The sequence below is a fragment of the Mytilus galloprovincialis genome, chromosome 5 (assembly GCF_965363235.1).
Source record: "Mytilus galloprovincialis chromosome 5, xbMytGall1.hap1.1, whole genome shotgun sequence".
Classification (NCBI taxonomy): Eukaryota; Metazoa; Mollusca; class Bivalvia; order Mytilida; family Mytilidae; genus Mytilus; species Mytilus galloprovincialis.
Genome location: NC_134842.1, coordinates 81003574 through 81136678, shown reverse-complemented (window position 1 = coordinate 81136678; position 133105 = coordinate 81003574). Strand labels below are relative to the sequence as shown.

The following is a 133105-nucleotide window of genomic DNA, read 5'->3' as shown; positions in this document are numbered from 1 at the left end:
ATAGCACTTTTTTTTATACACTTCAAAAATTAATTTCGTTATACTTTATGCATAAAATTGGAAGTCGGTTGGGGGGGGGGGGGGGGGGGGGACATTCCATGTTATGATAAGTTTTAAACTACATGTTGATTTTTTTTTTTGGAAACAAGCGATTCTTGTTATTTGCGAGTTTGTTTTTTTTGTCACTGTTAAACAATTCGGCATGTTTATCCACACCCCCAAAGAATATACTGGTATATATTTGGAAAAAACTATCAAATACTTAAAATGGCTGAACGTTATGTTTCTGAAAATTCATGTACTGATCAACTTTATATTACCAGACATAGGACATACGTGCAATAAATTCAATATATTGATTTATCTATTGCAAACAAGTGAATATTCAGTTGTTTTTTGCGGGAATTTAAGGAATTTGAAGTAATATTATAAAATCAGAAATACAAACAACAAGCTTCAAGGACAACCGTTTGATATCAGCATTTTTGTTTCTTTTGATACTTATTTTTAGTTCAAAACAGGCCAGGTAATTCATGCTTAAAATTGTCTGCCCACCCCAGCCCACACCAAGACAAATCGAATAAACATCCCTCACAATTATACTTTTATTTTGAAATATTTACAGGGAAACATTTCTATGTCTTCGATTTGTGGCAACTAATGTAAATGTTTCAGACCGTTTGAGTATTTGGACCGTACGCGTACGGTCTGGACCGTATGCGTACGTTTTCAAAATACTCATACGGTCGGACCGTACGCGTACGCTTGGACTAATATTAAAAAGTTGGTCAAGTTTATTAGATGCAAATGCATATATCAGATCCATAACTTAACTTTAAAATTAATATAAAAAAAGTGCAATTACAATTGATACAAAAACTTTATATTTTAACTTTTTTTACTTCACGCTAATCTCTTGTATCAAGCATGTCGATCAGTTATACATTAACTGTATTATGAACACTGAAATTAAAGATATCGGAAGTAAACATTATGTAGGAGATCAATTGTTATCAATTGTTTTAGAATATTTAGCATCTTTACCAAAAAAAAAAGCAAATGCAAAAAAAGAAACATGCATGAATTGCATACATGAAAATGTGAAAAATATTACGTTACTTGAATTGTGTCACCTTGGGCAAGAGTACCAAAATAGGATTCAGATATACAATTAAACAAATACTTAATTTCAAGTGTTCGTTTGTTCATTGTATCTATGTAATTGTAATAAATTATTAATAACAATTTGTTAAACTAAAAATAAAGATTGTTTCAACTTAACCCATATTATCAAATAACATGTATGGTCAGCTCGTACTGGACCGTACGCGTATGGTCGGACCGTTGGAACATAAACACATACTATTGGGAATTCTTTTAAGTCTTATTGTATTCTAAGCTAAGGTGTGATATTAACAATCACATAATACTTCGTTAATATTGTTATGTATATCTCTTGTGCTAAATTATTACGAAAGTCAAAGTTATCATTTTCAATTACGCAATTTGTATGGGTAAACATGACTGCTCTGCCAAAAATTTCAAAAACATTTCTGCTGGATTAGGAGATATTAAAGTACAGATTATGATAAGTACATATACATATGATAATATCATTAGTTCATAATAAACCAAAACGTCAATCATATCAATTGTATACATATGTTAAAACCTTTTATATTTCTATTGCTAAAACTGTGTGACTATCGAGACTATCGGAATTAATATTCCATGGATAAATCCTAATACGTATAAATATGTAAATGAAATAAACGCTTTGTAAATTTCGTGCTTTCGAACAGCTTTTATAGATATTACTTTCACATGGGAATATAACAGGACAACATTAATTCGTGGGACCAGACTAGAACTCAAAATCACTACATTTTGATGGCATTGATAACACAAGTGATAGATTTTCTAATTAGCTGGCTCTCTCATTGTAGATGAATTGTATAATGCTATCTTCAAACATTAAAGTTTCATCTATTCAGAATAGCGTTATGTATCTATTATGATAATGTTATAAAACAAATCTGTTAAGATTTACCAGTTTCTTTTTTTTGGGGGGGGGGGGGATTGGAGAGGATGAACAGGGTGAAATAACATGTGTTAATATCTTTGCTCTTTTCGTTTTGATAAACGTGTGATCCCAATAAGTAGGCGTGTTATATATCGGTCAATATTTACCAACAATTGTCATTTATTTACTTATTCTTTTATCTTACTTACATACAATCTAAGCATCTTTCATCTGAGTATCAATAGTATTAAAACATTTGATTTTTTACACTGTATACAGTTATATCGGAATACAAACTAAAAGACAAATTGAAAGATATGATATTGCTTTGTTTAATCAAAAGAATGGCCAACGTAGATATAAATATCTTGTCTTAAGGAGGGACAACTCCTACTTTGTAAAACTTCACTCTGATCCAAACACACGTAGTTGAAGTTAAAACTGACATCATCAAGAAGCTTGATTGACAACACATTTGTTACGTTTAGAGAACGTGTTTTTAAACGAACTATCTGCATTCCCATGGAAACCGACTACGCCCCTCTTCTTTTCTTCTTTTCGACTTGTTTTGTTTTTCTTACGAGGCTGACATCATATAGGAACTTTGTGAGAAGAAAGAAAAAAGAAGTTAGCAGTTTTCCTCAACTTTACTTTCAGCTTTATAGACGATCTCTCAATAAATAATTCAGAATTTGGTGATTATTTTGAACACATCTATCCCATTGAACGAGAGATAAGGGATACACCAGATACAGTTACGTCTGCATCATATTTTGCCTTGTGAATTTTCAATATCTATGTAGCAACATTCCAGCCTGCATACGGAGTATATATCTCCCAATTAAAACGTTATTTAAGGGTTTGTATTTCGTATCATGATTTCCTTAAGCTTGATGGAGGATTGCTGCTCACAAGGATGCTGATAAACTAAGTATTCCAAATGGTACAACTGAAATTATCCCTGCGTAAATTTTACGGACGATATCACGGTTATTTGACCGTTATGGAATATCTATTGAAAAGATGATAGCAAATATGTTCCGATGTCGTATAAACTACAATCCTTTTCACTTTTCACGAACGTGACCTACCAAATACGACTTAGAATCGGGTTTGTTATAACTTGAGCAAAACGACGGATGCCACATGTGGATCAGGATCTTCTTACACTTCCAGAGCGTCTGATATCACCCCGATTTTTTATGGGGTTCGTGTTGCTTAGTCTTTATTTTTTCTATGTTGTGTTTTGTGTACTATTATATGTTTTTTTTATGATGTACGAGTTTGAATGTCCCTCTGGTATCTTTTGTCCATCTTTCATTACCAATGAAAATATTATTTTATCAAAACCATGGTAAAAGTACTATATTTTGAATTTCAATGCTAACAATACCGCTTTCATTTTTTTCTCAAAACTGTTTATTGAAGATGTTCAATAAAGAATTAAAGATTTTCTCTTCTAATATATTGAATAGATGAAAGGGAGATTCTGACAGCCGTCTTCTTCTTTACAAAAAAAGAAGAGACAAGGATATCTTTAACAATAGAAACAGACTATGCCATACGTAAAGCTCTCAAATTCAGGGAAATTAGGAATAGAGTAGACACTAGTCTAAATCATGTTATAATAGTTCTCTAATGATCCAATTATAATATGTTTCATCAACTTCACTATGAGTGAAGAATCGTGATAAGTTTCCAGTAACACAAATTGTATATAAATTATAAATTGGTACATTTTCGAATAAGACAACAATCTAAAAAACGACCTAAGCAGTTATATGTCAGATTATGGCGAGATTTATGATAAAACAATGAACAAAAACCCAGTACAACATACAGTTATCACCGACAACTTCTAAATTACAGGCTCCTGATATTGCAGATTATTTAAACAAGTGTCCCTGGATCGTTTTCTGTCTGTTTTAACGTATAGTGTATCACATGCCATTCTTATCACTCGGACCCCCAAGGGTGACTGGGGGTATAGAAATATGGTCACTTGGTCTTCTCCCGACCGGCAGTAAAACACTTGCCAAAGTGGGGCGTCCGTTTGGCTGTGCGGGATGTATCAAGTTCGCAGTCACGTCCGGTCAGAAGGGGGACGTTAAATCCGATGCCTCGTGTAAAGAGAGTGACACACTCTTTGCACGTTAAGAACCCTTGCAACAACTCTTTTGAGGGGTCCGTAGGTGGCCTGTTGCAAGGCAAAATGTCTGTCCCTATCCAAGATACCCTCATTTTCCAGTGGCAGTCCAAATTTCCCCGACCATCATCCCAGATGGCCTCTATTGTATCAAACTATCTATTGTATTTATTGTGAATTGTTCTCGTCCTGAATATGCATGAAATATTTGCCACTGGACGTTAAGCAACCAACAATCAATCAATCTTATCACTCGGTACCATGTTTATTGTATTGTATATACATTGTATGACTTCAAAACAAATTTAGGCGTATTCCCGAATATGTGTATCTGAAAAAAACTCTTCATAGATACCAGAATTGTTGTACGTCTTCAAATAGTTCATACTCCAATCAAAAAGATTAAAGATAAAATAAAGTACGAAGTTGAAGAGCATTTAAAACAAAAATTCCCGAAGATTTTGCAACTTATAGCTAAGATAATTTATTCGTTGGGTAGAAATCCTCAGTATTTCGAACATTAAAAATTTTGAAAAGAACCAATTTATTATAACGACCATATAAATGATAATTCATGTCAACACAGAAGTGCTGAATACTAAGATTGTGATACTCTCTGGATAACAAAATCAACCAGTAGTTGCATGTAATCCAGTGGTAGTAAATAAATTTATTAAAGATACCAGGATTTAAATTTGGTACACCAGAAGCGAATTTCGTCTACAAAAGATTCAGGAGTGACGCCGATTTTTTTTTAAAGGCTAAATAAAGTACGAACAGCATTAAGCAACCAAAGTTCCTTTAAGTTTTGCCAAACATAGCTTACATATGGTAATCTATTTCTTTGGTATAAATCTTTAGTATTTCGAACAATTTATTCATAAATTTGACCATTTTTAATGATAATTCATGTTTTAACACAGACGTGTTGACTACTAGGCTGGTTGGTGATACTATCGGGGTGACAACCTCTATCAGTTGCATCAATTCAATGGTTGTTAATAGACTCATCATATATAACAGGATTGAAATTTGTTACGCGTTCCGTCTACAAAGCCTTATCAGTGACGCTTCAATCGGAGGAGTTAAAAGATTAAAAACAGTACGAAAGTGAAGAGCATTGAGAACACAAAATTTCTGAATGTTTTGACAAATACAGCTAAGGAAATCTATTCCTGAGGTTGAACAATCTTAGTTATTAAAAAAAAATACCACATACATTAAAATAGAGGAGAGGGATACCAGCAACTTGATCACATGTCATTGGAACGTATAATAAATGCAGGTTTTCTAGTTTCATTAAATGGCATCTTAAATCTTTCTATTGGAATACCACAGATTCGGTGTGGTTCTTCTTATATATATTAACATGTAAATTTTATGTTTAAATAACATATCAGATTATATGATACGGTCCCATCAAGAGAGTGATAAAGATTTCAATTTAATAGAAAAGTAAAATTCTGTAGCATTGAAAACATCTCTTTGGTTTTGTTAAATCATATATTTTTCTTCTTTTAGTGGCATTATTTTAACCCTGTCCTGTATTAATCTCTTATTCATACTATTATGTTGGTTCAGAGGCGACAATTGTAAAGGAATAAAATATATATTATCTAAAAGTAAATATCAACTTTTGTATTTGCATCGAAGTAATGTTGTAGTTATCACGTTGTTAGTAGTATTATACCAGGGTCACATATGACTTTATTATTAGTTTTATTGACAGTGAACTAGCTTTTATTAACTGCGAGTACCCTTTGATCTGTCCATTGTGTCTCTTGTGTTTCTTTTTAAGTGTCTTGTATGTAAAATTCTATTTAACTGATGCTTATAGTTTGTTCTAATGATGTACTGTTATATCACTGTCAAATGTTGGGGTTGGGATGGGGCTTCGTCTTATTCTGTATGGGCCTATCCCAAATTATATTTAGAGCCTGTAATCCAGTGGTGGTCGTTTGTTGCTATAAATCATATTTATTTTCCGTTTATGGTCTTGCAGGCCACTACTTCTTTTTCATTTCAAATGATCTACATTCGTCATTTCGGGGCCTTTAAAAGCTTACAACTAGTATGTAGTATGAGTTTACTTATTGTTGAAGTTTGCATGGTGATCTCTAGTTATTAAACAATACTTTATTTGGTCTCAGTTTTAAAAATTATTTTTTTATTAGCATATCCAACGAATGCTCTCTTTCTATTTGCAGTATGATTTTGAGAAAAAAAAGTACCCTAAAAAAATACCTACTTTTTTTCTATTTCAATTTATATCTTTTAAAGTCATCACATGCATAAATCGAACCAAAATTTATTAGGTAATGTAATGACTTTGATAAAACATGCCCAACTGTGAATGTACTGTTGAAGGTGGGTTATAAATGTTTAATGAAAACATTACCTAAAAATTGTTGCTGCACTTCCTACCGAGTAGTGCATACACGCAAATTATTAGAAATGTTTGTAAAATAAGAAATTCTCGTGTGAAGGGAACGATGAACGCAAACTGTCTACTAATTATATATATAAGACTATAGTGCATACATACAGACATGCAAACGTTAAATTCTCAGCGCGCTTGTTTTTTCTTATACTTTAACTTTAAATTTTGACACGAAATCTGGTTAATTTCCTGAATAAAATTAGAGTAATGACGTCTTTCGTTAAAATTACTGTTAAGTCTTAAGTTTATCATTTGAAAAGAAACTGTCATTTATATATATTATAAGTATAAGTTTATGTTAAGATAATGTTTATGTATTATGTAAATATTATTAATGCTCAGCGTATCTAAAGTAATATAAAAAAAAAAATATCAAATAAGATATCTTTAATGTTATATAAGAAATTTTTAATGTAATATAAGTACTGACCGACTTTAGAAACGCAACACAAGATTATTCTTTGTAATTCCCATTTTCAAATATTCAATTTCTTGTAAACAAACTTATGAACAGAAAAATCTTTCATTACTTCAATGTTTAAAAAAAAATCAAGTTGAATTGATTACGTCATCGATGCCACTGCTGGTGGCATTTCGTCCCGGAGGGTCATATCAGTCCATTCCATTATTCAAAATATCCATTTCATTTTTCAAAATTGACTATTTCTCAATGTTCACGCGTATTTCGATATTTAAGTCCTTCGTTACTCCTGTAATATCCGTTGCGGAACATATTATATATCTTTTGTTCCTCTCTTGATAAGCTTCCGATTGAGGTATAATATATATCTGTAATAAGGGATAATCGAAAGCTTATCAAGAGAGGAACAAAAGGTATATAGTCAATATGTTCCGTAACGCATATTAGAGGAGAAACGAAGGACTAAAATATCGAATTACGCGTGTAAATTTAGAAATACCCAATTTTGAATAATGAAATGGATAGTTTGAATAATGGAATGAACTGCTTTGATCCTTCAGTCCCTAATTACAGATATATAATATGCCTCAATCGACAGCTTATCAAGAGAGGAACAAAAGGTATATAGTCAGTTTGTTCCGCAACAGATATTACAGGAGTAACGAAGGACTTAAATATCGAAATACGCGTGAACATTGAGAAATAGCCAATTTTGAATAATGAATTGGATATTTTGAATAATGGAATGGACTGGTAGGACCCTTCAGTCCCTAATTACAGATATATATTATACCTCAATCGAAAGCTTATCAAGAGAGGAACAAAAGGTTTATAGTCAATATGTTTTGCATCGGATATTACAGGATTTACGAAGGACTTAACTATCGAAATACGCGTGAACATATCGAAATAGCTATTTTGAATAAGGAAATTGATATTTTGAATAATGGAATGGACTGCTATGACCATTCAGCCCCTAATTACAGATATCTATTATACCTCAATAGAAAGCTTATCAAGAGAGGAACAAAAGGCATATACTCAATATGTTCCGCAATGCATATTAGAGGAGAAACGAAGGCCTCATAATATTGGGTTGGAAGGTTAGAAAAAGGGGGGGGGTAGGTTTTTTTTTTAAAGATCTCATACTTGTAGATTCTTAAAAAGATTATGTTTAGTAGGAGAGCCTGATTATAAATAGAATCATTTTTTTTTTTCTCAGAAATTTCATATATCGATAATCTATAACTTGGGTTTAGCTTCAGAGCTTAGTTAAGGTACATTGTAGTTCGCTTGTCATGTTTTGGGATTTTTGTCAGATTTTCGGATACCTCAGGTTTTATTCATTTGAATGCCTTAACTAAAATGGCTTTGACCCCCATTTATCTTCTGTATAAATCTTTAACATGTATTATGATAAGCCATCTGTAAAAGTCTTATAAAATTTAAATTATTCTTTGATAGTTTTTGAGAATGTAAACTTGTCAATGATAAAGCTATGAAAAGTCAACAGAAGAATATTTTCCCGCCAAAATTTCAATGGCTAATATCTTGAAAACAAGCACATTGATCTGTATATTCTTTTACTATATTTAAATTGAAAGATCCAAAATAATGTCATACAATTGTGAAACTCCAAGTCAAATGGACAAATTTATCTTTCTGCTTTAAAATGAATTTTTAATAAGGAAACATTTTTTTTTAAATCTCAGAATATGATCAAGATTTTTTGATAGAAAGTCATTGAATTTTCATTTCAATATAATGAAGTATTTTTAAGATGCTTGGGTAGCGATTTGAATAGAGAGAACATAATTTTATAAATAAAACATCTTCATTCTATATATTTATTGCCAACCTACTTTACACAGTCCTAAAACGAGAGCTTACTTTGGAAGTATATTTATATTCGGTTATAGCTATATTAGCAGGGTTGATTTTTTTTCTTCCGTATAACCTCAATTTACTCATTTTTCTTTGTTATATATATACTAGTAGTAACAAGGATATGGTTTCTGGGGGCCTTTATAGTTTGTTGTTCAGTGTAAGCCAATGCCAATAGTTATCCCACGATGACGCGGTGTGTCAGTGTAAGATCACCCCGATGGCCAGAGGCCAGAGAGTGATCTAACACTGACACACCTAGACCGAGTGGGATAACTATTTTACATCCCAGCTGTTTTAGATTAGACGAAAAACCATTTACAATTCATAAAATCTAGTTTAGAACGCCACACAACCATTATGATATACTTTATACATAACTATATGATGTATACCCTTTTTGACCCCCGAACACGATGAGTAGATATCAAACAATGTCAACTCGCCCAACTTGCCAATCGGCCCAACCTGTATCGCCACTTTATGAAAAAAATCGCCCCACTCTTGTTAACCGACTCGCCCCACTTTTGAAAAAGTGTAAAATCAAACTGAACAATCACTGACAACTCAATTATTAACGAAAAGGGTTTAAACCCCACTGAATAAAGGTCTGCCAACTCGCCCCACTTATAAAAATATCTTGCTTTCTTTAAGTATGTTAAATTACTGATAGTTCGTATCCAGTCGTCCTGGTGAAGTGGTTGTGTCTTGGCTTGATAGGCTAAAGGTATTGAGTTCGAATTCCAACATATTCACTGGATTTTTTCTACGTGAATTTTGATAGATAGTCTTTTCCATATAATTGTATATTTAAATATAAGTTTTATAGTGGATTTGACATTCCCGCCAAAATGTTACAGAACAAATGAAACTCAAACTGGGGTGATCTGGTAGGGGTGCTCCGGCTCAGATCACCCCTGTTAGAACAAAGGCGCTGGGATGTATGTGTTGAAGACCGTACTTTGGCCTATGATGGTTTACTTTTAAGAAAAGTGACTTAAATAGAGAGTTTTCTTATTGGCATTCATATCACATTTTATTATATTATTCTGCTCATTATTGACGTCAATGATATGATCTAATTATTCAAGAATTTTACTTTGCAATGACTACAAAGGTGATACATTTTTATATATACAGCCTCCTCTATTAATAACTACTGTTTCCTTTGAATCTTAAATAAGAAATAAGATAATACAAAGGTTTGCATTATTTCGCAAAGGTTTGCGTTGTAACGCAAACATTGGAAGAAAACATTTTTAAAATGTGTGGCGCTAATACACTTCCGTAGATTTTAAGAAAAAGGTAGTGCATATGTTAGTTAAGAATCGGTGCTCAACCATTACATTAAGAATTGAAAAATGCCAGATACTCGTAATGTACAGCTGATAGAGTTGAGGATGAGCGTCATTTTTCAATCGAATGCTCACTTCATAATGATTTGAGGGAGGAACTCTTTCAGCACATTTCTAGCACATCTCGATGTTAACACAAGAAAACTTGACTATTATGGGGATACTGACAATTGTAATGTTAAACAATAGTTCTTTTGAATTATGTAGTACATGTCTTGATACTGACTGTTATTAGATATATATAGTTGTTTTTTTTTTCTATTTTGTTTTGGCTCCGATTGTGACTGAGGCTTTTGGTGCTATAAAGATAATTATATCATATTATTATTGTTGTAAAGTCTTTAATATTGATCCAATCATTATACCGCGGCTTCAAAAAAGTGGGGTATACTGTTTTACCTCTGTCTGTCCGTCCTTGCAACCGTCCAGTTCATCCTCCGTCCCATGAATATTTTCGTTGCTTTTTTTTTCATTAACTACATTACAAGGATATCTGAAAGGTTTATTGAAGTCGGCTATATCGTGTGATAAGTTTTCAGATTCACTACTCAACCACTTCTTGTAAACACTTTTCACATGACAGCCAAGTTAAAAAAAATCGTCATATTTTTCTGAGGAACTACAATACAAAGATTTCTGAAATTTGGTTTCAAGGTTTATGTTAGTCAGCTATACTGTGTGATGCTTTTTCAGATTTACAACTCAACAACGAAATATTTGGGCGGGGTATCATCAGTAGTTCTAGTTTTATATGCCATTTATTTTAGATATGTTTGTTTTTAGGATCTCATAACATGGGCTTTCATATTTTATTGTTAATACTTATATATCTGTATGAATATGTTGTAAAGCGCTTAGGGTAATTTTTGATATTATATAATGCGCTGTTATAAATACTGTATAATAATAATAATAGTTAGCACCATCACTGATTGTTTATCTGCTCTTTATAGACCCCTTAATTTGGAAAAAATGAATATTCTGTTCTGTTTTATTCTATATACAGATTTCGAATTGAGTATATAGAAAGTATTTCGAATTGAATATGTAGAAAGTATTTCGAATTGAGTATATAGAAAGTATTTCGAACTACCTAAGCCTTATGTTATATACAAGAGTAGTCTCGATTTCCCAGACGCATATTTAAATATAGCGTCTGGGGTGATTAACCGGACTGGTCAAATATTTATAGGGGGCGTAACAAATGACTAAATGAAGAACATATCTATAAATAGCACTTCCGTTATCCCCAATATATATTTTTTTTAAAACAACAGTAAACAGTGTTATGTTCTAATTCGTAACCTCAACCGAACATAAAACATTTATCAATATAATACAAAACTCTCACATGGGAGTAGCCACTTGCAAAAGTCAAGTGCATTTTCATTCAGGTAATAAGTACACGTAATTCATTTTATATCAATGAGAATTATGAAAATTGTCTTGTCTCTAACTAGCACTGCAACATCAATATTTGCGACTCTTCTTCTTGGACTATCAACCTGTAAATAAATAATTTTCATAATTATTTATTTGGAAATAAGCATCTAGAGCACTTGACTGCAATGACTCGAATGACTTTAACTACTATCAAACCACCCGTGCATGAAATTCTTCTCGTATACTTTATATATCCATTCAAACAGACCTTTCTATAAATAGCATAAACACATGTTCCTTACCAAACAAAACAAACTAGCATCGATATATGTACAACTTTGATAAATATAATTATGTTCTAATTCGTAACCTCAACCGAACATAAAACATTTATCAATATAATACAAAACTCTCACATGGGAGTAGCCACTTGCAAAAGTCAAGTGCATTTTCGAAAAACAAAGATCGGGCAAATGTATGATCAGTTTATTATAATTAAATACCTAAATTCTAAGATACAGATAATTGAGTAATACTGTTTTCCTTCACATATCCATCTTTAGTAGATTCGGATAAATCTATCGGTCATGTTTACACCAACTATGCACCAAGCTTTGAAACCATAATTATAAAATAATTCATCCGTATAAAGAACCTATATTCAAAATAAACTAGCTTAGTACTATAGTGTAAAGAGTAAATCTTATGAAGTTATGGCATATTATAGACATTCGATATGTAACATTCAGATACATTAAATTGACCTTGAACAAGCAGTGTCATGTAGCCCAGCGGTATTGATTCAGCGTACATGCTGTTTTTCTGTACAAGCGGTATTTTTATTTTTGTATTCTAATCAATCAACATACCTCAATCAATCAACCTACCTTCAATGGTATTCTAGCTAAGTGGTAATCCGTATTGTTATTCTGGTCAAACGGCAACCTGTATTGTTATTTAGCCAAGCGGCAATCTGTTTAGTTACTATATCCAAGTGGCAACCTGTATATTGTTATTCTAGCTATGCGGCATATCTTAAGCGTTACTCTAGCCAAGCGGCAATCTGTATTATCATTTAAGCCAAGCGGCAAGCTATATAGTTATTATAGTCAAGCGGCATATCTAAAGCGTTACCCTAACAAAGCGGCAATCTATATTGTTATTTAAGCCAAGCAGCAATCTATATAGTTATCATAGCCAAGCGGCATATCTGTATTGTTATTCTAGCCATGTGACATATTGTAAGCGTTACTCTAGTCAAGCAACAATCTGTATTGTTATTCTAACCATGCTGCATATCTTAAGCTTAACTCTGGCCAAGCGGCAATCTGTATTGTTATTTAAGCCAAGCGGCAATTTTAATTTTTATTCTAGCCATGTGGCATATCTTAAAAAGCGTAACTATAGCCAAACGGCAATCAGTATTTTTATTCTAGCCATGCGGCATATCTTAAGCGTTAACCTAGCCAAGCGACAAATCTATATAGTTATTATAGCCAAGCGACAATCTGTATTGTTTTTCTAGCCATGCAGCATATCTTAAGCGTTACTCTAGCCAAGCGGCAATCTGTATTGATATTTAAGCCAAACGGCAATCTATATAGTTAATATAGCCAAGCGGCAATCTATATAGTTATTATAGCCAAGCGGCAATCTGTATTGTTATTATAGCAAGCGGCAATCTATATAGTTATTATAGCCAAGCGGCAATCTGTATTGTTATTATAGCCAAGCGGCATTCTGTATTTTTATTCTAGCCAAGCGGCAATCTGTATTGTTATTTTAGCCAAGCGGCAATCTATATTGATATTTCAGCCAAGCGGCAACCAGTAAATAATTTCATTCTAGTCAAGCGGCCACCTGTAAATATTGTCATTCTGCCAAGCAGCCACCTGTAAATATTGTCATTCTAGCCAAGCGGCAATTTGTAATGTTGTTCTAGCCAAGCGGCTATATATCTGTAATGCTATTTTAGCCAAGTGGCAATCTATATTGTTATTTTAGCCAAGTGGCCACCCGTTGATATTGTCATTCTAGCCAAGCGGCATTTTATATTGTTATTCAAGTCTAGCGGCATATCTTAAGCGTTACTCAAGCCAAGCGGCATATCTATAATGTTATACTAGACAATAATGTTGAGTAGAAAATACATAAACCATAACCAACTACACAAAGTAAAGAAGATTTATCATTATTCAAAACCAATCAATTATATCAATATAAGATCACAATGGGTACAGCAATTGCAGTGCCTTTCAAATCACTTGAACCATACAATGATTTCTTTTAAGGACCATGAATAAACATGTCTTTAGTATCATTGAATTTAAGCATCTAGGTTACACAATTTTAGCATAACAAATTATTGTGATATAACAAGGCCAAAAATAGCGCAATATAACGTTTAATAACTATACATACTAAATGTATAGGGGGAACAACCAAGTGTTGTCATCCTTCCAGTCAAAGCAAAACGCAATCACACCTGATAAACCTGGTGTGTAGCATCTAGAATAAAATAATTCAATTTTCTTGTTATCACTGTCAGCAAATCTATCAACTGAATGAGGTCCATACATATAATCTATAAATTCAAAAACAAAACTGACGCCCCAATCGTCAAAATAAAAAAAACCTTGCTTATAGCATCTGCTTTAACATTTTTATCTCTAGGCATCCATTTAATATCTAAATTTATAGAATTCTTTACACAACTAGAAAATATTGACATCTATTGACTACTATGTAGTTGCGTTTTTACCACTACCTGACTCAACTATACCCACACAATTCTGACTGCCCGTAAACCACTTCAAGACATTCCCGCATGGATAACTGACCTTGAATAGAATCTATACATAATTTTATAGCCTTCTTTTCTCTCCATATACAACTTTATCCTGTCCCTCAATCAGTCCACATTAAAAAAAAAAAATTAAAAAAATCTGATTCTCTAATAGACATAAATAAGCTCCATAAGCAAAACTGCTAGCATCAGAATACACATTTATATATGGAACCTTATACTAGAAAAATTATCTCCCCTTGACCATTGATCCTTTCCTCATGTATTTGAACTATATTTTATGTTTCTTTTATCACTCTGTAATGTTTATGTCATGACGTTATTAATGTTATGCTCTTATTGGGCCCTTTAATTTTAAAATAAAATCTTGTATTGTACAATCTGAAAAGCAAATTTTATGTTTCCAAAACTGTAACTCACATATGACCTCTTGTACCCTCAGTCAAGATAAAACTATAGTCCCATGAAACACGTGACTCAATCAATCTATACAAATTTCTAGTTATTAATCTGGTTACATTACCTATGACAGGCGACATAAAAAAATTACTCAGCCGGTGACCCCGGCTAAAAGCATGCACTAATAAAAGGGAAAGCATATATTGAAATTGTTAACGGATTTATAACATGAGGTCTGGTTTTAACTTCTTCAACACAACCATTAATCAAAAGATAAGCAATAGCTCGTGATACAATGTTTGCATTATCAATAGCAGATTAATTGTTTTTACTAAAAGGAATAGCATATCCCTCTAAAATAATGTCTAACAAATATGAATTTGCTTCTACCATTTTTCAATAATCGAACTATTTTTTCGTCTACCTTTAACAGATTGTACACTAATTGATTGCTCATATTCATATGAATCCAGTTGTAAAGTATTTAACTGCTCTTTTAAATGACGTTTATAACTTGCAAAAAAATCAAAATAATACTTATCATTCATATCTTTCTCCGCGACTTGTTGGGTTGTTAAACTTTGAACAGTTTCGTCTCCAGTGACCCATCGTCTGGCAACCAAAGCAGATGTCAGTGTTGTTCTTCTAGTAGACACGAAAACTACGATCAGTAGCACTAGTAACAGTTGCATTGGTATTCTCTACGGGTATTAGTAAAAGTCTCCTCATTTTCAGAATTCCCATACTAAGTTGAATGTGTTACATTGTAAGAATTCGATAAAAAAGCATCTAGAGCACTTGACTGCAATGACTCGAATGACTTTAACTACTATCAAACCACCCGTGCATGAAATTCTTCCCGTATACTTTATATATCCATTCAAACAGACCTTTCTATAAATAGCATAAACACATGTTCCTTACCAAACAAAACAAACTAGCATCGATATATGTACAACTTTGATAAATATAATAGTAGTAAATGTACATGTAGACATTCTTGTAGCTCACTCTATGTTGGCCAATGTGCTGATGGGAAATTTTAATACAAACTTGAAGTCAATCACACGTCTTCCTGTTCTCAGAGTTCTTGTCTGAAACTGAGTGATTTATAAACATTTATAAACATGTAATAAAGATATAGTCAAAATTAAGCTTTTAAAAATTAATTGGCCGTACTTTATATTCAGATTTCGGATATTTGTTTTCGTTGATTAAGAGTACTTTATATAAGTTTTACTCTATTTTGTCATGGTTTTTATCTAAGACTTGCAGGATCAATAACTACTTTTCTAGTTTTCAGCTGGTTGTGTCACCCCTGGTTCCACCACTACCTGAGTACCGCAGACAGCGGCATCCAAACGCCTTCCTCGTTTTGTTCTGAGGCCTTGCTTAAATATTATAGCACTCATCATATGCGGATCCACCCAAACCCCCCTTTTTTCTTAGGAAAAATGTGGTTGATTATAGGGAAACACTGTAGCATGAGTGAGTGAAGTTCTCCTCTGGATCTGCCACTGTTCGTGAATAGAGGATACCATGCTCTCTGCACGCTTAAAAAGAGGTCCGTAGCTGAACCGTTATACTTAAATCTATATTTCTGCTTCAATACAATATACCCTTATTTTTTAGTGAGTCATAATTTCTCCAACCTGTATCCCGAACGAGCTATAAATTAGGACCTCCTTTTTATAATTATTGTTAATTTCTTTACGTCCTGAATATTACCATTATTTACCACAAGACGATTTAAAAACAACTCGAGATCAAACTATTCTTACATGTATATTATGGCACACCTGTCCACTTCATTCTCTTATATTCATACTATAAAATACCACTATTATCTGTTCTTTGTATTGTTTCACATCGTCCTAATAATGCATGAAATATTTGTCACTGGACGTTAAGCAAAGGCAACCATCAGTTTATTGTGTCACCGTTAGTCTCTATTTCTTTATTGTTTCATCTATTTTTACTTGTTTTGTCTCGTTATTCGTATTTCTGTAAATTCCTGCAATAATTTATGCTGTCTTTTTTTAATATATCTGATGTACTTACCTTACAAAAAAGCACACATCAAGTTACGTCTATGTAAAGAAAACATCTCATACAAATACTAAGATTGCATATGCAGAAAATCTTGTTTAACAAGTATAACTGGCAGATCATCGAGATCACACAATGAGCCAACTAAATTTTCATTTACCAAATTAACTGATCTTAAAACGGCAAACAACAGAATAGTCTGAATGTTTCTAAGCTGTTAAATACACCAATAATCGCCTAATCCTTTTGGGAAGCAAATATTTAGGAACCAACCTTCACACAAAACCACTTTGCCAGTGTAGCCCGTGTCCATGGAGAAATATAGAACTTAACCAGTCAGTCATGAAACCCAATACTCTTTGAATGCATGTTTGAATCATGCACATGGAAAAGATGGAATGGAATTTGTCCAATATTGCATTGTAAGTTGTAAAAAAAGATAATAACTCAAAAGTGTATTCTACTTCTCCAACTCTTATAATTTCCATCATGTATTAGCCTACAACAAAGGACAGATTCACAAGAACAATATATTCTGCTGTGAACCTTTTATATAAAAATAAGGAAACTGGTATGATTGCTAATGAGGCAACAACCCAACAAAGTTCAAATGACATGGATATACATGTACATAAATGTGATCACTGCATGGCCTTCGATATTAAGAAAACTCCCTACCATATAGTCAACTATTAAAGGGCCCGAAATGAAAATAAGATACAATTCAACCGTAAAAACTAACTGTTTAATTGTTCATATGATTTTTAATTTGTTAATACAAATCTAATTTCCCTAACATATCTGACAACAGTGTTTCTTGATATTTGTTTCATTTACTCAGTGTACATCTGTGTATTTTTTTTCGCTTTGTGGCGGCTGTCAAAATAATGTATACCCAACATTTTTGGTACTGTGATCTATTTATACTGATTGATGCTTCAGTAATTAAAAAAAATTCTTTCAGTTTGAATCTTGTTCTTATAAAATTGAAGCTTGTTTATGATACAATGAAAATCCTGAATATTACGGTTTTTTTTTTAATTCTTCACATTTTACACATAAAATCTGTGTCCATTAAACATCATTGGTTTGTCTACAAAAGAAAGTAAATATTAAAATCAAAGAAATTTTTAGTCACCAGCATAGCATATATATGAAAAATAAATTGTTAAAAAAAAACAACATCATACAAATATATTGTATAAATTATTGTCCTGGGGCAATCTGAATCGGGCTTCAGGGTGCAAAATTTTCTCGCTGCGTTGAAGACCTGACCCATTGGTGGCATTGGGTTAGTAGTGGGGGAAGTGGGGGTTCTGGGCCACTTTGTCTAATGTTAACCCTATGGGGAAAAGGTAGCCTCCTGAGAGGTAGCCTCCCGATGTGAGGCTTATTTCTATGACGTCATTTTTAGATATTATGACATTTATTAATTGTTTTTTATTGATTAATGTACAGATGTGTATGTGTGTGTATGTGTATGTGCATGTGTGTGTGTGTGTGTGTGTGTGTGTGTTGGGGAGGGGGATTCAGCTGAAGCACACTTCTTATCCTTCTGAAATCCCCCTCCTCTCCTTTAAGATAGTAAACCTGTAAATAGAGGTATCATTTTTTTAGGATAAACCTTAAAAAATTGTTTTGCTATTCTCAACGTTTTTTTTTAACCTTTACATGAATAACGCCCTTATTTTCTGTATCTTTCTCTGTAACCTTTACAAACGACTGCATTAATCCCGAGATTTGGAATGGAATCACTAAGCTGAGAATGTCTGCATAAATACAAGATTAATAACAGTAATAATTTGAATACAAATTTCACACATTCAATTAACTGCAACACTAGAAACAGCGCAGTACATACCAATCTTATTTTTCTTTGTAATTATCAATGCTTTCTTGTCCCAACAAGTTGTAAACATTTTTATGGTCGTGCCGCAATTTTTTTTTTAGGGGGGGGGGGGGGGGGGGTTGTAGTAGGTTTAACCCATGTTCGTCAGTACATTAGTCGTCACAAAGTTGGTTTCCATTTTATAATTTTAGTTTGCCTCAATCAAATCTAATGAAAATGTATACACACAGAGATCAAGTTTGAATTTTATTGGTGTCACTGTTAACTGTATAATTTGCCTTATATGGCCTGGGTAACTAAAGAAATTTCTAAAAGTGACCATTCGATCTTAGGAGAACCTTTCTAAAGCCCTCTTTTTGTCATACATACAATATTATATTTTTCGACTTTCATGTAGATTTTTTTTTTATCTTTTCTGTTAATTTAAAAAAAAAGATGTGGTATAATTGTTAATGAGACGATTACACGCCATTATTCGGACAGCCCATTAGTCCGACAGCCCATTAGTCTGATAATCCATTGCTCCGACAGCCCAATACTCCGACAACCCATAAGTCCAACACTTTTCAAGTCAAGCATAAGGGTAACAGTATAAAAAAAATGTCTGTCTGTATTATTACGTTTAGATATACTAACATGTTTTTAAAAGAAATAACTCCGTATTGTCGAGCCTGCAAGCTCGACATAGGGATAGTGATCCGGCGGCGGCGTTAGCTAACTTTTTAAAAGCTTTATATTTTAGAAGGTGGAAGACCTAGATGCTTCATACTTTGTATAAAGATGCCTTATGTTACGAAGTTTCCGTCAGTCACATGTCAAATGTCCTTGACCTCATTTTCATGGTTCAGTGACCACTTGAAAAAAAGATCAGATTTTTTGTAATCTTGAATTCTCTCTTATTATAAGTAATAGGATAATTATATTTGGTATGTGCGTACCTTGCAAGGTCCTCATGCCTGTCAGACAGTTTTCACTTGACCTTGACCTCATTTCATGGATCAGTGAACAAGGTTTTGGTGGTCAAGTCCATATCTCAGATACTATAAGCAATAGGGCTAGTATATTCGGTGTATGGAAGGACTGTAAGGTGTACATGTCCAACTGGCAGGTGTCATCTGACCTTGACCTCATTTTCATGGTTCAGTGGTTATAGTTAAGTTTTTGTGCTTTGGTCTGTTTTTCTCATACTTTATGCAATAGATCTACTATATTTGTTGTATGGAATGATTGTAAGGTGTACATGTCTAGCGGGCAGATGTCATCTGACCTTGACCTCATTTTCATGGTTGAATGGTCAAAGTTAAGTTTTTGAGTTTTGGTCTTTTCATCTAATACTACATGTACAAATAAGGAGATTTTGTAGTATTGAAAATGCGACAAATATCCACGATAGTAGTTCATTTAAGCAAGGACCGTTCATATTTGTTGAAGACCGGAAATTGCATTTTATGTCGGAAAACGCAAGAACAATATTTTGTCTAAGTACCAGATTAGGACGAGGAATTAACGATCCCATACTTGTTTCACCCCGTCACATTTTTTCCTTGTCACAAAACAAGTCCCAGTAATGACGGGGCTGCTGTATATTAAACATATTTTCCTTTATTTTTTTACATAGATCGGGCCGCTATGTTTATAAAAAGAAGTGAAAGATACAAACTCAAAACCCAGAACTCATGAGTCGCAGAAACTAACAAAACCAAGACAAACAAAAACCTAAAGGAAACCCCGAAAATGACTATAAAAACTCATACAGAAAAGAAAGGGATATTCAACTCATAAGACAAGGTCAAATGACAACAGCATGGCAAACAAAGAAAAACGAACATTAGACAAACATTAGGACATAAAACAAACCTGAAGAATGAGGAACACAAACCCATCCTAAAATCTGTGGTGATCAATCTAATTAAAAACCGATCTCTCATCGCTCCTGTTTCTGATATGTCGCGTGGGAGATCTAACGAAACCCGCTTTGAGGTCATATGTTACAGTAAGTGACCTCGTATGTGTGTCTTTTTCGACTAATGAAATTAAGTCTTCCACGATCTTGAAAGTTTAACGTAAGGTAAAGGGATGTAACTCATTTTATTTACGACGAAATCGTCAGTCAAAATAATTCATAAACTTTTTTGATTGGTTTATTAATAGGTCGTCAACTCATTTGCATATCATTATAAATTCATTATTTTTAGTTCACTCACATGTGACTTCAAAGCCGGTTTCGTTAGATCTCCCAAGCGACATATCAGAAACAGAAGCGATGAGAGATCGGTTTTAAATTAGATTGTGTAGAAATCTCAGGTACGAAGAAAAGGTCTTCATATCTTGCTTTACATGTGTCATTGATTGTGTGACTGATTTAGATATAAAAACGGGGATAAACATATTTGAGTAGTATAAGAATCTACAAAAAGGAAACGGATTGTGTTAACGACAAAACGAACATATCTGTTGGCATAAATGAAACAGATCTTCGTCAACGATTGATCTTTGATGTTGTCTGTAAAATCTTTGAAGAATGACTCCAACTTCAACTAGCAACATCCCAGTGGCACTAGCATACGTAGTATATGTGTCTCAATTGGTACGTTAATCTAGAGCTAGCTCGAAGTACGTTAATTTTGTTGAACGAGGAATACTGCATTCCCAAAAGTTGCTAAGACAGGGCTATAAATCAATCAAATTAAGGTCATCACTCAAGACATTTTACGGTCGCCACCATGAGCTGATGGCCATTATGACAAAAGAGTGTCAGAAATCATATCTGATATTCTTCATCAGTCATAATAACCTTCCATCATACCCGAACTGACAAGAAATAACACGACGGGTACCGTGTACGGTGCAGGAAATGCTTTCTCTTCCGGAGCACCTGATTTCACTCCCAGTTTTTATTGGAGTTCGTGTTGTTTCTTATTCATTATTCATAACTGTTGATGTAAATGTCCTTTGGTTTTGTTAGTCTTTGATTACTCCTTGGTTTTGATTGTTATTGTCTTGAAATACTTGGTTTAATAGTTTCCTAGTAGCAACATCACTTTTCCATGGAACTAACGATAGGGAACATAAGCGCTAGAATATCGTATCAACTACTAGTTGACATACTTTTATGATGGTCTATTATGAATGATAACGACATTAAATAATGGAGTGTTATAAACAAATTTCGTAACTTACAAAAAGTAGATTTAGAATATAACACCATTCAGTAGAGTACACAACCACAGGATCGTAATATAACGAAAGAACGCGACCGAGTGCTATTTCTAAAATATACGAATAAGGTATTTTTGTTATATATTTAAGTATAAATAGTAGGCTTTGTATACAGTGATTTGCAAAATCACGCAATCAAATATCCACGAATATGCAAGTTTTCATCAATTCACGAATATTGATACCATGAAAATAATCGAAACCACAGTAATGAAACAAATTAGCAAGAAAATGAGCAAATTAGGTTCCCAAATAAATGTCATTTGCTTGGTGAAAAACATGTCCTTCAAACTTAAAAAAATACGCTGTCAATAAAAACAAGTCAAACCTACTTCATTAAATCACATGTCAAGTAATGCTTAGTAACGGTTATACAAGAGTTTATGCACGAGGTGAAGGTTATACATGAGGTGAAGGTTATACAAGAGGTGAAGGTTATACAAAAATTGAAGGTTATACAAGAGGTTAAGGTTATACAAGAGGTGAAGATTATACAAGAGGTGAAGGTTATACACGAGGTGAAGGTTATACACGAGGTGAAGATTTTACAAGAGGTAAAGGTTATACAAGAGGTGAAGGTTATACAAGAGATAAAGGTTATACCCGAGGTGAAGGTTATACAAGAGGTTAAGTTTATACAAGAGGTGAAGGTTATACACGAGGTTAAGGTTATACAAGAGGGGAAGGTTATGCACGAGATGAAGGTTAAACAAGAGGTGAAGGTTATGCAAGATAAGTTGTAGATATGGCGATTTTGTATTATATAAAAAAGATGTGGTATGATTGCCAATGAGACAACTATCCACAAAAGATCAAAATGACACAGACATTAACAACTATAGGTCACCGTACGGCCTTCAAGAATGAGCAAAGCCCATACCGCATAGTCAACTATAAAAGGCCCCGATAAGACAATGAAAAACAATTCAAACGAGAAAACTAACGGCCTTGTTTATGTAAAAAAAATGAACGAAAAACAAATATGTAACACATAAACAAACGACAACCACTTAATATACAGTAGAATGTTTGATATGCAACAAAACTGTAGTCATGATTTAAAGTAAAGACAACAGTAGCATGCCATTGTTAAAACTGTAAATAGGAAGGGGATAGGCAGGATATACAATGACACATGCAGGCTTAACATCTCGCTGCAAATTTATATGCATATCGCTGAGCCGGACTTAAACTTGCTTATTCATAAGGTAACTGTTCATCGTAACCGGACACATAATTCTAACTCCGAGCCGACCAGTCTTTGCTCTACACTTAAATGCTGCTTTGTTAGCGGAGAAGCAGCAAATACCAATATTAAATAAAGGCAACCGTACTCTGTAGTATATACCGCTGTTCGAAATTCATAAATCGATAGTCTTTGATTTTAATTGGCAGAAGTTGGAACTCACGACCTCCCGCACCTGAGATCACCGAGGGTGTTTCAGATAATATGAAAGAGGTGGCGGTTTCAGATGGTATGCAAGAGGAGGCGGTTTCAGATGATATGAAAGAGATAATTCAACTGTAAATGGTATATCATTTCTGAGGAAATTTTATTATTTCTATTGATTTCTCCTCACATATGTGCAGTCTGTTGACTTTCGTGTTCAGCTCAACGTCTTCTTCTCCAGAAAGTGGTCGTTGTACTGGGCGTTGTACTGGGCGTGGTAGATATTTGTGTACAACAAACTCTGTTGCCACAGCATCCACTTGTATCCCTGGTTCCTTTGCATGTTTCACCTTCGCTGATACATGTCGAACCATCAGCGCATGTATCTATGAAAAATAAAGTATGTTATGCTTGCAAATGAATCAATTACAAACCAGAATACCATAACGAAACCCACTGAATTGCAAACACTTGAATTTGAACATGCATGTAAATGTTGGGGTGGAATTAAACCTATTTTGTTAACTCTCTGTAGCAAATTTGTTCTTTTGGTTGTAGTCTATTATTTATGAATAGCATGATTTATCACATGCAATAAGTGTGTTACGAATAAATTATATGCAAAATGCATTTATTGCCTATTCCAACATTATGAAACTATATTTCAACATGTGCATTGGTCATTAGTTAAGTCATTGATGACTTGCAAAGTTCAAAACGATTAAAATTGCCTCCATGACAATTGCCTACATGACAAACGGAGATATTTGATTACCTTAATGAGATATCAAGCCCCTGGATTTTTCATCATAACAGATTCTTTTTGTTGAGTTTACTTACTGGGATGTTTAAATCAAACGCTGGAAGACGATAATAAAGTCCAAATCTAAGAATCGCGAAACTGTTTGTTCAAATCAAAGACAATATTAAACATGAAAATGAAACTCGTGAGAAGTTGATTGTTTTATACATCGACTCTTTTTATTGGAAAATAATTTGCAATTTTAAACTTTCCAGACGCGCGTTTGATTAATCATTAAATTCGGAGCTGAATACATCCTGGTGCCGGAACAAATCGATATTGAAATCACACTATAATTCAAGAATTATATGAATAGCAACATCTTGCTCAAAAGATGGCTGTCATATGCAAAACTAAAAAAGTTACAAAATGGTCAATCAAACCAAGTTAACAAAGTTTATGAAAGTTACCTCCCCTCTAAAAGAGGAGCAAAAGATACCAGAGGGACAGTCAAACTCATGGATCGAAAATAAACAGACAACGCCATGGCTGAAAAAGTAAAAGACAAACAAACAAATAATAGAACACAAAACACAACATAGAAAACTAATGACATGCAACACAATCCCCTTCAAAAATTGGGGGTGACCTCAAGTGCTCCGGAAGGGTCAGCAGATCCTGCTTTACGTGAAGCACCCGTCGTGTTGCTCATGCTATTACAAACCCGATAAATATTATAATTCGGAAGGTTGTACACGAATATTATAAAAATTTCTACACAAACCTGACCATGTGCATGTTAAATACTAACAACATAGAAATTGATTACTAACGACGGAAACAACAAGTACATACTATAAAGCTGACAATATGGTTTAAATTTGATGACTAGTTAAATAAAAGTTGTGATCAAAATGTTAATTAAGTATATTGCATATAAATATATATGTTAATAAATGGTATTTTATTTTCTGTACTAACCGGTACACTTGCAGCATGCAAAGCCACATCCACAATTTACTGACAGTTTCTCTACACGTCCTCCCAACTCGCTGCGGCATATTTTTGAGTGTGAACAATATCCACCATACATTTTGGTACATGCAAAGTTGGATTTACCTATTATTTAAACAAACAAAATCAATTATAGAAGTGAATAAAAAACAATACGGATCAACTTTCAAAAATATTACAGATGGTTAAAATGCATTTGAAAGCTTTGGATAAAAAGAACAATTTACTGGTCATCGAACGCATGCATCAATTAGCAGATAGTTATCAGAGTTTCCATGATTATAATTAAGTATGCCAGACGCGCGTTTCGTCTAAATAAGACCCATCAGTGACGCTCATGTCAACTCATATTAGCAGAACTGTACCATATTATAAAAAGGTACATATCAGTTATATAACTTATCTAAAGGGGTGGATAGTGTTGCTTTCCTTTTCATACATTTATTGACTTTTAAAAAACATTATTTTGATACACAATGTTATTTGGAAAAATGCATCCAACGACATCGATATTCAGTAACAAAACCAAGCAGGTTATATTCAAGCTGTCTATAAACTTAAGACAAGCGTGTTCTATTGAGATCGTTTTTCTTACTAATAGAAGAATATAGAAATTAACTGGAGGCAAGCAAATGAAAACAAAACTAAAAAAAGGAAAGTGTCCTGCCCTTAACTATTCAGGAATATTAAATAAAACTAAGAAAAGGTAAGTGTTCTGCCCTTAACTATTCAGGAATATTAAATAAAACTAAAAAAAGGTAAGTGTCCTGCCCTTAACTATTCAGGAATATTAAATAAACTTAAGGTAAGTGTCCTGCCCTTAACTATTTAGGAATATTAAATAAACTTAAGGTAACTTCCGACACTAAGGGAGACAACAACGTTTTACTGGTATTAGACTGGTTTACGATTTACGTCATTGTATATATCGCCTATATTCCGATGTCACGGTAACAGCTTTGTTGTCGTCTGGTAACGAATAACAATACTAGTTAGTCAATATAATACTTTTTTCGTCATGGGTCGCATACGTAGGGGAGGACAGTTCATCAAAAAGGACAAATTAAAGCGCTCTTTGAGAATGAATAATTTAAATAGCCTCAGTCGGGAAGACCACACTTATAGTACTCTCACTAATAATTCGCAAGATGTAAGTTTTTGTGAGTTGGACGTTGGACAATCGGTGTCCGTTCACAGTGACCCTTCTTTTGACGTAACATGGAAAGAAGGTCGTCGGGTAGTCGAACTGTTCCACCTCGCACAGAATCTCTTCTGCAAAATGTGTAACTGTCCCTTGCAGTTAAGGCAGCAACCATTTGATTTTCTGGGGGGGGGGGGGGGGGGGGGGCTATGTTTTTTTTTTCTGTACAAACTTTTTTTTTCGCCTGCGGCGAAAAACAATATATTATTTCTCGACAAGTCGAAAACAATTTTTTTCTTTCAATTTTAGCATTACATATAGTGGCAGCTGAGGGTGAAACAAACATTTTTTTTTTTCTCAGAATCAAAAACAAATTATTTTTTTCTCCAAAAACTGGAAACAAACTTTTTTTCCAAAAAAAACCATAGCCCCCCTCCCCCCCCGCCAGAAAATCAAATGGTTGCTGCCTAATTGACACTGTCGGCGAACGGAAGTACGTCCTTGGTAGCATTTTGTCCATACGCTGTAGTAGCTGCAGTGCTTGTATCAGTGTGAAAACGGGAAAAAGAAGTGAGACTGGTGCATTTGTAGTGAATTCAAAAGTTGCATTAGGTAAGAATTTACAAGATTCTCTCTAGATTCTGTATGCTATTTTTCCTGGGTGGAGAAGGTGTATGGTTTCATGTCTTGTATAAATGAACCTGCTCCACACCTCTCCTTTTCTTTCTTGAATTCCCCTCTATTCTGGTCTGGGGTTTTGGATGAAAAAGTGTAATTTTTAGGGGAAGTGCTGCCCAAATTTTTTATGAATCTGGACTTAGTAATTTTTATGCATTTATTTTTCAATTTTTACCCCCTCCCCCTTCTAGTTCAAATTACAAGAAGTAATTCCCATTTGTTGAGTTATATGCCTAATCGGTTTTATAAGGTAGTCTTCGTACACATGCAGTTTATGGAAATAACATATTTATGTACTGTGTATACTTTTATTTAGTGACCATTTTGGTGAACTTTATTTAAAATTTTAACTGCACAATTAAGGTGGATGAATAAAGAAAAATGACATGTTGGTATATAATTTTCTTTAGGGTATACAGTATTATTAGTGAATCATTAGTCATTATAAGAAAATTATATGAGTCTTTGATCTATAAGTATAAATGTAGATATGGATTTACAATCATATAAATAAATTATATATAAAAAAATATTATATTCCAAAGAAGTCAGAACTTGAAATATTTTATTCTAATATTTAGATTTAGTATTATCTAAATTACCAATATGCAGACTGTTGTTTCATATTAAGCACAATATCAATGTTTTTAGATTAAAAATACTTGATTTTTTAGGAATGATACATGCAGGAATAGGGGCCTCACATGTCAACAATTTTCTTAGTGCATTGAATGTTCCTCCTGTGAATTCCTCCACCATCAAGAAAAAGGAAAATGAAATTGGGAAAAAAATATTTGAAGTTGCAAGAGAATCATGTCAATCAAATCAAAAGAAGGAACAGTTAATGAGTAATGGAAAGGTAATTTTATAATAATAATATTTAGGCAGATATTTCTTAAGCAATGTTTTGATAATTTTACAAAGTATATATAGTAGAGTATAATAAGGACTGTATATTTAATTTTGCTCTTGCCGTCCGAGAAAATTAATTAGGTCTATACATGATTCAGATCTTGGTTATAATTTTAGGTTCAGGGTCAATATCTAAAATTAGATTAATTGCTTCGCTGACCACAGCTGGATACGACCTCAGAGATCAAAACCTGAACAGTCGGGGCAAAGTTGGATACAATATTCAAACTTGATACAGGTTTAAATTGGAATGTTTTATGCACCCCCTTTTTTATACGACTGCAAAAATTGAAAAAATTTTGGTCGTATATTGGTATGACGTTGGCGTTTAGTTTTCGCACTCTAACTTTAATAAAAGTGAATAGAAATCTATGAAATTTTAACACAAGATTTATGACCACAAAAGGAAGGTTGGGATTAACAAGTAACTCGTTGTCTTTAATCTTTCCATAAAAATAAATATCAGATAACAACTGTCATATTCCTGACCTAGGCCTGGTGCAAGCATTTTTTTATGATTAGTTGGATTTAACTGGTTTTATAGCTTAAATAATACCATAATAAGACATTACCAAAATGTATTTAATTAAGGATGTACTTAGCTGAGGATTTGGAATAAGTGTCAAATGTTCGGACTCCTTTGTGTTTATCCATACCATACAAAGTAAAATATTATGCCCCATAACACCTATTTATCTGTTTACATGAGACTTAATAGCTCATAAAAGGTCATTTGACAAAATTAAAACAGATTTTTGATTTTTTTTTTTTTGAATTGAGACCCAAATAATACCAATGCAAATATAAGGTATTAAACCGAGTCAGCCTTTTCCCACCATATTTTATAAATTAAATATCTCGAAAAGGAGCTCCATGACCTTTCAATATTTTTAGATTATTTTGATCCTTAACTTATACTCTTCCGGCTTAAAGTATCAATTTTGAATTCTTGATTTATTTAATTTTACCTTAGATCACCTTAAAATAAAATCTTACCTGTAATCATCGTGAAAGCCACAGCCAAAACTAGCAGTGCAATTTTTGACATTCTGATACAAATGTTACTTATCTGACAGTTTTTAAAGAATGATTTAAACAACTTGGTTTATAACATAAAAGTTAGGAAATCTGGATGAATCTTGACAGTGGGCGAATTCAGATGGTGTCGTTTTCGATGGTGTTTCATTGGTCTTCGAATCAACGAAGTGTACGTTGCATTTTATTTATTTTGTTAAGACGTAGTATATCGATGTATTGTGCAAATAAAACTTCCGATTAGCAACATATGTTTAAAACGTTCATAAAGTTCAGCAATACTTTGGAAGATTGCATAAGCTGTTTTTACCTTAAATCAAGATATCTCCCGCTTTCTATTTCAAAGTCAGTATTCGCAACATACACGTTTGAGGGCCATTGATTCATTTAATAAATAACATACATGTGTATCTATAGAATACGTATTATGCTGTTGAACCATTGATGGAGCAATTGTCAGTGCAAGGTTTATTATGTATGTGCATATCCGACGCAAGGAGATGGCTGTCAAAGATTTTTGTCTATCCTATCCTATTCGTTTTTCGATAATTTGTATGTTATAAATCAGACATTTTTTTTCATGTTTGAATTTTATTATTCGTAAGATCTCGAAAAAAATATAGACAAAGATAGTTTACTATTTTGATTTTACTATTAAGGTATAAAACATTACCATACAGATGAGAAACAGTCAATTACATAGTGCCATGTTTTGCTTCTTTGCTACATGTTTTTTTTAGTGTTAAGGATTATAGCACTGTTGACTACTGTAATATTGAAATTTGTACCTATTCTTTTTTTTTCACGTATCGTTGTCAGTATAATGGAATTTGATGCGACTGTAATACAAGTGAGAGGTTTGGTAAGCTATAAAACAAGGTTCAATACACCATTTAAAAATGCATGTCAGGAATATGTTATTAAGGCCACACCAATTTAATTTTTTGTTCTCCGGATTTTTGGACTTCAAAATTTGGGGCGAGCGAGCGATTTGGAAATTTTAATAAAAAAATATTTAATTTGAAAATTTTTGAGGCGAAGCTTGAAAAGTAAAGGCGAGCGATTATAATTTTTTTTTGTAAACATAAAATAATAGGTTTTGACAATATTAAAACTTGATTTATCACTTGTACTTTGACATTTCTTTAATTTCTGAAGTATTTTTTCCCTGTTCACCAAAAAATAATTAAATCTGGTCTATGTATGTGTAACTGACAATGAGACAATTCTCAATCCAAGTCATAATCAGTTTTGGGGCAACCCCTTAATTTTATAAATATCCCTTTTACATGTTTTATGAGGGATCAATATATATATTTGTTTGTTCAAAAGGGCTCATATTTTCTCAAAGAACTATATATCTATCTGGTATTAAATGGTCAAAACATGTCCAAGAATTTTTGTAATATTCCTGGACTTTAACCATGTTAACACATTTACTTTAACAGTTTAATATTATTCAAAATAAGTGGACCCCTCTTTTAGAAAAAGATGTTTAACATATTATGTAACTTTCCTCTTTTTGAGTACAAAATTCTAAGTTTTCAAAGATTTTGTATAGAAGAACTATACAAATCCTTGGTATTTCTATTTTCTTTTCTACATCAGTAAAATGACCCCTTGTCTGAGGGAGGGTCGTTCTCAGCCTGATAATAACAAACACAGGTCAAAGTACGGCCTTTTACACAGGGCTTTGATACAGACCAAACAGAAGCTAAAAAGGACCCCAAAATTATTAGCGTACACAATTCGAACAGGAAAACCAACGATCTAATTTATATATCCGAACCGGAAAATACCAATGAACCACATCAACAAATGATAACTGCTGAACGACAGGCCCCTGAATCAATCAGGACAGGTGCATAAACATGCAGCGGCTATGGATAGTTTGTTTCGCCAGCATACAATATAATTGCAGTTGAAGGCAAATCATTCAGAAGTTCTTTGTACTTTATTCTAACAACGAACATTTTTTGATAGGGAACATAAGTAATGGGGAAAGAAACCAATTTTTTGTTTTTTACAGGTATTCCCGCTGTTATAAATTTACATCGGAGCACTCTCACTTTTGATAAATAGGTTTCATGCTAAAACAAATGTTCTCAAAGATATTTACACAATGTGGTGGGGTGCTTTTATGTTTAAAATCGTTATATACAGGTTAGACTGTGATTTTAAAAACAAATGTTGATATCTTTTTATAATATTTACAAAAAAAAACGGTACAGGAAATGGACATGATTACATTTCCGGATGCGGGAAGCGGGAATATAAAAAAATAAAAATATTCTGTTTTGAAAAAAATAGGTGCGGGCGGGTCCGTCGAACAAGGAATCAAATTGGTGTGGCCTAAGTTATTATCCATTCGTTTGATGTATTTGAGCTTTTGAATTTGCCATTTGAATCGAGACTTTCCGTTTTTAATTTTCCTCGGAGTTCAGTTTTTTGTGATTTCTTTTTTATTATAGTAGGAAAAAGTACTTTGAATATTAAATTAAAGATTTTTTTCTATAAAAAGTTGTCAACGAACTAAGATGAATATAATGAAATCATTAACGAAAATCTTGAAAAATGTGTACCTTAAGAAAATATGGCTTTCACCTTTATTTGCTTTATTCAAAGATAACAAACATTTACCAAATAGATCGTGTCCTATTCGCTTATTGGACTGTTATTCCTTGCTGCATTGTGCATAGGGGCCTCGGTTGTCGAATGGTTCAAGTAGTAACTACTGTAATCACTAGCCAGTCAACACTGAGTTTGTGAGTTCAATTCAAACCATGCTCGTGACTGTTCTAGTTTTCCCATCTGAGGTCAGTGGTTTTCTACTAGCACTCCAGATTCCTCAACCAATACAAAGCTGCGACGAAATATCCCAAAAGCGATGTTTAAAGGTGACGTTGAAAACATATACAATTAAAATAATTATCTTACGCCTACGCAGATCAACGGAATGTGTCGTCGATGAACTGAACGACGACGTTTATAATATTTGAAACATATCTTTTTTTTTAATTTTTTTTTTATCAACACTGACTTAATAAATGATAGATAGTAATAAATAGATGCAGTATTGGACATACATTCTCGTATTGATTAATATGTACTGTAGTAACATTACCGTCAGCGTGTATTTGAACCATCTGTCCGGAAATCTGAATCAATAGACGAACAATTATCTTCGTTATATGACAATATGTGGACAACTTTTAAATCAAATCAATGTTGAATAAACTTGTCAGCCAAATGTTACACATTATAAGCATACCATTGTAGGAATAAACTGTAAAATCTTGACTCGACTGGATTAGATTTTTACCTGCTTTAAATAAAAACCATTCAGGCTGACAAGGCAGTATGGGCTTTTCACATTATTAAAGGCTGCACGGTGACCTATAGTGTTTATGTCCCACCTACGATAGTAAAGGGGCATTATGTTTTCTGGTCTGTGCGTCCGTTCGTCCGTCTGTTTGTTCGTCCGTCCGTCCGTCTGTCCCGCTTCAGGTTAAAGTTTTTGGTCAAGGTAGTTTTTGATGTCCAATCAACTTGAAACTTAGTACACATGTTCCTTATGATATGATCTTTCCAATTTTTAAGCCAATTTTAACTTTTGACCCCCATTTTACGGTCCACTGAACACGGAAAATAAAAGTGCAAGTTTCAGGTTAAAGTTTTTGGTCAAGGTAGTTTTTGATGAAGTTGAAGTCCAATCAACTTGAAACTTAGTACACATGTTACCTATAATATGATCTTTCTCATTTTAATGCCTATTACCCATTTTCACGGTCCATTGAACATGGAAAATGATAGTGCGAGTAGGGCATTTGTGTACTTAGGACACATTCTTGTTAATTTATGTGTCATTTGGTCTCTTGCGAAGGTTTGTCTCATTGGCAATCATACCATACCTCCTTTATTATTGTCAAGGCCATTCCAGTCCAGATTTTATACTTTGCCCATTACTTGAGACATACGATAGGGTATCAACAGTGACTTATTGATAAACTACCATTTGATTTATTTCTTTTGAAATACAAGTATATCGAAAACTCAAGATATTAATATCAAAATGATACATGTTTTCGACATCAATTATCTGCCATGAAATCAGTCACTTTTACCCAAACTCAATCAAGTTCAACACTATTACGAAAATTTGAAACTTACAGTCTAACCTGTATATAACGATTTTAAACTTAAAAGCACCCCACCACACTGTGTAAATATCTGTGAGAACATTTGTTTTAGCATGAAACCTATTTATCAAAAGTGAGAGTGCTCCGATGTAAATTTATAACAGCGGGAATACCTGTAAAGAACAAAAAATTGGTTTCTTTCCCCCTTACTTATATTCCCTATCAAAAAGTGTTCGTTGTTAGAATAAAGTACAAAGAACTTCTGAATGATTTGCCTTCAACTGCAATTATATTGGATGCTGGCGAAACAAACTATCCATAGCCGCTGCATGTTTATGCACCTGTCCTGATTGATTCAGGGGTCTGTCGTTCAGCAGTTATCATTTGTTGATATGGTTCATTGGTATTTTCAGGTTCGGATATATAAATTAGATCGTTGGTTTTCCTGTTCGAATTGTGTACGCTAATAATTTTGGAGTCCTTTTTAGCTTGCTGTTTTGTCTGTATCAAAGCCCTCTGTAAAAGGCCGTACTTTGACCTGTGTTTGTTATTATCAGGTTGAGAACAACCCTCCCTCAGACAAGGGGTCATTTTACTGATGTAGAAAAGAAAATAGAAATACCAAGGATTTGTATAGTTCTTCTATACAAAACCTTTGAAAACTTAGAATTTTGTACTCAAAAAGAGGAAATTTACATCATAAAATTATGTTAAACAACTTTTTCTAAAAGAGGGGTCCACTTATTTTGAATAATATTAAACTGTTAAAGTAAATGTGTTAACATGGTTAAAGTCCAGGTATATTACAAAAATTCTTGGACATGTTTTGACCATTTAATACCAGATAGATATATAGTTCTTTGAGAAAATATGAGCCCTTTTGAACAAACAAATATATATATATTATATTTTATATTTTATATTGATCCCCCATAAAACATGTAAAAGGGATATTTATAAAATTAAGGGGTTGCCCCAAAACTGATTATGACTTGGATTGAGAATTGTCTCATTGTCAGTTACACATACATAGACCAGATTTAATTATTTCTTGGTGAACAGGGAAAAAATACTTCAGAAATTAAAGACAAGTCAAAGTACAAGTGATAAATCAAGTTTTAATATTGTCAAAACCTACTATTTTATGTTTACAAAAAAAAAATTATAATCGCTCGCCTTTACTTTTCAAGCTTCGCCTCAAAAAATTTCAAATTAAATATTTTTTTATTAAAATTTTCAAATCGCTCGCTCGCCCCAAAACATGGCACTATGTAATTGACTGTTTCTCGTCTGTATGGTAATGTTTTATACCTTAATATTAAAATCAAAATAATAAACTATCTTTGTCTATATATTTTTCGAGATCTTACGAATAATAAAATTCAAACATGAAAAAAAATGTCTGATTTATAACATACAAATTATCGAAAAACGAATAGGATAGACAAAAACCTTTGACAGCCATCTCCTTGCGTCGGATATGCACATACATAATAAACCTTGCACAGACAATCGCTCCATCAATGGTTCAACAGCATAATACGTATTCTATAGATACACATGTATGTTATCTATTAAATGAATCAATGGACCGCAAACGTGTATGTTGCGAATACTGACTTTGAAATAGAAAGCGGGAGATATCTTGATTTTAAGGTAAAAACAGCTTATGCAATCTTCCAAAGTATTGCTGAACTTTATGAACGTTTTTAACATATGTTGCTAATCGGAAGTTTTATTTGCACTATAAATCGATATACTACGTCTTAACAAAATAAATAAAATGCAAAGTACACTTCGTTGATTCGAAGACCAATGAAACACCATCGAAAACGACACCATCTGAATTCGCCCACTGTCAAGATTCATCCAGATTTCCTATCTTTTATGTTATAAACCAAGTTGTTTAAATCATTCTTTAAAAACTGTCAGATAAGTAACAATTGTATCAGAATGTCAAAATTTGCTCTGCTAGTTTTGGCTGTGGCTTTCACGATGATTACAGGTAAGATTTTATTTTAAGGTGATCTAAGGTAAAATTAAATAAATCAAGAATTCAAAATTATACTTTAAGCCGGAAGAGTATAAGTTAAGGATCAAAATAATCTAAAAATATTGAAAGGTCATGGAGCTCCTTTTCGAGATATTTAATTTATAAAATATGGTAGGAAAAAACTGATTCGGTTTAATACCTTATATTTGCATTGGTATTATTTGGGTCTCAATTCAAAAGAAAGAAAATCAAAAATCTGTTTTAATTTTGTCAAATGACCTTTTATGAGCTATTAAGTCTTATGTTAAAAGATAAATAGGTGTTATGGGGCATAACATTTTACTTTGTATGGTATGGATAAACACAAAGGAGTCCGAACATTTGACACTTATTCCAAAACCTCAGCTAAGTACATCCTTAATTAAATACATTTTGGTAATGTCTTATAATGGTATTATTTAAGCTATAAAACCAGTTAAATCCAACTAATCATAAAAAAATGCTTGCACCAGGCCTAGGCCAGGAATATGACAGTTGTTATCTGATGTTTATTTTTATGGAAAGATTAAAGACAACGAGTTACTTGTTCTTAAGTTTATTCCTGAATATTTAAGGGCAGGACACTTACCTTTTTTAGTTTTATTTAATATTCCTGAATAGTTAAGGGCAGGACACTAACCTTTTTTAGTTTTATTTAATATTCCTGAATAGTTAAGGGCAGGACACTTACCTTTTTAAATTTATTTAATATTCCTGAATAGTTAAGGGCAGGACACTTACCTTTTGTAGTTTTATTTAATATTCCTGAATAGTTAAGGGCAGGACACTTACCTTTTTTAGTTTTATTTAATATTCCTGAATAGTTAAGAGCAGGACACTTACCTTTTTTAGTTTTATTTAATATTCCTGAATAGTTAAGGGCAGGACACTTACCTTTTTGTAGTTTTGTTTTCATTTGCTTGCCTCCAGTTAATTTCTATATTCTTTTATTAGTAAAAAAAAGATCTCAATAGAACACGCTTGTCTTAAGTTTATAGACAATATAACCTGCTTGGTTTTGTTACTGAATATCGATGTCGTTGGATGCATTTTTCCAAATAACATTGTGTATCAAAATAATGTTTTTTAAAAGTCAATAAATGTATGAAAAGGACAGCAAAACTATCCACCCCTTTAGATAAGTTATATAACTGATATGTACCTTTTTATAATATGGTACAGTTCTGCTAATATGAGTTGACATGAGCGTCACTGATGAGTCTTATTTAGACGAAACGCGCGTCTGGCATACTTGATTATAATCATGGAAACTCTGATAACTATCTGTTAATTGATGCATGCGTTCGATGACCAGTAAATTGTTCTTTTTATCCAAAGCTTTCAAATGCATTTTAACCATCTGTAATATTTTTGAAAGTTGATCCGTATTGTTTTTTATTCACTTCTATAATTGATTTTGTTTGTTTAAATAATAGGTAAATCCAACTTTGCATGTACCAAAATGTATGGCGGATATTGTTCACACTCAAAAATATGCCGCAGCGAGTTGGGAGGACGTGTAGAGAAACTGTCAGTAAATTGTGGATGTGGCTTTGCATGCTGCAAGTGTACCGGTTAGTACAGAAAATAAAATACCATTTATTAACATATATATTTATATGCAATATACTTAATTAACATTTTGATCACAACTTTTATTTAACTAGTCATCAAATTTAAACCATATTGTCAGCTTTATAGTATGTACTTGTTGTTTCCGTCGTTAGTAATCAATTTCTATGTTGTTAGTATTTAACATGCACATGGTCAGGTTTGTGTAGAAATTTTTATAATATTCGTGTACAACCTTCCGAATTATAATATTTATCGGGTTTGTAATAGCATGAGCAACACGACGGGTGCTTCACGTAAAGCAGGATCTGCTGACCCTTCCGGAGCACTTGAGGTCACCCCCAATTTTTGAAGGGGATTGTGTTGCATGTCATTAGTTTTCTATGTTGTTTTTTGTGTTCTATTATTTGTTTGTTTGTCTTTTACTTTTTCAGCCATGGCGTTGTCTGTTTATTTTCGATCTATGAGTTGGACTGTCCCTCTGGTATCTTTTGCTCCTCTTTTACAGGGGAGGTAACTTTCATAAACTTTGTTTTCTTGGTTTGATTGACCATTTTGTAACTTTTTTAGTTTTGCATATGACAGCCATCTTATGAGCAAGATGTTGCTATTCATATAATTCTTGAATTATAGTGTGATTTCAATATCGATTTGTTCCGGCACCAGGATGTATTCAGCTCCGAATTTAATGATTAATCAAACGCGCGTCTGGAAAGTTTAAAATTGCAAATTATTTTCCGATAAAAAGAGTCGATGTATAAAACAATCAACTTCTCACGAGTTTCATGTTCATGTTTAATATTGTCTTTGATTTGAACAAACAGTTTCGCGATTCTTAGATTTGGACTTTATTATCGTCTTCCAGCGTTTGATTTAAACATCCCAGTAAGTAAACCCAACAAAGAGAATCTGTTATGATGAAAAATCCAACATTTACATGCATGTTCAAATTCAAGTGTTTGCAATTCAGTGGTTTTCGTTCTGGTTTGTAATTGATTCATTTGCAAGCATAACATTTTTTTTTCATAGATACATGCGCTGATGGTTCGACATGTATCAGCGAAGGTGAAACATGCAATGGAACCAGTGATACAAGTGGATGTTGTGGCAACAGAGTTTGTTGTACACAAATATCTACCACGCCCAGTGCAACGCCCAGTACAACGACCTCTTTCTGGAGACGAAGACTTTGAGCTGAACATGAAAGTCAACAGACTGCACATATGTGAGGAGAAATCAACAGAAATAATAAAATTTCCTCAGAAATGATATACCATTTACAGTTGAATTATCTCTTTCATATCATCTGAAACCGCCTCCTCTTTCATACCATCTGAAACCGCCTCCTCTTTCATATTATCTGAAACACCCTCGGTGATCTCGGGTGCGGGAGGTCGTGAGTTCCAACTTCTGCCAATCCAAATCAAAGACTATCGATTTATGAATTTCTAACAGCGGTATATACTACTGTTGCCTTTATCTAATATTGGTATTTGCTGCTTCTCCGCTAACAAAGCGGCATTTAAGTGTAGAGCAAAGACTGGTCGGCTCGGAGTTAGAATTATGTGTCCGGTTACGATGAACAGTTACCTTATGAATAAGCACGTTTAAGTCCGGCTCAGCGATATGCATATAAATTTGCAGCGAGATGTTTAGCCTGCATGTGTCATTGTATCTCTTGCCTCTCCCCTTCCTATTTACAGTTTTAACAACGGCATGCTACTGTTGTCTTTACTTTAAATCATGACTACAGTTTTGTTGCATATCAAACATTCTACTGTATATTAAGTGGTTGTCGTTTGTTTATGTGTTACATATTTGTTTTTCGTTCATTTTTTTACATAAATAAGGCCGTTAGTTTTCTCGTTTGAATTGTTTTTCATTGTCTTATCGGGGCCTTTTATAGCTTACTATGCGGTATGGGCTTTGCTCATTCTTGAAGGCCGTACGGTGACCTATAGTTGTTAATGTCTGTGTCATTTTGGTCTTTTGTGGATAGTTGTCTCATTGGCAATCATACCACATCTTTTTTATATAATACAAAATCGTCATATCTACAACTTATCTTGCATAACCTTCACCTCTTGTTTAACCTTCATCTCGTGCATAACCTTCCCCTCTTGTATAACCTTAACCTCGTGTATACCCTTCACCTCTTGTATAAACTTAACCTCTTGTATAACCTTCACCTCGGGTATAACCTTCATCTCTTGTATAAACTTCACCTCTTGTAAAACCTTTACCTCTTGTAAAACCTTCACCTCGTGTATAACCTTCACCTCGTGTATAACCTTCACCTCTTGTATAACCTTAACCTCGTGTATAACCTTCACTTTTTGTATAACCTTCACCTCTTGTATAACCTTCACCTCTTGTATAACCTTCACCTCTTGTATAACTTACCTTCACCTCGTGTATAACCTTCACCTCTTGTATAACATTTACCTCTTGGATAACCTTCACCTCATGTATAACCTTCACCTCGTGCATAAACTCTTTTATAACCGTTACCAAGCATTACTTGACATGTGATTTAATGAAGTAGGTTTGACTTGTTTTTATTGACAGCGTATTTTTTAAGTTTGACGGACATGTTTTTCACCAAGCAAATGACATTTATTTGGGAACCTAATTTGCTCATTTTCTTGGTGATTTGTTTCATTACTGTGGTTTCGATTATTTTCATGGTATCAATATTCGTGGATTGATGAAAACTTGCATATTCGTGGATATTTGATTGCGTGATTTTGCAAATCACTGTATACAAAGCCTACTATTTATACTTAAATATATAACAAAAAATACCTTATTCGTATATTTTAGAAATGGCACTCGGTCGTGTTCTTTCGTTATATTACGATCCTGTGGTTGTGTACTCTACTGAATGGTGTTATATTCTAAATCTACTTTTTGTATGTTACGAAATTTGTTTATAACACTCCATTATTTAATGTCGTTATCATTCATAATAGACCATCATAAACTAGTAGTTGATTCGATATTCTAGCGCTTATGTTCCCTATCGTTATTTCCATGGAAAAGTGATGTTGCTACTAGGAAACTATTAAACCAAGTATTTCAAGACAATAACAATCAAAACCAAGGAGTAATCAAAGACTCACAAAACCAAATGACATTTACATCAACAATTATGAATAATAAATAAGAAATAACACGAACTCCAATAAACACTGGGAGTGAAATCAGGTGCTCCGGAAGGGAAAGCATTTCCTGCACCGTACACGGTACCCGTCGTGTTATTTCTTGTCAGTTCGGTAATGATGGAAGGTTATTATGACTGATGAAGAATATCAGATATGATTTCTGACACTCTTTTGTCATAATGGCCATCAGCTCATGGTGGCGACCGTAAAATGTCTTGAGTGATTACCTTAACTTGATTGATTTATAGCCCTGTCTTAGCAACTTTTGGGAAAGCAGTATTCCTCGTTCAACAAAATTAACGTACTTTGAGCTAGCTCTAGATTAACGTACCAATTGAGACACATATACTACGTATGCTAGTGCCACTGGGATGTTGCTAGTTGAAGTTGGAGTCATTCTTCAAAGGTTTTACAGACAACATCAAAGATCAATCGTTGACGAAGATCTGTTTCATTTATGCCAACAGATATGTTCGTTTTGTCGTTAACACAATCCGTTTCCTTTTTGTAGATTGTTATACTACTCAAATATGTTTATCCCCGTTTTTATATCTAAATCAGTCACACAATCAATGACACATGTAAAGCAAGATATGAAGACCTTTTTTTCGTACCTGAGATCACCACAGATTTTAGGATGGGTTTGTGTTCCTCATTCTTCAGTTTTTTTGTATGTCCTAATGTTTGTCTATTGTTCGTTTTTCTTTGTTTGCCATGATGTTGTCATTTGACCTTGTCTTATGAGTTGAATATCCCTTTCTTTTCTGTATGAGTTTTTATAGTCATTTTTCGGGGTTTACTTTAGGTTTTTGTTTGTCTTGGTTTTGTTAGTTTCTGCGACTCATGAGTTCTGGGTTTTGAGTTTGTATCTTTCACTTCTTTTTATAAACATAGCGGCCCGATCTATGTAAAAAAATAAAGGAAAATATGTTTAATATACAGCAGCCCCGTCATTACTGGGACTTGTTTTGTGACAAGGAAAAAATGTGACGGGGTGAAACAAGTATGGGATCGTTAATTCCTCGTCCTAATCTGGTACTTAGACAAAATATTGTTTTTGCGTTTTCCGGTCTTCAACAAAAATGAACGGTCCTTGCTTAAATGAACTACTATCGTGGATATTTGTCGCATTTTCAATACTACAAAATCTCCTTATTTGTACTTGCATTCAAACAAAAGACAACTATGATTTGTCTTGTATTCAAATCATAGCCGTTGGACCACTTAAACTTTTTATAGTAATTATCTTTTATTTACATCCCAGCTCCTTTGTTCTAACAGGGGTGATCTGATCTAAGCCAGATCACCCCAGTTTGAGTTTCTTTGTTATGCACTCTTTTCTTTGTTCTGTAACATTTTGGCGGGAATGTCAAATCCTCTATAAAACTTATAATTAAATATACAATTTTACGGAAATGACTATCTATCAAAATTCACGAAGAAAAAATCCAATGTATATGCTGGGATACGAACTGAACATCTTTAGCATATCAAGCCACGACACAAACCACTACACCAGGACGACTGGATACGAACTATCAGTAATTTAACATACTTAAATGAAGCAAGATATCTTTATAAGTGGGGGGAGTTGGTAGACCTTTATTCAGTGGGGTTTAAACCCCTTTCGTTAATAAATGAGTTGTCAATGATTGTTCAATTTGATTTTACACTTTTTTAAAAGTAGTGCGAGTCGGTAAACAATAGTGGGGCGATAAAGTGTGGGTCGATTGGCCAGTGGGGCGAGTTGACATTGTTTGATATTTACACATCGTGTTCGGGGTCATAAAGGGTATAAATCACATAGTTATATATAAAGTATATTATAATGGTTGTGTGGCGTTCTAAACTAGATTTTATGAATTGGAAATGGTTTTTCGTTTAATCTAAAACAGCTGGGATGTAAAATAGTTATCCCACTCGGACTTGGTGTGCCTCCGGCCATCGGGGTGATCTTACACTGACACACCGCGTCCTCGTAAATATTATTTATTTATTTACAAGATTGATCGTTTATATAAATATACAGTGTTAATTTCCATTGTTTATAATTTAGACGAATAAATTGAATAAAAACTACGGTTCCTTATTTGTGCATTGTGATTTAAAATTCGATATGTATCATTACTTTCATTTGTTTACAACTCTGTTTTGTATTGTTCTGGTCGTACTATTACAAATATTCAATTCCATGACTGCATCATGTGTTTCTATCAGTTTACCATAGTGCTATCACGTGGTTAGGTTAGAAACTAATGGTAAACCCTAGTTTTAAGTGTTTTAATGTCTTATCTTACCGTTTTAATTTATTGACTAACTGCACGACCCGATTTTCAATTAACAGTGGTAAGGCCACACCAATTTAATTTCTTGTTCTACGGATTTTTGGACTCCAAAATTTGGGGCGAGCGAGCGATTTTAAAATTTTAATAAAAAAATATTTAATTTGCAAATTTTTGAGGCGAAGCTTGAAAAGTAAAGGCGAGCGATTATATTTTTTTTTTGTAAACATAATGATGTATGTGTGACTGACAATGAGACAATTCTCCATCCAAGTCATAATCAGTTTGGGGACAACCCCTTTATGTTATAAATATCCCTTTTACATGTTTTATGAGGGATCAATATAAGTTATAATATATTTGTTTGTACAAAAGGGCGCATATTTTCTCAAAGAACTATATTATATATCTATTTAGTATTAAATGGTCAAAACATGTCCAAGAATTTTGTAATATTTCTGGACTTTAACCATGTTAAATTAACAAATTTACTTTAACAGTTTAATATTATTCAAAATAAGTGGACCCTCTTTCAGAAAAAAGTTGTTTAAAATATGATGTAACTCTCCTCTTTTTGAATACAAAATTATAAGTTTTCAAAGGTTTTGTATAGAAGAACTATAGTACAAATCCTTGGTATTTCTATTTTCTTTTCTACATCAGTAAAATGACCCCTTGTCTGAGGAAGGGTTGTTCTCAACCTGATAATAACAAACACAGGTCAAAGTACGGCCTTTTACCATGTTTACACAGGGCTTTGATACAGACCAAACAGCAAGCTATAAAGGACCCCAAAATTATTAGCGTACACAATTCGAACAGGAAAACAAACGATCTAATTTATATATCCAAACGGGAAAATACCAATGAACAATATCAATAAACTGCCGAACGACAGGCCCCTGAATCAATCAGGACAGGTGCATAAACATGCAGCGGCTATGAATAGTTTTGTTTCGCCAGCATACAATATAATTGCAGTTGTAGGCAAATCCTTCAGAAGTTCTCTGTACTTTATTTTAACAACGAACATTTAATGATAGGGAATATAAGTAAGGGGGAAAGAAACCAATTTTTTGTTCTTTCCAGGTATTTCCACTGTTATAAATTTATTTCGGAGCACTCCCTCTTTGGATAAATAGGTTTCATACTGAACAAAATTATTCTCACAGATATTTACACAGTGTGGTGGGGTGCTTTTATGTTTAAAATCGTTATATACAGGTTAGACTGTGATTTTAAAATCAAATGTTGATATCTTTTTATAATATTTACAAAAAAAAAAAAACGGTGCGGGAAATGGACATGATTACATTTCCGGATGCGGGAAGCGGGAATATAAAAAAAAAATAAAAAAAATCTGTTTTGAAAAAAATAGGTGCGAGCGGGTCCGTCTAACAAGGAATCAAATTGGTGTGGCCTTAGATAAAGATTTGTTGCCTTTCTGCAAAGCACGGTGCGTTATTGTAAGAGGAAGAAATGGTCTTCGTGGATACAGAAAAATGTGTCTAGATATATCTTCTTCGGACTTTTATCTTGTGATATTGAACGCAAAAAAAATCTTTTTAATTTTGACATTTTGACTATTTTATCTGTTTGTTCACACATTGTCGTGAATATATTGAAATTTTATGCGATTGTTATACAAGTGAGAGGCTTAGCTTATTGTAAAACAAGACCAACTTCTACATCAGAAAATGCCGATAACAAGTCAGGAATAAGAGAGTTGTTATCCATTCGTTTGATGTGTTTGAACTTTTGATTTTACAATTTAATTAGGCATTTTCCTCGGAGTTTGATATTTTTGTTATTTCACTTTTTAATTCATTAATTGTTGCAATCGATTCAAAATTCCGGTTGGACTCCAATTTTTCAGTGAAATACCAATCGGATCCCATTATTTAGTAGCTTCTTTGTAAGCAGCAATCCTTTATTATTTAGATCAGAAGTAGAAGCAAAAGCGATGGAATATCGTACCAACTGGGAAATAGATACTTCATACGGAGGCGCTGCTGGAATATCGTACCAACTGGGAAATATATACTTCATACGGAGGCGCTGCTGGAATTCCGCCACATACAAATGAAAAGTGCCAAATTGAGAAGTGGAAATTATTTCTTTTGTCGTATATAAAGTTTTTTTTCAACTAATCCTCATTGTCAATTTCAAGGTGTCAACTGTCAAGTCAAGATATGAGGCAGATTTAATTGTATCCTTTATCTCATGTTCTATTGGATAGATGCATTCAACAGTCAAAACACTTTAAGTTCTTCATATTTGTACATTCGTGTATTATTTTTTGATCAATTGAAGGTAAGGGCCACTTTTCAGTCATTATTGTTCACACTGTTGGGTGCTGTTCTTTTTTTCATGTATGAAGTAAATTTTAAGTTCATGGTTTATATTGTTTCTTCCTTGTTTGTTTTATTTATTTAATTGCAAAACTCATCAAAGAAGACCCTAAAATAATACTGAACGATTTACAATGAGATTAAGAAGAACGATCAGGAATTATTGTTTTTTTCTTCTAAACAATTTTATAGTCCTTTTTTTAATCACAAAGTGATTAGAATTGTTATAGAGTAGTCTCTTTTGCCTGTTATTATTGTAATCCCCAAATACCAAGATAATTCTACAGACGTGTTGTATACTATACTCAGTTGTGTACAGGTTCCATCCTCTATTATTCACTGACAACGTTTATCACTTATACAAAACAATCATTCAAGTTAAACATACATCTGAGTTTTATAGTTCATTCTTATTTTGTACTGTTATATCTCTGTTCCAGGTTAGAGGAGGGTTGGAGTACCGCTAACATGTTTAACCCCGCCACATGATGTATTTATGTGCCTGTCCCAAGTTAGGAGCCTGTAATTCAGTGGTTGTCGTGTGATTATGTGTTACATATTTGTTTTTCATTCATTTTTTTCTCGTTTGATGGTTTTACATTGTCAGTTTGGGGCCTATTATAGCTGACTATGCGGTACGGACTTTGCTCATTGTTGAAGGCCGTACTATTGTCACTATCGTAAAACTCAAAATATATTATTAGGAATGAGAGATGCAGAAGATATAAAAGAGACATATAATTAACTGTTGATATTTTATTATAACTGCAGAAATGATAGCAGGTCTGTAGATATCGCCTCACATATTTGCATTCTGTTGACATTCATGTTCAGCTCAGGGTCTTCCTTATGTAGGCTGGAAATTAAAATTATATTTGTTAAAATTTACAACACAAATACACTGACACAATAAAAATCTTTTTGTATGGGCATTTCTATTAGCAGCTGAAACAGTTACAAAAAACCGGTGGTAGCATTTCATCATTTGAAGTAAATTGTTTCAAAAGATTCCTGCAATGACAATGATTAACGTTTTTTTTGTTTAACTTAACAGATATAAATATATATAAACGATATATCCGGCTAATCAAATCAAAGAGCAATAACTAACTTAGAAATGAAAAAAAAATCAAAGGAAATCTAAATGGAAACATTCAGTGTTCAGTACAATAAGTTTCCTATTTCATGCACTCAAACTCGTCTGTTGTCTATTAAAGGTGTATTCATAATAGGAAGACTTCATATTTTGCCGGCGAAAGCACTTGCCGGATTGGTAATATACACACTTTTAAACTCTCTTTACTTCGAATAACAAGAGGGTGTATGGTAAGCACAATAACGCGGGAATTTGCCGTTTCAGAATCTAATGCATCCTGAGTGATATTTTTAAAAGTGTACACCAAAACGTCGTGATTGGTTAAAAATGTCATAAATAATGAAAATTCAACCAATGACGCGACGTTATTTTCATTTTGGGGAACGAATTATGGAATTACCCATGATTCTTGAAATTTTCAAATAGCAAATGCAGGATTTAACTTTGACATAAATTATATTTAAGGTAAAGGACAAAAAGGTGGCGACCCTGTCACAAAAACGCCTAAAGAGTCTGAAGGTCATTATCCAGGTGAAGAACAGCAATGTCAAGTATTTGGCAAAATTTTTAGGAATTTTTGGTCCTCAATTCTCTTCAACTTCGTACTTTATTTGGCCCTATAAACAATTTTTGATTCGAGCGTCACTGATGAGTCTTTTGGAGACGAAACGCGCGTCTGGCGTAAATATAAAATTTTAATCCTGGTATCTATGATGATGAGTTTATTTGATAAAATGTGAACAATTATCAGAGACTGAAAACATCTGCAACAATCACCAGATTTCCTAAATGATCAATAACGTTAGGCCATGAAAGACACATACACCAACGAGGTTTCTGAATTGGGGTAAAAGAAATAAAGCAAAACTATACTTGTATATAAATTCTTTCAAATATTCATTTTCTTATATCTAAAAATAACAATTGAAGCTTCAAGTATTTATCCCGCTAAAGAATAAGTTATCCATTTAACTATGATATTCAGTATTGGATGAAAGAAATTCTAGAAAACGTTTTGTGTTGACGGAAAATATTTGAATTATGTTTTGTTTATAACTTAAACCTACAATTTCACTGCAACATTTGTTTCCGCAGCAGTCTTCAGTCGTTATTTCATATGTACAGCTGGATCCACAGTAGGTATCAGGATGATTCTTTAGACAACCAGTTCCACTCGGATCACCTGAAATGGAAGCAGGTACATTAAGGGTGTGGTCTTAGTATAAAAACAAATAAAGGTTTATGAAAATCTTTAAAAGAATGTTTTGCGTTCTATAAGTATATGAAGATGTGGTATGAGTGTTAATGAGACAACTCTCCATCCAAATAACAGTTTATAAAGGGGAAATAAATATATGTCAAGGTACGGCCTTCAACACGGAGCCTTGGCTCCTACCGAACAACAATTTATAAATGGCTCCAATCTTACAAGTGTAAAACCCTTCAATTCTAGTCTGTTTTTATTGCTTTTTTTGTTCTTTGGGCTTTTATGTTTTATTTCTCTGTCTCATGGACTTTTTGAATAACCTTTTCATAGATTGGTTGAAAATTTAACAATTATTTTATTCAATGCAATATTATGTTCTTGTATATTCCCGAAAACGGGTTTAAATAGAAGATTAAAAAGAGATTTTCATGATGAATTCATGCATTGGAAAATTAAAACGATTTGATATTCGAAAAATAATTTTGGCAAACATATTCTTCAAAGTTTAATAAAAAAAGAAAAAAACTATTTATCAATATGTTACTTACATTCAGGGGTAGTATTAGGGGGTGTGGTACCGGAAGTTGTATTGGGCGTTGTACTGGGCGTGGTAGATATAGGTGTACAACAAACTCTGTTGCCGCAGCATCCATTTGTATCCCTGGTTCCATTGCATGTCTCACCTTCGCTGATACATAACGAACCTTCAGCGCATGCGTCTATGCAAAATAAATGTTATGATTGCAAATGAATTAAATATATATATATATATATATTAATTAAACATATATATATATATATATATATTTAGATATACAACTCGTCTAAACATCAACCCAACAATGTTAGATCTGTAAATTTGCTTTCGCAAAATTTTTGTTCGTCCCTCGCCGGGATTCGAACCCATGATACTGAGATATCGTGACACCAAATCGCCTGCACTGCAGCCGTCCCGCTAGACCACACGACCACCTGGGCTTCACAAAAATAAAGCTTTCAGTGGCCGTGTGTTACCTTTCCTCGTCAGTTTTAATCTAGCGGCGTACTACAGTACATGATATATAAGGCATAGAGATGTTATTGTTACAGATCAGCTCAATTATCTATAGTAAATTAGGATCCTACAAATTAATGCAAGATACTGTCACAGAAATTAATTATATTTATAAGTACGTCTGAGTCAGTGACAACTCTACAACAGATTTATCCATCGGATCACCAGCAATGATGGCGATACATGGCTGTATAAATATAGTGAGAGTCTATAAGAATCTACCAACCGGTAAACTTAATAGGTATTGGATCATCAAAATTGACAATACTACACAAACAGGAAAAATTATATGAGTCTAAAAGATTGTGTAACAATACCGATAAATAGATGGAAAACAAAACACTAAAAAGTGTTGAATATCAACGAACAAAGATGGAAAAACTGAACAGAATGAGATGATATAAATTTCACAATAATTGCAAATATTTCGGCTCAACAAATGGTCTTCCTCAGTGTTTTGGATAAAAGCATTGGGTGTCCTCCATCCAGATGGAATCAATAGAAAGAAATAATTAAATTTACAGTCTAGTGTTTATATTATGATATTCAGGATTTTGGATTAAAATCAATCGACCAAAACTTACCTGTATATTACTAATCTATGTTTACACCTTATGCATTATATATCAGTATTGTTAGAACTTTTGACACTGTGGAAGGCCATTTGTTGAGCCGAAATATTTGCAATTATTTTATAATTTATATATATATGTACGAGTCTAAATTGAAAACTACGTTCAAACCTATGATTGCGTTGGATAAAAACCGCATTTTTTATATGTGTGCATGTAAAACAAATTTCGTTGTAGAAGGGTCTAAATACAGCACAAACAACATTTTTCCAAAAGACCAAAAAAGTGAAAAAAGTATATTTAAACAAAACGCATTTGACTAACAGGTCGAACAACTGATGTTCTTAAACCCTGGTGACTGCCATTGGCTGGCGAGATGTAACAAAATGGATCTTAATATAAATTTTATATTGAACAGAAAACGATAAAATTGTGGCCAAGATGTTATGCCACAAACACAAGGTGTCAATATTTTTTTATTTTTTTTTACACCAGATCTAGATTTCGACAATATATGTCTCTTCAGTGATGTTAGGGATCGAAACGGTATTTGGAAGGACATATAATTTACCCTCAATTTCAGATAGATTCTTGAATTTGAAGAGTCAATATAGGATGAACGGAATATATAAACCGGAGGGAAAATGCGTATATGTATAGATTATAACATGGCCTTTTCCATATTGGCCCTGGTATCATCCCGAGACTCCCATATCGGCCTCGAGGCTTTAGCCGAGGGCCGATATGGGTCGAGGGATGATACCAGGGCCAATATGGAAAAGACATGTTATAATCTATTTATCACATATCTAAGTTCTGCAGAATAGAGACACAAAGTTCAATTATACCAATTTAATGAAACATAACAGGTAAAATTTTAAATTTTGTACCACAAGAGTGTCGTCAAGGACGCAATGACGTGACGTCATTTGGAATCAGGGCACAATATCAATATCGTTTTTTTGCCCCGGGCAATTTTGAGGTTATTGCATATGCAAAACCCAACGTATTCGTAACAAATATGTGATAAATATATATATATACAACTCGTCTAAACATCAACCCAACAATGTTAGATCTGTAAATTTGCTTTCGCAAATTTTTGGTTCTTCCCTCGCCGGGATTCGAACCCATGCTTCTGTGATATCGTGACACCAAATCGCCTGCACTGCAGCCGTTCCGCTAGACCACACCACCACCTGGGTTATAACTCGTCTAAACATCAACCCAACAATGTTAGATCTGTAAACAATAACATCTTCATGCCTTATATATCATGTACTGTAGTACGCCGCTATATTAAAACTGACGAGGAAAGGTAACACACGGCCAGCGAAAGCTTTTTTTTGAGAGCCCAGGTGGTCGTGTGGTCTAGAGGGACGGCTGCAGTGCAGGCGATTTGGTATCACGATATCACAGTAGCATGGGTTCGAATCCCGGCGAGGGAAGAACCAAAAATTTGCGAAAGCAAATTTACAGATCTAACATTGTTGGGTTGATGTTTAGACCAGTTGTATATACATGATGTACACAGCCAAGTATAACCATCATTGATGGCGATCCGATGGATACATCTGTTGAAGAGTTGTCACTGACTCAGTCGTACTTATAAATATAATTATTTTCCGGACCATATGAGAGTTTGGACCATATACGTATATTCATATGGTCTGATCATACGCGTATTGTCCGACCGTACGCGTATGGTTGGACCATATGAATATATACTCGTTTGGTTATAACAGGCCAGACCCAATGAGTATTTGGAAAATTTAGGCATTTTTTCAAATATATGCAATAGGAACATTTCATTACTGTAATAAAATTTATCTTAAAAAACAATGATGGTTTCATAGAAATGTATAAATTTTAGAATTCAAAGGTTAAATAAATATTTGATATAGATGTCACAGTCAGTTAATCTTGGTGTGCATCGCTAGTCATGCTAGTTGTATCATTGCATGTATGCTTAGGGTGACATGTACATTTGTACTTCCACAAGGAACCATAGCTTTTTGCATTTATAAGTCTTGGTTGTGCACGATCCATTTTAGTAACAACTTTTGCTTGTTAGCATTCTTTGCAGCTGCGTGCAGTGATACTGACGTGACTACGGTGTGTTGAAGAAGCCCTAGAGCTCCAATATCGTAAAACAACTATTTTTCACTATATTCACAGGACAACTTAAACACCTTTAAACGATGGTTTTTGCCAGTGATTTCATCTATTTGACGCAATAAAACTGGTGAAACTCCAAACCGGTATTCCTTTAATTTACAATATGTGCATTTGATTTTTACATCTTCTTATTGTATTCAAATATTGAGTAAAATTAACTGAGTGAAACTGCTTTATATTTTAAAATTTTATTTGATTTACTAGTTAATCTTTTCATTATTAAAATATAATAAAATTACCGTTTTAATGACGTAAAAGCTAGAAGGTATATACTTTATGAAGAGTTTAAAAGCATTTAAAGTAAACGTGTTTTAAATAACCCTGACCATACGCGTACGGTCGGTCCATATGAGTATATACCTTTACGGTCATAACCATACGCGTATGTTCCGGAACATATATATATATTTATCTTGCCTCCTATAGATTTACAGCGATATGATTGGTTAACGGACAACACGTGATGAATATATATATCTGGTAAAGTGTGCCCTAAACATACATGTTATGTTACTATATAGGGTTAGCAACCGTATTGGTTTAGTAAGGAGGTACTTCCCATTCAAAACAAAATACGAAATCTGACAGGTTTAAACAGACGACGAAACTGATAGCCTTTGCTGTACGAGTAATTACACCAGTAGTTATACAAACCACGACAATATACGAAAAAAATCTCAATTATGAACATTATCATTAATAGCATAGATACAACAAAGAATAACATTTAAACAATCTTAACTAAAATTAATACTACACAATTATTATTGTAAGGCCTTGTTGGTAGACACACATAACCATGATCTGTTTTGTAAAAAAGTTACAAAATTAGACACATAAAACCTATCTAGAAACATTAATAAAAGGACTTACACAAAACCATGACCATCTGCGAAGTAGAACATCTAACAGTTGCCACACAAACCATGACCATATGAGAAATAGGACTTATAACAGTTGCCACACAAACTATGACCATCTGCGAATTAGAACTTATAACAGTTGCCACACAAACAAGGATCATATGCGTACAACTCTTTACAACAGTGAAGTTAATAACTAAGGAACATTTCAGTACATCCTCAGCAGATTGTTGATTTAGTTATAGATTACCATTGATCTCAACGAAATTGATTTTCTCGCTTTTTTACCTATGACGACGTTGTCAATTTCATGTCAATTTCGTTCCTCCTAGTTTCAAGCGGTAATTTTTATCTCAAGCAAGCGAGTAGCATGATTCGAAAAATAATCACTAAAAAAATATCAAATGGAAAATGCACAAAATAGCTACAACGGTATCTATTTGATGACTAATTAAATAAAAGTGTTTATCCAAAGTGTATTGCATATTACCAATATTTACCAAAATGTTCAATTAGTATATTTCATAAAATACACTTTGGGTGCCTGTTGATAAAGGCACTTTTTTAACTTATTTCTGAAATTTTCTTGAAAATAAGTGATTGAGGTTTGTGACACAAAATAAATGTGGTCAATGAACTGTAAAATTTGAAATTGGACTTTTACCTATCATGATACAAACTCCAACATCTATTTACATTGCTAGATACAGTATTTCAAGGAAACCAAAGAATCCAAAGAATTCTATGTTTGTTAATATTTATTGATTAAACTATTTGGGTTTAAGGTGGTATGGGAGTCTAAAATAAAAATGATAGAATTTGTTCATACTTTGCCAAAACATAGTATCTATTGATATTTGTTGAAAAATATAATAAAAATGATAGGTTACCGTGCATTTTTATTCTTTAGTTTTCTATGTTGTGTCGTGTGTACTATTGTTTTTCTGTTTGTCTTTTTTATTTTTAGCCATGGCGTTGTCAGTTTGTTTTAGATTTATGAGTTTGACTGTCCCTTTGGTATCTTTCGTCCCTCTTTTCTCAAGCTACAGGACGTGACAAAATGACACATTTTGTATGGATTATACAGGAAAAAACACCATTTTGTGATTAGAAACTAAACAAAATGATAGAATTGTTAAATACTTAAGGAAAAGATAGCTTTCAGACAATGCTTTGAGAATATCAAAAGAACCGTACGTTTTTTTCGGCTAAAATACAAAATAGGAAAATTCCATGTAGAATCCTTCAGAAAATGCACTGTTTTAGAGTTACATCCCCTTTAAATGCCAATTTAAAAAAAGATAAAAACAACCAAAAATAATCAACACTTGCAAAAATATTAATATTTATAAGTAATATTCTTATAAATTGGTTCTTTTAAATGAAAATAAACATTCAATATTTGCATTCCTGCATCAAATTTTGCTAACTTAATAGAAAATCTTGACCTTAGGTTCTCTGTTTTTTACAATCCAAGATGGAGTAAGACACCCATACCACCTTAAAAGGAAATAACTTTATTTTCATCAACCAATAATGTAAATCTAAAATTAGATATAATTTAACAATAAATCTCTTAAATTAGATATGACGTATATTTATTTTAAAATTATATTCTAATATAATTTAAAAGTTTTGAAACAAATCTGTCACTACAATCATAATTTGGTGATTGACAATTATCAGATGGTGCGTTATCTTGATAAATGTTGAAAATAATTTAAAAATAAAATTAAACTTTATATATAGTTAATAGATCCCAATATTTTTATTTCATTTTTTACAAACTATTATAGATCTGCATCTTATCTATAAAATTATAAAACTTTATCTACATAATGTTATGCAATGAAATATATATTTTAATAAAAATAGACAATTATCTTATGAATTATGAACCCAAAACAACATCAAGTAAAAATTGAAATTAACTCAAACAATAAAATACAACATTCAGAAAATTAGTTTAAGAAAATTTACAAATAATAAAATTGAGAATGGGTAAAAGAGACAACAATCGGAGGCCACCAATGGGTTTCAATACAGCGCGAAACTACCGCACACGGAGGCGTACTTCAGCTGGCCACTTAACAAATATGTAAACTAGTTCAATGATAATGGACGTCATACTTAACTCCGAATTATACACAAGAAACTATAATTAAAAATCTTACAAGACTAACAAAGGTCAGAGAATTCTGACTTGGGACAGGCTAAAAAATGCAGCGGGGTTAAACATGTTTTTGAGATCTCAACCCTCCTCAAAAACATCTAGCCAATGTAAAAAAAACTACCACACAATTATTCAAACAATTTACCGAAGAAAAGAAAAAATAAGACTAACAGGTCGTTTATAATTAATTCAATGTCTTTTACAGACCTGTTCAAACATAAGTTATTTTCCCTCGTACAGAAATGGAATAATTCATTAAAAAAGGAATTATTGGCAAAGAGCTATAGCTGATCGTTGACTTACCAGTAAGGCTAAAATCGTGAAAATTGAACTTGATCCTCAATTAGTCACAGAAAACAATATATATAAATTTGATAACATTTATTCAAAGTGTTTTATGTAAATAAACGGACAGTCGAAACCCTCCCTATCGGCTGCCTGGCCGCTTGCCCACCTGCCTGCCAAACAATACCAAATCAATAACTGATTTCCGGTTAAAACTACTAGATCATACTCATCATTTATCACTCTGGATTAGATTACATGAATATGTTAATAAAGTTAATGATGGTATCAGTCTTCTCCTCTTACCACATGAATAACTTATTCTCGAGATTAAGAATTGAACGATGGACACTAAGGGCGTGAATTTTTCTTGCTACCTGATTGAAAGATATCACGAGACGTGAATAATTAAAATTTATTGATTGGTTAGGACAATCCAAACCAAGTAAATGTCCTTCGATCCCGTAGAGTATCGGATTTGTCGTCTCTATTTTAGCAATTAGATTTTTCACAGGTAACTTTTATCTATAAATAGACGAATCTTCTGGAGTAAACAACAACGTTAAACGATACTACAAGTTCATAACGTGTGACCTCACGTGTGTGGTAAAATTTGTTGATTGATGCACGTGGCTATTCTAGTAAATAAATTAATCTACAAAGCGAGAGCTCTTTCCATTTTCATCAGCTTAGAGTCGAATTTAGCACTTTTTGAAAGGCTATCGCTTGTAGTACTATGATGTTGAACATGAGAGGTACGAGGAAAGGCAATCAGAGATCAATAACAGATAATGGACAGACAGGACATGTTGGAAAGAATCACAAAACAAATGACAACAGTGAATGACAACCAAAGTCAAGGGGAGACAATTCAAATAAAATCAAACAAAAACAAGTATATTAGTTTATAGATAACAATAAAAATAAAACATCACAGATTTTATGATGCACACACATGACTGTCCAGTTGTTATGTGCATCAATATATATATGATATTACATGAATTATTATTAAATTTTAAGTGAGTACAAGAAGAAGGATCTCTCCTCACATGTAAACTAAGTTTTTAATCATTTCCCATTTACTATCAAATTTCTCTGTAATTATTTCTGTACTTACCGGTACATTTGCAGCATGCGTCACAACCACAATTTACTGGCAGTTTTTCTACATGTCCTCCCAAGTCACTACACGTTTTTGAGTGAGAACAATATCCGCCATAAACTCTGGTACATGCAAAGTTGGAATTACCTATGATTTAAACAAACAAGTTCATATGTACTAGTGAATACAATACAATATGGACCAATATACACAAAATTATTACAGATAGTTAATTGCATCTGTAAATGTGTGTTTGCGAAATTAAAAAATGTGATATCCTGTTAAGGAGACAACCATCTATTAAAATCTTGAATAAAGAAGAACAATTTACAGGTCACCGAACGGCATTCAACAATTAGTAGACTCACACCATATACTAAGTTGTAAGTTATATTGGTGCAAAGGACGATAAAGGGAGGCGAAAGATACCAATAGAACATTCAAACTCACAAGTCGAAAATAAAACTGACAGCGTAATGCCAATGTCAATGTTCTTCGAAGAAAAAGTCAATGACCTAAGTATCACAAACAAAACACGTAATAAGTATACCAAAAAACAGACTGAGCTCTGAGATAAATATAAAACGGAAAGTCCCTCATCAAATGGCAAAATCAAAACCTCAAACACATCAAACGAATTGATAACAACTGTCATATGCCTGACTAGGTACAGGCTTTTTCTTATGTAGAGGTAAAAAGTAAAACCACAAAATTAGGTAAAAGTGATCATTTGCTGTCACCTGAAACCCATGATGGCGGAATACTCTTAAACCACCTTGAACATCGTTAACAGGTATACTATTTTTTGTTTGTTGAATAAATTTCTGAAGATCCATTCAAAAAGTAAGTTCCAAAAATACTGAACATCGAAATAAATTCAAAACGGAAAGTCCCTCATCAAATGGCAAAATACGAAAGGTTTGATATTTTTGCTATTCTTCTTCATACATTTATTGACTTTTTTTAAAACACAACTTTGATATGCAATGGTATTTTGCAAAATGCACGTTTTTTGTAACAGTTTGCATCGAACATCATCGATAATCAGATAAATATGTATAAGATGTTCAAGCTGTCTCATTAGACACCCACACTAGATGTCAAGTTTGTTAAAATAAAACATTTCTTACTTATAAAGAAAATATAGATGTTAAATGTTAAAAAAAAAATAAGATAAGAGTACTGGCCCTGAAGTCATAAAACTTTCGAGTCAGTTTTTTGTACTCATACTCCAAAATCAACCAATCAAAATGCTGGATTTCATGTTTCGAGCATAATTGTTTTTGTGCTCCGAGGACAGAGCACAGTTTTATGAATTCAACCCAGGTTTTACTAGTTTGGAATATTAAAGAAACATAATAACAAGTAACTCGTTGATTTAGTAAAACCTTCACTGTTTCTATCAATTTTCAAAAAAATATGTTTATAATTATACCCATTTTCTCTGGACAAAATAAAAAAAGAACAAAAAATACCGAACTCCGAAATAAATTAAATGTGAAAATCAAAAACTCAAACACGTCATTCGGATGCATAATAAATGTAATATATATATACCTGACTTTAAGTCTGAAAATAACTTCCAAATATGAAGACCTTGTAATTGACAAAGGTCGAATAAAATTCGTTAAATTTTACAGTAGAGACGCTCGAATAAACAAGTTTAGAAAGCCCGAATAAAGTAGGAAGTTTGGGTGCATTGAAAGCCTAACAGTCCGACAGATTCTGCTTAAATTTTCTAATAAAATTGAGAATGGAAATGGGGAATGTGCCAAAGAGACAACAACCCGACCGTAGAAAAAAACAACAGCAGAAGGTCACCAACAGGTCTTCAATGTAGCGAGAAATTCCCGCGTCCTTCAACTGGCCCCTAAACAAATATATACTAGTCCAGTGATAATGAACGCCATACTAATTTCCAAATTGTACACAAGAAACTGAAATTAAAATAATACAAGACTAACAAAGGCCAGAGGCTCCTGACTTGGGACAGGCGCAAAAATGCGGCGGGGTTAAACATGTTTGTGAGATCTCAACCCTATTATATATTCTTTTCCTAGGGTTACAAACCTTAACATATAATAAATTCAAAGTTTTGTTAACATATAATCTATATTTGTAACCATACGACTGCCAGCTGTAGTATATAAAGTAAGATATTAATGGTTCATATACAAGTAAGAAAATGTGGTATATATGTAAGACTTATATCGACCTCCGGTCTCTAATCGACGTCCATTCCTCAAATGGACGTCTAAATATGACGTCACAATGAAATAATATACCAAATCGACTGACAATTTTATGCCCCTCTAATTTTCGTCTTTTTTTCTGTTCTCAAATTGACGACCAATATTTTGCTTCTCTAATCGTTGTCCTTTTTACGGACTCGCCGTAATGACGTCACAACTTTAATTAAAGAAAAAAACTTTCAAATTCCGAATACAAGTGTTTAGTTAAACCTCAAACTCAAAAAGTTGTTAAAATGTATTATATATGTCAACTTTTTTTTTATTACATTGGACGTCGGTTAGAGACTTAGAATATTAGACACTGATTTGAGAACGTAATGTTATGAAAAAAACGAAGTTAACATCGATCTGAGTCTAACATATGTACAAATGAGTCAACTCTCCATAAAAAAACAAATGACATTAAAGTTTACAACTTTAATTCATCGTGCCGTCTTTAACAATGAAGAAAACATCTATCGTATGATAAGCTCCGAAATGACAAATGTTTAAAAAATAAAGAACTACGGCCTTATGTACACAATAATGAACGAAAAAAGAAACCAAAAGTGATATTCAGCAACAAACAAAAACAATGAACTACAGACTTTTGACCAAGGACATGCATATACAGAATGTTACGGGGGCGAACAATGAACTACAGACTTTTGACTAAGGACATGCATATACAGAATGTTACGGGGGCGAACAATGAACTACAGACTTTTGACTAAGGACATGCATATACAGAATGTTACGGGGGCGAACAATGAACTACAGACTTTTGACTAAGGACATGCATATACAGAATGTTACGGGGCCGAACAATGAATTACAGACTTTTGACTAAGGTCATGCATATACAGAATGTTACGGGGGCGAACAATGAACTACAGACTTTTGACTGAGGACATACATATACAGTATGTTACGGGATGAACAATGAACTACAGACTTTTGACTAAGGACATGCATATACAGAATGTTACGGGCGAACAATGAACTACAGACTTTTGACTAAGGACATGCATATACAGAATGTTACGGGGCGATCAATGAACTACAGACTTTTGACTAAGGACATGCATATACAGAATGTTACGGGACGAGCAATGAATTACAGACTTTTGACTAAGGACATGCATATACAGAATGTTACGGGGGCAAACAATGAACTACAGACTTTTGACTAAGGACATGCATATACAGAATGTTACGGGGCGAACAATGTTTGAAAGCGTCAAAACTTCCCCAACTCGAGAGAGTGGTGTAATAGTGCGAAATATGAACCACAATAACATTAATTAAAGGGATTAGCTCATTAAATCGTTCAAAACAGAAAGCCATACAATGAACAAACAAACTAAACATGGCGTCATCAAGACAAAAAGACACTGTGTACAGTTCTGAGAGTAATCGCAGTTACTGAGAGCCAGTTCAAAGCTTATGCCAATAGCTACTCCTACGAAAATCACGCAAGTAAATTTCTTTGTCCGTTCTACCCATATCTTCATAATTCAAATGACTTTTTTCTTGAAATAAATTCACTGGAAATGTTTCAGGCTTTCTATCTGTACGACTGTATTTGAAAAGCAAACAATAATTATTGATTATACATTTGAGATTTGAGGTAAAAATAAATCACTTCTAAGTTTTCACTTTATAACTATTTTAATCTGAGCGTTACTGATGATTCTTATACAGACGAAACGCGCGTCTGGCGTATTCATTTATAATCCTGGTACATTTGATAACTATTATTATAAATTGGCAGTATGCAGTTAGTTAAAATTTGCCCATGAATTTTGAATTACTACAATAAGAAATAGTTGCGATAAAGTTATCATTACAAAATATTTTCTTTTTGCAACATCACATTAGAAATGACGAAAATACCCCTCAAATATACATAAACTGTTCACTGTCAGTTTTGGTAAAACTTTCACCTTAACTAAGAATTGGCCGCCAAATCCTGATCCCGAAAATTTTTGTGTCTTCGGATTCAATTTCACCATTTGCAATTTTAAGCAACAACACATTTTGGATCCTTTTATGCGAATAAGGAATGTCCTCCAGCCTTTATATTTATAACAAAGTTTGAAGATAAACCCAGATTAGGCTGATTTGAGGACTCGAATGTACCCTTATAAAGAGATTTGTAAAGCCTAGTAGTAAGACTTTTAAAATAAATCCATTTAAAAACTAAATTATGGCTTTTTAAAATTTCAAATACACGAAGGTAAACATCTCTGTACACTGACATCAGTAATTGAATTTGTTAAAACTATTAACATTGCAAAACTAGTATTAAAAACAAACTAAATCTTACCTGTAATCGTCGTAAAAGCAATAGCCAAAAGTAACAAAGCAATTTTTGACATCATGATACAATGATTGTTACCTGACAGTTTTCAAAGAATGATTTAAACAACTGTGTTTAAAACATAGAAGTTAGTAAATGTAGATGAGTCTTGTCAGTGGGCGAATTCAGATGGTGTGGTACTATGGTGACGTCATTGTCGATGGAATGTGATTGGTCTTCACATCAACGACGTGTACGTTCGTTTTTATTTTTCTCGTCAGGACTTACCATTTCGATTTATTGTCAGGATATGAATACTACTTCCTGGTACAAAACACGTATTAAGAAAAATTTATAAAGTTCAGCAGTACTTTGGAAGATTGCATACTATTATTCTTTTTTTGCGTTAAAATCCAGATATCTTCCGCTTTCTATTCAAAGATCAGTATACGCTTCATATCCTGTAGTTGGCACATGATACAATCACTAAAGCACATTCAGTTGTATTCCTATTTGAACAAATATATATACAATACTTATAATTCTAAAAAATGCTGTGGAACCATCGCTGGTTGAGCGCTCGCAGACATGTTTGATCCAGCTTCATTCTTTATGTGCCTATCCAGGGCCAAGAGATTGTTGTCGTTTGTTATTGTCTGTCCTATTTGTTTTTCGGTATTGTATATGTTAAAATATTTATCAAAGGTACCAGGATTATAATCTAATACGTCAGGCGCGCGTTTCGTCTACATAAGACTCACAAGTTTATAAGACCGTTTGTTTCTTGTTTAAATGTCATAATTCGTGTGGAATCAGAAGAAATATAAACAAAGTAAGAAAAACATATGCATACAGACAAGAAACAGTAGAAATTTTGCAATAATGGGAAATAGTACTTTGAGTATTAAATTAATTTTTTTTTTGTTACTGTACATATTGTCAGTGGACTGAGTTAAATACAAATAAATAATTAACGCAAATTTAGTTCCTTAAAAATATATGCAAGATGTTGCATTCTAGGCTCGGGGAATTCACCGTTGCTTACTCGATGAACTCACTTTTCACTCTTGCTACTTAACGGACAGTGTCGTCGACAAACTGAACGACGCCATTTTAAATATTGCCATTCAACATGTTCAATCTGAAAGAGAATAATTGATTTTGGTTTCTTTTTTATCAACACTGTCTTTTGATAGATTTGAATGAAAAAGATGTAGTGTTGGACATACTTTTTTATTTGTTTTTTGTTTTACTATGAGAGTATATTATAACCATCTGTTGGTAAATCTGAATCAATAGACAAACAATTATCATACATATCTTCCTGGTCTGGCAATATGTCGACATCTTGTTAATCAAATGTCACACAGTACAAACACACCATTGCAGGAAAAAAGTGTTATATCTTGACTGGACTAGATTGGACTCTCGCATACGTATATAACAGTTAAGACCAGTCCAGTTAAGACTTTCTTTGTCAATTCTAATTGTTTGCGTCCAAAATGGGTATAAATTTGTATTAAATGCAAAGCGTCAGAGCGAATAAAAATATGTGTTTGTCTTGTTCATGTTGTTCTGTCTTAATAAATCTGAAAAATGTCCCTATTTTCTATGTGATAATTAATTTGACCAACAAATTGACATTAAGTCAATATATAAAATCTTATTGTACAGGACGTTTTTATTAGCTATATTTCTACGGGGCATAGAAATTGTTTTAGCTATAACAATGTGGAGGGGAAGCATGTTGAATTAAAAAAAATAATGTAAGGGTTCTGCGGAACCAAGTGTCTCGCCTACTTTGCTAGTTTTTGGTGGGGTTCGTGTTGCTTGTTCTTTAGTTTTCTATGTTGTGTCATGTGTACTATTGTTTGTCTGTTAGTCTTTTTCTTTTTACGCCATGGCGTTGTCTGTTTAGTTTCGATTTATGAGTTTGACTGTCCCTCTGGTATCTTTCGTCCCTCTTTGTTTTGCTGTTAATCGCAGGCTCAACAAAAATTAAAAAAAAATAAAAAATCCTCTCGACACTATCTTTTGATTGTAAGAAGCTTCTGTCCGAGTTTGGTACACATCCAGGATAGTTCATGAATCTAATAAATGCTTTAAAAACTTTAATTGCAGACTGTATGTAATGTTAACTGAAAGAAAAACTAAAACATTTATAAGTAAAATATGGAGAAATAGGTACCAAATTTTAACAAAATTTCATTCCAGATACTAGCTTTTGATCATAAATAAGCTTCTGTTCAAGTGTGGTACAAATGCAGGATAGTTTAAGCAAGTTAATAAAATTTTAAAAACTTTAACCACAGAGTGAATGTACTACATGTATTTCCTGGCCGAAAAAAAACCCATTTATAAGTAAAATACGGAAAAAAATGATTTTTTTTTTAACATAACTTTCTCCTGGATACTATCTTATGATCATAAACAAGCTTCTGTCCAAGTTTGGTAGAAATCAAGGATAGCTTAAGAAAGTTTTTAAAATTTCAAAAACTTTTGCATTGAGTGAATATTTGTGGACAACGACGGCACCGACGACGACAACGAAGACGGAATGTAGGAACGCTATGTTTCGCTTTTTTCGACAAAAGTTAAAGGCTCGACAACAACTATACATTTACTGGTAACAGATACAATGGTGATCTCAAGTGGTCCTATACAGCTAATTATCTGACCACAGATGAATTATCACGTTGTGATTGGTTAAATGCCGTCACGTGGTGACCCCCTATGAGACCGTATGGGGTTAGTAAGTTTCATATGGGGTTCATGACGTGTAAATAGCGACGTCATCTATTAATGTTGTTGTTTTTCATTGTTTATTTTTCAACAAAACGCCGCAGAAAAAGTTCAGCGTGCGATAAATTCGTTATACGGTTAACTACTGACCCCCTGCGGATCCATAGAGGGTGAATAAAATTCATAGGGGACCCTATGGATTTTACTAACCCTCTATGGATCCATATGAGGTCAGTAGCGAACCATATAACTTAGAATGTCAACACACAGAAGACGACAACAAAGTTACTAAAGGTTTTACATCCCTCAGTAAAAAGGGTTTAAAGCAAAGTTCGAAATGCTTGGTATAGAATGCTCTTCATTTATGTTATTGATTTATATGAATTTGGTCCTCCGGAGGTTTTGATTATCAATCTGCAAATGTGTCTTTTGTAGTCGATATTGCCTGGTGTAATAAAATAGAAGCCTGGTATATTTGATAAGCGCATATTGTTCATAGCACTAATTACAAATATTTCGTCCTCTAGCATTCAATCAGACCAGTGGTCATCAATCATGTGCTAACATGAAATACCGTCAAAGTGGTTATTTCGTGTAAATTTACTTTTCCATTTTATTTTTAAAACCAAATCAAATGGATAAGGTTTTCAAAACACAATATATTTGCTATAATCAAGATAAAGAGCAACTTGTTTTTATTTAATATTTTTGTTGCTCTCATTTCTTCTCATGATTTGTCCATAAAAATGTCAATATAAAGAGTAGTATCTTTGACTAGCTATATGATAAAGGTTTGTAATGGCACAATATGAGGCTATGCATATCCGTCTGTAGCATCTGATATCCTTCCTGGTTTCGTGTTGATCAACCTTTAGTTTTCTATGTTGTGATTCGTATATTGTTGTTTGTATTTGATCGTTTGTTTATATATTATTGGAATGGCATTATCTATGTCCGACTAACGAGTTTGAATTACCAGCCAGGTGTACAAAAATAAAAGCATGATATATTTGATGATTTTTTAGTCGCTTTGGTTGTATTATTCATTAAACATTTTGATTTCAAAATTTTGGTATCAAGTAATCACAGCCAGGATTAGGTGCCTACAATTTAACCTAAACCTTCAAACCGAACACTCGATGTTGTATTTCTTTGTTCCTTTGAAAGGAAGCCAACTGTTTAGTTCACTTTCCTGCTTAAATATTTTTTAAAGCATTTGAGAATCAAACAATTTACAAAGTTACTTGGCCCCAATATAAATTTGATCGTAAAAAGAAGATGTGCATGATTGACGATGAGACAACACTGCACTAGATACCAAATGACACCAAAGTTTACAAATATGGGTCAACAATGTGCAAAACCTATACCATATAGTAGCTATCAAAGTCCAGAACTGAAAAATGTAAAATAATTAACACGAAAAAACTAACGGCTTGAGATATTTGTCTAACAGCACCACCATTATAATGTGTACGATATAGAAAAGTTGTGTAATCCTTATGGACTGGTCTATGTCGGAGAAATACGAAAAAGACGTAACGACATAATGAATCATCCTCGCTCAAGTTTCAATCTAAATTTCAATATAAACACTTTAACCAGTCGGTCCATTCCATCATTTATGATAAAGTATGTACCATAGGAGAAATCAATCATTCATAAATGGTCATATACATTTACATCTTTCTTAAATTCTAAATAAGATTCTTGCACTTCAGTGTTTCTGTTGTTTCGTTGTTTCCCTCAGTTTTAATTTGTAACCCGGATTTTCTTTCTCTCAATCGATTTCTGACGTTTGAACGGCGACATATAACTGTTGCCTTTATTTTTACAGCAAAAGATGCCATTCGGAAATATCGAGATGATGTAAGGCGAGTGGAGAGTGGAGAGTGAAGAGTTGCAGATTGATATTCAACAGACAGTCGATGTGCCAATGTCTGATTGACTCAAATAGCCGATTTGTGTTCTAAACTTTTAGATTAATGATGTCCAATCACTCAATAACACACATTTCAGTGGGTGATTAAGAAAACCAACAAAAGTAGAAAATGTGCCTGATATATATGTCTTTCCTTTAATGTTGACATGATTTATGACAACTTTTCAATTGTGAACCGACATTTTCGCAAAGTAATATACACTCTTTGCAATCATTAAGCGTGTACATAACTATAAATACTTTACTCTCGTGCATCTTTAGAGTATACATACAGGCGTGTATTCCTGACGCACCCAGTCTCGCTTTTTTAGTTTATGTAATTCCCTCATGTATGTTCTGCTTTACTCGTATTATTCGATTTATGACACATCAAAAATAAAATAACTTTCTTTTAGTTCTACCCATTCGATATTGACATAAAAAGTTATATCACAAAAATACTGTACGCCAAGTAAACATTAGTCCCTAACCAAATTGCAAAATCAAAAGCTCAAACACATCGAACGAATGGACAACAACTGTCATATTCCTGACTTGTCACTTTTGTGTGTAGAAAATGGTGGATTGAACCTTGTTTTAAAGCTAGCTAAACATCCGACTTGTATGGCAGTCGCATCAAATTCCATTATATTGACAACGATGCGTGAACAAAACAAATGTTATATCGAGAATGAAAAAACCCTAACAAATAGAGTGGATTTTGACTATATATCATGTATGTTGTAACAAGTCATGAAATACATTACTTTTTGAAACATTTAGTTCATAATCAAGATAACACAGTGTGAAACTTCTTAAATTTCTCTCGATAAATTTGCATTTTTACGGTTGGATATTTTCGCAATTCGATGCAAAAAATAAGAATGTCGGAATTTACAAGTAATTTGCACATAGATCGAAACATACCCTTGTTACATTTATATCGATAATTTGCATTTTACGTGAAAAAGAGTTAAAATAACTTATTGCAAATTTATTTTAGTTTTTAAGTATACATGGATTTTCTCATTTTTGACGGTTGTGTGGTTTGCCTATAACTGTTTAAATGTATTTCATTTGATCTTAGGTGTATATTTGTTAACAATATCTCATCTCCTTATTTTTGTATTGAAGAATTTAAAATTGATCTATGTTAAATAACTTCTTTTTACGTGAAATATATAGTTTATTTTATCTATTTAGGAATAATAAGTTGTTCATTATTTGTTATTTAATTTTGTTCCAGTTTGATTCAGACGTGGAGTCTCTAAATGTCTTTTCATGTCAAATAATTTCTATCTTTTTCTCATGCATGATCACAAGATTTGCTTTACAATAATATGGTCATAATTATAAATTAGCTTTCCCAGAATCTAATGCATTGTGTGAGAAACGTACACCAAAATATTTTGAATGGTTTAGAAACAATATAACGTAACGTCAACGGCCTACGATCCATTGTTCGTACACTGAAATTTCAAAAAATACTCGTTTTACCTATAGGCCTTTAGTTTCTGACACGACGGATTGACTGTTACAATGTTGTTCATCTAGATACTAAGGAGTTACTATCGCAGTAAAATATTTTCTTTTTTGGAACAAGAGTGCACACGCTGAAATGTCTCGCCTTCTATACTAATCATTGATATTATGTTGATAGTCCTAAGTAAAAAGCTAAGCCTAATAACAACTGTACCATAAACTTAACATTAACCAAGATAACTAAACAAAGACCAATGAACCTTGAAAATGAGGTCAAGGTGAGATGAACCATGCCAGGCAGACATGTACAGCTAACAATGCTTCTATACAACATATATAGTTGACCTATTACTTATAGTTTAAGAAAAATAGACCAAAACACAAAAACTTAACACTGTGCAATGAACCGTGAAAATGAGGTCACGGTCAAATAAAGCCTGCGCGACTGACATAAAGATCATGAAATATTTCCATACACCAAATATAGTTGACCTATGGCATATAGTATTAGATAAAAAGACCAAAACTTAAAAACTTAACTTTGACCACTGAACCATGAAAATGAGGTCAAGGTCACATGACATCTGCCCGCTAGACATGTACACCTTACAATCATTCCATACAACAAATATAGTAGACCTATTGCATATAGTATGAGAACAACAGACCAAAACACAAAAATTTAACTATAACCACTGAACCATGAAAATGAGGTCAAGGTCAGATGACACCTGCCAGTTGAACATGTACACCTTACAGTCCTTCCATACACCGAATATACTAGCCCTATTGCTTATAGTATCTGAGATATGGACTTGACCACCAAAACTTAACCTTGTTCAGTGATCCATGAAATGAGGTCGAGGTCAAGTGAAAACTGTCTGACAGACATGAGGACCTTGCAAGGTACGCACATATCAAATATAGTTATCCTATTACTTATAATAAGAGAGAATTCAACATTACAAAAAATTTGAACTTTTTTTTCAAGTGGTCACTGAACCATGAAAATGAGGTCAAGGACATTGGACATGTGACTGACGGAAACTTCGTAACATGAGGCATCTATATACAAAGTATGAAGCATCCAGGTCTTCCAATTGCTAAAATATAAAGCTTTTAAGAAGTTAGCTAACGCCGCCGCCGCCGCCGCTGGATCACTATCCCTATGTCGAGCTTTCTGCAACAAAAGTTGCAGGCTCGACAAAAACCTATCACACTCATGTGTTCTCTTCACCATCGTACTAGTACTATATTTTGCCCTTTTAACTTTATTGATTCGAGCGTTACTACTTTTTTCAGCTGAAACGCCCGTCTTTCGTAATCAATTCAATCCTGGTACTTTTGATAAGTTTAATATTCGATATCATAGAATACTATTTTAGAACGGTTTTGTCTAGGTTAAGAGTTTTTGTGTACGCATATGGCATCCATATCATATTTTTGTGGATGATTCTATTGATTTAGTTTCCTTCTTTGTTCACAAGTGATAATAAGAAACATGTGGTAAATTTAGATAATTTATTAATTCTTATGAACATAAACATTGATATAGGAATTCTTTAACTGGTAAAGGTTACCATCTTTCAGTCGCCTTTATTCCGAAACGCTATTCCTGCAGGATAACCATATCCGTCAGCTGTACGATTCCCATATAACCACAATCCGAACCTTATTCCATTGGTGTTCGTAATTATATGAGCTCCTTCCGTTATGCTTCTACTGAATGTAATGTACTTTTTACCATTAACAGTCTTTTCAAAAACTTTATCAGCCTTCATTTTATGACCGTCGATCTCGAATCCACGAATGGCATCTCCACAAAAGGTAATACTAATAAAACTTGAAAATTTACTCGGATTAATAAAACTGTAATCAGATTTGTATTGATTAATGCCGTATACTGTCATCATGTAGGAATCATACTGGCCAACCTCGTGAGGAAATACTGTAACAAGAAGATTGCCGGTTGAAGTAACGACTGCTATATCATTGTGAATCAGGTCATGGTATTCTCCCTCATTAATGTGAGTGTCGTAATGTCTATCTTTGAGCTGAACATTGATTTTAACTTTTCCTGGAGATAATAGTCGGACGGTACTTTTTGGTCGCGTTTGGATAATCGGAATTATGAACTCATTATCTAGCTGATCAACAGGTAATATCATTTCTGTAAAGTGATTGCAAGTATCCCGTGTAATGGAGTTGCATTTATTCCCTGATACAACGCCTATTGGTTTAGATGATGAAATCACCGATCCAGAAAGATCATAATTATTCGACAACTGCAATGTTTGGAAAGCATTCAAATCAACTTTTATAATCTCTCCATTTTTAAACTCTTGACCGTTGAACTTAACTTTCCCTTGTTTCATTTTTAGGTGAACTTCTACCTTTGTTATTCCGCCTAATGATACAACTCCAATCAAACTCTTCGAAATTGGACGGTTTTTCCTCACAGCGAAAGATGCAACTATGTATTTTGTCGACATATATTTAAGTGGAATTGCTGCATATCCGTCACACGTATCTCTGTATCTCTGAAAACCATAAACAGTGATAGGGACTGTGGATGTTATATGTATGGCTTTATTTTCTATGCCATCTCTGAGGAAAGCTTCATGCTTTAAGAGAATTTCGTTTTTTCCTTTGATAATTGACCTTTTACTATTGAAACTGTTCGATTCAATTGTTAAGGTGCCTTTGTCGTGTCCATAAATATATAATACTGGTGTTGTACCAGAATAATTGAGTGGTTCAGTAAATATAGCTACATATTCATAAAAACCTACAAATAGAAAATGGTAAATTAAGAAAACGAATGTGCCAATGGACGACACAAAAGGACCAGATTTAGAAAAATCAGAAAATGAATAATATTTTTTTTTTATTCGGAATCCCCGAACACCATTTGGATAACGATATAAATGTTCAAGTTCAATGTTGATTTTGTTCACCTATCACGCCTCTTGTTTACATACTGGTTCGCGGATATAATTTCTATGTTTTATCTTATGGAGAGATATTTAAGGAATGTTACAAGTATAAATATCCATGGATAGCTGCGGAATTGAAAATGATGGGAGGGGTAGTTCAAAATTTTAATAAAAGTTTAAACTCTTAGAAATTCGGGTTATATAGATGTTGAAAATATGCTGTAAAGCCTTATGTTTTGACCTTTGAAAAACATAATAACGCATATGAACTTCCAATTCCAGGACATATATTTTTACGAAACTTCATAGTAAAAGTGAAAAGTATTAGCCGTAAAAGGAGTTCAAATGGGACATTGCATTGTCTATATTTACAGAAGTGCAACTTAAATAGTGAAATATGAGATATGATTTTTGATAATGGTTTAGGAAACTGTTGAGTACGTATGAATCGAAACAGTAAATACAATCAATTGTTCATATTACTTCACTTGAGAATGACAAAAAGGCCTACACAATATTGTTTTTTATTTGTTAGTTGTGTTATGAACTATATATATTAAATCCTGAACGAAATATTTTGTGTAAATGGTTAGTTATTTGTCTGTGAATTCATTTACACGAATTACTCTAGTTTTTACTAAATAATTTCAGTGATGTGGACGTTTGTCTGTACAGGAAGAATTGATTTAACGAACGGGATATCACAGCCTTATGTGTATGGTGATGTTGTTGAAAGATTCCGTATACAAGGAACACTATAATAAGATCCATAAATATAGCTTTACTGATATAGTTCATCAAAATGTATGTCGATACCTCCTGTCAATATTGATTTTTACAGACTGATGATGACGTCTTAACACTTAATAGTTACATGCGTACTTATGGATACGTAAAACTTTAAAAATCATGATTCATTTATTTATTGAAATTGACTTTGAACTGACTTGCAACTGAGTACTGTAAGATCTGTTTATGGGTATTGTGTTATTATATGAATTTTTTTATGCTTGTTTCAATAAATTTTCCAATTGATCACAGAGAACACCATTACTATGACAATGATTGTAAAATGATGCTATGCCCTTTAGTGTAAAATAAATGTGCTTTACGAACCTTTACGCGTGTCATTTTTTCCTCTGCAATGAGTTTTGCTCTTTTGCAACTCTTCAGACAATTCTTTCGTAACATTGTTCAATGTCTCATTCATTTTTTGCTCCACTTCATTTATTCTTTCGGTGAACTGCTTGGACATCACACTTATTTCGGATTTCACCATTTTCGTAATTTTTTGTTCTATTGAAATAAGTTGCTCAGCGAAACCGTTCAAGTTTGTTTGCATTGTTTTATCAAGGGTGTTTCCAATTTTCTTTTGCAAAGTTGTGGTAAGATTTTCAGTTAATCTGTCAACTTCTGAGCTGAACATTTGTCTCACGTCTTTCTTTATTAAAGCGGGTAATCGTCCATTGAAGTTTTTATCAATATACACTTTTATTCTACTCATATTGACATGTGCCATAATTGGTGCGTTCAAGTTTAATGGTAGAGAGACTGCGTCGCCTTTTGTACGGTGACAAAACACTGCAAACAGTATTACCACAAACAGTTTCATCTTTAACGCAATGCCTGCAAAAACATGAATATTCTGTAACAATTTCAAACCATGTAGATAAGGAATATTACAACTGTACATCAACTTTAAATAATTTCATAAAATGTTTATTTTGAATGATCTAGCTATGCTAATTTGATAAACGGCCAGTAAACTAAATATTACGGTAACCTTGAATGATGTTCTAAAGCAATAGCATTAATGCATATTAGCCTGAACAATGCAACAGTAAAAAAAATTCATCATATTTCGATCTATATCTAAACGAACATTTTTTGCCCACAAAATGTTAATTTTAATATTAAGGTTTAAACTCAATTCAACCAAACATAACTATATATTAATCGGGTTGACTAGTTTGCACATTTAATTTATGATAATCTATAGCAAAATGAAATGCGTACCAACAAAGTGCGCAATCTTTGTATAAAATATGTAAAATGTGTGTTCATTAAAATAGTACCCAATTTAGTCGTGAAGAGACTTCAACATAAGTAGCATGATATACCATTTGATTTTTAGGGGGGGGGGGGGTAGACTAGTATGACAAATTTTGTCCTATATTTTTGTTAAGTTTTAATATTTTAATATAAGTTCCATCCTAGCCCTCCCCGTATAAATCAAGTGGTAGCTCCATTAGAGATACTTCATGCTAGTTAACATAAGAAGTTTTGTCTAATTATACGTTCAAATAAGTTATATCTAAAAAGATTGATAAATTAATCTGAGCATCTAGGTATGGGTTAGTGCTGGTAATAAAGCTAACACTGACACTTTCCTGCTTCAAATTCAATGTCCGGATCTTGTGATCCTGCGACATGTTAAAACTTTTTTACAGCTGGAGCGTAAATAGTTAAACATGTCGTATCTAAAAAGGAAAAGCAGGACTCCATTATTTATTGTTTCCTTTGTCACGATTTAGACAATGTGTGGTATTGAAACGTTTGACCACAACACATGTACAAAGAAATAATTGGGATATTTTCTTTATAATTTTTTTTTATATATATTTAAATAAATCATACATGCTGATGGTCATTTTGAAAAATATCCGACGGATAATATTTGGACATCGGATTGACACATATTTTATAACACAATAACACGTTTCTCTTTTGTGATATTTCTTTTACCGTAATTCGGACACGGATAATCAATTTAGCGAAACATTTGCGCTTTATCAACATAAACTATGAGTTATCAAGGTTACAAGTTCTAAGAAATCATTTGATATGCACATATTCTAAGTCATGAATCTGCTGTTTAGTTTGTTGGTGTGGTTCATAAGTGTTTCTCGTTTCTCGTTTTTTGTATAGCTTAGACAGTTGGTGTTGTCGTTTAAGTTGTTTTACACTAGTAATTATTTTGGACCCTTTATAGCTTGCGGTTGGATGTGAGCCAATGCTACGTGTTAAAGACTGTACCTTGACCTATAATGGTTTACTTTTATATATTGTGGCTTGGATGGAGTGTTGTCTCGTTGTCACTCATACCTCATCTTCCTATATCTGTTTCAGAATCTAATGCATTATTGGAAATATTTTCAATAGCGTCCTTGAAAACGATATGATTGGTTTAAAACTTTCTAAACAATGGAAATTTAACCAATTACATTACGTTATTATCATTTTGGAGCACGTACAATGAGATTGCCCATAGTCCTTTAGATTCTGAAAAGGCAAATTAAGAATGAAGTTCATGACTAAACTATGAACGATTTAGCTAACATATGTCATAGAAATCTTTCTTTTGCTGAATACCGATTGGTGGTTAAGAGAGGCTCATGCCTCTCTGGTTATAGTGGCCTAAGGGTCTTTGTATTCATTTGTACACAAATCGCACATTTTAGAATGCAAATTGTAAAATGATTACACGAATGTGCCTTTAACCTTTTGTATATAATGAAATTATAACTAAGAGTGAACAAAAATTCCTCAGGTTTCTTATTGATTTGCGGTACTTTCCCTGATGTTTCCCTAAAGCAGTAGAGGAAGTGTTACATTGACTTATTACAGATAACGTTAGGAAGGGTTGATACATTGACTTACACTCAGAAATTAGCAGCGGAAAGACGATGGACAAAAACTAGTGAATATATTGCTGCTGTAAAAAAAAAATGCGTCAATCAGATCATGAAAAGAATTTAGCACATAACAAGGTAACGTTTCTTTCCCAAATTTTGAGTGTTACAATTTTGATAATGAACAGCTTAGATACCCATTAACTACCTCAAATTAACTGCACAGATCAAATGATTGATACTTTTTCATGTACACAATTTTTAACAATATGTAAATCTTAAATCATTAATCAAGCTAAATAAACTAGCATGTTATCTTTTTTTTAATGTAATTTTTTTCCAATAACATACAGAATCATTGTTTTAACTCCATACTGACACCAAAATGACAAAGAAAAAATATGCTCATAAAAAACAATACTTTATGGTGAGAACCAAGCTGTTGGAAGCTTAAGTCGTATAATTGAGAAACCAAAAAATAATTCTGATGAAAAAGAAACTGTTTTTGCTGATAACTCCAATTTGGGCGGAGTTTACCCTTAATCCTTCTAATCGTTAAATACCAACTATTTATAAAGCATCTATGCCCATGAAATTTTAAAAATTATTCATGTGACGTCATGTCAATGGAAGTATCTAAGGATATGTTACAAGATTTTGTCTTGGGATATTATTTTGTAAAAAAAGGAAAGTTATCTTAGAACAGGCATAACCCACCTAATTTAGTGAATGAAAATATGCGAAAAATTAAATGAAAATAAACAATTTAACTAATAGATACTACCTATTAAAATGTTCATACAACTTGTTGCAATTTAAGCTATGTACACCATGTTATTTTAAGAACAATCAAAGTACATGTACTTGTAAAATAATATTTGTTCCAAAAACCTTGAAATGAATAAATTTACTATAAATGCTCCTTGGTTATTTATAGAAGAACAAAATTACAAACAATGTAACATAATTGAATATTTCGAAAAATATAATCCGAACTTTTCTGATTGGGTTCCATTAAAATATCCCCCAGAACTAGAAATAAAAGAAACAACAGACACAGGTTCCTCCGCCTCATTTTAGACTTATATCTCGAGTTTGACATACACAGTTATCTCAGAACCAGAATCTATGACAAATTAGTTTTGAAATTATAAATGTCCTCCACCTAAGTAGCAATATACCAACTTAACCTGCATATAGGATATACATTTAGAAACTTATTAATATTCGACAGTTTGCAGCTACTCAGACTTTGTAAAACGTCACCAGTGTCTAAGCAGAGAGTTGATGAACCAGGACTTTGTCAAAGAACGTCTCGTACTTTTTCTAAAAAGTTCATCGGAAGGTACCAATACATTGTTTATAAATATGTTACATATCAACTTCACAAATAATACATGATGGTCTTGGTGTATAGATTCTACGTACTTTATTTGTCTTTGTTCAATTATTAATATACCTTTTATTGTTTGGTCTGTTTTATGTGATTTTTGAGGTGTCTCGGTACTTAAACATCCCGTCATGCAATGTGTTTGTATCATCTTTATATCTTTGCTGATATTTTTTTATCTGTTTCGTTGTTTCTTAAAAAGTGACTCTGTACTTTTAAAAATCCCGTCATTATGTTATTGTTCTATTATATGTCATTATGTTATTATTCTATTATATGTCCTTATGTTATTGTTCTATAATAAATTTATAATACTTTAAACGACAAACAACAAAACAAATTTACTCGCGTAGTAGTATTAACCATATATGGATTCTTGAAAATTCTTAAGAACTTCTGGATAATTTTTAATCTCGGTCTGTTTGTGAAAGTATCTCTAACATAACTTTTGATTTTATTACCCTACAGACCACCATTCCCCATATGAAATTATAATTGTTTTGAATAGACATTGAACGACAACATTTGTTCCTTTGTGACGTTTGCTTTTTCTGACGCCAAACACCGCGAAACAAGGAATGTTTTTTTTTTTAATTTGACAGATGCTTTTTGTGTTTCTTTGTAAATGTATGTTTGTCTTAAAATTGTAACACAGTGATGTCGGCTGTAACAATATTTTGACTATGTTACCGATTAAGTCTGTTTTGTTTACGCATCGTTGTAAAAAAAAACGGAGTTTTGATGCGACTGTCATATAAGTGAGAGGTTTAGCGCTATAAAATTAGGATCAATCCACCATTTTCTACATTTGAAAATGCCTGTACCAAGTCAGGAACATGAAAGTTGTTCTCTATTCGTTTAATGTGTTTTATTCTTTGATTTGGGACTTTCGTTTTGAATTTCCCTCGGAGTTCAGAATTTTTGTGATTTTCTTTTTGCAGAATATTTTGTTTAATTCTAAAAACATTATATCAGTTGAATATTTGTATTAGTAAGTTTTATTAATGAATTTTATACTTTATATGGTAGTAAATGGGAGTATTGCAGAGAGTATTATTAACTATATTTTTGGACTTAACATTTATGTTATCCCCCTGACATAACGAAACATATTATCATTACAAAATTCAGCTTGTCGAAGTAAAAAAGCTTCAAATGTGGTGACAAATGATATTAATGAGAAGGCATGTGATATCATCTATACACAATAACAATTACTTTAAAATACTAAATGAAGGCTATATTTATTGTTTTTATTGCACCCTAGGACATGATAACTTTAATTAACAACATAAGAATAACCTGAGTTATCTATGTTTATATCCTACCTTTAGGACAAATTAAGTTAAAATCTAAATTAAGGAGATTTCTTTTAACCAGACTAAAATCCTACTTTAAGAAGATGTTTCTCAAAATTTTGCTTTTTTCAAATAGAAAATTAGTTTGTATACATGTACCAGTTTTTCTTATCTTTGGCACCTTCAACTACTTCACCTATATATAATTGTGTGTTGAAATCTTATTAACATAAATCTGTTATCAAAACTTGATATTTTGTTTTAAAAAAACTATGTCATCACCACTTCTATCAACCACGTTTAATGTTTAAGTATACATCAATATCCAAACTAATTGTTACATTTAAACTGCTCCGGAATGAACAAAATATCAAGTTTTAATAAGATTTTTTTTTATAATCTTATACAAACATGGTATTTTGACCACCCTTCCATGTAAAATTGAACCACTTGAACCCCTACATACCTCAGATTTTCATCTCATCATCATGATCATAGCTTTTTCATATATCCAACTATATAGCAATAATGCTCTTACAAGTACTGGGTATAAGTAAACGTGTTGCAGAAAATGTTTAAAATCTTAAGTAAACCATGGTATCTTGATCATCGTCCATGTAAAAATTCCTCCTCCTACGGACCTTAGATTTTAAAAATCATAAATATTCAAAATGAATTTAAAAATTGAATTATAGATGTTTAATCTTTTGTTCTTAACTATGGTGACCTTTTTATGGAAAATCAAACCCCCTTACAGATGTCAGATTTTAATAACCAAAGCTATCAAAACTACTTGATATGATAACAATGGTCAAGTTAACTAAGGTTTTTCTTATCCCAGGCATAGATTACCTTAGCCGTATTTGGCACAACTTTTTGGAATTTTGGATCCTCAATGCTCTTCAACTTTGTACTTGTTTGGCTTTATAAATATTTTGATATGAGCGTCACTGATGAGTCTTATGTAGACGAAACGCGCGTCTGGCGTACTAAATTATAATCCTGGTACCTTTGATAACTACTTTTATTACTAAAGAGGGACGAAAAATACCAAAGGGACAGTCAAACGATGTAAACGATGTTAGAAAAGCTGGTTTAACAAGTTTTCTTAGTCATGATAAGTTGACCCCTACCATGGGAAATTGAACCTTCTTGCTATAAAACCTCAAATTCTCAAATTAAATATTGTTAAGCTATAATTTACAAAGATGATGCTCCTATAAATAATTGACATAAATAATACGCGTTAAAAAATATTTTAAGCCGTGGTATAATGAACCCTCTGCTTTGGAAAATTGAACCTTCTGCTATTGACTATTAAATCTTCCATTCTATAGACTTCAAATTGGAAATTGTCATACCTATTCAAACTACCTTACATAGTAGTTATGCTTTAATCATAAGGTTTTGCGCATGAATGAAACATGTCAGAAAAGATGTTTAATTATCTTTACTTAGTCATAGTACTTTGAAGCCCAAGAAAGTAAAATTAAATCAAACACTCTTAAGATCTCAGATTTCAAATCACATAGCTATTTAAACTACTTAATATAGTAATAATATTGTAATCAGTGTATTGTATGTATAAAACATGTTAAACAAGATGTATGAACATTTTTTCTCAGATTCAGATTTTCAAATTGTCATAGCTATTTAAGCTACTTTATAAAATTATAATAATGATGATTCAATGAGTATTCATAGAAATCTTGTCATGTAAGAACAGATGTATAAATATTTTTACTTAGCCATGGTGTTTGAACCCCTACCATGGATCATTTAATCGCCCAACCTATAGTTCGAAGATATTCAAATTTTCATAGTTATTCAAACTACTTTAAATAATAATAATTCTAATACTTGCTATGAATACAAAAAGTTAGACAAAATGTTCAAACGGTTTTTTTTCTTCATATTTTTACTTAGCTATTGTATTTTTAACGCCTAACCATGGACGTCATATTGTCAAATATTGGGAAAAAAATCAAAAGTAGTATTAAGAGATATAAAAAAAACACCAAATTCATTCGAAATTGTTCCCTCTGTCAAGTTTGTGGTTAAAAATTATTAAATGTGGTTGAAAACTGTCTTTTCTTTAAATATTATATTATTGAAAAATAGATATAACAAAAAGGAGATTTGGTATGAATGCCAATGACAACTTTTTATGCCCATCAAAATAGATAGTGCTTGGATTTAAACAAACAATATACTTTTCCAGAAATCAATAATCGTCTGGAGGTAATTGCAGGGGCTTGATTATCAAAACGTTCTTAGGAGTATATATGTCATAAAACCATTTTAAGATAATAAGTTTTTATTGTAACTTAAAAATTTCAAAGGTATCAGCTTGAATTTATGGAACCCATTTAGGTGTCTTAAGATAATTCTAAGATGGTCCTAACTTTAGAATATATTCATGATAATTAATCTGTAATAAATAAGACAGCCGATTTAATATAATTATTCAGAGAACATTACGTTTTTATGAACCGCTCTATCTGAATATTTCTTTGTGGATTTCAATTTTTATTTATTAAAAATTCTCATACATTTTAACTTACTTTCACTTGTTCAAATTTTTTTTTAACATTTATCCAAAAGATATTTCAATGACAGGAGTATTAATTTATGATGCTTCTCTAATCTTATTGTCTACTTGAAAAAAAAATAATCGAGGGACATCATACATTAGAGTATATATCACTCTAAATAAAAAGTCAATATATAAACAAATAAAATTGAGAAAAAGGAGCACATTTACAAAGCGCCTGTGATCCGTTATGAAATAAGTTATGTACTTCGTATCTAAAATTGAAAATGCGCGAGGTTTGTCTTTGAACTCTGATACGTATAAAACCGTGACACTTCAGATTAAACTCACTCAAAATAAAATATTAAAGAATTGTTTATGGACATGTTTATTATTTGTAACTATGAACAAATAATGTGTTAATTGATTATATGTAAAACGATGCTATATCTTTATGGTTTTGTTTATTTTCATAACATTCAAAGTATTAACCATTTTCATAATATTACTTAAAAAAATCTGAATGGTTATTTTATAAAAATTACTACTAGTGAAATTTGATGCATTTTAAAACATTTTTTATTTCAGACTCCTATTTTCTTAAGATAAACACTGAGGACAGCGTTAGGAATTTATTAAATATAACAAACATGAATATTAATTAAAAATAACAAAACAAAACTGAAGTCGGGGATAATCAAAATTTAGACAGTAACTATAGATACATAGTATTAACTTGGTTAATTTTTCTATGTTTTGTTGTATAAGAATATCGATTTTATCAATATATACATACATAAAAAAAAAAACAAGATAAAAAAGTGTTAGCCTTTCAGATTTATTGTAGTAAATGCGCCTATTTTTTGTGTGGGTAGTTTATATTCTAATATGACGTGCTTCTTTCGCTTTGTAAACAACACCGTGATTAAATTCTCTATATATCTATACTTAGCACAGACTCAGAGATATACATAATAATGGCTGTTACAATATACTTCCTACGTAAATCCCGATGCATTAGAACCTATTTGTAAACCGTTTGCCGATTTTATTGTTTTAAAAATTGCAGTTAAAAAAAGACAAAATAACTTTTATTTTAATTCGGATACAGAATAAAAAGAGGTAATGCACAAGAGCTCGGAGAAATCAACAAAATAAAAATAAAATAAATTCCGCGAAAGTCTTTAAGTGTTTTTGACGCATTTAAGTCGTTTCAAAACATGTTGTCATACAAATGAAAACGCTACAGTTGAACGTTTTCTGATACGTAAACCATCGAAATTCGTATAATATTGTATTAAAATTGATTTGTAAGGTAGGTTTTGTTTTATTTTCTATTCTATTGCATTTTTCGCATATTTACTGGTTTCAGCAAGTCAGCATGGCGGCTCCTTAGTTACGAAATGTAAACTTTGGATTTGACGGTAGCTTACGAGAAAAACATGTAAATAAAAATGGCAAATGTTGGGTTTGAAAATTTAAAGAATTAAACAGATTTTTTTTCTAGCGGTTATTCACGAAACAATCCATACAAGCTACAGATTTTATGATTGTTTGAGCTTTATCGAACCCGGATTAAAAAAAGAACAGCCACACACACAGCCTACCTACCATCGCTTCAGATTTTTAATGATCGTATTTGTCCTATTAGAATCGAAATGATTCATGGAATCCATAGATTGTTGGAAATTTACACATGGTCTGGGCCAACAATCTATGGCTTCCATGAATTATTTCTTAAATTTACTATCATGTTGAAATTAAGGTATAACACTGTTAGATGCTTCTAATATTATGCGGATATATTTTTCAAACTAATTGTAAATCCACGGTTTAAAGAAGACTACAATCCATATAGTGGATACATATATATTTTAATTACGAAAGCAATAATCAACTACTAAGTAAAGAAATCATAAAGTAAAGACTGCTAGAAAGAACAGGCGTATAGTTTTCTCTCAAAGTTTTTCTGCTGTGAACAAGTACACATTTCAACCATCAAAATAGAAGTATCTCAATAAATAAGAATATGTTTCGCTCGTTCAGGCTGATAACATAAAATTACGGAAATACTAGTAATGATTATTGTACCTCAGTTATCATTTTCTGTACTTTTGCACTTTCTTGAGCAACTGTCCCCATTTAATTAAAAAAAACACCATATGTGGTCATGTCAATCCACGGATACGTCATAAGATATGTCTTAGTCCAGTATTAGGATGGTCTTAGAATGTGTCTGAGACATGTCTTAGGATGTAAAACAAAGCCCTAGTTACGATTGTCCTAGGACGATCATACCACATTTATTTGAAGAATAAAAATATGTAGAGGTTTAAATGAAATATAAATATATTTCAATATATATTTATAAGATCAGATATGTTCTTAATTGGGTCCTTGTGTTATGATATATACGTAGTTGTCCATTTTGTCATATTATAAAAATAATAAAAATATATTATTTAAATATAAATATATTTCAATATATATTTAAAGGGCGGGATGTTGCATCTTTATTGAAAAATATAGATTGACGCAAAATAAGTTTTAGATTAATACTAACATATACCTTATTATATACTATTAAAATGATGAATTAATTTCATACAAATAAACTAAATTGCCGCAAAACTTTAAGAGAGGCTATTATTGTGCTGCAATTAAAGCTATATATTTTCTGAAATTGAAATTCAAATGTGTCAATAGATGCATTTCACTTTTGTTGTACCATTTGCTCAAATACCAAAAAATGTTTCTAATATTGATAAAGCTTTTAAGCTTAAAAAGGCATCACGAATTATTTTAATTGAGCATAATACTATGACATCGTCAAACATACTTTTTAGAGAGCTGCGATGGATGTTCATTTCTGATTATTTAATATATATAGAAGCAATTTGAGTTCGTAAAGTACCTCGCAACTTTTCCGGAAAATTTTAATTTATCTAAATAAGTGCATCAGGTCAGTTTTAAATGAAACAAAATACTTGAAAAAAAAAGATTGTTGTTCATAAAAAAAAACTGAATAAAAGTACTTCAAAACGCTCCTCGTTGAGTTCTGGAAGTATTATACGGAACAATTTTTCGACAAATTTAAAACAATGTACCACAATTGAATCTTCAAAAAAACAGATATTAGAAATGTTTTGTTTAATGTTAATGACATTATAATCTTTTAATATTTATGTTAGAATTTTTGTCATTGATTTTTATAATTTATGTTATAGTGTATGAATACAATGCAGGACCTTATTGTACATTAAATAGTCTTTACTACATTGGTTAGAGGTATAGGGGGAGGGTTGAGATCTCACAAACATGTTTAACCCCGCCGCATTTTTGCGCCTGTCCCAAGTCAGGAGCCTCTGGCCTTTGTTAGTCTTGTATTATTTTAATTTTAGTTTCTTGTGTACAATTTGGAAATTAGTATGGCGTTCATTATCACTGGACTAGTATATATTTGTTTAGGGGCCAGCTGAAGGACGCCTCCGGGTGCGGGAATTTCTCGCTACATTGAAGACCTGTTGGTGACCCTCTGCTGTTGTTTTTCATTTGGTCGGGTTGTTGTCTCTTTGACACATTCCCCATTTCCATTCTCAATTTTATTTGGACTAAATATGTTATCCTGTATAAAGTTCTGCTTGCCGAAGTAAATAAGCGTAGGGGAATTTTTCAGAAGCCATCACCAGTGGAATCAAATAATATGAAGGAGAAGATATGGGAAAGCATCTACTGAATGATTTGTTTTTTAAAAACTAACCGAAGGTCATATGTGTTGTTGTTCCTTTCGACTAAGGATTTCGAATTTTAATGACTATTATAAGACCATCCTATGACAAAATGGACAACTACGTATATATCATAACACAAGGACCAAATTAAGAACATATCTGATCTTATAATACTTTCGTTAAACTGATAAACTGATTTAGGACTAAAATGTATTCGGAGACACTTCCCAATCTTAAGACAGATTCGTTGAGCAAATCCCCAGCTCATTGATGACAAGTAAAAAAAACGTACAACATATTTTATTCCTACCAAATACTTATTAAAGCATAATTACTATATATAGAAGTTTAAACAGCTATGATAATTTGAAAATCTAAGGTCTATAGGGAGAGGTTTAATTTTCCATAATAGAGGTTTTAAATGTCAATGGGTAAGTAAAACTGTTAAAATATATTTTCTACCTTGTTTTATTCATACCAAAAACTTGTAAAAGTATATTTACTTTAGATAGAATTCTTACTCTTATATCAATTTTGTTGTAATCCTACCATAAGTAAATATTTCTCAAAATTTAGATTTTTGAGCAGAAAACCTGTTTTAATACATGTACTTTTTTTTTAATCTTTGGTAACTTCAATTACTTTGAAATAACTTACTTTAACTACATATTATTGTGTTTTGAAATCCTACAGTATTAACAGAAAACATTTCTCAAAATTTGCATTTTTTTTAACAAAATGTTAGTTATCACCACTTCTATAATCCGAGTTTAATATTTAACTATATACCAATATCCAAACTTGATACATTTATACTGCTGCGGTATGAACAAAATATGTTGAAAAGGAGTGTGTTTATCATTTTATACACACAGGTATTTTGACTATCCTTCTATGTAAAATTGAACCCCAACATTCCTCAAATTTTCATCTCATAATACCTATTCAAACTACTTTATAGCAATTGTTCTTCAATAGGTATTTGGTATCAGTAAAGCATGTTGCAGACAATGTTTTAAAATCTTAACTGAGCCATGTTATTTTTATCCCCGTCCTTGGAAAATTGAACTCTCTCCCCCTATGGACCTCATATTTTCGAACAGTGATAACTATTCAAATTATGTTATATAGAAACGATTCTTCAATAAGTATTTGGCATCAATAAAACATATTGCAGGATATGTTTAAGATCTTAACTTAGCCATGGTATTTTGATCCCCGTCCATGCAAAATTGAACTTTCTCCCCTGATGAATTCAGATTTTCTTATATTCCTAGCTATTCAATCTTTTTTTTTTTATATAGAAATGATGCTGCGATAAGTATTTTGTAGGAATGCAACATGTTGGAAAAAATCATTTAAGATTCTTTAATAAGCCATTTAACCCCTTACCTTGAAACTTGTTGATTTTTTTCTTAGACATGGTGTAGTGATCCTTCTACCATAGAAAATTGACCTCCTATAAACCTCAGACTTTCAAACTACTTATGTTATTGGTGTAGTATATATGTAATAATTATGCTACTAATATAAGTATAGGGCATGAATAAAATAAGTTGAAAAAAACGTCTAATTTCATTTATCTAAACCATTATAGTATGACCCTTCCACGGGAAATTAAAACTCCCTCTCTAAATGAATTTCAGATATTAAGTCCATAGCTTTCAAACTACATAATATGATTATATTGCTCCAATATGTACATATATATGGTATTTATAAAAGATGTTGGAAGAGCTATTTTAACATTATTTTCTGAGCCATGGTAATTAATCTCCCTTACCATGCAAATAAGACGTCAGATTTTTAAAATCATAGCTATTGCAAATATCTTTCATAGTTATTATGCTGCAATAAGTAAATGGTATGAATAAAACATGTTGATTTTTTTTAATAATTTTACTTAGCCATGGTGTAGTGATCCCCTTACCATAGAAAATTTACCCATTTAAACATCAGATTTTCAAACTACTTATGTTACTCATGTATTATATATATAATAATTATGCTACTAATGGAAGTATGTGGTATGAATTAAAAAAGTTAAAAAAAAGCTTATAATCTTTTTTTCTTAACCATGGTAGTATTACCCTCCTATGGAAAATCAAACCCCTCTCTTACAGATGTCAGATTTTAGAAACCATCGCTATCAAAACTACTTGATATGATAACAATGCTCAAATAAGTCTTTTATTACTTAAAGATGTTAGAAAAGATGGTTTAACAAGTTTTCTTTTTCAGTTGAACCCTACCATGGGAAATTGAACCTTTTCACCATAAAACCTCAAATTCTGAAATTAAATGTTGTTTTGCAGTTATTTACAAAGATGATGTTCCTATAAGTAATTGACATAAATAATACGCGTTAATAAATATGCTTAGCCGTGGTATAATGAACCCTTTGCTTTGGAAAATTGAACATTCTGCTATTGACTATTAAATCTTCCATCCTATAGACTTCAGATTGGAAATTGTCATAGCTATTCAAACTACCTTAGATAGCAATTATGTTTTAATAATAAGGTTTTAGCGCATGAATGAAACATGTCAGAAAAGATTTTTAATTATCTTTACTTAGTCATGGTACTTTGAATCCCTACCATGTAAAATTAAATCAAACACTCTTAGGACCTCAGATTACAAATCACATAGCTATTCAAAGTACTGTATATAGTAATAATATTGTAATCAGTATATAGTATGTATAAAACATGTTAAACAAGATGTATAAACATTTTTTCTCAGCTTCAGATGTTTAATTAGCCATGGTATTTAGAACCCCCTACCATGGATAATTTAATCGCCCAACCTAAAGATCGTTGATATTCAAATGATCATAGTTAGTCAAACTACTTTAAATAATAATAATCGAATACTTACTATGAATACAAAAAGTTATACAAAATGTTCAAACATTTTTTTCCTATTTTTACTCAGCTATGGTATTTTGAACGCCTAACCAAGGACGTCATATTTTCAAATTCCAAATTGATTGGTCGTGTCAAATATTGGGAAAAAAAGTCAAAAGTAGTTTTTATGAGAGAGAAAAAAACACAAAATGCATTCGAAATTGTTCCCTCTGTCAAATTGGTGGTTAAAAATTATTAAATGTTGTTGAAAACTATCTTTTCTGTAAATATTATATAATTGAAAAATAGATATATTAAACAGAAGATTTGGTATGAATGCCAATGAGACAACTTTTTATGCCCATCATAATAGATAATGCTTGAATTTCAACAAACAGTATACTTTTCCAGAAATTGATGGTTTTCGTATTTTCATGGAAAATGCACGAGATTTGCCTTTGAACGCTGATACGTATAAAACTGTGACACTTCAGATTAATCTCACTAAAAATAAAATATTAAAGAATTGTTTTGTGTCATGTTTATTAGTTGTAACAAGAACAAATAATGTGTTAATTGATTATATTTAAAACGATGCTATATTTTTATGGTTTTGTTTATTTTTATAACATTCAAAGTATTAACCATCTTCAAAATAATACTTATAAAAATTCTGAATTGTAATCTTATAAAACTTATAAATTGTAATCTTATAAAAATTCTGAATTGTAATCTTATAAAAATTATAAATTGTAATCTTATAAAAATTATAAATTGTAATCTTATAAAAATTATAAATTGTAATCTTATAAAAATTTTAATTGTAATTTTTATAAAAATTCCTAATTGTAATCTTATGATAAGTACTACTAGTGAAATTTGATGTATTTAAAAACATTTTTAATTTCAGTCTCCTATTTGATTTATGCAAACACTGTGGACAGCGATTAGAACAAACACATGTATTGCGTTTCAAATTAAATTAAATATAACAAAACGCCTAAGGCACCTCAAGATAATTACAATATCTAGAAACGTAACTTGAAAATCATCTAAAATTTGTTCTTCAATTGTCAGGCCTTGATTTCATCGATCACAAAACTGAATTCGGTGATAATGAAAATTTAGACAGTAACTATAGTATTAACCTGAGACAAGGTTAAGTTTTCTGTGGTTTATTTTATAAGAATATCGATTTTATCACTATAAACATTCATAAATAAATATGATAAACAAGTGTTAGCCTATCATGTTATTTGTAGTAAATGCACATATTTTTGGTGTGGCTATATTATAAATTACTATCGTGGTGAAATTAGGTTATACTACTATTATATGCTTCTAATATTATGTGGAAATATTTTTGAAACAAATTGTTATTCCACGGTTAAAAATGGACTACATTTTTAGCTTCCAACTACCTTAAATAGATAGTTCATTTTTCAAACAGGGATCCTTAGCAATCTTTTCTAATTTAATTTGGCTTATCTGTATATATGATACATTCTAGATAACTTAAACACATACACGTAACGTTTTTCAAGCATTTGTTTTCATTTTTAAATAAATTATTTTTCAAATAATGCCTTATGTTATTTCGTTTAAAAGTGATAGAGAAATATTTCTTATACTATACGGTTTAGGAGAAAACGTTATAAATTACATTAATTTGTGTCTTACCTTTTTAACTTTATCTTTTTGTTGTTGGTGCAAATGTATTGAGGAAATATGTTGTCGATATGACAAACAAATAGGACGATAACGCTAATTATTAACGAGTCATATTATAGAAGGGTTTATATACTATTTCACATCAGAAATCCAACGAACTCATAATTTGCAATGAGGTATTTTAAATCCATGTAGTGGATATATATATATTTCAAGTTATCTTAAAAAAATATATTGTTTTAAAGACAAATAATGATTTTTGAGATATTCTTGCTAGTGAGGAAAAACTATAAAATATAAAAAACAAATTATAGGACACAAATTTTGTTAATAGTCTTTGAACGAATGTAAGTTAATTTGACACTAATGAACTATTGCATCCGAGTGTAGGATTCCCAACCGTGTGATCTGTTCAGTTGAAAATTGAATGTGATCTTTTAAACTGACTGGTAAACAAATGAATCAAACGATTTATAATAATAGAGCATGAATAAAAGCAATGGAGGCAACTATCAGTATTAGACAAACAAATCTACATTTCAACTGCTTTTTGTAGTTCGTTCTTATGTTATACCACTGTCCCAGATTAGGGGAGGATTGGGATCCCTGTTACATGTTTAACCCCACCACATTATTTATGTATATGCCTGTCCCAAGCCTGTAATTCAGTGGTTGTCGTTTGTTTATGTGTTACATATTTGTTTTTCGTTCATGTTTTTAAGGTCGTTAGTTTTCTCGTTTGAACTGTTTTACATTGTCATATCGGGGCCTTTTATAGATGACTATGCGGTATGGGCTTTGCTCATTGTTGAAGGCCGTACGGTGACCTATAGTTGTTAATGTTTGTGTCATTTTGGCCTCTTGTTGACATTTGTCTCATTGGCAATCATACCAAACCTTCTTTTTACATGTCACTTATTTGACCATCTTCAGCTACAAGGTAGTATAACATAGTGCTGAAAATGCATTCCTGTGGAGAACGTATGTCTATATCTTTCATATAGACTTGTTTTATGCCACGTTATTGCAAGACAAACTACCCATAAATTTCATCTCGAACAAAATTTTTCATTCAATAATATTTATAGCTTGCGAAAATACAAAAAAGCTAAAATATCAATGCTTAAAAGGTATATCAAAACTTACAAACAACTTCACGATGCTTCGTTTCAGTCAGAAATTACTACCAACTGTTACTGTAATAATAACATGCAATTGGTAATTAAGCTTTGTACCTAACGGGTCATATATCATTGGAAATAATATGTATCTATGAATTAAACAGTATCTTAAAACACGCAATATAAATACCAGCCGTTGTTAAATATAATTCCTTCTTGTTTAAAAAGCAGACGTAGAAGCAGTCGTAATTTGAACATGTTGTAATAAATTTTTTTCAAAAGCAATTTGCTTTTTGAATTAAATAAAACTAAATTTGTCAAAAGAATTTGTTGTGTATTGTGAATTTCCCTATAAATAGACAAACAAAAATTTTGGGGAAAAATCTGTAAAAGTGTTGTTAATCGACCGAAACAGAGTTATGCCTCTCTACAATAATCTCTGCTTATGATTGATTGATAGGTTTGCGTCCTTTACGGGCATTTGCAAGTTTAATTATAGTTATCAAAGGTACCAGGATTATAATTGAGTGCGCAAGACGCCCGTTTCGTCTACATAAGACTCAACAGTGACGCTCATATCAAAAAAGTTATAAAGCCAAACAAGTACAAAGTTGAAACCATTGAGGATCCTAAATTCCAAAAATGTGTGCCAAATACGGCTAATTATATATAAGGTAATCTATGTCTGGTATAAGAAAGTCCTTAGTTTTTTCGAAAATTCAAAGTTTTGTAAACAGAAAATGTATAAAAATGACCACATAATTGATATTCATGTCAACACCAAAGTGCTGACTACTGGGCTGGTGATACCCTCGAGAACGAAACGTCCACCAGCAGTGGCATTGACCCAGTGGTACAAGGATTATAATTTAGTACGCCAGACTCGCGTTTCGTCTACATAACACTTATCAGTGACGCTCATATCAAAAAAGTTATAAAGCCAAACAAGTACAAAGTTGAAGAGCATTGAACATTATAAGAGTTTTATAAACATTTGACAATGAAAAAGACTTATTTATTTGCTCCTGATCTGCTAATAGGCAAGTCTCGTTTAAGGGGTACAGGAAAGACGGATCAACACGGAATTAGAAGTCTTAGTAGATATTTGATGAACCAGGGGCATGTCAAAGGGCGTCTCGTCCTTTTTCTTTAAAAGTTCATCGGAAGGTAATTTTTTCATATTAACCTAAAAAATAATACACGATGGTCTCGTAAGTTTAGATTCTTGGTACCGACGTTGCTTATCATCTGAATGAGTGGTTATTTGTCCTTTTGAATATTTTTTCTGTATAGTCTGTTTTGGTGGTATCTATTTGACGTGGCTCTGTACTTACACATCCCGTCAATGTGTTATGGTTCGAAGATAAGTATATTTATCTGTCATTCATATTTGCTAATATGCTTTGTCCTTTTGCTTTTGCGTGTTTATTGTTACATATACTATGGCTCATTGTTTATAAATCACGTCGTTGTGTAATTGTGCCATGCTGCTCTTGTTGCACACAATATGTGCCTGAGTGTATTAATAATAATTAACTTGTCTTGTCTTGTCTTGTAAATGTTTGTTCACATATATGTTGGTTTTTATAGTGATTAAGATAATAACTCAACGTTGACTGCTGTACCCCTATTTTTGACATTTTTACCTATTATTTCTGTTTGTTTTGTTCACACATCGTTGTCAATATAATTGAATTGTATTCAACTGTCATACAAATCAGAGGTTTAGCTAGCTAGAGAACCAGGTTTAATTCACAATTGTCAGGAAATTTCTGTACGAAGTCAGGAATAGGACAGTTGTTATCCATTCATTTGATGTGTTTGAGCTTTTGATTTTGATTTTGCCATTTGATGAGGAAATTTTCCTATGAGTTCATTATTTGTTTTCTTTAAATTTTTAGGTGATTTTGATTGATGTTCTATTGTTCTTTATTTTTTTTAGGCTTGACTTTGTCAGTTTTTTGTCGAATTGTCGACGAATGTCCCTCTGGTATCGTTCGCCTCCCTTTTATAACTTGTCCGGTTTATGTAAGTTGTGAAGAAAGTGCCTTCACATTGAATTGTTTTTGTCTTAAACTCTTTTGTAATTTTCACCGCTGTATAGTGATAAGGCATCAATCAATCTATCAATAATACAAATCAAACATTTTATAATACAATAGTAGTGGCATACGGTAGAATATTTAACGTATCAAAGAGATATCATACAATTGTAAGAAAATACCTTTTTTTATCATTTCTTAATTCAAAAATTATCACAACAAACGTATATTTTATTTTGTTTACAATGACATTTTCCATGATATATACATACCTTTAGCTTACACGAACATTTCAGTCACAATTGTGACTTCTCACTCACAACAGTAAAATGAAAAAAAAATGATGGGCTTATATTTTCTTTGCTTACATTAGATTAAAAACCTATCTAATACTTCTAAAATTGCTTTATTTTTATCAAGTATCAATGAATATAACCACTGAACAACAGGCTCATGGCTTAGAACAGTTGCAAAAAATGCAGAGGGTCTAATTGTTTAAACAGGCGCCAACCTTCGCTTTCACATGAAACAGTAGTGTAACATTACAGCATTTAATAACACACTTTAGAATATCAATTGAACTGGCTTAACTCAACCAAAAAGAAATATAAACAAAAACATGTGTAAATACACTGAACGAGTAAATTTGATCTATGACACAATATAAATTCATTATTAATAACAATGAGATGAAAATCAAAGTTAAAAAGACAACTTGGGGGAAAATGGCGTTAAAAAAATTAAAGTACACACAGATGAAATTAAATTTATATGTTTGACAATTGTCTTGTTTAACTATGTGCTTTTCGTGTCGCTCTCTGAGTTCTTATTTTATGATTGCTTGTATTTTGTTTTGTATATATTTTCTCTTCTTTGACATGTTAGTACTAAATGTCTGGTACGTACCAAAAATACTGCAGCTAGTTTCATGGAACATATGACAATATTGATGGACAACTTGTTGACAAACGAGCTCAGTATTAAATAAGGTTTCATATATTATTTATTCAGCCTTTTCCAAATTTTTATTGTCCCTTTGATGTCTTATGAAACTATGGAAAACAGCCAAAACTACAAAAAAGACAACTTCAATTCTAAGTAGCTGTCATTAAAGTAACAGGATTAGAAAGCTTTAAAACCAGGTTTAATCCACCATTTTCTTCCTTAGATGTGCAAGACATGTATTCCCTTTGTGTATAATTTCCAAAGCATGTTATTGGAAGGTGGTATGGTCTGTTGAACTGTTTAATGTTTTGATAATTCCTGTTATCCTTTTTTATGTATTTAGGAAAATAAAAAAAAATCTAGATTTTATAACTGAGTCTTTAAATCAGAAGAGCAGTTGTTAATCAAAGCCTTAAAGGCTGTAAAAGCAATTGCTGTTATGTTAATGTTTGGGGACTTTTATTTTTCATCCACATATATATAATAATTAAACCTGACATGAGTGTTGTCCAGTTAGAAGTAAGAAGGTTTTAACTTTATATAAATAAAAGACTTTAGAAGAAAGTCATTTTTAATATGTTTTAAATTTCACAAGGAGACAACACGTTTACCAGGCTAAAGTTGGGGTCAAATATACATGTGCTGAAACATATAACTCAACAAGAATGTGTCCATAGTACACGAATGCCCCACTCGCACTATGATTTTCTATGTTCAGTGGACCGTGAAATTGGGGTAAAAATTTTAATTTGGAATTAAAATTAGAAAGATCATATCATGGGGAACATGTGTACTAAGTTTCAAGTTGATTGGACTTCAACTTCTTCAAAAACTACCTTGACCAAAAACTTTAACCTGAAGCGGACGGACGAACGGACGGACGGACGAACGGAGGCACAGACCAGAAAACATACTATCGTAGGTGGGGCATAAAAAGAAATCATCATGGATTATCCCCTGGTAGTGTTTGTAACTGGGCAATAATTTCCTTTATTGATTTAATTTTAACAATTTTCATTATTAATTTATATTTAACCATTAACACAAATGATTAAGTTAAAACATTTCAACTTTCCAGACGCAAATGTTAATAAACGGGAAATAAATAAAATATCTTACAAAACATGTAAAGAATAAATATATATTTCAGCTTAATAAAAATATTTTCATAATGGTACTTTGTCATCATTTTTAAAACTAAGTTCCAAACATTATTGCTCAGTTGATATGTGTCCTTCTGATGTGGTACGAGCACAGGCACTTGTTTCTATCCAAAATAGTTTTATATGGATAGTCGACCTTCCTATGGATAGCAACAAGTGCATGTGGGTACGAGATAACTATAATTCTCATGCAATCCCGAAAAGGGGGGTCATCACAGACAAACATGACATTAAATCGGTATCACTGAACTACTATATATATTGTTTAGGGGCCAGCTGAAGGACGCCTCCGGGTGCGGAAATTTTTCGCTGCATTGAAGATATGCTGGTGACCTTCTGCTGTTGTATGTTTTTCTATGGTCGGGTTGTTGTCTCTTTGACATATTCCCCATTTCCATTCTCAATTTTATTATACGAACAAGAACAAACAGCTCTACGTTGCTTTGATATTTATCAATTTTCAGGAAACATTGCGAAAAATGATCTTCAATATTTCGAAAACATGTGAAATAAAACTGCTAACACGGTGGACCGTCGAGTGTCAACAAACGTAGTAGACTTGTTCACTGAAAAGACGAGGATAATGGTTTCATCTGACATTTGTAATGCATACCAAGTTTTGATCATGATATTTAAAAAGACGTACTTTTTTTCAATCTATGTTTCTAGAAAATTCCAAATTGAAATATCTCTTCATCTGGACCGACTTGGCATCTACTACGTTTGGACGGGTCCATTTCATTAGTAAGGTGATCGATAAATATTGCGGAGTTTTGACAGAAAAGGAAAACGAACTTATTGTTATGTGTTTTCAACAAGGGTTTCGTTCCGCTAAATTATTTGCGCAAACAAAGTTTGTCTATTTTTAGATTACAGGTAATCATTTGACACTACGCATTAACTTGTGTAGTGATTTTGATTTTACGATAAATGTATGAATGAACGATAATTTTATAAATGAACAAGAGCACCTGACCTCTTAAAGATACTCAAATTAAACATATAAAACCGTATTTAATAGGAGATAATTCAGTTAAATTTTCAATACTAAATCAACAACTGAAATGAATCCATATTTTGTTGAAACAGCGTACGAACGGCGGAAAACGGAATCACCGTTACAAAAATGTACTTTTTTTTTCACTCGGACTTCTATGTTATTTGATAGTCAAACGGTTGACCCTTTAAATACAAAAATACATCTACAAGAACATATTCTGAAACTTCTTAAATCCACTAACGTTTTTTTTAAAGTTTCAAGCTATGTATTGCATTAGAAAACATACATAGGTGTTAAAGAATGACAGACCAGGAGCCTTTTAACAAAATACTATGGCTTGATCTGGGCGGAGTCTCTGATCTGGGTCACAAAGATGGCCATACGCGATAGCATAAAAGCAATTGCTTTAAAAAACAAAATAAGTTTCAAATATTGATAGGTACATGTAAAGGAGCTTCTTTTCGAGGAATTTAACTTAAAGTTTAAATAATGGCGGGAAATGCAGTCTTGGCCTTTTACCTTATATTTGAACGAGAAGAAATTTAGAATCTGCTTAAATTTTGATAAATGACATTTCTTGGCTATTGAGTTCTTATTTGAAAAGAAAAGTTGGTGTTTTAGAGCAGAATAGTTTACCCTGTATCATAGGGAAAAAAAAACCAAAAACCCAAAGAAGTCCGAACATATGACAAAATTTCCTAAACCTCACCTACGTACATTCTTAAAACAAAAACCATCAATACACTATCGTGTAGTATTCTAGCGGCAAGATTCTATTTGTTTGTAAAATTTTATAAACGACTCCTCGTCATTACTTTGAAATATCAATATTTGAAATGACGAACCCATTTTTGAAACTGGAAATTATTACTTCAATGCTTTTATGTTTACATGATTGTTTATTTACACGGATTCTAGCAATAAAGTGTAAGGTATTTCCTTTTAAAGTGGGGGTAACAAGAAATAAATAATGACTTAGACATCCGGTATCAAATGCTACAGTACCTAACACTGTGTTCCCATGTATTTTTGATGATTAGGAAAGATACATTCTTAATTGGTCTTTTCCCATTGTTTTACTTTGACTGATGTTTCACACATATCTGGTACATTAAAACATACACTAAGGCAGTGGTAATCCATAATATAAGTTTGTTTATCACAAAGAAGACCCACTTGGACGAATGAAACCTCTGAGTTGAAAAAGTGCATGTTTATTTTTTTTTAAATATATTTAAACAAATATTTTTAGTCTGCATCATCATATCTAGGTCTCTGTAAATTGACCTAGTACATACTATAAATTTACCTTTTGTTCAAGTTACTAGCACTCATAATATTCATTGCTTGTCCCATCCGTTTTTGTTGAACAAACTACTAACTAAAATATTCATTTCTTCAAACATTTTTGACATGGACTATGCTACTATTATTTACTACTTAAAATAACAGATAAGGAGATGTGAGATGATTTCCAACGAGACAACGGTCAACCCAATCAAGCTGTTTTGTTGTGAATCAAAATCAAGCACAGCGAGACGACTGTATTATGATGATATCTACAACATATCATCTGCTTTTTGACAGTTTTTTACCTTGAAGAAATACGTAGATCTTGAGCACTGTATTCACAATATTTATTGACAATTCCGTTCGTGACGTTTTAAATTATCGGTTACTGATTTGTCCACATTAGAGTAGGTCGTTCAGGAATTCATCCTCCGCTGACCAATGGGATGAAGTAAACATTTTGATTTTGATGTTCTTCTCATACATTTTATTATAGTATGATACTAAACCCCTAACGGGAGGGATTGTGCCTGATAGTCATATGATAAAAACATAATCTTTCAATCAGTTTAATTGAGGTCTGGAGCTGGCATGTCAGTTAACTGCTAGTAGTCTGTTGTTTTTATGTATTATTGTCATTTTGTTTATTTTCTTTTGTTACATCTTCTGACATCGGACTAGGACTTCTCTTGAACTGAATTTTAATGTGCGTATTGTTATGCGTTTACTTTTCTACATTGGCTAGAGGTATAGGGGGAGGGGGGAGATCCTACAAACATGTTTAACCCCGACGCAATTTTGCACCTGTCCCAAGTCAGGAGCCTCTGGCATTTGTTAGTCTTGTATGATTTTTAATTTTAGTTTCTTGTGTATAATTCGGCGTTTAGTATGACGTCCATTATCACTGAACTAGTATACATAATTTAAGAGTCCCGTTGAAGAAAGCCTACGGGTGCGGGAGTTTCTCGTTACATTGAAAACCCATTGGTGGCCTTCGGCTGTTGACTGCTCTATGGTCAAGTTGTTGTCGCTTTGACACATTCCCAATTTCCTTTCTCAATTTTACAAATATATCTTCAATAAGTGTAAGGTTGTAGCGAGAAAACAAGGACGGGTTCAAACAGAAAGATTTTGAAATCTAGTCACCTTATTATGAGCAGAAAGATTTTATCAAATCACAGTACTACTATTAAAAATCAAGGCTTAACATAAGGTGTACATTGTACATTGAGTCAATCACCGGTCGCTGTTGTAGCAGGTGTGTTATAGAAGTAATAAATTTACTATTTTAATATCCTTCTCACCTCCGTTATTTATATCGCCGGTTCGTCAAAATGTTCGACAAACATTTTTCTAAAATTCTAAGTAACATTCTTTCTACAATAAAACGATGGCATGTGGAGTTATTATGGTGATATACTTTAGTATGTAAAACAAGCACACTAAATAGCGTTTGAAAGATTTCAATCAAACAATCTGTCGATTTGACGATGGACACTATTTGATTGATCCAAAATGGCTGATTAATTGTATTCTTTAACTCATCTTAGATTAATGATGTTCAGTCACCAATAAACCACATTTTAGTGAGTACTTGCAATTAAATTTAGATTAAGGATATAACCAAAAGTAGAAATATGAAAAAGATGATGTGGTATGATTGACAACAAGACAAATCTCTACAAGAGACCAAATGACAGAGATATTAACAACTATAGGTCACTGTACGGCCTTTAACAATGAACAAAGCCCATACCGCATAGTCAACTACAAAAGGCCCCGAAAAGACAAGGTAAAACAATCCAAACGATAAAACTAACGGCCTAATTTATGTACAAAAAGTAGAAAGTCTGCATCATGTCTACTGTGGATTCATTTATTTTCGTGGTTATCAGTTTTCGTGGTTCTGTCAATCTCTGTATGCATAGCCTATTGAAAATATGTTATTGCATGAGCATTTGAATTAGTGGTTCACCTGTGCCCACGAAATCCACAAAAATTGGTATCTAACTAATTATTATGAATCCACAATAAGTATTTCCTTTGATAATGACGTATATGGATGCCTTCAAACTATAATCTATGACAAAAGTAATGATTTCAACTTTTCAATTGTGAATCGACAATTTCGCAGTAGTAACATACCCTCTGTACCATTGAATAGCATTTACATATTACTGTAAAAACGTTACTCTCGTGTATCTTTATTGAATAATTTGAAATTTGACTCGGACTTCTCTTAAACTTGTTTACTGTGTGTATTACTTAGTATTTCTTTATTCTACATTGGATAGAGGTATCGGGGAGGATTGAGATCTCACAAAATATGTTTAACCCCAACGCAAGTCAGGAGCCTCTGGCCTTTGTTGGTCTTGTATGTTTCTTAATTTACATGTTTTGTAGTTTATAATACGACATCAATTGTAACTAAACTAGTACACATTTGTATTGAGGGGCCAGCTGACCACTGGGTGCGGGATTTTCTCGCTGCATTTAAGCAAATGTAATTTTTTTGTAATTCTATCAGGTTTCATAAGCTTGATTTGTATTTTCTGAATCGACTTACGAGACATGAAGATCAATTTTAAACAGTGTCGTCTAGTTCCACTTATTCAATATTATACAGACAGCCATATCTAGAAAGAAGAAAAACCCAAACAAGTTGAGTGTATTATAACCATTATCATGTCTGTTGAAACAAGGCATGAAATACATTATTTTTTTTAAAGCTTTTAGTTTATCTTTAATGTAACACAGTGTGACACCTTTTGTTCTTACTGCATTAATATTTCTACGGGTAGCTAATTTCTCGATTTTGATGACTAGAATGATTGCATGTTTTTGTTTAATTCACACATAGACCGAAAAGTTTGCTCTTCACACTTATCTCAATAGTGTGACGTTACGCATGATATTGGTGTCACTTTTGGTAACGTCGTATGTTAACGTCAAAGTCGTGTACTTTATTGTTCAAACAAAAAATTCTCTGAAACTGATATTATCAAGATGCTTGATTTCTTGATTGACAACATATTTGTTACGTTCGGAGGACGTGTTTTTCAACAGACTGTCGGCATTCCAATGGGAACAAACTGTGCCCCTCTACTCGCCGACTTGTTTCTTTATTATTATGAGGCTGACTTCATGTAGGAACTTCTTAGGAAGAAAGACAAGAAGTTAGCAATATCCTTTAACTCTACTTTCCGCTATATAGATGATGTTCTTTCACTAAACAATTCAAAATTTGGTGACTATGTGGAACGCATCTATCCAATCGAACTAGAGATAAAGGATACTACAGATACAATTAAGTCGGCTTCATATCTTGACTTACATCTAGAAATTGACAATGAGGGTCGGTTGAAAACAAAACTTTACGACAAAAGAGATGATTTCAGCTTTCCAATTGTGAACTTTCCATTTCTAAGTAGCAACATTCCAGCAGCACCTGCATACGGGGTATATATCTACCAATTGATACGATATTCCCGTGCTTGCATTTCCTATCATGATTTTCTTGATAGATGTTTGCTGCTCACAAGGAAGCTATTAAACCAAGAGTTCCAAATAGTGAAGTTGAAATCATCCCTTCGTAAATTTTACGGACGCCATCACGAGTTGGTTGACCGTTATGGAATAACCGTTTCACAAATGATATCGGATATGTTCCTTACGTCGTAACTACAATCCCCTTCCCTTTCATGAATATGACCTACCGAATTAGACTATTTACCGGATTTGTAATCACATAAGCAACACGACGGGTGCCACATGCGGAGCAGGATCTGCTTACCCTTCCGGAGCACCTGAGATCACCCCTAGTTTTTGGTGGGGTTCGTGTTGTTTATTCTTTAGTTTTCTATGTTGTGTCGTGTGTACTATTGTTTTTCTGTTTGTCTTTTTCATTTTTAGCCATGGAGTTGTCAGTTTGTTTTAGATTTATGAGTTTGACTGTCCCTTTGGTATCTTTCGTCCCTCTTTTATTAACGTGATGTTTTATTGCCTTCTAGTAAAGTCTTTAAACACATTGTTTTTGTGAATAAAAGGAGATAAGGGTTAACACCATGTTCTCTGTAGGACAAAAGAAATTATGAGGTATACATAGTGTGTTCTATGAACGAAACAAGATGTTGGATATTCAGTAAATTGACATAAGGATTTGTCGCCTACGATTTGTTGTTATATATTTCATGTAAATCTACGTCTTTTCATAAAAATTGTTCAGGGACAATTTCATGTTGGGGGTTTTCAATAGAAATTGGTACCAACAGAAGCAGAACTCTCATAGTTTGTTTTTTTTTGGTAATATATTTGTTGTGCTAATTATCAATTTCTGATAATACACACAAAATTGATTTCCATCCTAAAATTTGCTTTATATTCCAACTAACTTAATTTGAAAAAAAAAAAATAACTAAAGAAACATTATGACCAAATAAACAAAATTACATTCTGCGTCTTTCAACACATGGTTTGCAAATGCCGTCAAAATGTAGTTTTGTATAAAATTATAATATTTGTTTTATTAGCTGACCGATTTATTTGTATGTTGAGAAAGCCAGGACTATTGAAAATATATGTATATGCGCATTGGAGAGGATGGGTATATCTTAAAGGCAGTAGGAACGTTCTTCTTGCATTGAGCCCGAACACCAACAATTGTGGAACTATCATGTAGCTACATGTATAACGATTGATAAAATATACGTCACATCAAAGTTCGCGGTATCACATTCAGAGTTAATTTTTTTTATATAGTTCTGTAGAGTTTTGAAAAGGTTCAATGGAAGACTAGTATGAAGTTTTGAACTTTTGAATTTCCTCGGAGTATTTTTGTGATTTCACTTTTATAAATAAGTATTTTGAACTTGACCAACGCTTTAACCGAAAATTAATTGATTGAGTGTTGGTGATTTACGCAATTTCAGCAGTCTTCTCAAGGAGAACTATATATATAACATGTACAATTAAAGATATTTTTTATTTAAGACACCAACAGAAAAAAAGAAAAGAATTGCGTCCAAAATTTGTTTTATTTGCAGAGAAAACCGCAGTGCACAGAGAAAGCAACCAATCTTCGCCCGGAAACCGACACTTCCCAGTAAATAAGATTCATCGAATTTAAAACCTCGATGTTGACATCTTAGTGATCAGTATAGCTATACTTTTTAGATCGCTTGGAAAACAAGGCCTCTGAAATTCTTTAAATAATAGAAAATGTATGGGTATGATTGCCGATAAGACAATTCTCTACCAAAGAATTTAACTATTATAGATAACAGTACGGCTCTCAACAATGAGCAAAATTGATACCGCACAGTTAGCTATAAAGGCCCCGAAATAAAATAAGGTAACACAATTCAAACGAGAAAAGTAACGGCCTGATTTAAATACAAAACTACAAACGGGGGAAATGATATACAGCAACAAACGACAGCCACTGAATTTACAGGCTCCTGACTTGGGACAGTCACATACAGAATGTAGCGATAAACATGTTTGCTGGCGCCAAACCCTCCCCTTACCTAAAAGTGAAACAGTACAACACATACCCTCGCACATTCAAAACTAGTATCATTTTCTTCTTTAATTAATGTGTCTCTAGTCGGATATGTTCTTGTCAAATAAATTTAGTCGACTTTCCAATAATGTAAGTCTCCTTTGTAGTTACTTAGATCGATAATGAGACAATAATCAGGCAAGTAGGGGCAGAGTTTGGTGTTGTCTCACATAATTTGTTCATTCGTTCAACTCGTAAAATATTGCTGTTTGATTTTTTTTAAAACATAATGAGCAAAAATACTTTACCGATGTTTACTAGGTATGTACCGAAAGACGATACATATGCGTGTACTTATGTTAATTAAGAAACGTGAAATAAAATATATGGGAACGTTTGGAATGAATCATTTATGATGATTTTTTTTGTAATTTGAATGTCACTTGTTGCAGATATATAAAAAAAATCTCCGAAATTGATTCATATCTGTTGTGCCGAAGTTTGCGTTAATTCCTAAAACGATCAATATTCTAATTGATACGAATATTATTCAAGTACTATTTAAATTTCCTCTTTGGTCTCTGGAAGATTTGTGTAAAAATGTTAAATGTTTGTTGTTGAGTTGCTGTCTCATTGAAATGTACTTAAAATAAGATTTTATTGAAATATTATGGTATATTAAAGAGAAACGCATTTCAACGAGGTGAAATCAAATATAAATTATAAATTCATATTTTATATATATTCTCATAGTAAAATAAATACGTTACAAAAACAGACTAACGCAAATATACGTCGCATTACAAGTGAACGTCAAAAACGTCAAATTATCGATGCTGTGACATTTTGGTAGACCATCATGCGACCGCTTCATTTTGTTGATTTTTAGATTTCTATTTACTTTATATGCATCAACATGTTCCTTTTGCAAAGGAATTTGGCTTTATAGAGATGTTTTTCGAAACACTTATGTTGTTTTTACTCTTTTTTGAAGATAAGTAACTACTTGTCCTTAATAATTCTAAGAAAAATTAAAACGCTTTCATTGTGACATTTTGGTAGACACCCTTTCAATGCATCGATATTCGATACTAATCGATAAAAATATTATTTAAAGCATCGAATATTTTCTTTTTTATTTGGAATTTATCATGCTGGCTTTATTCTCCGATCTAAAATACAAAACACATTATTTCTTGTTGCTTTCTATAACCATCACCGGAATTACTAACATAAAACGTTGGTTAAATTTGTTTGTGACGGTAGACCTTTAAGGTTCATATGCTCAATAGTTTTTTGTTTAATGCTATAAATGAGATAACTGTCCGAATAAATGCCGTTCAGATGTAATAAAATAGGATGCATGTTATATTTTCTGACTAAATGAAAAGTTTTGCACATTTTTAACCAATATTGATAATTTCTTTATAGAACGAGTTTTTTAAACGTTGTTGTGACAGTGTACTTAAGGCTAGGCTTTTGGAAATGATGTCGAAGTTTTCGCGGGATTCGCTCATTTACATTAGATTTCTTTGCTTTCATAGAATTTTCCAAACTTGTTTTACAAAAGGATATGCGCTATCGTCAATTTGAGAATATAATATTCTCGCTATAAATGCATTCTAAACTGTTAAGCCGTAAGGGAGTGATATTTTTTCTTGGTGTCTACAATCAAAAACGACTTCTTTCAATGCCTACTCGGTCCAAAAATTGCGTTATTTACGTTTTAGACACATGTCACCCCAAAGCCCTAACGCTCCTCTTCCCAATGGTGTAGCAATATTATATTTTACATACCTATAAGTACCCAAAAAAAGAAGGAATACTCGAAGAACAACATTAAGATGTTACCCGTCTACACGAAAAATACAAGATTTTTCTTGTTAGGATTAGGTAAACAGATTGACAAAACTGAATAAAAACCGATAAACTATCTGTAACTTAATTTTTGTAGAGCTTTAAATATTTTTTACACATAATAACACGTTTCCTTCATATATTTTTTCTTGTTTAAGGCCATTTTTAAGTGTCGGGTACGTGAAATCTGAAAACGTCACCAACATTGTGCGTAACGTCATGTGCATTCTACGTTACGTCAAAAGATCGAAAATAACTTCCTGAGGTTTTTTTCTAACGTACAAATATATATTACAGAATAAAATGTGTTTCTGTGTTTCATATAAAAACTTATGTGTTTTATGTGAAATAGTAAAGAAATATATTAATGAATAATGTGTTCAAGTTTTGTTCAGTACTCATGCAATTTTGTTCCATATCAGTTGTGGATACTTATAAAGACTAGCGATATGAAAAAAAATATAAATAAATATTTCTAGTTTTTATAAGTATCCACAACTGATGCTACTTTTGCTGGTATTTCTGATTGAGTTTATTATACGAATTCATTGTTAAATATTTGAGAAGGGTTTTGTCTGGCTTCAGGCTAATGTACCCCGTGTTCATATTGATATAATTAATATCATATGTGTAATTTTTTAGGATGATAATATTGATTTGTTCTCCTTTGTTTAAATATGACTATAAGAAACATGCAGTACATTTATTAATTCTTATAAAGATAACTTTGGTAACGAAATTATATAGGCTGTATATGAAATGTTCTCTTAACCTTCGTTTTTCCGAAAGGCTATTCCAGCAGGATAACCGTATCCGTCATATATGCGATTCCCATATAACCACAGTCCGAACTTTATTCCAATAGTATTTACAATTCTATGAGCTCCTTCCGTTATGTTACTACTGAATGTGGTATACTTTTTACCAAGAACAGTCTTTTCAAAAACTTTATCAGCCTTCATTTTATGACCGTCGATTTCGAATCCACGAATGACATCTTCACAAAAGGTAATGCTTACAAAACTCGAAAAGTTACTGGGTATAATAAAACTGTAATCGGATTTGTATTGATTAATGCCGTATACCGTCATCATGTATGAATCAGAATCGTTAGCCTCGTGAGGAAATACTGTAACAATAATGTTACCGGTTGACGTAACGACTGATATATCATTGTGGATAAGGTCATGATACTCCCCTTCATTAAGTTGAGTTTCGTAATGTATATCTTTAACCTGAACGTTGATATGAACATTTCCTGCAGATAATAGTCGGACGGTACTGTTTTGTCGCGTTTGGATAATAGGAATTATAAACTCATTATCTAGCTGAATATTAGGTAACATCATTTCTGTTGAATGACTGCAATAGCCATTATTAACTTTGTTGCATATATTCCCTGAAACAACCCCAACTGGTTTAGATGATGAAATAATCGATCCTGAAAGATCATAATTATGCGACAATTGTAATGTCTGGAAGGCAGATATATTAATTTCTATAATTTTACCATTTCCAAACTCTTTTCCATTAAATTTAACTGTCCCTTGCTTCATTTTAAGTTTTACTTTTACATTTGTATATTCGCTTAATGATACAATTCCAATAAAACTGTTGTAATCATGATTATTATGTAGCCACACAGTAAAAGATGAAACTATATATTCTCCTGACATGTATTTGATTGGAATTGCTGCATATCCATCAGATGAATCTGACTTTGCCTGAAAAACATAAATAGTGATAGGCACTGTTGATGTTATATGTATGCCTTTATTTTCTATTCCATCCTTGAGGAAAACTTCTTTCTTTAAGATCATTTCATTTTTCCCTTTAGTAATTGACATGTTACTATTGAAACTGTTATATTTGATTGTTACGTTTCCATCGTCGTGTCCATGAATATACAACACTGGTGTTGTAGCAGAGTAACTGTGTGGCTCAGTAAATATAGCTGCATATTCATAAAAACCTGCAAATAGAAAAAAAAAAGGACAACATTATGTGTTCTTTTGTAAGATAAACTACGAAGATAGATGTTCAAATCAAAAATGGGACTGTAATAAAAAAAAAGATGTAAAATAAATCGGAAGTAATTTCTAATTACTAATAGCAACTTAGTAAACAAGTAATGAAGTGCAAAACACAACTCGATAACCCAAATTCGAATGCACCATATACATTTCAAACGTTTTTTTCCGATTGCAGACTTATTTACCCATTTTCTGTATTTTTGTGTCAATACCACAGATTCACAAACTTATGGACAGTTATTAATTAGAATTTAATATTTCAATTCTTTCCTCAAGAGTTTAGTTTCATTTAATTTCTTGAGTTATTTCGTTTTTTTATTCTTCAAAAGTTAGAAAATCATTGTATACACACATTTCACATCTATATCTAGGCATCCAATAAAATAACAAAATGTGAATATAACTTAATTTTGCTGCATCTGCTAACGCTTGATCCTGCAAATAGTCACTGGGCATTACCGTTCATAACTGTTATCATGTTAAAGTCATGAATATACTATTTTTTGCCATTCGTTTGATGCGTATGAGTCTTTAACTTTGCTCAACATTATATCAACTAAAAAGCATTTAATTCCAAAATATTATTTTAATATTACAACCATGAAATTTAGAGTTGTATACATTTAAAAATATATGACATCCCCGTCAAACTAGGCCATGATCGCACTATGATCTCTGAAAAAATCAAATGTGACGATCGTAAGTTTTGTAGCAAGCCCATGCCGTCCTCAACGTGCTCTTCGTTCATACTACGACCATTTCGAGTTTTAGTCGTCAATACTGGATCAGGATTCGTATCATAATAAATCTGCGATATAATGTTATCGTCTTTGACAACTTAACAAGGTGACGTCATATGTCTGCTTTCGGTGTCAAATTTTTACAACGGGCATTTTTAGGCTTCTTATCAATCTCCAGCGCAGATAGCATATTCAATACTTCGTTCCACTTACTTCAAGTGAAATATTGCATTGCACGTGTAGAGCTGAAATGAACTCGGAGATTTGTTTGTGATGAGCCTCAGCATATAATGAAATCATATAACAAAACCATTGTTAGGGGATCAATTTGTGGTCTACTTTTATTATTGAAGAAATAATCAAAAGGGGTATTAGTTGTCAAAACAGATATTCACCGATTTGACGTTTGCAATCGAATTTTTCTATGTCTGTTTTATGTCATGTAAAAAGCTAAAACATAAGGTATTACTGTCAATTGTACATGTACATGCATAAGTGTTTTTGTGGATCGAATCGGTCAACGAAATGGTTCTCTTTTGTTTCAATGTTGACATTCTTTTACTTTTAATTGCTAAACACGACTGAAACATGAGTAACCAATATCTAGCTCATGAGTTAAAAATTAAAGGTCCCATGAATACGGATTCGATAAGGTCGAACTTTTCACTTGCAAGATTATTTAATTCATTAATTAAACTCATTCTAAAAAGTTACCAATTCAACATAGACTGTAATTAGATAAAGATAGATCTTTGAGTATTGATTTCATTGGTATAAATATTGATTTTGTAGTCAGTAAATTAAAACCATCCTAAGTAGTATTGTTTAAAGCATATGCACTTCAAATTGATACTTTTATTTTGGTACTACGAAAGGTAATTTTTTTCTCTGACTAAACTTCTTTTTAGCTTTAAATCCATTGAATGGTGGATGTGTACTCATTAATATTTTTTTCTTATATAGATATAAGAAGATGTGGTATGAGTTCCAATAAGACAACTCTCCATCCAAGTCACAATTTGTAAAAGTAAATCATTATAGGTCAAATTATGGTCTTCAACACGGAGATTTGTATCACTCGAAAAAGCAAACGATGAAGGACACTAAAAATTACAATTGTAAAACACTTCAAACAGGAAAACCAACGGTCTAATCTATACAAAAAAAAAGAAACAAGAAACATGTATGCACAATATCAACAAAAGACAACCACTGAACGTTAGGTATACATGCTTTATTTATTAGTTGTATCTGTCCTTCGTGTCCTTTTTAGTCGTTATGGATGATGTTGGGATATAAACCCTGCCGTGTCCAGTCTATCTTTGTATTGATCTGATAATGGAAGCGATTTTCAACTGATGTTAATAGTTAGTGATTTTGTTGTGGCGTATAAGCATTGTCCTAGTAAAGGGGAGGGTTGATCGCTCACAAATACATTATTTTGTATGTTTAACCCCACCACATTCTTTATGTGCCTGTCCAAGGTCAGGAGCCTGTGGGTTTTCAGTTGGTTTCGTTGGTTAATGTCTGTCATGGCTGATTTTCGGAAATTATTTATTATAAATAAGGGTGTAAGTTTTCTCAATTGAAAAGGTAAAAGTCTATAGGAAGATATATCACTCTTCTCTGACCATTTTGCCCTTACACAGAATGTCGCATGCTTAACAGAGAAGCCGAAAATTTGAAATATCGGTTCGATCTAGCCAGAGATCAAACCTACGACCCTAGACTATCACATAACAACGATGTCGTAGTCAAGATGCATTGACAACATACACTTTGGCATTATATCTTAAAAAAGACTACTTAATTGTTTTCAATGACGTCGTACAATGTACATGTAGGTTCAAGGAATTATACATCAGCCAGAAGAAGTATGTTTCTAGTTTTGTTATAATAATTCATATTTACCTTGCTCCGTGAGGTCATAAATATGGTTTTGTAAATATGAAAACGTTAATTGGTTAAGGTTTTCAGTTATGGAAAACAGATAACTTTCAAGTAATCTCTAAGTCAAAGGTATAAAAGGACCATAACACTGTAAAAATCATCAAAAGGACCATAACACTGTAAAAATCATCAAAAGGACCATAACGCTGTAAAAATCATCAAAAGGACCATAACACTGTAAAAATCATCAAAAGGACCATAACACTGTAAAAATCATCAAAAGGACCATAACACTGTAAAAATCATCAAAAGGACCATAACACTGTAAAAATCATCAAAAGGACCATAACGCTGTAAAAATCATCAAAAGGACCATAACACTGTAAAAATCATCAAAAGGACCATAACACTGTAAAAATCATCAAAAGGACCATAACACTGTAAAAATCATCAAAAGGACCATAACACTGTAAAAATCATCCAAACAAAATAGAATTCAAACTTGATCTATTACATGCATAGTTAATTATAGATTATCGTTGATCATCTCAACGAGATTAATTTTCTCGCTTGAGCTGGTACAGCGAAAGTGAGAAAAGCAATCGAGTTGAGATGACCAATGATAATCTGTTTATCGCTATTTTACCTATGACGACGTTGTCAATTTCATGTCAATTTCGTTAGCAACGCCACGTGGCCTCCTTAGTTTCTAGCGATAATTTTTCCATCTCAAGCGAGAAGCATGATATGAAAATTATCACAAAAAAAGATCAAAAGAAAAATGCACAAAATAGCGATAATATATCTTACAAGCTTCATATCAATTTCTTCAAGCATGTCAAGGAAAATTAAAAGAAAAATGATTAAGTGAATTTTCCGATGATAACTCTACAAAAATTATCCTACCGGGACACAATTCAAACGTGATCTGTAACTGGCTACAATAACCTTACATACTAAATATCAAATCACTATATATCTTCAAGATCGAAGGAAAAAAAGAGAGAAAACTGATATGCCGGACCGACGGACTGACAGACAGATAGACCCGACCGACAGACCAACCAACCGACGGAAAAACCGACAATCAGATCGACAGACAGACAGACGGACGGATAGACAGACAGACATAATCTTAAGTCACATTCGGCTTTGCCGGTATGAGACTAATAAACATGTATTAAGACGGTAATATATGTATTTTATCGATTATATATTACTTTCTCATTAGTATTTGAAAAAGCATCCTAAGCATTTAATTATAATGATAACACGATATAGCACTTTTCAACTGATATTTGCTGTTGGTCTTATGGTGTGCTTCTATACCACTGTACCACGTTAGCTAGAGGGTTGAACGTTCCCAAACTTGCTACAACCCGCTTTTTTGTCCCACATCAGGCCTAGGATTATGTAATTCACTGGTGGTCGTTGGTTGTTGTCCATCATCTTTGATATTTGCTTATTGCAATTCTTTTGTTCATAAATCAGGCCGTTACTTTTTTTTCGTTTCGTATATACTATTTACCGGATTTGTTATGACATAAGCAACCTTACGGGTGCCACATCTAGAGCAGAATGTGCTTACTCTTCAGGAGCACATATGATCATTCCCAAGTTTTAGTGGGGTTCGTGTTGCTTAGTCTATAGTTTTCTATATTGTGTTTTTTGTACAAGTTATTTGTCTGTTTGTCTTTTTTTTTAGCCATGGCGTTGACAGCTTATTTTCGATCTATGAGTTTGACTGTCCCTTCGGTATCTTTCGCCCCTCCTTTACAAAACTTTCTGCCTCAATGATCTTGAGTATTTGCCACTTTTCATCAAACACAAAGAGCATAACACCCAAACACAGATTTACATGACCAGTACATTTTTCTTCTAATCACCAGCAAATCATCAGGACAGTTTCGATTTGCCAATAGGCATGACTTTTGAATAAAAAAAATCGCGAGTTTTGTTTCACGTTTCAGTGAAATATTAAACAATAAAACGATTCTTTTTATTGTCGTGATGATGCAATGTAAACAAACCAACAAGCACAGAATCTGAAACCAAAGGGCACCATTCAGGACCAAATCATCAGCACAGAATATTCTCTCGCAAGACAACTTTTCGCACCGTGTATAGAATCAATATCAAATTTCAAATTGGAATGTATCGTTAAGGTATGAATGAAATGAATGTTAAGATTCCTTCCGACTTTTACACGGAAAGAGTTTACATAATATTTCAATAAGCATGCCTTCATTTTCATGAAGTTAGTCAAGAATTTTCACGCATTTGGTTCAAAATGTTCACCGAGTCGGTATAATTAGTTATCAAAGGTACCAGGATTATAATTTAGTACGCCAGACGCGCGTTTTGTCTACATCAGACTCATCAGTGACGCTCATATCAAAATATTTATAAAGCCAAACAAGAACAAAGTTGAAGAGCATTGAGGATCCAAAATTCCAAAAAGTGGTGCCAAATACGGCTAAGGTAATCTATGCCTGGGATAAGAAAATCCTTAGTTTTTCGTAAAAATCAAAGTTTTGTAAACAGGAAATATATAAAAATGACCACATTATTGATATTCGTGTCAACACCGAAATGTTGACTACTGGGCTGGTGATACCCTCGGGGACGAAACGTCCACCAGCAGTGGCATCGACCCAGTGGTGGAAATAGTTATCAAAGGTACCAGGATTATAATTTAGTACACATTCGCAAAATTGGTCTCCCTCTTTCACGGAGTCGGCCAAAAACCCTCGCGGAGTCAGCAAAACATTAACGGGATTCGACAAGCTTACACGGCAGGACACGTACTGTATTATTACATTGTAAAACTTGCATGGAATCGGGGGTTCCATATGTCTATTGATATAATGTCTATTCAGTGATGCTCGATTCCAAAATGTTTGAATTTTCATTTTAACTGATCGATGAAAATCAAAATCGATTCCTTTGTTTATGTAAGACACAATGCTTTCCGAATCTGTTAAAATGCGACATATCACATTTCTAATATAACGGATATGCAGAGTTCATCACTAATTTTGCAGACTCTATATATTGATCGATTCTCTAAACGAATCTTCTTCCCTATATCAATGTTGGTAGCAATATCCAGTTAGAAAAATATTGAAATTGAGCCTCTCCTTTTTAAACCATGATGCAGTTTAAGCAGGCAAGAAGACAAGTTTACTAATTTGTATACTAGTAAGTGAATTCTTTGAAATTTGTGTTATACAATGTTATATATAGATAATACGTCTTTTCACTACATCAAGGTTAATAATGAAATAAAAAGTCAAAAAAAAAAAGTCAAAAGATGTTTATTTCAGTCTGGTAATTACAATGCACATTGAAGGGTCAAAGATTATCCCCCAGAATTTCCCCAAAAAAAGCATGGTATATTTTTTCACTTTAAATTCGGAAAGTTTAAACCAGGTTCAACACACCATTTTTCTTAAAATGTCCTGTTTGAGTCAGTAATATGAATAATTCGTTTGTATGTGTGTTGGTGTTTGTTTTTTTTTTTTTGCACTCTTATTTTTCTCAATCGATTTATATATATAAATAACACATAGCTGTGAGGGTGATAGAGCAGATTATAACGCAAGCAAAACATTGTCAACCGAGGCGAAAACAATGTTGACAATGCTTTTTCGAGGACTACCAATCTGCTGTATCACCAACGCAGCAATGTTTTATTTAATTAAGTATACTGAATGACCTTTCATTATTGTCTTTTAGAGTTTAATTTCAAATTCAAAGCATTTTACTTAACATAAGAACGTTACGGGTATTCAAATATCAACAAAAGTGAAGCAAGATGTTTTATTTGTTTTATTTTGACAGTCAACCGAATTTTTCTGTGACAAAACGTAGAACTCAAGCATTGTCTTTAATTACTTGATTTTGATTTAAGTCATTGTCCTTTTAATTGTCGATTATTGATTGGTCTTCCCCAGAGGTTGACATTCAAATAAGTTGTCTACCGCTCAGCCATGGGATAGAGTAAATTGTCTCCCTAATATTTACCAATCAAAATCTGGTATTTTAACGTGAAGTATAATAATGACTTTTGAACACTGTAATATTACTGTTGCCTTTTGTATTCACATTCTTAAGAATTGTGTTCATTCAATCTCATATACAATTACGAAGGAAGAAGTGTTGAAACATGTTAAAGGATGTGTTTCTGTAGATTGTGGTATTTTAGGAAAATTGTATGAGTTGTTGTGATTTGCTGTTTGGTTACAAGTAAGCACAGTTATAGAGTTTTATTGTGTTTTAAATTATTAGCAGAAGCATTAGAAACAAAAGATTTCACAAATTGGTTTTTGCTCATTTTGTTAACGTTTACTCTAATGTCAGAAAAGATGTGCTGTCTATTGAAAACCCGCTTTAAATGTTTAAAAATGAGTTTGATAATAAATTCATCATAAATTAATACCAGGATTTAAATTTGTATTTGCACCATATGCCAGACAAAAGACTCATAAGTGACTTTAATTCTCTCTGCTAAAAGTTCAAATTGTTTGCATTCAGGATTTTATTATTTAGAAGTCAGAATATACAATACAGTAGATGTCTTGGAAAAGAGGCACGTATTCGTCCTTGATCTTTGATCTCAATCAAGTTGACGGAAATTGCACCGTTACGGTACGCTTTTTTACGACCGGGCAAAACAGATAGAGCAGATGATAGTCTTTCAAATAATATCTAATTTAGCCATGGATGTGAAGTTAGCAGCCGGTTCGTTATTCGATATTCGATATTAAATATCCAACCGGCTGCTAGCAGTCGGTTGGATTATCAAATTTATTTGAAAATCATAAAAAAATATAATATTTGATAACATTAAAAGCATGATTTTGATAGTTCAAAGCAGCGATAAGTTTTGTAGGAAATCGTTTTATGACCCCATTAAGCTAAACCCTTATCAATGCCTATGTAAGTTGCATATTTGTATTTCTAATATAAAGGTTTTCATCAATAAATCGACATAAAATATTGTTATTTTCTATCTTATATTTTTTAAAACAAAAACAAAACCCTATGATTCTTGAAACATTTAGAAATATAAATGAAATAACCATGGAAAGCCCAAGAAACAGAAATACATGTATATAGTGTAAGGGCTTAGATTTTCACGTTTCAGCTAAAAATTGTCAAAAGTTTCGGACAAAGGGCACAAGGCAATGGTGATAGCCCCCTGGTCTCTCAATTTGCCTAATATTAAGCAGACAGTTAGTTAATAGATAGATACAAACGATACTAAAAGGAATTTGGGTATACTTCCATTCTTCTATGTTTACGGAGAATTCAAAGTGTCAGTTGGATATTCAAATATATAGTGAAAACCTACCTGAGACCGCTTAAATGAGGTCTTTCAATGTCCATAAAATTTAAGTAAATCATAGACTCTGTATATATAAAGATTGTATTAGAAGGATTTCCCAGAATAATGTCATATTTGATATCTATGGAGGGCTTATATAGTCACTTTTTGGCTAAAAATTATCAAAAATTTTAGGACAAAGTTCACAGGGCAGTTGTGATAGCCCCCTGATCTCTCAATCTGCCTAATATTAAGCAGACATTTAGTCAATAGGTAACCACAAACGTGATTCAAAGGAATGTGGGTACACTTCCTGTCTTTAATGTTAACGAAGCGCCGAAAGTGCCAGTTGGATATTCAAAATATATAGTGGAAAATTAAACCTACCTGAGACCGCTTAAATGAAGGTGAGACCCCCTGGTCTTTCAATGTCCATATTGAGAGATCAGGGGGCTATCACCATTGCCCTGTGCCCTTTGTCCTAAAATTTTTACAATTTTTAGCTGAAAAGTGACAATCTAAACCCTCCGTAGATATCGAAGATGACGTTATTCTCGGAAATCCCTTTGATACAATCTTTATATATACAGAGTATATGAAATCGTCTAGATTTATGTACATTGAAAGAACAGGGGGTCTGACCGTCATTTAAGCGGTCTTAGGTAGGTTTTCGCTATATATTTTGAATATTCAACTAGCACTTTGGGTCCTCCGTAAACATATAAGACCGGAAGTGTACCCAAATTCCTTTTAGTTTTGTTTGTATCTACCTATTAACTAACTGTCTGCTTAATTTTAGGCAAATTGAGAGATTAGGAGGCTATCACCATTGCCCTGTGCCCTTTGTCCGAAAATTTTGACAATTTTTAGCTGAAAAGAGACAATCTAAGTCCTCCATAGAAATCGAAGATGACATTATTCTCGGAAATCCCTTTGATACAATCTTTATATATACAGAGTCTATGAAGTCGTCCAGTTTTATGTACATTGAAAACACAGGGGGTCTGACCGTCATTTAAGCGGTCTTGGGTAGGTTTACACTATATATTTCTGTTTCATGGGCTTTCCATGGTTATTTCTATTTATATTTCTAAATGTTTAAAAAAAAAATAAGATAGAAAATAACAATTTTTGATGTCGTTATATTGATAAAAACCTATATATCAGAAATACAAAAATGCAACTTACATAAGCATTGATAAGGGTTTATATTCGAGGACAACGAGAGTTTAAAACAGCTTAATGGGGTCATAAAACGATTTCCTACGTATCTTTTCGCTCCTTTGAACTATCAAAATCATGCTTTTAATGTTATCAAATATTATATTTTTTTATGATTTTCAAATAAATTTGAATATCGAATATCGAAAAACGACCCGGCTGCTAACTTCACATCCATAATTTAGCCGTGTATTATGTGCGTGCATTAACAATTTTATTTTATGGTTAAAGTCCGGCCACTCCTCTACATTATCACACCCGATAAAGCAGACGATTTAAGTTATTTACTGACAAATCGAAGACACTCGACTTATGGAATGAATACGCAAATAAACATTCATTGGAACAGATTAACTCTTGAACTTGAAAACTTTTAGCATTATTTCAATTGCGTTTTTGTATCTAGTCAATTTGTACGACAAATTAAAAATTCCTTCAAAAAAGGATACTCTTCCATTGCTGACTGTAATTAATTAATGCAAGTATTCGTTTTTATGAAGTTAACCGTTCATCGACTTCGTGAGAAATAATTATCTTGGTGCCGAAAAAAACTCCAGACAGAGCAAATGTGTACAGAACGAGGAATTCTGCCATTGTAAATATATGTATTATATATATTACAGTTCTTCATATTTACCTAGTTCTGTTAAATTCTTTAGATTGACATTTTCCTGCAGTTTAGTGTTATTTATCTCTTCAGCATTTGCCAATTGTGTTTCAAGTAAATCCGATTTCTGCTGTTGCTGAGCTAAAAAAAAAAATCGGTTTAAAATATTTGAAAATGTGTAACTAAAATATCATATAATTTATTCATCAATATAAATTCAGTATCAGTCATATCTCGAAGAATAAATATACAGCTGTACCATGAGCACATGATACGCTCTTCGTCTTGTGTGAAAGATTTTATGCAATAATCATAAATAGTTTCTGAGATATGGCGCGACATGTGAAAAAAAAACCTTTGATACAAAAAACTCAATAACTCGAAAATAAATTTTGAACCATCACCCAAAAATATACAGATCTTAATATTAATATAACTAAGAGGTGTGTAAAGTTTTAAGCAAATGTCATTAATGGTTTTTAAGATACGATGCAACATGCATGACATGTGAAAACCCCTTTCTTTTTTACAAACAAGAGTGCACACGCTGAAATGTCTCGCCTTCTTTAATTATCATTGATAGTATGTTGATATTCCTAAAGATAAAGCTATATTACAACTGTCATATAAACATAACATTAACCAAGAAAACTAAACTTTGATCAATGAACGATGAAAATGAGGTCAAGGTCAACTGACATATAAATCATAAAATATTTCCATATAACAAATATAGATGATCAATAGCATAAAGTATCAGAAAAAAAACCAAAACTCAAAAAACTTAACTTTGACCACTGAACCATGAAAATGAGGTCAAGGTCAGATGGCACCTGCCAGCTAAACATGATCACCATACAATCATTTAAAACACTAAATAGAGTATACAGTATTAGAAAAACAGACACAAAAAAACCTTAACTATTACCACTGAAACATGAAACACTACTGGACGAAAAAACAACTGTCCATACCAGTAACAGTCATTGTACGACTATTTTAGTCTGTGGAAGACTGAAGAAGACTGTCAAATCAACCTTATTTCGTTGTTACAGTTAAATTATGTCTGTCCCAACACTTTTATGGGTTGTGAAAAACATTAAATGCTATCAACAGTAATTTTAGGACTGTTGCAGTGGTTTACGGCGTTGTCACAGCCAAATACTATTTATAACAGTCTTTCTAAAAGTTGTGGCAGTTGTATAATGTTTGTCCCAACCTTTTTATAGTTAGGACAGTTGAAATTTGTTTGTGTCAACTTTTCCGACGTTTAAGCAGTCGAAAAATGTTTGTTACAATGTTTTTAGAGTTGTAACAGTCGTAAAATGTTTGTTACAACTTTTTAAAGGTTGTTACAGTCATTAAATGTTCATTACAACTTTTAAAAGGTTGCCACAGTCGTAAAATGTTTAAAACAAACATTTCATGGGTTGTTACAGTCGGTAAATATGTAATACAAATATTTTAGTGTGACGGTTGCGAATGTTAAAACAATGTGTACACGTCTAAGGTGCACCTTCTCAAAGTTTGATACAGGATAAATGGATAAATGTATTTTATTTAAGTGTCACGTATTGGTGATACAGTTGTGAAATTACCCATAATTTATATGATCCCTCATCTTATGTTGTTGTTAGTTTTTTTTTAAATTTTTTTGCGATCGTTCTATGTCTTTTGTCGTATTCCGTTTATGGCATTATAATTATGTCTGTTCATTTGTGGCGGACTTGTGCGTTTGACGGTTAATCTTTATTTTTTATTCAGTCTATTCAAGAGTCTTTTATAACTTGTTTTATACCAAAAGCCTTCGTTTAAAAATAGAATTAAAATATTATTGTAGAAGATTGATTTAATTGTCTTAATTTCAAATTGCTACGTCGGGGTACCTGAAGTAAATTTAAAAGAATATGACTATTAAAGTTACATATATCATACAGAATAATAAAGCTGATTAATTTTAATTGCTATCCATTAGGGACATTTCCCGACGATAATAAATCAAATCTGTCAAGTTTTATTAAAAACGGAAATCATATTCTTCACCCGTAAACGATTTGACGTTATTGTACCCTTGTCGGCAGAAATAGCGGGTCTGCAAACTTTACAAAAAAATCGTAGACATGCCATGGTAGATATGTAGAAGGGAAACTACATACAATATAACGGATGACCTGGAAATTTCAATCGGTGAGTATAAATGAACAATATTTTAAAGCATGTCTATCAGAATAATCATGGATCCACGATTTTGAAGCGAAAATGTGCACATTTCGTGCCTACCCTCATGCTTCAGATATGAATCGACGTTCTATATCGGTTTCTCTATATCGGTTTCTCTATATCACCTCACTCGTGCATATTACACATCTTTCTATGTATATATATAGTAGCATGTTCAAAAGCAAAGTAAGAATTTGGGCTTGTAAAAATTGTTCCCGGGATTGTAACCCCCCTTTTTTTGGAAGATCAATAGTCCAAATAATTATGACGTCTTGAAAGGCTATTATAATTTTTTTCTTTGACGCCTTACTTCGACACAAGACGTCATAATTATTTGGACTAGAAGATCAATTGCATTTGAAAATGTACATTTAGTTTGACACCCCCCCCCCCTTTATCCTGGTTGGGACCCCCTTTTTTTTAAATGGCTGGATCCACCCGTGTTCATCGTCTTACTGCATGTACTGTGTTAAACCCTACATGATGATGTGGGGCATTCACAATGGTTTTAATTTTGCCGGATTGCCTTATACTACAAAACCTATATTTATATTGTATATAAAAAAGAAGATGTGGCATGATTGCCAATGAGACAACTGTCCACAAGAGACCAAGATGACACAGCCATTAACAACTATAGGTCACCATATGGCCTTCAACAATGAGCAAAGTCCATTTATTTTGGCCTTAATATATTATACAGTACTCCAGTAGATCAACTTCATGTACATTTAATGTACATGTATAGACAGAATGGAACAATTGAGTCTATGTCATGTATGTCTGACTGGCAGGGTTCATCAGACATTGAGCTAAATGTCATGGGTTCATTGGTCAATGTTGAATTTTTGTGGTTTTGTCTATTTTTCAATGTTTCTCAGATGTGATATAAAAAAGAAGATGTGGTATGATTGCCAATGAGACAACTATCCACAAAAGACCAAAATGACACAGACATTAACAACTATAGGTCACCGTACGGCCTTCAACAATGAGCAAAGCCCATACCGCATAGTCAGCTATAAAAGGCCCCGATAAGACAATGTAAAACAATTCAAACGAGAAAACTAACGGCCTTATTTTATAATGGGGAAAAAAAATGAACGAAAAACAAATATGTAACACATAAACAAACGACAACCACTGAATTATACAGGTTCCTGACTTGGGACAGGCACATACATAAATAATGTGGCGGGGTTAAACATGTTAGCGGGATCCCAACCCTCCCCCTAACCTGGGACAGTGGTATAACATAAGAACGAACTATAAAAAAGTGATAAGCTACATCATGTACATTGTACATGTATAGGATCACTATTTTTTTTGGCATATGACATGAATGTTAGGTGTACATGTTTGATTGGCCGGCTTTTTCTAACAATGAGCACATTTTCATGGTTTTCACTAATTTGAATAAGGAGATGTGGTATGAATTTTGATGAGACAACCATAGACCATGTAGACCAAGTGATGTGCTTGTTAGCTATATAATAGGTTACTCCACACCCTTCAACAATGATCAAAACTAATACTTCATAATGAGCACCCTATATAAAGGGTTCTGCCTTGCACGCAACACTGTCAATGTAAAAAAAAAAAACAGACGAGAAGCCCTACAGTGATGATAGTTTGATTTATATACAAAAGCTACATACAAACAAATATGATAAACAGCAAGCAACAAAACACACTACATACATTGAAAAATAAACCTGTGTCAGCGTGGTGCAACTTTCATGTACAATTCTAGCATAAAAGAAAAAATATTAAAAAAAACTGATATACACACGTACATGATACAGTGTATCCAAAAAAAAAAAATCATATGGAACCAAAATACCATAGATGTATATATGACTACCAACATAATAATCAATATTTAATAGATCAGTGTTAAAATATGTTAACACATGCAGAAGAATATCTCAAGAATGTTTTGAAGGACTTTACGAATGCCTACTCGAATCCAATCTATTAGAAAAATCAGTTATTACAGAAGAGTGTCTACCATGCACTTGCACTGCACTTTATACTAGAATTTCTTTTGACATTGACCCTGCATACATCCTTATCCATTTAAGGATTCTCTACCTTCACGAAACTTTAGAGGCGTTGGTTCAGCAGTCCTTCATTTATATTAGAATAGTATGATAGCAGAGTATATCGACATGAACATATCATATATGTATATATATCATGTATATAGAATGATATATTCAAATGGATGAATCATATACATTTAGCATGCATGAACTGTATAAACAAATATACAAATATGTATATAACAACAAACCAGAGTATATACTGATTTGTATCACTACAATGTAAAATAGTTATTACGGTGACGCAATTCCCTGTCATCTAATTTATTCATCGTCCATCGACGAACTTGTCTCAGAAAAAAATATATCTCTGTCATGTCTGTTCACATGGTACATTTACCTCACTTATACATGTAGGTTTATATATGTGATAAAACCCGGCGAAATATGAACTCGATGGTTAATATTTTTGCGTCCATGTGGAGAGTTATTAATAAAGACATTTGAACCTCAAATAACAGTGGCGTAGCTAGGTGTTTGTTTCGTGTACGCCCGAACCTCGGCGAGGGGTCTGAGGGACTAAGTCATAGCACTTGTTGGTACTTGGTTCAACGTGACGAAGCCCCCGTAAGCTAACAGGTTATCAAGAATGAGATACCGTTCCCGTTGTTGAAAATTCTCATCAATAGCAACATACTTAAAGAATTTAAATGGTTTATTTTTAATGTTTAGTTTATTCATCGTGTTGATATGAAATCTAATGGTCATTAGATATAGAGAAAAGTCTAAAACAGTTTCTTTAAAATATGTTCAAAAGGAGCCATATGGGGTAATTGTCGTTAATGAACATGAAATAATTAATGTTCGGAAGGTTTCTGTTGAATCCTGGTTCTCGGCTGGAATTGCCTTCCGCGTAAAGTGAATGCATTTATCTATCTTTTACAGGATTTAAAAAAAAAAATTTTTTTTTAGATATTTTTACTTTTCTTGGAATATCCGACTCGACCCAATTTTAACGAAAATCTATTAAGGTTTATAAAATCTTTTGAAAAAGTCCCATATCGTTAAATTGAATAAAGTTAAGTCCTTCTGTCAAATTAATACTGCCACAATGGAAGAAAAAAAAAGCTTTCAAAATTTTGATTCAGACATTAATCAGAAAAAAGCTTCTTCCATCATAAAATCCAAAAAAAGGTTTGACAAAGTAATTGATCTATAACAAACTTTTATCCCAGACTGTATCTACTTGCGCAACAAGTTTTTTTTTAAATCTAAATATGGCAAAATTAAACAGATAATTTCATCATTATGCTCTTGATACTCTTTTTGTCATGCACAGTTTCTGTCCAACTTCCATACAAAGGTTTGCTTGAGGTATTAATATTTAAAATAAACACCTTTTAACCCCACACTTATCCTAAAGAGGGGGGTCAAGAGTGACACCACCGACGAAATTTAGAATCGCATATGTCTTGCTATTGGGACAAATAGAAATGTCACAGGCTCGACAAAAATCGAATCACAGAATATAATGAATTCATTTAAATAGCAGGAAAGTTGGTAGAATTCTCTGAAGATTCACAACTAGTAGATTCAGACTTTGAGAAACAAATCTATATGATATGATACCTTTTGTTCGAAAAGTAAAATTCGTCACTTTAATTCGAAATTGAAATTTTTTTTTACAGGGCTGATGTACTATTTATGGGCGTTTTTCAATAAAAGCGTACATTTCAGACCTAAAAAAAATGGAAAATCAACTTATCTAAAATTTTATTTCAAGAGTTATTTTGAATACCACTATAATAGACCTGTTTGTAAACAAAAAGTGCAATCTTAAATATTCTTTAAAATGATATTATTTTCATAATTTGTGTACTGTTTCGTAGGGGACTTTTGTCCCCTACGAAACTTCTTCTAAACACACATTTTTTTTTTTGCAATTTTAAATGTCTCCTATAGACATTCCAGTTTGTTTACTTTAAATACTAGAAAAATATTAATTTTTTTCTGAATTAGAAAATCATTTTTATCGATAAAGATTAGACAGTACTTCACATATGAAGGTTCAACTCATGTAACGTAGTGGACATTTTGATGCGTTTCGTAGTGGACAAAACCGTTTCGTAGTGGACAAAAAGTTTCGTAGTGGACATCAACTCTATTATATGTTAATAAAAACATAATAAAAATTACATGAAACTAACCCTTGTTATTTGTTTTGCACGAATATAATTGAAAAAAGATTAAAAAAAGACTCCATGGTAGTGGTAGTGTCCACTACGAAACTTTTTCTCCCATACTTGTTTCGTAGGGGACCGTTTCGTAAGGGACGTATTCGCATGCTTTATTTTTTCCCCACAATCCCTATATTGTAATAGTAACAAGACTGATTGTATTCATCAAAGCATTTATGAAGCTGTACACTGATATTTTTTTCATAATTTTAATACCAGATACTGAAGGAGATTTGACCCGTTTCGTAGGGGACATTATCAAAAATACGGTATCACTCTGGTCCATTTGATGTGCTCAATTTTTCTTACCAACAATTTAATTGCCGTTATAAAAGCATCACTTCTTTTGTAAGACCCTTATGTTTATATCTCTTGCAAACAAAAATTACATTGATTTTATAAACCTGTTTATTGGCAAATTTTAATGACTTCGTTTCGTAGTGGACAATTTGTGAGGGACACACCTTCTGAAATTAAAAAACCTATATTAAAAGCTGTTTATTAGAATATGTTGGCTCTGAACATACTTTTGAATTATTAAAGAACTTATGTAAAGTAAAAAACCCATTAATTTCTTCATTTTTTTACGATATTTAAGAGTATGAATGTTGGACAGGCGGTCTAGGGACATGCCATTTTGGTTGTTTTGGACCATTCAGGAGTCAATATCTTATCAATCCCTCTAAAACATAAACTGTTTCTTTGCTTAAAAATGTTAAATCTAATTCAATGTACTGACTGCACAAAAAATTACTTGCAAAGATCAAACACATTTTTTTTAAAGTGGCTAGGACAAGAAAATACGTTTTTATTGAAAAACGCCCTTATAAGTTATTTGTATTTTATTGAGATTAAAATTCAAGTGTACGCCCGGGCGTTTTGACGTGAACGTAGCTACATTTTTTGTACGCGCATGAATAAGACACCACTCGGTACAATAACAGTACAAAGTTGAGTAAATCTGACTAGACTATTAAAAAACCCGGTAAATAATATAAATTGAATTTAGATACAAGACATTAACGAATATTTCAGTGTTTTCCATAGCTACAAAAGATGCGTTGAAAGTTCAGCATAACTGAAATTTTATTTGTATTTATAAATCAAAATTGTTAGAACCGAGTACGGTAACTTGTATACTTTTCAAATAGTCACAAGAACTTAAAAACAAACAAATTAATTCTAAAAGTGTCCATGTCGTATGAACTAAGCCCTCGGCAGTTTTCTACGGGGATAAGTATGACAAATGTGTATATTCCCGCTGGGTTTATAGTATATTGACCGTTATTATGAAGTTATGTGATTCGTAAATCTACGGGTATTGGAGGTAAAACCTTACATGCATGAATGATTTCACAACAAGGTTATAAAAATTAAAACGTTTTCATTATGATAATTTCGAAAAGTGTCTTATATGATATTATAAGATACATTTTTTTACAAATAAATTGAGACACCTTGTTCAATTTATCTAACAGGTGCATGTAACTGTGTTTAAGCATTAAATGCGCATAAACCAGTCCCATGTGAAATTGCAGGTATCTCTTACGGTGGTCTTATTTTTTTTCGAAGAGATGCAATAAAGGGAGTGTCAATTGAGTTATTAATTTACAATATTTACCAGATAAGCGGGGAATCCAAAATTTTCAGCGGCAGATATTTCAATATGTTTTTGTTTTTACAATCAGTTTCTATTTATACTAATGTATTAAATGGGTATGGCAGTTGTGTCTTTTTTTTTATAACAACCTTTTTAAAAAATTGCACACGATGTAATTGTATTTAAAATAATTTAACCTATCCCGGACTGTCAGATAGAAATTTGGTATCCGTAACTTTTAAGTCTATAAAATGACTACCAATATTTGAAAGTTGCGACACTTATGGATTATTAAACTGTTGCTGTATAATGGTTGTAGCAATCATATTTTAACTGTAACAACCTTTTCGACGTTTAAACAGTTTATTTACGACTGTTTCAACGTTTTGCGTGTTGGAACAGTTATTAAATAACTGTAACAACTTTCAAAAGGTTGCAACAGTCGTATTATAACCGTGACAACATTTTCGGCGTTTTAACAGTGTATTTATGACTGTTACAACGTTTTTCGAGTTGGGGCAGTTGTAAACCAACTGTTACAACTTGAAATTAGTTGTATCAGTCCTTAAATGTTTGTGACAGCTATTTCTAGCGTTGTTGCAGTCGATTTATGTTGGAGACAAACACTTTTAAAGTTGGGACAGTCATAAAATAACTGAAACAGTAAAATTTTACAACTGTTACAACTTTAACAAACAATTACAGTCTTAGAACGACTGTTACTGGTATGGACAGTTGTTATTTCGTCCAGTAGTGAAAATGAGGTCAAGGTCAGATGACACCTGCCAGTTGGACATGTACACCTACAGACCTTCTAAAATTCAAACTGACCATTATTCCGTGCGTTCATCGTGTATCGTGCGTGTTGCGTGCGTTTATCGTGCGTGTATCGTGCGTTCATCATTCATCGTTCCGTGTATTTTTCGTGTAACATGATGCATCTATATACAAAGTATAAAGCATCAAGGTCTTCCACCTTCAAAAAAATAAAGCTTTTAAGAATATGCTAACGCCGCCGCCGCCACCGTAGCCGCGCCCGCCGGATCACTGTCCCTATGTCGAGCTTTCTGTGACAAAACTCGCAGGCTCGACAAAAACTCAATGACTCCAAAATAAAATTTTGAATCATCACCAAAAAGTATACAGATCTTTAGATTAATATACATGTAACTAAGAAGTGAGTAAAGTTTAAAGTAATAATCATTAATTGTTTATGAGATATGGCGCGACATTTGAAAACCCACCCCCTTTTTGACAAAAAAACTCAATAACTCTAAAATAAAATTTTGAATCATCACCAAAAAGTATACAGATCTTTGATTAATATCATTAAGAAGTGTGTGAAATCTGTGAAATTTAAAGCAATAATCAGAAATAGTTTTTGAGATACAGCGCGACATGTGAAAAATACACACCTCTGTTTTAGCTATAAAGTCCTGTAACTCAAAATGTTTAAATCGTTTTCACCAAAAAGTATGCAGATCGTTTGACCACCATAAGAAACAACTATATTAAGTTTCATGAAATTTGGATAAGCGGTTCTCAAGTTACGGTGCGACATGTGGACGCCGAATAGACAGACTGACATACAGACAAACGGACATACAGACAAACGGACAGACAGACGCCGGACATTTGTATATCATAATACGTCCCGTCAAAACTTTGACGGGCGTATATAAATGAGATGTAGTATGATTGCCAATGAACTTTCAGATTGAAAGCAAAAGACCCTTATATTTTTAGAGCCACATGTAAAAAATAAACCTTGGTTTACTTTAAACACATTTCATTTAAAAAATCATGTACATTACATAATTAAACATATAACTACATATAAAAAAAGTATTACATTAATACTAATAATGAATACCGTGTTGGTGATAACATACCAATGACCGCTGTGGATGGTCAACTTGGAATTGATAGTATGTAAATAGCAAATACACGTTATTTCTAGTATACATGGTATATTTATGTTCATATTGTACTATTAGTTACATAGTGTGCTAGTGACCTAATATGGTATATATGGGGTCAGTAAATTCCATATGGGGTGAGAGCGAAGCTCGAATCCCCATATGGAATTTACTGACCCCATATATACCGTATTAGGTCTCTAGCACACTATGTAACGAATTTATCTTACCGACTGTCTTAACGTGAAATTTAGACCTATCAAAATGAGTAAGTCTTCAATACTATTAGCATTAAGAAACTACTTCCATTGATCCTACAAAAACAGATACCAACAATAACAACTTGCTAGGTTTAAATGTGTTTTATGAATTGATTTCAATCTTAATCATTAATTTCTTCGTCTGTTGAAACCTTTACGATTTTTTCTCAGTACCGTTTTGTTTTTATAAAGGGACGTAACGTCACTACTAACCGTGTATGAAATAAGCCCCGCCTCCCTACTACCTTATATGGAATATAAAGGGACGTAACACCACTACTAACCGTGTATGAGGTAAGCCCCGCCTCCCTACTAACCTAATATCAAATATACACGGTCTCCACGAGGGCGCGTTTAACCAATCACATTCCTAGAAATGTATAGGAGGTAAGATAATGTGTAATACACGAAAATAATTGAAATTAACAACATTTTAACGTAAAACAAAAAAATGACAAATTTCAGAAACTGAAGGGGGAGGCAAAACAAAATTATCCTGTCCCCAAGTACCTATATACAAAATGAAATATAAGTGTACAGCATTATGTATACAATGCATGCAAAATAACACCGTACGCGACGTCGAAGGGATTCGGAAAAAAAGTTACAATAATCCGTCTCCCTGTAAAGTATTGGTTCGCCGTTCACCATGTTCACCTATGCTATTGGTACGTCTTAATATTTCCTTTTTAGAAGATAAGGTCACATAACTGTCTTTAATAGGTAGCAAGATGTTGCTGAAACATACATTTTAATATATAAATATGAAATTTTAAAAATTAACATGTTTTCGCTTTCAATTTAAAAGTTGCTATACGCAATCGAATACCAATTTTCAATTTAACTGTTTAATAAAACAAAAATCTTTTTTTTTTTGACAGAATTTTGATTTGTGTTGGCTCTTTTATATGAATGTAATAGACCACAAAACCTACTTCGTAATTAGATAACAATAAAAAATTTTAGACTGATATTTTCCTTTTTATACATAAAACAAGAAGACAAAGCTTAAGAAAATATCTTTAAAAAACAATGGGTAGAAATACGCAATATAAACAATTAGATGTATTTTTGATTGATGTGTTTTCAGAATAATCTCTGAATTGATTGATGTAAATATAAAAAAGGAGATGTCGTATGATTGCCAATGAGACAACTCTCTACAAGATACCAAATGAAACAGAAAGTAACAGCTATAGGTCACCGTACGGCCTTCAACAATGAACAAAGCCATTACCGCATAGTCAGCTATAAAAGGCCCCGAAATGACAATGGTAAACAAATCAAACAAGAAAACTAACGGCCTTATTAATGTACAAAAAATGAATGGACAAAATGTTGTAACACATATATCGACAGAATAATTTGACATACAGAGTTTCTTATATTCAAAGTAAAATAATTGGGCGTTTTTCGAAAATGTTATATATTAAATTTGGAAAAGTAACATGTACGCTTCTGCGATAATCTAATGACAAAAGTTTGAACATGTATATAAATGTATAGGATTTCTAATAAAAACAATGACAAGTGACCACTACTGTCTTACACAGTTTACAATAGAATCGAGTCAAATTCGATACAACAGTCTAGAAAATAAGGAAAACTTATGGAATGAAGTTTACTCTGCTTATTTTAAGATTTTGCTACAAAGCTGAAATCCAACATTGGCTCTCACTATAGCTATTAGACAAATCTTAGCATAGAAACCTATGAGAAAGACTCGGAAAATGCTCGAAAACATCTAGGAGAGTCACCAACATATTTTAATTTCCGGAGAAAAGTTTGTAAAACGATAAAATATAATATAATATACTAGTATTACAATAAAGTACTTCCAAGGGCTAACTACAATGTAACTATAACATTTATCAAACAAGTACTATCCACACTGATCTGTGTCCACACTTGTAATAAATAGTCAACGTTCAATTTTGTATTAACTAATAATTACATTAGATGTATGTTTCTTTACAATACATTATTCTGATTGGCTACACTGCAATTTCGCGTTATTCCTTTATCAACTTCATTACACTATAAACTGTATTATTCATGATGACACGAGGTCCTACAATAAAGTGCACATGTTAATTATATAGAAATCGTGTTTTCATGGTCCTAGCTAAAAATACATTTATAAGTATTAAATGCTTCAATTTGTAACTCCAAAGGGTCGTAAAAGCGTTGACCGTGCATACATTTTAAGAATGAAGCGCTGACGCGCTTCATATAAAATGTGCTTCTGTCAACGCTTTTAGACCCCAATGAAGTTACAAAAAGAAGCATTCAATTCTTAAGTGAACTTACCCCTTGCATTTATGGCATTTAAACTAGCATTTAGGTCGTCAAGCCTTGAGCCGTGTCCCCCTAATCTATTTGAATGTTGTTCCAGTTGTTCTGCTATTTCAGATAGCATGATTTCCACATTGTTGGTTAAATTCTTCACTTTTTCGTCCAGATTTTCGTTCACAGTATTGACAGTCTTTGTAAAATTCTTAATGTTTTCAAGAATTTCATGAGATATTTTTTCCTCCATTTCTTTCCTTAATGTCGCAATGTCCTGTTGAACAACAGTAAATTGGTCCAAATTATTTGTAATATGATCGTCTATCTTTTTTTGTACTCCTGACTGAACGAAAACCACATTGCTACTTAAATTATTCATCTTCTCATCGAGATCTGATTTCAGAGTATTGACAAGCTTCATCAAATCCTTCTTCTGTTCACGAACTTTCTGTGAAATTGTCTCTTCCGTGTCCTTTCGCAATGACACAATGTCCTGGCTAACTACCGTGAATTGGTTATTGAGATCTTCAATATGTTTGTCAATCTTGTGTTGTAAGGTTTCTAGCTGACCATTTACGTCCCTCTGACTGGAAACAGCGTATTTGTCTAGTTCTTCTTTTATTTTGCATTGTGTAGTTGCGTTTATTATCTCCCGTAATGGGATTTCGATAGACCGGACAATATGCGAACTTATGTTTCTTGTATCAACTATTGCAACAAGTGGCGCGTTTTGATTGTCCAGTATCGGGGCAACAAACGTCTCTAAATCCTGACATTTGCACGAATATATTGTACAAATCAAATACACAGTCGACAAATATTTCTGCCTCAACATTTTAGAATATAGTGAAAATAGTTATTCGACTTTCATTCCAATAACTTGAAAAGTCAAAGAAAATTATCTGTTGCATAACATTGTTTGCTGTATAATGCCTAGTTTTTAACGTTTAGATTTTAAATAACTACCAAAATCATTAAATTTACGAATGTCAGATACAAGATAAAGGATACAAGACTAGTACACCTGTTTATATATTTTGTCAGTCATCAGTCATTTTGTCAGTCTCAATTAAAAAAACTTTAAAAAAAAATTATTTTCTTGGCGGATGGCAGATATAAGATAAATATTTTTTCAAAAGATAACTTATAAATTTATTGATATATATCACAGCTGATACTGATAAGAAGCTGTCCGAGGAAGCTTTACAATTTGTTTACGATAAAACTGAATAGACATACAGATACGCAATAACGTAGTTTTCATTTTTCACTGTTTAAAATCTCATGTCCGCCCTATATCACTGAGGAAATTGTTTTGAAATGCACTCCTTGAACATGTTAAAAAATTAACAGTTTCTAAAGAAACCGAAGTGCAGCTAAAGCAAATCGATGTAACCAAACCTTCTTTTTTTTGTTTAACAACATATTGATTAAATATATATTTCAATTATTGGCTTCTTACAATATCTTTCAGGAGTCCAAGCTCCTCCCGATGTTCCCAGTTACATTCCACTAATCACTCAGGGCACTTATCAACAATTGAAACCGAGACTCTGCTTGTTTTAGAGAACAGATATGATCTCAACGCCGGAGATTGAAGTGACGTGATAGGAATGGATATGATCTCTACGCCCGAGATTGAAGTGACGTGATAGAAACGGATATGTTCTCAACGCCGGAGATTGAGGTGACACGATAGGAACGGATATGTTCTCAACGCCCGAGATTGAAGTGGTGTGATAGGAACAGATATGTTCTCAACGCCGGAGATTGAAGTGGTGTGATAGAAATGGATATGTTCTCTTCGCCGAAGATTGAAGTGGTGTGATAGGAATGGATATGATCTCTACGCTCGAGATTGAAGTAACGTGATATGAATGGATATGATGTCAACGCCGCAGATTGAAGTGGTGTGATAGGAACGGATATGATCTCTACGCCGGAGATTAAACTGGTGTGATAGGGTAGCAATACACAGTTGGGAAAAAAACTTAAAATTGACACTCATAATTTTTAAACACCCTCTTTCCCCTCCTGTCTACCAAATAAGGCTTAATATTTGTGTTATGCATTTATATATTTATAGAAAGAAAATCTTCCATAGATTTGATTTGTAATGGTCATAATGGTGAAATATAATCCCTTTTGGGTGTAACTATGGCAACAATCTGCATTTCTTTGATACAAAATATAGCAAAAAAGGGGTTGAAAATTGAAGTGACGTAATAGGAACGGATATCATCTTTACGCTCGGGATTGAAGTGACGTGAAAGGAACGAATATGTTCTCTACCCCCGAGTTTCATGTGACACGATAACAACGGATATGATCTCTACGTCGGAGATTGAAGTGACGTGATAGGAATGAATATGATCGCAACGCCGGAGACTGAAGTGGTGTGATAGGAATGGATATGATCGCAACGCCGGAGATTGAAGTGGTGGGATAGGAATGGATATGATCTCAACACCGGAGATTGAAGTGTTGTGATAGGAACATATATGATCTCTACGCCGGTGATTGAAGTGGTGTGATAGGAACGGATGTAATCTCTACGCCGGAGATTGAAGCGGTGTGATAGGAATGGATATGGTCGCAACGCCGGAGATTGAAGTGACGTAATAGGAACGGATATCATCTCTACGCTCGGGATTGAAGTGACGTGAAAGGAACGAATATGTTCTCTACGCCCGAGATTCATGTGACACGATAACAACGGATATGATCTCTACGTCGGAGATTCAAGTGACACGATTAGAACGGATATGATCTCTACGTCGGAGATTCAAGTGACCCGATAGGAACGGATATATTCTCTACGCTGAAGATTGAAGTGTTGTGATAGGAACGGATATAATCTCAACGCCGGAGATTGAAGTGTTGTGATAGGAACATATATGATCTCTTCGCCGGTGATTGAAGTGGTGTGATAGGAACGGATATAATCTCTACGCCGGAGATTGAAGTGGTGTGATAGGAATGGATATGATCGCAACGCCGGAGATTGAAGTGGTGTGATAGGAATGGATATGATCGCAACGCCGGAGATTGAAGTGGTGGGATAGGAATGGGTATGATCTCAACGCCGGATATTGAAGTGTTGTGATAGGAACATATATGATCTCTACTCCGGTGATTGAAGTGGTGTGATAAAAACGGATATAATCTCTACGCCGGAGATTGAAGTGGTGTGATGGGAATGGATATGGTCGCAACGCCGGAGACTGAAGTGACGTAATAGGAACGGATATCATCTCTAAGCCCGGGATTGAAGTGACGTGAAAGGAACGAATATGTTCTCTACGCCCGAGATTCATGTGACACGATAACAACCGATATTATTTCTATGTCCGAGATTGAAGTGACGTGATAGGAATGGATATGATCGCAACGCCGGTGATTGAAGTGGTGTGATAGGAATGGATATGGTCGCAACGCCGGAGACTGAAGTGACGTAATAGGAACGGATATCATCTCTACGCCCGGGATTGAAGTGACGTGAAAGGAACGAATATGTTCTCTACGCCCGAGATTCATGTGACACGATAACAACGGATATGATCTCTACGTCGGAGATTCAAGTGACACGATTAGAACGGATATGATCTCTACGTCGGAGATTCAAGTGACCCGATAGGAACGGATATAATCTCTACGCTGAAGATTGAAGTGTTGTGATAGGAACGGATATAATCTCAACGCCGGAGATTGGAGTGTTGTGATAGGAACATATATGATCTCTTCGCCGGTGATTGAAGTGGTGTGATAGGAACGGATATAATCTCTACGCCGGAGATTGAAGTGGTGTGATAGGAATGGATATGATCGCAACGCCGGAGATTGTAGTGGTGTGATAGGAATGGATATGATCGCAACGCCGGAGATTAAAAAGACGTGATAGGAATGGATAGGATCTCAACGCCGGAGATTGAAGTGGTGTGATAGGAACAGATATGATCTCTACGCCGGAGATTGAAGTGGTGTGATATGAACGGATATAATCTCTACGCCGGAGATTGAAGTGGTGATAGGAACGGATATGAACTCAACGCCGGAGATTGAAGTGGTGTGATAGGAATGGATATGGTCGTAACGCCGGAGATTGAAGTGGTGTGATAGGAATGGATATGGTCGCAACGCCGGAGATTGAAGTGACGTTATAGGAACGGATATCATATCTACGCTCGGGATTGAAGTGACGTGAAAGGAACGAATATGTTCTCTACGCCCGAGATTCATGTGACACGATAACAACGGATATGATCTCTACGTCGGAGATTCAAGTGACACGATTAGAACGGATATGATCTCTACGTCGGATATTTAATTGACACGATAGGAACGGATATAATCTCTACGCTGAAGATTGAAGTGTTGTGATAGGAACGGATATAATCTCATCACCAAAGGGTGACATTTAAGAAATTAAATTCCGCTGTTCTGAAAGTATGTTCATTATTAATTTTCAAAAATTCAATTATGAATAATGAAGTAGTGTTCATTATTTATCATTCAATGTTTAGGAATGAATAAGTATAATGTAATAGTTTATTTTACAGAGGGACGAAATATACCCGAGGGACAGTCAAACTCATAGATCGAAAATAAACGGACAACGTCATGGCTAAAAAACAAAAAGACAAACAGACAAATAATAGACACAATACACCACATAAAAAACTAAAGACTAAGCAACACGAACCCCACCAACTACGGGTGATCTCAAGTGCTCTCGAAGGGTAAGCAGATTCTGCTCTACATGTGGCACCCGTCATGTTGCTCATGTTATTACAAACCCGGTCTATTATAGTCTAATTCGGTAGAGCATATTCGTGAAAAGGGAACGGGATTGTAGTTATACGTCATCAGGAACATATCCGTTACCATCTGTGATACTGTTCCATAACGGTCAACCAACTCGTAATGGCGTCCGTAAAATTTCCGATGGGATGATTTCAACTTCATCATTTGAAACTCTTAGTTTAAAAGTCTTCTTGTGAGCAGCTAGGTGGCGTGAATAGTCCCGATTTTTAATAAGAACATTTGGTGACAGATAAAAAAGAATTGCCAATGAAACAATTCTCCGCAAGAAATGACAAAGAAATTAACAGCCAGTTGTCTTAGTATGTACTAGCTGTGCATTTGTACTCATGTGAAGAATTACTCGTACAAAACCTTTTCAAAAGAAAAAAAAAGAAAAATCCGATTTACTCAGCTGATAAAAGGGTCGATAAAAAATCTCCAGTTATGAGACCCAAACTCCAGCTGAAAATTTTCAAATCTCCAGTTGTGGCTTGATAACTCTGTCACATGTATGTGATATGGATGTGATGTGGATGTCACAGGTAAGGTGTCTTGATGGACTGACGGAAGAATTTGATAGAAGGCAGCGTGAAATAAACAAGAATACTGAAAATTCCAAAGATCTGTTAGAGTACATGAAATTCTCGTATGAATGAAGGAACAAGTTAACAATATAAAACGAGAATGTGAAACGCCTATGAACTACACCAGCAAACGACAACCGCTGATCGTGATGTAAAAGTAGCAGTTTTAAACATCTTTTGTACGAGTTTCTATTGGAGCAACTTGTAATTAACTACTGTAAATAAGTTTTACAAAAGGAAAACGAACCCAAAGGCAAATTCAAACAGGGCAAATGAATAAAAACTGATAAAATCAAATGTCAAAACAACAAATAAGTGAAAACCAACTGCCATACGCTTTACTTGGTACATGTATTGCGTGAAGATATGGTGTTGTAAAACCTGACATGGTACACACAGTTTCAATATCTATGAGATGGCGACACCCGCCCCTTTTTTGACCCGGGAGAGAGGTGTAACAATATGTTTAGTCTTACCATTTGTCTTAGCAAGCCAGTGTTTGGATATTTTGTCTTACCGTGATAAGTCTAAGTAAGACTACATGTATATGCGGATCTTAAGTCTTACTATTGCCATTGGTCTTAGACTATCTTTGAGTGTTTTTCCTACCGTGAATGGTCTAAGGTAGATGAAGTTGAGACGTTTTAAAAGTCTTATCATTGGTCTTAGATAGCCTATATTCGGATGTTGACTCTTACCATTAGTCTTAGATGAACTATGTTCGGATGCTTAGATAAAAACGACTCGGACTGAGTCATACTTAAACAAATATGCAAAGAAATAAATCCTGATTTGACAAGAACCGAAATATAATTTATATTATAAGTTGCTGCCAAATTATCCCTTTAATGTCAACATTTTTCTATGATGTGTTGCAAATATAAATTTTGAAATATTTATTATGTCATTAAAATGTTAAGTTTGTTTTATTTGCATATTTATATTCATTTGTTGGCCTATATATGATTCAATGGTGACTGTAGAAGGCATACTGCGATATTCGTATGACATCAAGTCCAAATAGTTGAGAGCGACAATTACATCTTAAAAAATAAAATTTTAACAAAAAGGCTTGTTCTATCTTATAATACAAATCATTAAAGTGGTACAGGTCATACACAACCTGATTTTGATATTTTGACTACTTGAAAAATGTATAACACAAAAAAAAAAATATATAGTTCGTGGTCCAATTGCTCTTTACAGTACAAATTTAAAGAAATATTTGCCATATTTCATTTTGTTCTATTTACATGATTTATATTTGGCTCTATCGGGTATACATAAGAAGTTTTGAAAATATTTTCTTGTGTTCTATTGTGACAAGACCTTTGGTACTTGGGGACAGGACAATGTTTTAGCCTCCCCTTTATAATTTCGAAAATCCGTTATTTTTTCGTTTTTTTTTATCCACGGTGGTCATATACCGGAATGTCAGAAATTTTCAAATAATCCCCCCCCCTCCCCTAAAAAAAGACGCAGAATGAGACTAGGAAACAAAGAACAGAAAGTAACATTAGATAAGGCTTCTGCAGACTAGCAAAACAATTCTAAAAAGATGAAAAGAAAACAAAAACTGTTACTCTATTGAAAATCCCTGGTAATCTACAAGTAAATAGTAGTAAAAAAAAAAGATAACAACGAATCTCTGAAAGTGTTGCATAACCATTTTTAAAATCTTATTGAATATGTCAATCCCGCAAATGAATAAGAACAAAACTGTAAGTTTGGTACTAGGACAGACGATTTGAGTTATTTTCAAAAAGCCCAGTAACCGAAGAAGAAATTGAATAAAAAGGATTTCAAAATTCTTAATCTAATATTGTTAATAGTCAGAACTACCTGGATGAAACTTTATGGAAATTTAACTTGGTATGTCTAGATGTGCAGACAGTATTTAGAAAATCCAAAATGGCCGCCATAGTCATGGAAACAGGGCGGAAGTTTAACATTGACCCTATGGGAAGAAACATTAAAGCTGTATTTTCTTAAAGACTATAACACAAATATCAATGAAACTGTATGGATAAGTAACACGGCATGATGTGTCAATGTGGCGACTGCTTTTGAAATTTCTTAAATGGCCATCGTTACCGTAGAAACATAAAAAAAAATCAAAATGATTTAAATTTTCTCATAATGGTAACTGACATATGTAGTTGCGATCTTCGATATTGGAATATTCAAAATGGTTGCCCTTATCCTGGCAATGGTGGGACGAGGGTGCCATCCGTTATTGCTAGCAATATGAAAACTAGTTACTCTTCCAAATGATTTTTGTCCAGCTGTTTTTTGCAGACAATAAAGCCAATCTATTTAAAATGACGACTCAAGGAAAACTGTTGGATAATTATCATAATTGGAACAGGGTGAATGTAATTAAATTTTGTAAATTATTACAAACTACACATATACTGAATAAAATAAAAATAAGATGTAAATTTATGAAGGTTATAAGTTCACTAACAGGTCGTCCTTGTTAGCCATTGTCTTCTTTGTTTTCTACTTTAATAGCAAAAGATCTTGTAAAATAATTGTAGGGTTCTTATCTTCTCATGTGCACACTTATTTTGTAAACTATGTATTATTATTTCATTCTTTGTAACAATGTGTATACAGTGGTTTTAAAGAATATAATTGTATGTCTGTCTGCAGGGGCGGATCTAGCCAATTAAAAAGGGGGGGGGGGGGTCCCAACTCAGGACAAAAAAAGGGGGTTCCAACTATATGTCC

The 133105-nt window shown here is 32.8% G+C and overlaps 1 protein-coding gene and 1 long non-coding RNA gene across 2 annotated transcripts; both read right to left on the bottom strand.

Moving 5' to 3' along the window:
* Positions 1 to 67144: 67144 nt before the first annotated feature.
* On the bottom strand, positions 67145 to 86881 carry LOC143074767 (uncharacterized). The gene is made up of 3 exons (XR_012978069.1): positions 86824 to 86881; positions 69690 to 70199; positions 67145 to 68425 (listed from the first exon to the last, which is right to left on the bottom strand). It is a non-coding gene; the product is annotated as an uncharacterized LOC143074767 (long non-coding RNA).
* Positions 86882 to 101290: 14409 nt separating this feature from the next.
* LOC143074766 (uncharacterized) lies at positions 101291 to 125908 on the bottom strand. The gene is made up of 3 exons (XM_076250053.1): positions 125007 to 125908; positions 112446 to 112556; positions 101291 to 102567 (listed from the first exon to the last, which is right to left on the bottom strand). The coding sequence occupies exons 1-3, from the start codon at positions 125818 to 125820 to the stop codon at positions 101363 to 101365; spliced, it is 2130 nt and encodes a 709-aa protein (XP_076106168.1). The 5' UTR covers positions 125821 to 125908; the 3' UTR covers positions 101291 to 101362.
* Positions 125909 to 133105: the final 7197 nt, after the last annotated feature.

Excerpts from the sequence above, each read along its gene's own strand:
- LOC143074766 (XM_076250053.1), bottom strand. The coding sequence starts at position 125,820 with ATGTTGAGGCAGAAATATTTGTCGACTGTGTATTTGATTTGTACAATA. Across the intron at positions 112,557-125,006 it reads AAATGCCATAAATGCAAGGG|CTCAGCAACAGCAGAAATCG; the intron begins GTAAGTTCACTT and ends TTTTTTTTTTAG. Across the intron at positions 102,568-112,445 it reads AAAGAATTTAACAGAACTAG|GTTTTTATGAATATGCAGCT; the intron begins GTAAATATGAAG and ends TTCTATTTGCAG.